Genomic DNA, 124,211 nt, shown 5'->3' with positions numbered 1-124,211 from the left:
ACCGTGTGAAACGCCAGGCCGTTTCCAGGCAAGGTTCTCATAATTTGATTGACATCGCACGCTATATGTTTAAGAAACGAGAGGGATGTCTGCGAGTGGAGCTTCAATAGACAACTGTGGCTAATGGCCCTCTGGTGGGGGTGGTAGGTACTGCAAAAGTGCACAGTGGCCTCCTTTCTGGCTGTGTAAATATCAGTGTTGGAGTACAAGCCATTAAGTTGGCCATGCTAAGAAACAGCGTTATGTTCCACCCATATTGCCACAGGTTATTGCAGAAGAGGCAGTGTTGCATTCTATATTTTTCGCATTCCATTGATTGAATTCCCTGATACCTTACAGCAATAGTTGTCATGTAAAAGAAAAACGTTCTGGCACTTTCATTCGACCTGGAAAAAAAAGAGAAAAAACATGCTCTCCCTAGATTGTTTTGTGTACATCTTTCTAGGGTTATCTTCGTATTTGTGTTTGCTTGAAGTATACAGTAGTTTGCCATGTGATTCCAAGAAAGGCAGGGCTTGTATATTTCTATTATAAAATAGTAGACTATAATTATATGTTGTCATCAATATTCAATAGGAATTATCAATATGTCAGAAATTATGAGCTTTATGATCTAATTGATATATTGCATGCCTGTGATTTAAGATTTATTTCAATTATTTTTTGTGTGGCGTATTGTCATTGGACACACCTTTTCTCCTTTTTCAGATTATGGGAATAAAGGGTGTTTTCTCTTGAAGATAATAGAAGGTACTATCACTGAAAAGTACAGGCAAGAACATATTTCAAAACAGTTCTGCACTTAGATTATTAAGATAAACCCATAATTAATGACACAATCGAACCATAATGCGCCAGTTACAAACATTTTTTATTTATGAATTAAAATGGTTAAATTGATGGTTGCTGGGCATAATTACAGTTTTTAATCTGACTAAATAAAAATAATATTGGAAAATAATAAGAGTTTATATCCTTCATGCTGGAACTGGCTCCATCATAGCAGTGATAAAGACGATGGCATGTGAGGGAGACAGCCATTATGCTAAACCATCACAAGTAAGCAATACAATAGTGTTAATGATGTGATTAGAATTACATGATTGATTAGATTCGATTTAGAATAAATTGTAATAACTGAACGCCAGGGAATTTTCAGTTGATCTGTGCTAATGCAAAACAATAATCACAAAATATGTAATGGTTATTGTAGAGAATAGAATAGAATGAATCCATAGAATGGTTTAGGTTGGACTGAGGTAGCCTGTCAGCCAATGGGAAAGGATGTTACATGCCCACTTAAATGAGTGACATGGACATAAGTGCCACTCAATTATTCATGAAATGGCTGCTGATTCAACTGAAATGGTAGTGCTTCTTCTTCTGGCCATCTTCACGGTTTCCAGTTTTAGCACATTTATTCCTGTTGAGGGGATTCTTTTTCCTCCTCAGAAAAGAATGAGACGATGATCTCGTGTTTTCTGACAAAACTTGAAATAAAGAACAGATTAATTAGTCACGCTCTCTGAAGTAGCATAAATTACATACTGTTTTTCTGTTTATTGTTGCATGGTTTACACTGGGGTTGAGAAAATATCAGTAACGTGGCGTACCATATATGGTAATGTAGTAGGCTAGCACAATAGTTTCTTCAACCATTGATGCAGTTGGCAAGAGCAGACATGCCACAAAACATCATATTCTTTCCAGGCTGACCCCCAAGGGGGAAAGTTTGGCAAAGTTTCCATAGGAAATGAACAACAGGAAAGGTCCTCCTCTGACTCCACTCAGCGCAACATAAGAAAAGTCAAACAGTCTTTAACTGAGCAGAAAATGTAGTTGTATATTCAAAATCATCACTATTTTCAAAATGCCAGAAAGCTACTGTGTGCCTTGCTGCACAGAAAACGGATTTAAAACTGTATGCTGTAATTTCTTCAATATCAAAATATTTAAAAGCCTAAAGTGAGAATTATGGCATAGATACACTCACTGAGTAGTCCTGTACACCAGCTTGTTAATGCAAATATTTAATCAGCCAATCATGTGGCAACAACAAAATGCATAAAAGCATGCAGGCATGGTGAAGAGGTTCAGCTGTTTTTCAGACCAAATATCAGAATGGGGAAGAAATGTGATCGCATTGACTTTGACTGTGGAGTGATTATTGGTGCCAGACAGGATGCTTCAAGTATCACAGAAACTGCTGAAACGTTTTCACGCACAGCAGCCTCTAGAGTTGCGAATGGTGTGAAAATCTGCAGGCAAAAACACCTTGTTAATGAGAGAGGTCAGTGGAGAAGGACCAGACTGGTCGAAGCTGACAGGAATGTGATAGTAACGCAAATAACCACACATTACAACAGTGGTATGCAGAAGAGCATCTCTGAACACACACTCAAACCTTAAATGGATAGGCTAAAAACAAAAACCTAATAAAGAGCTCAATGAGTGTACGCAGTTGTACCCTTTCTCCCAATGCAGGCTGGGATGGGCTACGGCACCTCCCCATGACCCTGACCAGGAATATGAGGGTTAAATAATGGATGGATGGATATGTACACAGTAGCTATGGATTTCATTTAACATGATCCATCAGACCGTACAGAAATTTACCGGGGATTATCCCAGGGATAATCTTTCTTTCTCTTTCTGAAAGACCTTTGATAGCCAACCCTTCACACTGATCCACGCTAATGAAGAGAAAACGTGCATCCACACACGATGCTTTTATTTATGAGAAGTTTTGAGTCAGAGCTGTGAATGTGAGCAGGAGAGGCTGATGTTCGAAAGAGAGAGAGAGATAGAGAGAGAAAGAGAGAGAGAGAGAGAGAAAGAGAGGGCTTTCACTGGGTAGGAATAACACCAGTCTACAAATAGAATCCCCTCTGTTCAGACTGTGCCACTCTAAAGGAGCCACCATTTCAGACCGCTAAATGGAAGCCTTTCCAACCGCAAACCTGGCTTGCATTATTTATCATGGGGGTAGCGCTTCCTCAGGGTTAACACAATGTCCCTCCTGAGATGAGATTCCAGCCCACAACCTTACCATTACAAGTCATTATTTGTATGATTACAACTAGTATCAAGTTCATAAAAAAATAAACCACAATGGCTTTGTTTCCAATACCAGAGAAAAGTGAAGGAAATGTAAAAGTATTGCATAACAGTGCATGCAATCGGTGCCCTCATCAACAGAGCCTTCATAACCAAACAACAAATAATTGAATATTAAGTTAACTAATTTGTTATGTATTTATTTAGTATAATAAATTATTTGACTCCCTTTCATTCATTTATTTTGCTGTGGTTGTTAAGTAAACATGATTTTCTATCCATCGGAATGAAAAATGCATATGATATTTGAAGTTTTCACTTTTTGGACTTATACAATTTCCACTGAAATCGGTTTTCATCATGCTTGTCTTCAAAATAATATTCATTGATTTCCTTTAGTATGGTTGTTGAATAAATATGATTTCTCATCCATTTTCTCAGACTTTTTGGAAATATGCTTATATAGCAGCACTACTCAGCTCCTGCTGCTACGCCTGAAGTTATTTTATTTTTATTTTACCTACATGGTTTAGGAAGTAAGCTCATTGGTGATATCAGGTGGTGTACTGCACAGTTGGAACGAATACCTGCAGACACTGTGGCCTGCAGGACCTGGGGTTGAATAGCCATGCTATATAATCTTATGCATTTTTACACCGAAACAAAAGTAATTAGACTCCTTTTGCTAATTTATTTCACCATGTTTATTAAACTTTTTTTATTTATTTAAATGCCTGAAAGCGGATTTTTCACTGAAACACATTTCTCATCGTAAACTAGTGTTGATATTACAATCAGGGTAGGAGTTAGGGCTGCTGTATGGTTGGGGTCAGGGTTATGTTTATAGTTAAGTCACAGCTTGACACAAGGTTTACGATTCGCGTTCGGGTTATGACAAGTGCTAAGGATAGTGTTAGTATTACAGTTATGAGAAGGGTTAGAGTTTTTATTAGGGTTCTGATTGATGGTTCTGGCTTTTTACTACACACATTATTTCACAGAATGCAGTTTGGACAACACCATCACTAGCAATGGCACACCCCTGGGAATAACATAAAGCTGGACATGGGCTTTTTCTGGTGTGTACTGTAAACAAATATTTATCTCCTCATCACAAAATCACAAACCAAAACAAAAGTAAAGTTTTCTGCCACAAGTTGGATTTTTGAGACCCATTTAGTTCCCTGCCACCCTCTGGCTCCTGTGTGGTTTCTCTTTTCCAGGTCAACGTTTTCTTGCACCCTTTAAGAAAACCTGCAGATCACATAAACAGACGTTACTTAAATACTTGACTTAAAGGTGTATTGGCCCTATAATTTAGACATTGTATCCACAGCAACGCTTTAATATCATCAATACTTGCAGATCGTGGCTTTGTATTATAATGCCTTTCTGCAATCTTTTCTTGTGCACATTAATGGATGGCACAGATGAGATCTCTGTGGCCAGTGTGACCCAGTTTCTCTCTTTGTTCTCCTGCGCTTCTCTGTGTGCGTGCATCTCCCTGAACCCTGTCTTAATCAACACTCAATTTATTCTTTGGCGACTTTTATCAGTGGGGCTGGAATTAGACACACAGACTCCAGCAGGGCCATAAAATCAGCAGGGATAGAAGAACAGCATCCCCCGACACAAAAATGTCCAGAATAAGGAATATACTGCATGTATAGCAAAACATAACGTGTACATTGTCAGATAGTATTTTTGTGATCTCATTAAGAGTGTGTTGTATCTCAACATACATACATATACAATAGCATAAATATTATAAACCAAATGAAGAGACTCCTGCCTTATACTAAATACAATAATGCACATTATTAATGAGGATCTTCACAAATCTGCACAAGTGCACGTAAGCACTAGCTCACTCCCTTGGGGCTGTTTGCCAGAGAAATGACAAAGTCCTCTGTATGACACAGAGGTGATAACTTGGTAATAGCAGTCACAGTATGACAGGATTTTTTTTTGACGCTCGTTTCCTTGCATAAACCAGTTTTTTATTTGGCACCCAACATGGAGCTGTACACATCCAATTCCCTTCCAAATGTGGTATGTCCAATTATTTACAATGGCAGCTGTGTTCATACACAAACCCCACTGCTGATTAGGGACAGTGTAGACATCTCCGTATCTCGCCTGAAACACATGATGGTACCGCCTCCTTCTTTTCACACCGCGGACAACAGCTGCGCTAAGTGGAGTCAGAGGAGGACCTTTATTTTGCAGCTTTAACGTGCTGCGCACTGGTGCCTGATCAACCAGCAGGGTCTTCAGAGTAGATTAGTGTGGAAATGTGGACCTGTAACTGACAGAACCCTCCCATGCCCTGAGCGATGCAATAGGCAATTGTGCATCACTCTATGGAGCTACCTACCAGAGTGGGCACTGGTCCAGATTTTGGCCTCACCCATGCCCCACAGCGTGGAGCCCGAACCAAATGAGCCACCCAGCAGCCAGTTGAGACCTTATTTCCTCTTACATTCTTAAATGGGGAGGTGAGGAGTGGCGGGCCACACTATGAGCTTAGTGAGACCTGCTCTGCATTAAATATTTACAGATGCTGAAGGTCACATGAAAAGAAAAGCCTGACACTGAATACTACAGCGCACAGGGAATATGTCCTTACATGTCCACCTTAGGGAAGCTAGATTTGGGGGTAATTGAAAAGTAGTAACCATATTCATCACTGGAACACTTATCTCATGATGACCAGCACTGAGTTCTGCTTGGAGATTCAGTATATATCAGTCAGGCCTCATTCGCTCCGAGAAGCTAAATTAATTAGCACTTGTGTGAAAAAGCATGTTTGTGATTGTGTGGGTGCATTGCAGACGCAAAAAATTATCGAACTAATTTAATTCTAATTTAATCTAACTCGGACAAACAGGTGGCTCACAAGGGGTGAGCTTACCAATTCAATTTCAGTCTAGATTGCATCAAATGGCTGGCCACTTAGAGAGGGAGTTAATATAATATAAAATAAATAATATACTATGATATATATATGTCAATAAATATTTATATCAATATGTATGTCATTTGCAGTTTAAAAGTTTCCTGATTAAAACAACAATAATTCAGCAATGGTAAAAAAAAAAATATGTCCACCATTTTTTAATCAGCAGTTCTATTATATTTATATCTAAAATGACTGCCCCTAGCAACAAAAGAGATAATTTTGTTCTTCTGCCAGGTTCCCTCTGAAGCAAACTTCATTAAACTTGCAACAGGGTAACAATCATATTTTACCTTCAATAGTGTAAAACAGTGCTTTACCCAGGATGGTGTTCAATGGTAAAACAAAGCTAATTTTCTCAATATGTGCAACGCTAATTTTCATGCAGGTTGTTTTCATTTCCAAACCACAAAGACAAAATTCATCATCTTATTATGAATAAGATACCTTATTCATACCTACCCTCCTCCCCCCTCCACAGTTACCTCCATCCGTGTGCCTTTGGAATATGATTTACTGTCAACTAAGGGCCTAACAATCACTCTGATAACTGCTGGTCTGTGCTTGCACAGGTTAGCACCTCTGTCACAACAGAGTCCGGCAGAGGCCTCCATCACAGTGGCAGGTTGTGATCGCAATGCAAGTTCCGAAATAAAGGCTACTAAATGTACCATACTCCCCCCCACCCCGCCCCCATTCCATCTCTGTCTGTAGGTCATTTGATACCACAAAAGAAAAAGCCTTCTTTCCTACATATGAAAGCTTTTAGTTCTCTTCATCTCGGGTTCGAGATCCACCTATGGCGAATGACACCCATTGTGACCTCCCCAGAAGCATCCACAGGGTGGCCTGTAGCATAGTAGTTAAGGTAAATGACTGGGACACTCAAGGTCGGTGGTTCGATCCCCGGTGTAGCCACACTAAGATCAGCACAGCCGTTGGGCCCTTGAGCAAGACCCTTAACCCTGCATTGCTCCAGGGGAGGATTGTCTCTTGCCTAGTCTAATCAACTGTACATCGCTCTGGATAAGCCATTCATTAAATGTCATTAATGTAATGTAATGTAATCCAATTGCAGCAAGTCTGGCTTTGAGAGATGGTCAGGTGTCCAGTGCTACAGGAGGCACCTGCCTATAGGACATATTGGATCTGCTTCTCACGACCGTTCTTACTCTGCTCACAGCCTTGACTTCGTATCTCATGAGAGCCTCTCAGTAAACTCAGATTAGCCTCCCCTCAGAAGGTTGAGAACTCGAGTCAGTGCTGAGAAGCAGTTTTTTATTGGGATTCTCAGCCTTCGATAAAAACGTGTCCTGCTCAGCCGCCCTCGCTAGCTGGAAATCAATTTAGCCAGGTGCCCACGCTGATACACTCATTGGTAACATGGCCTACGTTATGTTTGCAATCCGCTACATGGCTCTTTCTAACCCCACTTCCCTCGACTTATTAAACGAGCTACGCTTCTGTGTCTGCCTGGGCCGTGTGTGGTGCTCTCATTGCAGCTAGCAGCAACCACCCTCTCTGTGTCACGTGCTTGGGTTTAAACCATGCCCAGGAAGCCATCGACACTCCTGAGTTTGGTGCAAGCTCGGTTTACATGTTAGATACTATTTAGCTTTTAGGCGAACTTAGGGGTAGGAACATGCGAGCAACGCTGGGCTGGATGTCCTGTTCTCGCCATTACCTTATGTTATGTTATGTTATGTTATGTGACTTGGGTAAAGAGGACGATAGCACCGCGGCCTCTGGGCCACAACGAGGCCCTTCTACTCCAAGTTGGGCTGACTAGTCTGACTTGGGCTTGTTGCGTCTCCCCCTTTCCCTCTCCAGTACTCCTACACCGGAAGGAGAGGCACCTGAACAGGAGAACAACGACATGCCCGTCATGATTCTGTGAGAAAGACACCATTCCACCGGCCCCAGCAGCACCTGCTAGGGGAACAGCGAACACCCTACCCCATGCTGTGCTTCTGGAGGTGTGTAAGAAAGCTGCAGCCCGTCTCAACATCGAATGGTCAGCCCTCCTCAACCCCGCAGACAAGGAAAAGGACGTTTATGATGGGAAATGTCTTGGCCCTAGAATGCAGCTTTTCCCAGTCCTTCCTGCTTGCGCTAAGCATACGAAACACCAGAGGAAGGACCGCTGCACTGCTGTGATGACAAGCCTTTAAACTCTGCCTCCCCCGCAGGATAACACCTCACCCGCTGCCACCCACCTGGCCCCCACTGTGAACCCCCGTGCCCAGGTATGATAGGAGAGAGGCAAGCCCCAAGGAGACAGGTAACCCCCGTCTCAAGCCTTGGGGTAATATTTCCTTTGCCGCAGAAACCTTCGCCTAGTTTAACTGGAAGCGGCCTGCCTGAGAGACTCCCCTTGGGGCGCTAAGTCTATGTTCTGGCATGGCCAGCCCCGTGGACTCACAGTCATGTCTCCTCACTTTGTGTTCAGGGGGACAGCCCCTTACACCCAGGGGCAGACGCCCCTGGGGCCGACATGGCTCAGGCAGTAAGAGCAGTCGTCTGGCAGTCGGAGGGTTACCGGTTCGATCCCCCGCCCGGGCTGTGTCGAAGTGTCCCTGAGAAAGACACCTAACCCCCAAATGCTCCTGACGAGCTGGTCGGCGCCTTGCATGGCAGCCAATCGCCGTCGGTGTGTGAGTGTGTGTATGAATGGGTGAATGGAGAAGCATCAATTGTACAGCGCTTTGGATAAAGGTGCTATATAAATGCCTGCCATTTACCATTTACCATCTATATTCACTGCGGTCAAGGCACCAGTTTCTGGCCAAAAATCCCTTCACAACACTCCCCTGGATTTGCCACTAGGTAGAGTGTTATTATTCGGTATGGCTGCATCCAGCCGTTCTCTGCCCCCCCCCCCCCCAGTCCTCCATGCCAGTAGGGGCGCTCACAAGCCACATGAATGCTTGGCGGGTTTTGTCAGCGACTGACTGGATGACAGACTCCAGTTTAGAGTGAAACTATGAGTTTCAACTGAGGCATTTACTCTCAAACCGAAGAGAGCCAAACCCATGCTAGAAGAGGAAATCTCCTCCCTTCTACACAAGAGGCCGATTGATGTGATTCGCCGAGATGAAGCTCAACACGGCCCCATGGCCACCAATTTTCTGGTTTGCGAAAAAAAGGATGGTTCTCTACGTCATCTTCTGGGTCTGACTGTTTAACAAACATCTGATACACTACAACCTAAAAGTCTTAACATACAGCACTCTTTCACATTCAATATGTCAGAAAGATTGGTTCACATCAATCGATCTAAAATATGCACTTTCCCATGTCGGTATCTATCCCCCTCACATGAAATGTGACCCCATGCGACTAAACCTCATGTTGTATCAAACCAAACCCTCACAGATTGAATAGGGGTCTATGTTTTAATACAGTAATGCAGTTCAAAATCTCCCTGTCAAATTCTCAATGATGTCAACTAGCCACTAAAGGCTAGGTTCATGTTTCATGGTGCACAGCTGCTAATAATGCTGTCCTTTGACTCTGATGTGCTGGATGTTAGCATGCTACAGTGATTTCAACATGAACTTGTAACCCCCATTGCAACAGATTTTATCTGCAGAGCAAACATATATTTGACAGCTTCACATGTTTGATAAATCTACTGGGCTGATCTGGCATGAAATACATTGTTTCTGAGGTACCACAGTATTTGTAGTGCAGCTCAATTGTTTAACAATGTGTCGCTTTACTCTCGAGTATTCAATAAAGACATGCTGCTAGAAGCAGGTACAGGTGAACGACATGTTGACAGTGAATTTGTTCCTCAGAAAAATAATCTGATAAAATCAGTCATGATCTGATGATAAGCTGGAGTTTAGACAGAGTTATTAAAACATCTCAAAAACTGCTGAATCGCTGGACACATTCTTCTGCCACAAATAAGAATGGCTTCATGTGACTTCACCGCGCCAAACAAACCAGGTATGAAAGCCATCTTAACCATTTAAATTTGTGATTTTTGTGTGAAGGTGTGGTATAAGGTTTGCACCATTTGTGAGAACGTGGAGCATTCATGTCAAATTAGTGCAGTCTCTCATGCAACTGTGGAACTTAGTAGTAGTATTTTACATACAGTAGATTTCTTATTAGGCTTGTCACACAAAAATAGGAATCAACAATATAATATCTGAAGGAATTGTGGTAAAGAGGCACAGCTAATGATCACATTGACATTAATTCTGCCCTTTGGCTGCTGTCATTGTGTGTAGTTATTATATTGATACGATATGGTAGACACCACACTTAGAACAAATGAGTCAGTGTGTTGGTGATAAAACAGCCATTATTCATGCAATGCATAAAATGTATTTTATTACAGCTGGAAGGTTTCTGGCTAGTAGTTCCTTTAGTGAGGTATTTCAGTTTTTTTTGCTTATTTCGGGATTTTTTCCTCGATTTTGATTTCGTTTTGCAGCAGAGCAAACTTCCACAGGGTTGATTGGAGGTTGATTTGATTCACCTGCAGCTCTTAATTGGTAATTGGAGCAGTCTGGTGCGTTCCCCTCTTGGCCAATCAGGGTGTGACGACACCCTTGCTTTTGAGCTTAAAAGAGTTGGTAACCCACACACCTGGTTGGTTTCCTGATCCTACTTTCTTGCTGTTAAACCCCATGGCAGCAAAACCATAAGCCCTAGAAACACTGATCCTTTAAGGGCCTCTTGAGGGAATTCTTTGCTCCAGTTGCTGTCAGATTTGAGGTGTGTTTTGTGTCTCTATATTGCCTGCATCAGGGCTTGAGGGGGCCAATCATTGTAAATCCTCTTTTGAATTTAATTTAATTTTTTTGGTAATCAGATGGATATTTCAGTTTCCTTTATTATTGAAGAGGCATTTATTCATTATGCATCAAATTTTACTGAAAAGGCATTTGTTTATACATCTAAGTCCTTCCCTGTATTTTATGTGGTTGGCAACTGGTTCTTGGGATTCTTCCTGATGAGCTGAAGTTTGGTAATCAGTGGGCTACTGCCACAGAGTGATTGTAATAACACATAGTTTTAATGCAAATAACCACACATTACAACAATGGTATGCAGAAGAGCATCTCAACACTCATCTGTCATACCTCTTAAGTGGATAGGCTGCAGCAGCAGAAGACCAATAAGTCAAAAAAGCTCCAATAATAAAGTTCCTAATAAAGTGCTTAGTGACTGTATATCACAATCTACGCAGCCCACCCAGTTGTGTGTTCTCTTCCTGATCTTTTTTTTTTTTGTATGTTGTATAAGAGAGAGCGAGTCGAGCAGTGAAAGTGCACTGAGATGGGGTTGACTGCAGGCAGGAGTGAGAGATTCAAGGTTATCTACAGTCAGTCATGATGCGGGCCGCCTTGCCTCTAGGGCCCTCAGTATCGACCGGTGACAGGCGAGGGATGCGTCATCAAGTCCAGCCGGGATTAAAGATATTTCCAAGATAGCAAGGTTACTGTGTGTCTCTATCTACAGTACAGTATATGTAGCTCTGATAATGGATTCAAAGCTTTCATCGTTGAACACGCCTCCTTTCCCAACCACATACTTTTCATGGTGTGATAATTCACGAGGAATTTAAAGAAATGTAACATTCTTTTACATTTTACATGCAACGAAAATGTGAAAACTACACTTTTCTTGCCAGTTGAATATTGCTTCAATACTGTATGTGTTGAGAGGGAACACAAATATTTTATTAATCACACTACTTGATTTAGTATGTTGAGTCTTGCCTTGCATGCTGCTGGATATGCAATGGAGGGGGTGTGTGTAGGGGGCGGTGTGTTTGGGGGGAGGTTTGTACTTTTTCCGTTAATTAATTCACGACTGTCCATCAATAATAATAATAATGATAATGCACATTTCTAAACTTCACTTCTGCCTGTGGTGCAGACACATGATCGACACCATGTCCCTCGTGTGGCCTGTGAGCTGCCTATTGGGAGCACCTCCTCTAGATTGTACTTTAGACAAGCACAGTGCTTTTTCTGCCCAGTGGACAGTACATGACATCATGAGACCAGGGCAGTTATAAGTCTGGGTTCTTTCATTAGAGAGAGCATATTCATTGTTTCCACTTTCATTGACATATTTGCATGTTGAGTAGTTTTCACAACATTCTGTATTATATATTGTATTATGTATTGGTACTTGTATTGAAAGTGATTTACTTATATACATTTGGCATTTTATATTTGGTATCTGGTACAGGGTATCAGTGGAGAGGGCTCTTGTCCTGAGAGTGCATACCACAGAAATAGTTAATTTCAGCTACCAATGAAAACACAATGGGTTGTGTTGTAGTCTCTTACTTCCTTTACTTAAGAAATGGAATGACAGATGAGCCAGCTTTTATGATCCGACGCTTTTTCAGTGATAATAGTGAAACAATACCCTTGGGTTCTGTGACAGATTAGGCAAGTGCTACCCATTAGGAAGTGCCTTCCAAAGTTGATATATTATGAACTAATCTGTTGTAGCTGTCATTGCTAATGCAATACTTCACCTGCGAAAGGCCATGATGAATGTTTCTGTTGGTTGTCTTTGTCTAATCATATGCATTAGTTAACGTGAGAGCACTCTAACACAACTCAAGTCAGCATCTGCAGGAATGACGCAGGCTGTTAATTACACCGTACTCGTTTCATACTTAAACATATAGTGACACATCAAATTCTATCACTAAACATCCAACCCAATCTAATTAGGAATTATTATAATGCTTTTTTTCCCCCACAATGTCTTAAGAATTAAAATTATCTCTTTGTCTCATCTTCAAGGCCAGAAATGTTAATTTAGACATGAGAAGAACGCCTACATCTAGTATCAGATTTTAGGATTCAAATTAGGGCTCAATTTGTGTTAGGGTGAGAGAGTGTGTGGGTTGAGGCAGTATTTAGGGATGTGATCAGGAGCTTTGGAAATGGTTAGGACAAGGGATTAGTCTTTGATTTTGGGAGATCCCAATTTTTTGATGTGCAGTGTAATATTATATAGAGTTTGATATTTTTTCCTGCTAAAATAACTCCAAAAACATTCACTTGTATTCTTATTGAATGTAGTTTTTCATCAACATACCAGGGTTTTTGTTGCTGTCTCCTCCACTGCCTGGCTTGGCACCTGCCCACTTCCTGCCACATGAGCCCATGTGACCTGCCCTGCACGCTGCGCTGCGCGTGTGTATTTCGCTGGTTTTCCACTGAAATTTTAATCATAAATGTCTTCAAAATAATTTCCTTGCACTTACGTCCGTGTGGTTGTTGAATAAACATGATTTCCCATCCAACTGTGTGACAAAAATGGCATATTAAAGTGTTTTTGCTAAATGAAGTAGAGATAATAAGAGATATTAATAGACTGACACCAAAATATTTCATTTATTTTAACAACCAAGACACATTTTTCATCATTCCTGTAAATCTTTCACTGAAGGCCTTGAACACATTGATTTGCCACTGGTTGAAAGTGATTTTTTTAATAGTGCTAACTATTTTCTTTCGATGATGATATCATTGATATGATATTACATTTCCCTTGTAAAAGATATGTACATCTCTGGGACTATTTCCTGGTAAAATAAAGGTGAAATAAAAAAATAAAAAATGGTTTTCATCAAAGCAGTTTGGCATGGTGGTATCATCTCTTCTAAAGAGTTGGCCAGTAGGCATGTTGATTCAACCTGTGGGAGACCAGGAGGACTGTAGGCTCCCACTCCCAGCTAGTTCAGCTGAGCACCGCACTGGTCTTACACTGGCCCTGCCTGTCAGTGGGGCAGCTGCTTGTTCACAAAGCCGGAAAGACGAAGTGCGGGCGACAAGTCACCTGGGACAGACAGGATCCAGGCTGATTAAATCTGATCCATCACTTCCTGCCTGAGCCTGACTTGGACTGGGCTTCTCCAGAGAGTGGTGAAAGTCTCTCTTTGCAACATAACCAGTGACCCAGAACTCCTTTCCAGCGCTTCAGTTTCATTCCTATGAATTGAATATTTATATAACATACAGCGAAATGTATGTTTAAAGTTTAGTTTTTGAGCTAGGTTTGTAGATAAAAGGAAAACCTGGTTACTACGTAAAAACATGTCATGCTGCATTCAACAATGATTAATATGACTCCTTTATTTTAGAGCCAAAGTAATCTTTTCACATTATTTCTGCCTCAAAAAGAAATTGAAACGATAGTCCTGTTTTTATGATATCCCTGGGCATGCTAACAAAAACTTTTTTTTTCTTTTTTAAAATCTCCTCTGTGTTATCAAAAAATAATTATATTTTTTGCCTGTTTTTGCATCATATTAAAAAAATAGAAAAAGTCTTGTTTTGCCTTGGAAGATGCATTATCACACCATTTGTTTGGAGAAGAAAAAGCATGTGGCTGTGTTTTATCCTCCTTCAGTCTGCCAGACCTAGCAGCCTGTGAGAAGTTTCTGGAAGCCCCTTTCTGTGATTCCATTGCCAAAATGACTAAGGCAAAAAAGGCCAATGAAATGCTTCTTCTTTCCCAAAACACCTGTGGGGAGAATCTCATGGTGCTGAATTTATGTTCCTGAGTAGCATACATGGTGGTGAATTCTCAACACTGTTCGAGGGTTATTCTCCCCACTAGGGAGTTTTGATTTACATTTTTTACTTTATGTGCCTGCTAGTTGGGGGTTCAGGCCTGGTGTTTGCCCTTCTGCAACTCTGTGAAGTGTCTTTGTGACAGTCTTTTGTAAAAAGAGCTATACAATTAACATTGAATGAAATGTCATTTATTTTTTTTAGAAGGAAATGTAGGAATGTGATATAACCTTGGGCAAATTGGGACCAAGATGTCTGCCAGGAAGATGCCTTTAGACGTGCTTACCTCTGCATTGGGCCTGAAGGCCCTTGCATCAAGTGACTGAAACAGACGTGGTCCCTTGTTGCATTCAGATGAGCACAGACCGGTGTACTGCAGAGCCAACTGCTGGCATAAACACTCTGCTGTCCTTTTGGGCCACGATTATCCCTAGGCCACAAGTTTTTGCTTAGTTAACTTTTTTTGTGTAAGTTTTCCCCATTTTCCATGGAGCTGCACTCCAGCAGACGTTGGGAAGAGATGGCAGAGGCGTAACTCTTCCGATTCACGTGCCGCCCGTTCTCACTTTTTTCTTGCCCACTGCGGATGCACCACCCGTCACGCTGCCTGTACCGCTGGAGGGCATATTCTGAACGTGTTCACCGTTAGCGTGCCCGCATGTGCCTCATCTGACCAGGAGTAGCTGCTATGGAGCAATGATCCTTCCCTGGAGAGGCTGAACCAATTGCCTCACCAATGCGGACCTCCAGTCATAGGTGGCAATGGCGGCACACCAGGTCCCAGGGCCCCATGGAGGCCCCCACAATTCAAGTTTGAAAAATCCTTTTGGAACATGTTTTGATTGTGCGGTAATTTGTGTGTCTGCAGTTACCTGGTCCGTGATCATCCCGACCCGCCCCCCCCCTTCAGTCCATGGTCCTAGTCCTGGCTTTGGTATACAGCACTGCGGGTGTTCCACTGCAGTGAGTATGAGGAAGTCGTTCAGCTTGCATGAGACCAAGTCACCCTGTCTCTGCCTGCATGCTCAGGGTTGCAGGGACAGAATCACACATGAGGGTATGTACTGTAGTTACATTACATTACATTACATTACATTAATGTCATTTGGCAGACGCTCTTATCCAGAGCGACAATACCCATACCCATACCAGGGATAAGTGCGCTGAAAGACCCTGGAGGGAAGTACAGTTTCAACTCCTACCTGTACAACAAAGATAAGGACCAGTGCAGTGCCTGTTTGATCATTGAAATTTGGTGCCTATTTGATCATCAGTCGATTGGCTGCTTCAATACTACAAGACCGTGCACTCAGTGAGCACTTCGGTATTTATTAGACTTATTTTTTAGACTTAACTCTTCTGCTGCCGCAGCCCATCCGCTAAGAAGTTTGACTCATTAACAATGTGTTTCTGCCTGAAGAACTGCTACTCAGTGGATGTTTTTTTCACAATTCTCTGCAAACACTAGAGACTGTTGTGTGTGAAAATCCCAGGAGATCAGCATTTTTCCGAGATACTACCCTGTCTGGCACCAACAATCATTCCATGGTCAAAGTCACTTAACCATGTCTGTATTATTTTATGCATTTAGTTAATGCCACATGATTGGCTGATTAAATGTTTGCATTAACAGGCTGGTGTACAGATCTACCTAATAAAGTAATCACTGAGTGTTTATCTCAAAGGAAGTGACGACACTTATAATGATATTTAAAAAATAACTGTGGTTCTGACTTTGTTTGGACTGAGCCGGCTGGGAATGTATTAAATGTATGCATCAAATGTGAAGCTCAGAGAACCCTTCGATCCGTTCCATTCTCATCCATTTCCAAGGTAAAAATGGCCCTCATTCAAAGCTGTTCACACAAGGGGGCATTATGAGTTTTCTTCATTACCAGTGTAGGCGCATACGCATAAATTACTTGAACACTATTGCATCTTAATGTTGTACAAATCAACGGCGGCATATTGAATCATGTTTCATTAATGTGGCTTTCAGTAAGGTGAGGCCTAGATGTGAGCAAACATGCTGATCTGGTACAAAGCCTCCTCCTGCCTGGGGTGTGTGTGTGTGCGTGTGCATGGATATATATATGTGTGTGTGTGAAATGCCACTCGCTTGGCTAAAACTCATTCTAATCAGATGCAGGCATGACAAACTCTGACAGGTGTCAGCCAGTTGCAGATCTTGGATTTGCGTGAATAACCATCCGTATAGTATCGCTCTGAACAAATGGTCAGGAGGTGACGGGAGAAGCGAAAACACGGCGAGTTAGGAAAACAATAAAAAGTCAAACTGCAGCTAAGGTGCTACAGGGGACCACAGATAAAATACACCTGTCAAACTCCTAGATGGTTTTTCCCAAAGGACGGTGTAAGTGACAACCTAGGTGAGACCCCGCAGCATGCCCTGGGAGATGTCATTAAACCCCAGTGCATTGTCCAGAGTGTCAGCGTAACGCTGGAGCTAGGTTTTCAGTTTGCAAAATAGCAAGTGCGTGAGAGAAAACCGTTAGAGTCCTCTGACGGCGTTTAAGTGTACTGCTTGGGAGCAGTATGGATTTAGTGTTAACCATGAAAGTGACTGGAAAGAGGTGGTGGATGAAGCATTGCTTTAGTGTTCTGTATGCCAATGGCAATACAAGGCAACACGAAAGTTACATTGCAACCTTGGGTCTATTCATTTTGATACATTCGATTATTGCTTTTAAATTTCAAGTAAAAGAAAAAAAAAAAAATATATATATAAGATTCAAATTAATGAATGTTTTTTGCTTTTTTTACATGGTCTAATGCAGGTTGATTTTGTGCAGCATTTCATATTGATGGCCTTAACATTTACCCCATTATGGACCCATTAAGGCAGCATATAGAAAACCAATATAAAGGCCTAGGAATCACAATGCATTTCAATGGTCATGTGTCTTGAAAAATGGTTAGATCAAATACAATGCTGGCAACGCATCCGTCTGTTAAGGGAGATGTGACGTGCAGGTCACATCCGTCTGTTAAGGGAGATGTAACATGCAGGTTGCATCCGTCTGTTAAGGGAGATGTAACATGCAGGTTGCATCCGTCTGCTAATGGAGATCTAACATGCAGGTCACATCCGCCCATAAGGGGTAATGTGGGTATTAATTACAATTATTTTTTATTTAAAAAATAACAAAGTAGCACTTTTGAACCCCCCAGTGAAACATTATTTTTTCATAGGCTTTTGATAATGATTTGATAACAATTTTAATTACATTTTTGTGAAACGTAAATTAAAATGAGATACAAGGGTCCTTTTTTCTCTGCTTCAACAAAAATGGACAGAAGCGAACTGAACCAGTTTCAGCACAGACTAGGAACACAATTTATTTTTGTCCATTTTAAAATACAGAGCCTTATGAAAGGCTCTTTTCATGATTCAAAATCATCAACACCATCAACACCATTCAATACCTCTGCCATTGATCACCGCTGTAGGGAATTAAGGGGAAAAAAAACCTTAGGATCGGCAATCTCTCTCTCCTCATTAATTTCATCTCTATTGTGGGACATAGCAATGTTAACTCACCTCTCTGCATGTCCTCTTCGCTGTGGTGAATGATCCAGAGAGCTAGGGTTTCACACCTCCTGTCAGTACCGGGAACATCAGGACGAGGGCCAGATTCCCTCAGGTGCCCTTGTTTGGGCTGTCCTGTAGCAGAGGCGTCTTTATACAGCGCAGTGGAAAAAGCGCCGCATTAATTAACAAGCCTTTATTAATTATCACTGCCGAGCCCCACGCCCACAGTGAGCTTTGCTCCTTAATGGAGGAGTCCGATCAAAAATCAATACGCTTTGTCGTACTGCTCAATTACTTGGTAGAACGTTCACGTGTTCTGAGAGAATTAGCCAAACGTAGCGTCTGCTTTGAATATGTTTCTTCTAGTTCATTTGTAATATTATGAATTAATTCATGATCCTAACCCGCTTATCCTGAACAGGGTCGCAGGGGGGGCTGGAGCCTATCCCAGCAAACATTGGGCGAAAGGCAGGAATACACCCTGGATAGGTTGCCAGTCCATCGCAGGGCACACACACCATTCACTTACACACTCATACCTACGGGCAATTTAGACTCTCCAATCAGCCTCCGGTTTCCAATCAGAGGAAACCGGAGTACCCGGAGAAAACCCACACGAACACGGGGTGAACATGCAAACTCCACACAGAGAGGCCCCGGCCGACCAGGATTTGAACCCAGGACCTCCTTGCTGTGAGGCGGCAGTGCTACCCACTGCACCATCCGTGCCGCCGATATCACAAACTTATGAACATAATCGTTCATGCAACTCTTTGGCCTCGTTGTGTTTGATATAAGCTGTCAAACTGGCCTGACCTGGAAATGGGCTCTGCTTCCACCATGAGTCACAGTACAGTAAGCTAGCCATGTTGTGACAGGGTGCTGTTCTTTGATCAGACTGGTCATTGGGTCAGACTCTCAGCATGCAGGACCCGCAGAACGCTGATCATGCATGCAAATGAATAAATAAGGACAAATACTTTATTCAGCACATTTAACATTGATTGATGTGGGAGGCAGAATCTGTAGGAATTAAGTGAAAATAGCTTTAGTTCCTTTGTCAGGTTTTAGACGTCCTGGCAAACTAGTCACAGTAAAGCACAATAAAACGGTTCTTTGGAATGCAGGCTTCATTCTGAATGATCTAAATAATTATGCAAGTTGAAAGACTGTAAACTCCATCTGAACAAACGCCAACTGTTTTGTACTGGATTGTACACCTGAAAATCATTATTTTTTTGTATCAGATTGTGAACCATTTGTAGATGGAACCTTGATGCCATTTAAAAAAAAGATTATCATGTCATTTCATCTAGAAAAACAATTTTCATCTAACAATTAAAAATGATACAAACTGTGAACATCCAATGCTGACTGACATTGTTGTCCCTGAGATGAATGTTGATCGTGCTGCGATATGAAAACACAGTAATAAGCAGAAGAAAATGATTGCGTTTGCCTTTCAGGCTGACCTTACAGACCTAATCATTACTTCATTATCATTGTTTTTCATTATGGCGCACTAATAACACAGCCAATGGAAAAAAACTGTTTAAATGGCATTCTAATGTCCTATTACATTCGCCAGAAGGGACCAGAATGAAGAAATTGCTATTATTAGCCCTATCCAGTAATGTGGTGCTTTCAAGTAATCTGACGCACTTCCCAAAAGAGCTGTTTACTATATTAAAATGCGCATCCTTTCCCCTGTTTCCTGTCTATTTTCTAAGGATCCCGCTCTGATGACCTGACCTTTCCCAGCCACAGTGCTCCTCATGCAGGTTTTCCCCATTTAAAATCTGAATTTAAAGCTGTGAGTTCAGGTCACACCTCCAGCAAAAAAGAATGAAAAGTCCCATAGAAACCCAAGTTGTGGGCCTCTTAGCCTGTGTCAGACTCTGGGCGTACTGACATCGACCTAAACAGGAACCTGGAGGAGAACAAGAGTACAGTATGGAAATGGAATGGAATTCAAGACAAAGGGAGACTTGGACTTCCTTGATTTTATTATAAACTGTGGAAAAACTGAAACCGGTCTTTAAGAAAATGTGACTGATAACTGGTAAAGATTGGACAGTCAGCGTTCACAAATGGTAGTTGGTAGCTTTCTGTGTGTGAGAGAGAGAGAGAGTGGACAGGAGATTGCAGGGAATATAGAGATGGAATGCCTGGGATAACACAGTGAGAGTCCACACCATCAGGCATGTTGCCAGTTTGATCTGAAAGCCAAACAATTCAGAGGTCAGTAAACACAGACAGGCAGCCACAGGGCCCCAGAACTCACTGATAACAGCTGGGTCTGTAGAATGTACACACACAGCATGCATAATAACTTGAATTCCAGAGGAGACTACTTGCTTGGCAAAAGATCAAGCTTTATATTAAAAGCTGCATATTCCTTTTTCCAAGAAGTATATTAAGTACTTGAGTTGTAGTAGTAGCAGCTATACTGGTATTTGTAATTGTAATAGTACATTAGTAACAGTACTAGTCATAGTGGCTATGATGGTGGTGGTAGTCTTAATGGTAGGAGCAGTACTGGAAGTAGTAGCAGGAGTAATAACAGCAGTAGTGTAAGCATAACAGAAATTTGTGGGGAAAAAAGTAGTTAAATAAGAACATAAAGTGATAACTGTAACAGGCCCTTCAGCCCAAATTGGCTTGTACTGTAGTGTACCGCACTGTATTAGTTTTACACCTGCCCAATACATTATTGTTATATAGGTATCACACTATAGTATATCTGTGCCTATGTAATACATCACTTGTATCTATAGTACACTATAGATTTATTGTAGTTGTGTAGCATAAGTGTCATTTTACCTGCCAAATAAGTATAACAAGTATCTACAAACAATTTATCAGGTCAGGATGGACGCTATTGTGAAATGTCCAGTGTAAAAATGGGAGGTGTTGGTAATAATTCAATAAAAATGTAAAGCATGTAAAGCAAATTGTAGAAAAACTAAAATCTGAAAATCCCTTGAAAGGTGCCTGGATGAGGCAGAAAGCCACACTGATGGAAAACAAAGGCACTGCTTTTGGAGTTCTGTAGAAGATTCATATGCCCACAGTATTATATTTTTGTTGAGCTAAATATTTGAGCCTTCATTACACATTGTATACTCATAAGATGAATAGACAATTTCTTACACTGTCAGAATAAGATAAATATGTAAGTCAATTTGTAACTCGGTCTCTGACATTTCCAACTGGGATAATTGGCCCTTAGTCTATGTACTATAGTGAAAAAAGGATGAAGAAAATAAGACTAGATAAGTATATTTCAGTAACACAAGAAAGTAGGGGAGACCGGGGATGGTTGTCACACAGCTTGGTTGTCACACTGCTTATCTCGCCCCCTAGAAGGCGCTATTCAAAGATTTAATAAAATGTCAAAGTTTCAATTCATGTGTAAGCCACACATCATTGAAGTGAGGAGGGCTTTAATGTCAAAAAGTAATTGTTTTTATTATATACTTCTATGGTATTAGTTAATCTTCAAACCATTATTTATTAACTAAGACTTAAAGGGTTGCACTAGTGTTAAAATGACTTTTATATGATGCGCTAAAATTGAGTCAGAAGTGTGACAACCATCCCCGGCCTACAAAATAGCTGAGTAGTGAAAAAGTCTCTAAATTGAATTAAGGAAAAAAACTGGTTACACCTCATCTACTTTCCAATGGAGTAAAAGTGAACATTGGCAACACTAAAGAATTGAGCAGATTTTTCTTTATGCAAATCAAAGCCTGGGCATGCATTGTAAATGAGTGCCTTGGCACATATTGTAAATTAGTGCAATGCATTAATCTGAATTTTACATATAATGAAAAGCTCCAGTGATGTGATCATAAATTTAACATTTTAAAACCTCTTGAGAAATATACAGTCAAGTGTGCTATATTGCTATTCTTGGAGAAAAAGTATAATGTTTTAATTTCTGTTGAACTATTATTTAAAAAATTGTTAGAAATGCAAGATAATTTAAATGCAAAACTGATTCCTTAAAAAGAATGCCAGTCCATCTGGGTCCAATTCACTCCCATTATTTTGAGTCAGAACAACTTATTGATTACGTTTATCATATTTGTACTTGATCAGCTGTTTGTCTCTGAATGTTCCTAACAGTAATGATCCTGATGCTCTTTTTATGATGAATTTGGGATTTGCAATTTGTGAGCATTTCCTAGGTCCCAATACACCTGACAAGCTCAGTAGAGTGTAGAAAAGTATTTAAATCCAAAACAATTACGTATTTGACCCAGATCTGACCATGAGCAATCATGCATTCCATGATAATTTCAAATGGGTGTGAAAAACTGTCAAATGTTCACAGAAATGGAACAAGGGGGATCGAGGAAAAAGGAATGAAATGAGTTACTCGTAGTGTTAACTGAGAACCGATATCACTGATGTTGGCAGACAACTTACATGTTGCTTACTTTTAGCAGAGAAGACCTCTGTAATATAAAAATAGTAGCGGCAGAATACTTCGTAACCGTCCCATTTGAGGGGATGAGGCTAAACATACGCTTGCTTGCTAACATTACCTTCAAATGTGTTCTTTTGGGGAAGAGCTGGCGGTCTGATGGTTCTCTGCCACCCTCAGGCTTTTAGTCTCTCTGTGAGCAGGCAACACAGTGTAGACCCCAGGCTATTTCTGTGACACTTCCATATGTTCCTGCAACCAGCACATTTGTTGAATTAGAATTTAATTCTGTACCGCAAAGGCAAGACGGGTGCAATTAAATATGATGGACTAGTTTTGATGAAATTTAATTCAGCGAAATTATAAAGGGTTCGCCACAAATACTGTATGTCACATGACTAATGTCTTTAATCAAAGCCTATATCCATAAACTGAACAGCAGCTTGCAGTATAGCTAGAATTAATATGATTTTGCAGCAGCTCAGTTGGCTGCTATTGACATTTTGCCAACATTGCATAGAAACCACATTATTTCCTTAAAGAACCTGTTCCAGTAACATCAGCAATAAAGTTTTATGCTTTGTCAAAGCTCTTGTATAATTACCATGCACACCCAGACCCCACACATACAGTACAAATGAGGACACCGGTAAGCCCACATTTTCAGTGTATGTCTCATTGTTATGCTGTATTATGCATGTTTTCACATTTCATTCATACCATTATATCACATAATTGATATCAGAGCAACACAAATGAGCTATCATCCCTTTAGAATCACAGAAGTAGATCAGTGTGAAGTGTACATGTAAATGGGAAAATGAAGATTTTTATTTTATTATTTATTTGATCTACCCATTGAAGAACTGCTTTATATTCTGTTGAAAGTATTTGCAGTCCAGTAACAAAAAAGTGTCATCAGTGCTATTGCTTCTATAATATGAGATCAGTCCTAATGGATAATTAAATAAATAATGTATTCAAAGATTCTGAAGTTCACACTCAAGGCGCCACTTGAGGACACACAGGCTCATTGGTCGATGTACTGTATGGAGTGTATGTATGACATAGTGTATGGAGTGTATGTATGACATAGTGTATGGAGTGTATGTATGACATAGTGTATGGAGTGTATGTATGACAGTGTATGGAGTGTATGTATGACATAGTGTATGGAGTGTACGTATGACATAGTATATGGAGTGTATGTATGACATTGCAGTATATGGTTATTTTTTATGAGGTGTGTGCTTACTATGCTCTATGGCCTCCTATACAATGTCAGGTTGATGAAAGGCCAACTATACAGTAGATAGTTCATTACGGTGAGGAGAGGTGACGTATAGTTTCGCCTCTGGTGCCTGCGGGTTCATGGTTCTGTGTATGTGCTGAGGGCAGCGGTTGCTCTCAGCTGTGAACTTGGTCTCCATGGAAACCAGACTACATTCATACAATGCCCCAGCTAAAATGCAGGCACTGTGAGTAGTACACACGTATACAGTAGGGATTTGGATAGGGATTCGAAGCACATTTATGTGATTTATCACCCTGTGTCAATGCAGGTGTTGTCTCGAAAAAGGGCAATGCTCATCTTCTGAGAATATTTCAGGTGGGAATACACCCACCTTAGGTTCAATATTTCTAAAACAAATCGCACTGTCGGACTTAACATAGGCTTGAATTTCATTATTTTTCCAGAGCTACAACCGAAACATTTTCCTTCCAATGCATAAGTACGTACTGAATTTCATCACTGGTAGTTGGGATCTAAACCATTTAAAAACCAGAAAAGATGTTTCACAAAATTGCAAGGTTCACATTTAAAGTAGAATGCAATCCATTTTCACGAATCCATTTTAAAATAGTCATTCATTCCTGTTCTTCTTCTTTCTTCTCCTTCTTCCACAATTTGGAACCGCAGCTAAAGCCTGCGACAACCTCCACCAGTACTGGAGTGATAGGAACAATATGTACATCACTGTTTCCCAACCCGATTTCTACAGATCTACGGACCTGTACGTTTTCATTTCAATTCTACTTTGGCAACCAATTCTACTAATTAGCAGCTCAACAAGATCTCGAGCTGTTGAATGAGCTGTGCTTCGTTCGTGTTGGAGGGGCCTATGTGTTGGTAGATCTCCAGGAAACAGGGTTGGGAATACTGATGTATGTACATCATCCAAAATGCACCAGCCACCTTAACCTTTTTACTGAACTCTGCAGTCCGTCAGACAGGTTACCCAGTTAAAGCACTGGAGAACTGCAGCCAACACAGCTGGCACTGTTATACAATAAGCCAGGGAACATGTTCATCCTGTTAAATGTTTGTGATTGTGCCCCACCAGGAATGGCCTGTTTCTGTGTCAAAGCTCGTATAATAGTATTACCATGCACACCCGAGACAAATGATGACCCCAGATCTAACTAACTTTTGAAAATGTTAATTCTGTTAAATGTTTGTGATCATGCTAACACTACGCCCCACCAAGAATGGCCAGTTGTAAATGCCGACTTGCTATACACAAGGAAATAAGTTTGTGGCACTCAGCAATTCATTGTATTGAGTAGCCTTCTAATGTGAGGATTCTGGTTAATGGTTTCCTCCCTGAATATTGCAACTTCATGTTCATGTTCCTACAGGAGGTAATTATTTCATTCAATTATTTCATACTGTAGGTATTTTTTCAATATTCAAATACAGTATCTGCCGGTGGTTCCCTCTGTTGGTGTGAAGATGATGAACATACAATCCTGTTACTTGTGTCTGAAAATACGAGGAATATAAAAATATGAAGACAAATTCAAGTTGTCATGAAATGTGGAAATGGGTCACAATACGGATATTTTTTTCAGATGCGATTTGATGAATGAATTAGTCACATTCCTTTAAATCCCCATTTGACTCTTAGGCAATAAAAAAAACATGATAATCTTTGAATTTCTCACTAAATATATTTACATGACAAACAATTCGCCATCAGTGCAATACTCAGGAATGTTGCATAATTACCAAATGCTATACTCCTTCAAATAAAAATAAACATGACCTGGTTGACGCTTATACAACTAATGTAGAAGCAACATTTGCAAATTTAAAACTGGTTAACAGCTTCACAAAAAGAAAAAAGAAAATATCAGAATCACCCCATCAACAATCATATGTAGCACTGAATAAGTCATATCGCACATGTACATAGGTATGTATATTTCATACAGGTAATGGATTGCTCTTTTGTACAAACATTTTTATATAACTTTGGCAGTTTCTCAGGAACAGTTTTTTTTTCATATGAAACAATATCAAACTGACAGCAGTGTTATGTAAGCTCGCCTTCAAAAGCTCATGTTCACAGTGATAATTCAGAAAGGCAGGAAGCCAATGTAAAATAAATAAATTGATAATAATAATAATAATAATAATAATAATAATAATCATAAAATGTAAAAAGAAAACCAATGTTTCCACCCTTTCCATTTACTGATTGTGAGGGAGGCTGTCCTCATTGTTATAAAATTACAAAGACTTATGAAGGTTTACATAGCAGTCATTGCCTTTTTTTTTCTAAAAAAAATATTTAGACTATTATTTTAAAACTATTTTCAGGTTGCAAAATGTATAGAGTTGAGACATAAGACCCAAGCCAACGTTCGTTGTCAGATAATGAGAAGACGGGGATGAGAACAGGACATGCACAACATGTGTTGTGGAGAGCACTGTATCAAAAGATCACTGCAGATGAAAATATGTAACAATTCAAATGCTAAACCTTTGAAGGAAGAATGAATAACACTGGACAAAATAATGGTACCTAATTCACCATGGATTATTCATACTTTTTTGTTTTGTTGTATTTTTTTTTCTTCTGGTTTGGCACTTCATCTGAACAAATTTCAGTTCAAAAAGACTAAATTTAGTACAAAAATGTATTTAATATCTCATTAACCATAACTCGGAGAATATAGTACTTCATAGCAAGTATCGGTAAACACCTGTACGTACTGTACTTTAAAATGAAACATTCCGACAGATGTTTTACACACATGCACGAAACGAACGACACACAAACTGCTCTCCGCGGTCCGCACACGGGCGGTCCGCACGCGGGCGGTCCTTGGGGGCGTGTCCCGGTGCGCTTTTACGACACTTCCTCCGCGGATCGCGTTTCGGACTTGAGCCGTACGAACTCTTTGGCCACCTCGTCGGTGGTCCTCTGGGAGAGGATCCTTATGATGGTCAGGCCGGTGTCGTCCATGGAGATGCTCCTGACCAGCGGGTGCCAGGCTGAGGAACTGCCCTTCTCGGCCAGCTCCCGCAGCTGGATGACGGTCGTGCCGACCACGCGATCCTCCCGGGCGAAGCAGTAGTCCTTCACCGAGATGTGGAGCTCGTACGCCTCGGGCTCGTGCTCGTTGCTCAGGACGCTGGCCAATGAGAAGACGAGCATGGTCTGAGTAAGGCGGAGCGCTTTTCACCACGTGGCAGAAATGATACAGCAATAGGACACAGTATATACGCTAATGCACATTCATACTACGGCTACCACCGATGCAAGAGCTTATTTCACTTATTCCAATATATGTATACATATAAGTCCACTCCTGCTATGTGTTTATACTCGGACCTCTCTGATATTACCGAACTGGAATATATGCAGGATTAAGAGATAAACTGGGGATCAGCCTAATTTTGTATCAATAAAAAATGGCTAATGCATCACAAACTCAGTGCAGTGACTTACAACTGGAACATTTCATTGTACTTCGGAGACCAGTTGTTGTTCTTGGTCTTGGTGCCGAATTTCCTCTTCTTATCGGCAAGCTGGGGCCCCACGGCGTTGACCTCCACAAAGGGCCGGAACATGGCATTGGTCTGCCAGATGAGATTGTTCACTGCAACAACTGCAGGAGGAGAAGTCGCAAGGATATGGCATGAGGGGACAGCTCTTAATTACATGACATTTCAGGAATTCAGCAGACACTCTTTTCGAGTGACTTAAAAACTTTTCTTTACATATTACATTACATTACATGGCATTTGGCAAATGCTTTTTTCCAAAGCGACTTACAGTTAATTTAGACTACACAGGAGACAATCCTCCCCTGGAGCAATGTAGGGTTAAGGGCCTTGCTCAAGGGCCCAACAGCTGTGTGGATCTTATTGTGCCTACACCGGGGATCGAACCACCGACCTTGCGGGTCCCAGTCATGTACCTTAACCACTACACTACAGGCCGTCACACAGTATCCATTTACTGTCTACACCCAGTGAGGAGTGTTCAGTTAAAAACATTATAATCGGATATTTGTTCCTTGCATCTTAAAGGCCTAGGGGTGTGTTTCTTGGCTGATTCCAAGGTCTGGACACAGCGGACACACCAGTCCTGTAAAGTGCCATTACAAATCTCTCTTTCAAGGTCACGACAACAAAATGATTCTGGAAAGTCTAAGGCAAAGACCTCTAACATTTTCCATAGGCCTGGACAGAAAGTGTGTGTGGTTTGCAATGGAAGCCACACAGAAAGAGGGAATCTGCATAGGGGTTGAGACCCATGGTGGAATATCTAGGGTGAGTAAACTAACCCTTTAAAGTGTAAGATTTGTCATACTGTATATGATCGGAACAGCAATAGAACTGAAATCAATTGTTCTTTTTTTTTTTAACTCAACGGGTTAAGTGTGAACAGAATACAGTGAGTGCAGGGGTGTGTCACTCGTGAGTTAGTGCTATGTGCCTATACTTATACCAACCTTATGCAACTGACTTTTCAACACTGACTAGCCATTTCAGCCTAGTGCTTGTCTGTTTTTTTTTTTATAATGTAGAAAATAAATCCACAAATGACAAAAGTTTGACTTTTGTGCAATTGGGTATGCCTCACCATTACCATAACACATTTCTTAAAGTACTTCCTCTCAGATAAAAAAATTCCCCCCCATATTATGCACCGTCCTTGGAGTGACAGTTCTTGAATGTAAAGTTGACGTGGTTCATTATTTATTCCTGCTGTAAACACATTTATGAGGGCTGCGGGTTCTGACGGAGAGTTCTGGAGTCTGCCAGGCTTACCCTTCACGTTGACTTTGTGCTCCCCGGTGCCAGGATGGGAGATGAGGTCCAAATGAATGGACACCTCACCCACCGATCCACTGGATGTCTGCACTGGAGTTCCCAAAACAAAACAAAGCAATCAATGACCAATGGGTCACCAGCCCGGCTTCTTTCCTCCAAGTGCAAACTGGTTTGGGAAACACTGGATTCGTTTAACTTCATTGACATTCAGTTAGCCCTTAATGTTGACTCAAATAATTGAACACAACAGTGAGTCTCATTTAATTCAAGTAACTGTCAGCACTACAGTCATGCTTCCACATTGCCTTTTCAATAACTACCAAAGCAGCCATTATTTGACTGTAGATGACTGAAGTTACAGGGGTTTTATGATAACGGTATATTACATTACAAGGAAGAGGAACATGCATACAGTCAATGCTGAGGAGTGGTTTAACTGTATGTAACGTAGTGTAGTTCAACTAGCAGTTCAAGCCCATACTGTATTGCAAAGGTTTGTTGGTATAGTAGTTCAACGACATTCAAATGTGTGTAGTGGTTGTAGTAGTTAACGACTTTTTGTAATTTTGAGGTATAGCAACTACAGTAATGAACCACTACTTTTTGCCATACAATATTAGGTCTTTCCAAACCCCTTTGGCGAAATAGCACCTCGTCCCTCTGTTTTTCCTCTAATCCTGAGAATCAGTCTGCTCTAGTATAGTTGCCAAGAGTCAACACATTGCTGGGCTGGCTCTCCCCATGTACAAAAATAAGGCACTGCTAACACACACATCATGCCTGGGGAATATGATGATGATACATTTTAGATTGTTTTTTTTGTTTTTTTTCACAAAATAGTTTGAACTACATTTTTGGTGTAATTATAGTTTTAAAAGCTGCATTTCTCTTTAGGGTAGCTTTGCTGTAGTTCAACTACTTCCAGTGTGATCTAATTGTTAGTTTGTACTATGCTTTTACAAAACTGCATACTGTATGCACAAAGAATAGTTTTAGAACTGGACTCTGCCTTCAGAAAGCTGAGTAAATTACGTAATTACAAACAAGATTGCTATTAGGCTAACGACCACAACAAGTCAATACAAACAAGATTGCCATTACCTACCACAGCAAATGAAAAGAGGCAAATTCACTGTTACCTGCAGCAGAATTACATTACATTACATTACTACATGAAGCCTACACATGCAAGCTCATCTTTACCTGCTGCACCAAACGGAGGGGGGAAGCAATGGTCAATGGTTTTATGGTCAAGCCACATTGTGTGCAAAATACCATTACAAACACAGTTTATTAGCTGCACTGATGCACCACTGCATGAAAACTAAAGTGAATCTTTTATAGAGCATGAAATTAAATAAATAATGCTGCTTAGGTTAATGGGAATGCTCTGGATGTTATTAATTTAAGAAAATCAGTCAATTCTTATTATTCTCATTAATATGATGGAAGGTTTTTGGTGCCAGAACCATAACCCCACTGCCACTTTGCCCAGTGTAACATTTTTACCTGAAATGGCTGTATATACACTCAGTGAGCAATATATTAGGTATTTACTAGAATATCTTTTTAGACTTATTAGTCTTCTGCTGCTGTAGCCTATCCACTTAGAGATTTGATGCATTGTGTGTTCAGAGATGCTCTTCTGCATTCCACTGTTGTAATGTGTGGTTATTTGCATTACTGTCACCTTCCTGTCAGCTCCGACCAGTTTAGCCCTTCTCCTCTGACCTCTCATAAACAACGCATTTCACATTTCTTACCCATTCTTTACAACAACTGAACCTCTTGACCACATCTGGCTTTTATGCATTTAGTTGCTGCCACATGATTGGCTGATTAAATATTTGCATGAACAAGCTGGTGTACAAGTCTACCTAATAAATTGCTTACTGAGTGTGCATACATGAAGTAAAAATAAAATGTATAAAAATTGCCTTTATTGAAATATGACAATGTGCACTTTAACCAAATTTTTTCATTACAAATCTCAAATTGTGGAGTACAGAGGCAAATTAATAAATGACGGATCTGTCTGCAAAACATTATGAAGAGCACTGTAAGTTAATGGCCTCTGGAGTGAAATATTCAGCAGTTACATTAAAGAAGAGTGCCTATGCAATTTCAGAAAGAAAAAACACATATCACATGGTGTTACAGCATTACATTTAGTGCGTTTTGCACTTTGGCTGAAAGGCTCCTAAGAACCGGCCATGATGCATCCTTGACATTTCCTTCACACTTCTAATTGACAAAATTTGAAAACATGAATAGGCAAGCCTGATGGATAACTCCAATTAGCTGGTATCAAGCTTCAGAAAATAAGTATCTTCTTGAAGAAAAAAAAGTGAAACAAGATGACACCGAGCTATATGAGGACACTGGGAGATGCTGTAGTTCAGGGTATATCAGCACATGTAGAGGATGAGCGCACATGCTGTAGTTCAGGGTATATCAGCACATGTAGAGGATGAGCACACATGCTGTAGTTCAGGGTATATCAGCACTTGTAGGGGATGAGTGCACATGCTGTAGTTCAGGGTATATCAGCACTTATAGAGGATGAGCGCACATGCTGTAGTTCAGGGTATATCAGCACATGTAGGGGATGAGCGCACATGCTGTAGTTCAGGGTATATCAGCACTTATAGAGGATGAGCGCACATGCTGTAGTTCAGGGTATATCAGCACATGTAGAGGATGAGTGCACATGCTGTAGTTCAGGGTATATCAGCACATGTAGAGGATGAGTGCACATGCTGTAGTTCAGGGTATATCAGCACTTATAGAGGATGAGCGCACATGCTGTAGTTCAGGGTATATCAGCGCATGTAGAGGATGAGTGCACATGCTGTAGTTCAGGGTATATCAGCGCATGTAGAGGATGAGCACACATGCTGTTGTTCAGGGTATATCAGCACATGTAGGGGATGAGCGCACATGCTGTAGTTCAGGGTATATCAGCACATGTAGAGGATGAGCACACATGCTGTTGTTCAGGGTATATCAGCACATGTAGGGGATGAGCACACATGCTGTTGTTCAGGGTATATCAGCACATGTAGGGGATGAGCGCACATGCTGTAGTTCAGGGTATATCAGCACTTATAGAGGATGAGTGCACATGCTGTAGTTCAGGGTATATCAGCACATGTAGAGGATCAGAACACTGGGAGATGCTGTAGTATATCAGCACATATAGAGGATCAGGACACTGGGAGATGCTGTAGTTAAGGCTATATCAGCACATGTGGAGAGGTGTCAGGTGTGTTGCAGGGTGATATTTCACAGCCTGTCTAGCCCAGCTAGTGGAGAGGGGCCTGGTAAATTGCTCCTACTTTCTCTCATTATCTCTCCTCTCTTGAAGCATTGGTGCTTGGAGCTTGAAAGCAAAATATAGAGCTGTGCTGGACACCACGGTGCACTCAATTAGATCACGGTCATTTACTGTTCAGTGATATGGCCCAGCAGTGAGTGAACTCTAACCCTTACCTATTCACATTCTACACCGCAAGGATAAACATCCAGGGACTGTCACACCAACCCACCTAAATCACTTATAATTAGCATCACTAAGCAAAGTGATACATCTTTAAACTCCCATAGTTATTCATGCTACAGTAATTCCCCCCGCCCTAACCATCTGATTTGCTGCTTAACCTATAAACATTTTTCTCTATGGCAAAGCTTCCAAAATGACCACATTTGTCCAGATCTTAAATCTGACCGAACACTCCCGAGCATAATCAAGTATATTGAACCATTGGACCAGACTCTACCCAACTCCCATAACATATTAACATTTTCTCTCTCAAAATCCTAAAGCAAAGCAATGACTACTGTACATATGTAGTCTGAGCATGGCATTATTTGGGAATTACAGAATTATAAATCTCATCAAGTGGAATTACTGGATTCAATCAATACATGAGATTTGAGAAATGAACTGGATGTTCAGACATTGCTTAATCCTCAGCACCCGGATTCAGATACAGAATAACAACAGGGTAAATTCGCCCATACCTTGCAAGAGTAGAACAAGGTTTTCTGTAACAAAGTGTCAGATTATTGACACTAATTCCAAACACCAAGTGCATCTCTGCATGTGATAATTGTTGTCTGGCTGGAAATGGATTCATCACAGATAAGACGGTTAAGTTTAAAAGTCTGCAAATTAATTTGGCCAACCTCATCTATTTCCCAAAGTTAATTACACATTTCATTAAGTTCTTTTATCTTTCGCGAGGCTGTGATGGACTTGTGAAAAACCTGTGGGGATACTGCTGGGAGCTGTACTGTCTATTTATACACACCAAGAGGAACGAGCCCGTGATTCTTTTGGCAGATCAATTGAGATTCTTCACTGTAAGGTTACTTTGTGGTTTGAACAAATGCCCAGGAACAGGAAGTGGGCTGTGGCAGCACTGCCTTTCAAGTGCCGGTCGTTTTAGAACACTGTCATTGATGGAGCTGTCACACTAAATTAAAAAGGCCTTTGTGTTTTTTTTCATTCTGTTTCTTGGAACAGGAAGTCTTGACCAGTAGCTTTCAAAAGATCTCTTTTGAACATTGCCTACTTTCCCAAAATAGTCAACCCTCCCCGCGTCCTTATTCTTCATCTGGCATGAAGAGATGAAATGCATGAATGACTAATTATTACCACCTTTGACGGGTTGTCATCACCATTAGCGTGACTAGCATGGATGAGTGTCCATCCTTGGGTTGCCTTTGCCCCCGCAGAGTGAGTAAGCAACAGCAAAACTAAAGTATACTAAAGCCAAACGGCTGTCTCTGAAGAGGTGAAGTGCCACAGCAAGTAGCTCTTTAAGATGTAAAATATTGTAATGCTGATGTAACAATCTGATGTAAATTACAGCATTGCAGTTCTCGAACAACAAAAAATATTTTAAAATCCAAAAAAACCTACTCTTCAAACAGTGAAATACCAGTAAAGCGAGCATCCTTTGAGGCACAAAGAGGCATGATCAGCAGTCAAAGACTCCCTTTACGTTGAGACTGAAGACGCAGTCATCCACACTGCTGAGCACACAGCGGCCAGCGGAAAGGGGGTGGGCGCATGAAGCTTCCGTAAGTGGGGGGGGGGGGGGTTCTACATTTGACAGGACAGCATTGGGTTCTCTCTCTCTCTCTCTCTCTCGTCACAAGGAGAAAACAGCAAACACTTCTAAGGAAATGCCAAAAAAACCCCCCAAAAAACTAAAGGTAAAAATAACAGTGAGTGGGTCAAAGGAAATTCATCGGAGGGGAAAATGACATCATGCTGCTCCATGCTACCCCCTCTGGTAATGCTGTAGCAGGAAAGGTCACAGCGGAGCCAGGATTGTGCCGCCCACTGAAACTTCGCTGGGGCAGGAATGACTAACTGTGGCAGGGATGCCAGCCGCATTCCCCACAACAGTGAGCAAGGCCCAGTTTATTTAATCCCACTGTTCAAACACAGCTCTCAGCAAAGGACAAAAACAAACAGACATGTAGATGTGGCAGCGACTGAGGCATTATGATCAGCAAACACGCTACCCTGACACATCCAGAGGTGAGACTCTTTTTGCCTCCTGATTAAGGTCATTTATATTGCTGAGAGAATCATTATTGTATCTCCATGGTTTTGTGGTTAACCGAATCAGAAGCTAGGTTTTGAAACGGCTGGTAGCTGATTGACCAGTTAGACCTGCTCTATACTCAACATGGTTTGACCAGCTCAAGCTATGTTTTGAAACAGCTGGTATTTCAAGCTGGTAATATCTGGATTTTACTCCAGGGTATAGCTATACCTACTTCTAAGACACCAAGCACAAATCTTCCTCGAAACCATACCACACAGTATACAACAGAATAGATACTAAATAAGTGTTTATTGGGATTAATATTTGGGTGCACAATGCAAGAGGTGCACACAAGAAGCCAAAACAAGGAAATGCTACTCCAAGAAACACACTGATAAACAACATAGTGATATTATCTTGGCTCAAGTAACCATCCCTGTAAAACTACGCAGACAGCATTCCTACACATTCGAGATATATAAACATTATAATTTCTGTTAGGAATTGTTGACAGGCATATGGAATGAGAGCAAGCAGTAAGTGTGTTCATAAACTATGGAGGCCTTCCAATTAGAGCATGGGTCTTATACTCTGGAGGAACAGGAGCTCAGAATGCAAGCTTGCTTGTCTGTAATTGAGTTAAACTGCATGCAGTGGCTTATTTTCCATCCATCTGAGCAGGACCGACTCTGCAGCTGGCACCATTTACTACAGTGAGTTAGCACACAGATGCCTAAGACGCTGTAATCCTGTCCCCAGTGCCATCACACCCCGTGCCAGTCTGGCTCCTGTCACTGCACTGGGGCCCGCCAAAGTTTTTAGGCACCAAGAGGATGAATATTGGCATGTCTCATTCACAACATTCTTTAAAAAAGATTTTGCTGTGGACACTAACCTATTCGAGTGTGCATATTGACATACTGCATGTTTCCGAAGCCTGAGACACAACTGGTTGAAGAACATGACCTAACACAGTCTTTAAAAAGTAACAACTTTTAACTTTTAAAATCTTTGCTGTAAAGCACTCCTCAAATGAGTAGCAACTGAAGGAAAATCTGTGATTTCACTGCTTGAAAAAAATCACAAACCACCCAAATGCAATAACACAATTCACAAACTCCAACTATTTTCCACATCCACAAAACAAGGCAGACAATATCTGAGCACTATATATAATATAGAGTGCAGTAAATTACACTGTTATTTATTTTTAGTCTCTATGGCTATATTGCCGCTGAAAAGCTAAAAGCTAAGTCCCCCCACCCCCCACCCCCCACAATTCCTGGCTGAAAGAGGACACTCGGCCTGGTTTTATGGATATCATATTTACATTTGCACTACAAATAATGAAAGCAGCCTAAGATGTCTTTTGTATTCAATTTCCAAACAACTGTATTGAAAAAAAAAAAAAAACTTATTTCAAACAAGTACACATCTTCAAAATGGCCCTTTTAAAGTAAAAGGACAGAACAAATTTAATAAATGCAACCAACTCAAATAAACGAAACCAAACATACAGCAGTAGTCTTACCTTGGGAGGGCTGGGTGCTTACATACTTCTTGATCAAGGCATCTGTAGTTTGTGTGTAAAGGCTAAGAGCATACTTCAATGACTTGAGCTCTGGACTTTTCTCCAAGTAGTTCTTCTTCAGGCCGTTTCCTCCAGCGTGGAAATATTGCTATGTAGAAATGACCAGAAACCATTCAGTCCCTATTCATGTCAAAATACAGTAAATGGCATCTGCAGAATGCAGCACACAGTATGCGCACATTCAGTACATTGTAAATGGTAAATGGTTGGAATTTATATAGCACCTTTAGCCAAAGCGCTGCACAATTGATGCTTCTCATTCACCCATTCATACACACACTCACACACCAACGGCGATTGGCTGCCATACAAGGCGCCGACCAGCTCATCAGGAGCATTTGGGGGTTAGGTGTCTTGCTCAGGGACACTGACACATCCGGGTGGGCGATCGAACCGACACCCCTCCAACTGCCAGACCGACTGCTCTTACTGCCTGAGCCATGTCACCCCTATTGTGCCTGTGCATAGTCTTGCACTTTCAATCTCCATCTCACTGTTTGCCTGTCTGTTCACAAAAATATCATATACATACATCTAGCTTCCCCCTGACAGGATTCCACCACTGAGAAAAACAGAACTGTATTTGTAACCATAACAATAAAAATCATCAGTATTTGCAATAATTCCAGGGTGACATTCAACACATAACTTTCTATAAATAGAAGAATTGCACTATTACCCCACAGCTTTGGCTTGGGGAAGTGTGATGCACTTCTGATAGCAGCATGAAGGGAAAAGGCAAGAATAATAATAATAAAAACGTTTTTGCAGTTTTATTAAGACAGATGAGGTTCACCTCATATCAGTCCTGTCGCAACCGTCACCTGAACCCCCCTTACCCCCCCCTTCCTCTGCACAAAATGAAGGTGAGTATCTGCTCCCACTGTGCTATCACGTTGCAGACTGAGACACGCCGACAGACGTACACACGGCCTAACATATCAAAAAGAGGTGGAGACACAAGGCCTACACCAAAATACTCCATGTCAGTGTCACAACTGCTACTTCATTCTACTGCAGACCTCACTTACCAATTACATCAGGCAAACACAAGCCGCAATGTGAGGACAATGAGATCGCGGTTATCTGTGGGCAGGGCTTGTGTGCAGATTAACGGTGTGTCCTGTTTGCTTTGTGGCTTTTGTGTTTCTGGTTCATTCAGTGCGCTTATTGATTTGTCAGGTGCTGTAGATGCATAACTAAGATTCTTACCAGAGTAAACACAGTGCGACTACTTGGCACATCTCAAAATCCTGCCGCAAAGCTTATGAGTGTTTAGTTCACATAGAGACCATCAGGGAAAGCGCTTATAAATGAATAATAACACAGATGTAATTGCATTATTACTTGTATGCTTTTCTGGAATTATTCATGGGATTATGATAAGAACTCATAAAACCTGTCAAACATTAATGCTTTCGATCCTATTCATCAAGTAGGGAGTGAGTTAGTTGGATAAATCCCTTTAAATTCCAGTGCCACCAACTGTAAAATTGCCACAGATAAATCACCTACATTGGTGAATATACCATGACATGTATTTTCACCGAGGAAGAACCTTGCCAAGAAGCATCACTCGGGAGGTCTTCCAGGACTCTGGACTCTCCAGATGTTCCATTCAGAAACATGAGCATTATTAAAGATCGCAAAAGGAAATGACCAACAACATCTCGTATATCAGGCCCATTATGGGTTTTAACATTACAAACATTTCCAAATTAAAATGAATTACCGTACACTCCAGGAAGCACAAAATTAAATCAGTTGGCTTTTCAAACAACAGTCTATCAAAAGTTAAAGGCCACACAACTCGTCAAGCCAGTTACAAGGACCTATAGTAGCCTATTGTAATAGCAGCCTGTGCACATGGTATGACTGTTCATATCTCTTCCAATATAGTCTCAGTATAGACACTGACATTTCCTCACACCTGCCTTATAACCCACCTGTACTGTAGACACTTTACTCAAGGCTTGCCCAACCATGCCCTGGTTAAGAGTGCTGTCCCCAAACCACACCCATGATCAGTACATGCTCAACTTCATTTACTTTATGTCCACAGGTAAATATATATATATTTTAAAAACACAATGTAGCATAATTACTTCAGAATAATTTGTTTCCATGGTGTCCACAAACGCTTGGTGCAAAGCCAACAGCTCTCCATCACACAGACAGTTTAAAAGGATTAAAGTAGTACTCTCATTCTTCTCCCTGTTTAATCAGAGATCATCCCCACTGCTCCTGCTGCATGGTAGCTAAGTAGCCCTGTCGACAGGGTTTATTGAACCTTCAGTGCGTGGTAAATCATTGGCAGTCTCCCACTCTCTCCTGCCTCTCCTCTCCTCTACTCTACTCTCTCCCTCTACCTGTCTCTCCCTTCCCATTCCAATGTACAATGCTATAACATTGGTAATACACCATGCTTCCCTCTTAATTTCCTGAACTTAATATCCACTGAATACCGGACCCTGCCGTTTGGCCGGTTTCAGCATTTGGTCCAACCCTCTGTCTGTCTCTCTACCAGAAGAAGGCTCTGTTTCATACTCTTTTCTAAATGCAGACAATGTGGCCTCACTAGACACCTGGCATTTCAGTCACACTCCTTATGATGTGGAACTGCAGGAAGGTTTGAGCTCTGTGGTGGCATAGTGTACGTGTCGTGGGGTACAGGTGGGTGCGTACGTGTCGTGGGGTACAGGTGGGTGTGTACGTGTCGTGGGGTACAGGTGGGTGTGTACGTGTCCTGGGGTACAGGTGGGTGTGTACGTGTCGTGGGGTACAGGTGGGTGTGTACGTGTCCTGGGGTACTGATTGGTGCGTACGTGTCCTGGGGTACAGGTGGGTGCGTACGTGTCCTGGGGTACTGATTGGTGTGTACGTGTCGTGGGGTACTGATTAGTGCGTACGTGCGGAGAAAGGCACTGTGCTTCTTTAATGTCGCATAGTGGGTCATGCTAAAGCTGTGCCGTGATGGAGTGACCTGATACCGTGTGGAATATAATTGATTTTTGTCATTCCCTGAGGAGGCCTCCGCCCTGTTGGGATCAATCAGGGGGCAGAAATTCTCCTCATCAGCATTCCAGAGGGGGAGGACTCCATTAAGAAAGCTAGGTGAGGACCTGCTGGACGCTTTTGTCTCAGAGCATCAAAGACGATGCCTGCATGCTTATAATTATGTTGTGTTTTGCTACTGCTTTGTACCGAGAGCAGGAGAGGAGACGCACATACGGGTTCAACAGGTAAGAGGAAGATCTGCTGTTTGAGACGTGCAACCTTTGCAGTGCATGATGGGTACCTTGATGGTGGGTAGGACCAGATCCATGGCTGCGCACTGCCGGGGAGACAGGCTTCGAGCTTCCTCTCGGATCACATGCTCCTACACGCAAGAAAATACAAAAAACTAAATCAAAACAAGCACATACTCATTAAGTTCACATGCCTGATGGGTCAAAACCATATATCAGGCATTATTACTATTGAAAGCATTGCAGGAAAGTGTAACTGATAATACTGGTTCTCTTCGTAGGAAAATATTTTCCTCAGTGTGCTAGACCTATAGAGTCTCAGAATTTGAAACCCCATACAATTCCAAGATTGAGAGTAATTCTGGATAAGAGTCTGTTAAATTACTGTCATTGAAATATAAATGTGAAAGACAAGAAGCAATACATTTAAAATATTGGTGCATTTTAACAAGAGCACATTCCAAAGCAATACGACTATATTGTAGAGTCTGGCAGCGGAACAGATGCATGCAAATCCATGCTTTCCTCGCGAATCTCCCCATTCTTAAACGGGAGCACATTTAATCCTCCGGAAATACCACGGACACGAGTACATAGCTTGGGGAGAGCACGATCGATACGGCAATTGAGACGATCATCTTTGCAGCATTTAATCCAATCTAAACTGCAGCCCTAGATCAGCGCCCACCTCAAGACAACGTGTGTCACGCAAACGATCTGCTTAGCGAGGTGATTACGCTTCCCTCGCGCCGGGCGCGGCCACGGAGGACGAGCGGGGGCTGACGTGCGATCCGCCGGGTTTCCCACCGCCGTCGCTCTAATGCTAACGCTGAGCCTACTCAGGCCGCTTTTTTTAATCAAACAGGGACGACTCTTAACACGAAAGAAGCTGTTCATCGATTTCCCTCCCTTAAAGGTCACTTTTTAAAGAGCGAATCCCATGCAACGGCTTTAATGCTTTGTCGAATCTTATTGATTAGGTGTTAACGCTGCGTGAGTGTATACCGACAGGGCTGGGATTAGGAAAGTCCAAGTCTGCCTATTATTCTCTATTAAAGTCAACCCATAGCTCCTGGCCTTACAAATAGGTCCTGATCCTGGCACTGCCAGTCATTATAGTTCATTAACTAATATAGTTAGGATAAATTACTCTGCTTGAAGGACCAATTCAATGATTGCTAAAAGATATAAGCCTTGGCAGAAGATCCAATTTTATTCAGAATGGCTAATCATTATGCTTGAGTTTCAAGTGTGCACAATGTATAAAGTGTAGGCATGATTAAAGACTATATGAAAATTATATATTCAGCCATGAATCATTTGACATTGCAGTGGAACTGGGTGAAGTCTTCTCCACACTACAATGCCTCTATTGAGAGCTCGGTCTCCACTCAGCCCAGTTCCCCTCTACCAGAAGTCCCTCCCAGGAGGAGAGGTGCTGACCCAGAATGCACTGCAGGAACATCAACAATGGAAGACACACTGGGGAACACTAAATCTGAACGGAAAGGACTGCAACATGAGAGCTTTATGTAAAAGGCCCAGCTGAAAACCATGATAGAATTTCATACTTAAGTCAGTTAAGAAAAATGCTGCTCGAAGCCTGCACATATGACTTCTTGCAATTATAGTTCACCTTAAAAATACCATGTATTTTGTTTGAAAAACCATGTTAGTTAATGAAAGCAGTAGCAGTGCAGTTAATATCTACCCTGGTGTAAAATCCAGCTATCATCAGCTTGAAATACCAGCTACGAGTGGTATCAAAACCTAGCCTGAGCAGTTTTTTTCAGCAGGGTAATACTGCATGCATTTCTGATGTAAGCTAATTTAAGTTGTCGGTCAATTATAAACATTCAAGAAGAGCAAGGGCTCTGATAAGAAGCTCAAAGTGAGATGATTAGTAGGTAAGCTCATGGCCCTTACATAGCTTATTTACCAATACCCAAATGCTCATTGTCCAACCAAACACATTCACTGTGTTCTTCTCACAGAAATACCTCATGGCCCTTGTATAGGCTAATCTACAAATACAGCCATAACTGTGTATATTTTAGAACACCGATTTAATTTGTGAAAGAACCCTGCGTCAATCATCAGCGTAGAGCAAGATGTAATGAAGCATGGATTCTATAAACATATTTCAGGGTTTTAAATATTTTCAACAAGATGTAGTCTCACTGAAAAGTACAAATATTTAATCAGACAGTAAAGAGCTGTGTTTGATTAGCAGGTTATTTTAAAATGACCTCAATGCCCTACTTATCTCTGAAAATACAAACTTTTCCACAGTAGGAAGTAATATTACCACGATATCTCCAGATATCAACTTTAAATGCATTTGAACTTGCATTTCAATGATAAATTCTCAGAACCAGTGAATGATTTGTGAAGGCTTTGTTGAAGTCCAACATAGCGTTGACCATCAGAAGGAAGATCTTCAGAAATGGTTCCAGAGAAAGATGTTCACCCTCTTAGGATAGCAGCAGTCCCTCAGAATTCCAGCAAAACCAGAATCTCATCAGCAGTGGGAAAGGCTGACTGACCAGTGGGATGCCAGCAGTGGGAATGGCTGACTGACCAGTGGGATGCCAGCAGTGGGAATGGCTAACTGACCAGTGGGGAATGGCTGACTGACCAGTGGGATGCCAGCAGTGGGAATGGCTGACTGACCAGTGGGACGCCAGCAGTGGGAATGGCTGACTGACCTGTGGGATGCCAGCAGTGGGAATGGCTGACTGTCCAATGGGACACCAGCAGTGAGGAAGAGTCATACCTTCAGTTTGGACAGCTGTCCCAGGTCCTTGGCAGCACTGAATATCATCTGCGCTCCCTGCTGCTTGAAAAAGGAAAATATTTACATTTTATTTCCTCAGAGGAGATTTGTTGGAAAACATCCACAGTATCACCTGCCCTCTCAACTCCAATCAAGCACTGCACATGCTGCCACTGAGATGAGTCATTAGGGCTAGACCAGATATTATCACTTAACACCCTTTCCAAAGAGCGCTCTTAGCATACGCATGTGGAATGAGTGAAGAACAGATGATATGGTTCCTCATTATACAGTACCTACAGTAAAAGTTAGACTTCTAGGTTCAGTGGTCATTTAAGGCCCTGAGAACGTGTATGCGGAACGTGGTATGTGGAATGCACAGAAAATCGACAGATGCTGCAGCCCTCTAGGACTATTATATTAGACACCCATAGTTGAGGCCGAACAACTTCACCAGCATTTCCATAGTATATATTACTGTAATTCTGAAATATGTATGTTAATTATGTAGCCTAAGCTCTAGGGGGTGAAAGGTCTGTGGTAACTTACACTCTGATCTGTTAGGGGAGGCAGCACGATCTGTCTCTCGATGGTGTTCAGCACAATCTTCCACAGTTCTTTCAGAACCCTCTTCAGAACAGTCTTCTCGCAGATCTTAGCAAATAAAATTAAACTGCAGGGCAGGATAGGACAAAGCACAGCATCAATACAAACGGCAAAGAATGAAATGGCTCATTCTCAGAAATTAAATCAAACGTTTCTGAAAATTGAGTTACAAATCACAAGAAACTGGTTTAGTTGAAGTACCATACAGACAAATCACTAATTGCAATATAGTGCCCTCCAAAAGTATGGGGACAATAGAGCGAAATTTAGATGAATGTATTTCATGGTATTTTTATATGCACCGTTTTCAGCTGTGCAAGAGTAAGTTGACGGAGACAGCTGTTCACTATTGCTTAGGTCTTTCCTTTTGCATAGATTGGTCATATAAAACAGCAGCGAGTATCTAGTCTTGGTTTTAGTTTTAATCTGTAGAGAATGCATTTGGAGTCATTAGGAATACACCATCATATAGTCCAGAGGACTACAGTGTAATCAGAGTGGACAGAATATGTGAACAGTGGACAGAATAAGTAATTTAGATGAGTGGCACAAAAAATGGTTGTATTAAACACAGCAGCTTGGAAAGACTTGACCACTGGTGAATTCGGAAATGAACACTATACAGGTCAACTTCATGCAATGACAGACAAATCCCAAGAACTGTGAAGCGAAATCCTAAAGCAAAAGTCAATGACCTCACCAGCAGTCTCCAGAGGGCAGGGGTCGAAAATATCACAAGCCGTTGTCCACAGAAGACTTTGAGAGACTTTGAAATTATACCTACACTGCAGGCTGCAAACCTCTTCTCGGCAGCAAGAATTGAAGGTCAGAATAGAAGTCACCGAAAATACAGAGATGAGCGAGAGGAGTTCTGGAAGGTGCGCAAAGCTTTATGGACATATAAGGCCAAAATACACCTTTACCAAAGTGATGGAAAGCCAAAAGTGTGGGGAAAACCTGTCTATGCACAAAGAAACCCTTCCAATCTCACGGCACTTCCTCCAAGACATGCAGCAAGACAATGATCCAAAAACACTGTCTATGTTACTAATGCATTCAATCAATCAAAGTTCTGGTCTTGCCAGATCAGTCACCTGATTTAAATCCAATCAAGCATGCATTTCACTTGCTGAAGAGGAGACTGAAGACAGAACCTCCCCAAAACCCAGATAAACTGAAAACAGCTGCAGTAAAGGCTTGGAAAGACCCAAGAGACCAAGATACCAAGGGACTGGTAACGTCAATGAGTTATAGACTAGATGTAGTTATTACATTTAAGGGCTATGCAACCAGATATTAGACTTTATTGCTTTCATTGACTTTTTAATTGATTTGCTAACATACATTTGCATAGCTGAAACTGGGGGTATTCAACACACAAACAGCAATTTCTGTCAAATGGTAAAACATATGGGTATGTAAATTCCATGAAATTAAAGCTGACTTTTGTCTCATTCATATTTTGATCTGAAATCCAAATACCTTAAGAATATTCACTCTACTGTTCCCTGTTGCACTTTCAGAGGGCACTGTTGATAATATGTCTTGGATAATTATTAAAATATCTGACTTGACACCTGTATTGCATATTATTTCTGCAGCCTGTAGATATTTACACAGGCACAGACCTTTAAAAACCGCAAAAAAACATGAATGTCAGAATTCAATAAACCTCAATATGTGGAGTAAATGCTACGGCCTTACATTCTAATCCTCCTGAATTATGAATTTGTGGGCTTAGGGAGGTAGAAAAAAAAATTTGGACTGGAAAGGATTTAACATTTGCATATGATTAAGAGGATTCCCAATAATACCCTGTTGGCCTAAATGTTGCTTTGATGAAGGGTCCACAAGGCAATTTCACAAGCAGATATGAAGTTCACATATTATCATTACTATTATATTTTTAATGAACTTCAGAATTTACTCCAGGACAATTGTATGCAAAGGCCATTACAGAAGTCAATCAGCAGAACATTTCGACCAAATACTGACGCCTACAATGTACCACTTCTTGAAGAATAAATGCATATGCTGTCTGTACAGGACTAGACCTAATCTCATTCAGTATTTAGCCTTACAGTAACTATGACCAAAAAGTACATGCAACTGCTAAAATGCGTGCAAGCATTTAGTCATCAGTAATACTGTAGTTGAGGACTGAATCGGTATGGTATGCGGTATGTTGCTGTGGAGTATGAAAGTTGGGTGCTCAGGCACTTAGAATGGGAGTTTGCAGTGTGCAACCTTATGGCGTGTTGCTGTGGAGAATGAAAGTGGGGTGTACGTGCAGCTCGAATGGGAGTTTGTGGGCTGCAGGGTGTTTGTGGCATGTTGCTGTGGCGAATGAAAGTGGGGTGTTTGTGTGGCTCAAACGATGTTTGCAGACGCAGGCCGTACTTCTTATCCAGCAGGTCCATCAGGGGTCTCAGCACCACCTCGGCATCCATGGCTGCGTTGCTCTTGTTCGCCCCTCCGTTCCCCTTCATCTGCACCAGCTCCTGGTTCATCTGCTTCACGCAGTCTTCAATTACCGCCTTGAAGCTGCGGGAGGAGGGGGGGAGAGACAACAGCGGCAATTTCGGCTGTTGACGCGGGCATGCATTACCGCTAATGACTGCTGGGGCCCACCCACTGACCGACCCAGCCCATTCTGTTGATTACACTGACTGCTGGGGCTTATTTTGTGTATTATAATACATCTCACGCTGAACACCAATCAGCAGATTACCAATATGCGCCCAAGCATGACAGCTACTTTCTCTTCAGCTTAAGCGGGAATATGAACTGAAGTCACCTTTTGTTATTGCGATGGCATGAAGAAACGAGGTAAGCAGGAAACGCTCAGCATTGCACAGCAAATCAGTTGTGGAGGGGAGGGGTGCAGTGGTGGGTGCGACCGGGGGCACTGGTTTAAGAGAACGGGTTTTTGACCAGGGATGAGTGCTGGGATTAATACCCCTACTTCAATACAATGGGATCATTGTGAAGACAGCGTGTGAGGATTTGAGAAATAAAGTCGGTGCCTTGCATGGCAGGCCATTAATTGTAAAATGCTTTTGATAAAAGCCCTACATAGATGTAGTCCACTTAAAGCACCTGCTACAGCACAGTGCCCACTAGCCTACAAACATAGCTTTCAGGGCTTCAGGTGTTTGGCACAAGACACCTCCAGTGTGGTATGGCTGTTGACTGCGTGTATTCAGAGTGCCTAATGCCCAAAACATTACATTACATCACATTATTGGCATTTGGCAGACTTATCCAGAGCGACGTACAGTTGATTAGACTAAGCAGGAGACAATCCACCCCATGGAGCAATGCAGGGTTAAGGGCCTTGCTCAAGGGCCTTGCTCAAGGGCCCCACGGCTGTGTGGATCTTATTGTGGCTACACTGGGATTCGAACCACCAACCTTGTGGGTCCCACTCATGTAACTTAACCCATACGCTACAAGCCGCCCCAAAACCATGTTAACCCTTTGATGCACAAGCTATGCAAAGAAAATAGGAACTTAGTCAGGTCACTTTTGGCCCATCAGAGGGTTAAGAATTCTGTCCCTTTACTGTATTGGGGATGGATGTAATTATTTGATTTGCAGGGAGATGGTGTAATTTGGTTTCGGCCTGCTTTGCAGTGAGACCAGCAGAAAGGACCATTGCTTACCTGGACCCGAACACACCGCTCAGCTCATCTAGGACCGCGTTCAGCTTGTTCTGCAGTTCCTTCAGCAGGTCACTGGCCTCGGCATCCAGCTGTAAGAGGGACACACTTCTTAAAATGTGCCCGGCGCTCCGCAAGAAAGGTCAGCTTTGACAAGGGGCTAGGTGAGGGTCGGCCCCGAGAGACCAGACGGACGTGTCCGCGCCACTCGGCTTCCAGAAAAACGACCCTGGCTCTTTTCAGCAAGCCCTTCAGTCAAACGCACTGCGGTGGGGAAAGGGGCTCGACTGCCTCACAGTCTTTTATTGCAATTTGATAAATATCAAAGCAAGGCCAAACTCAATACAAAGGGTGGAGTCAACAGGAAATGAGGCTTTGTGGCGCATGACATCTAGTGGGCAAGGCCTTCCTTACGGGGCTGACGGTATGCACAGTGTATTTGTATCCCATTCAAATTAATTTTGATTTCCGAATAGACCTCTGCTCCTGGGAACAGAGAGGGGCATTTAATATGCCTGTGTGTCTAGAGCCATTTTAAGGAAGAACACAGTCTATTTCTGTTTTGTTTTGGTGGGGTGGGTGGGGGCAATGTCCTTTGTACTTAAATAACACTGCACTAACTGCCACTGCATTAAATGCATAAATCATAGGCAGGTGTAAATGCATACCTGCTGTAGTCACATTGTAACCTCTGACATGCAACATCCCCCTCAGTATTTATTTTGAATGAATTAAATGGGTTTTTCTCATTATCTCTGGCAGTCCGCCTGGTTACTGCATAATGGGTTATCTAAGAATGATGGGGCATCTGTGGTGGCCTTCACACACTGTTCCTGTGGGGTCGTATCCCCATCATAAAATCAAAAACTCCGCTCTGATGAGACGCTCTCAGGAGAACTATAATAGCTTAGCATTCAGAGACCTAGGTTTGAAGATTGCAGTTTCGGCCATGGAGATCTGTTGTGTTCAAGCCTTTGGCAGAATCACATTATGATGGGAATATTTAAGGACTGTTGACCCCGCCTATGAGTCAGCATATTGAGAAAGACATGAACCAAGAAAACTGTCTTTCTGTGCACAACATTTAAAAAGTGTGATCAAAAATAGCAGCATTTGTTTTGGATGGACAAGCACTGTATTCTAAATCAATGATGCAATTTTACATTCAATGGCTTTAATTTGAAATCCATGTCAGATATAAAGCCTTAATGAAACTAAAGGTTTTCTGTGATTAATTTTAACCATGATTCCCATTTCTTGGAAATGGAGCGTGCTTAAATGAAGTAATGGTGAGTCATAGATGCCCAGTGGGCGTAACTGTATGGGCCCATAGTCATTACACTGCCATTGGAAAGCACATTTATATTCACAATAATGGCTGTATCAGCTTACTCTATCAACAGTCAACAGGCTTAATGAATCCCACGACTCCTATTCCCGACAACCAAGCAATTATCATAAAACAAAAATACTTCACGGCCACGTTCATAAAATGCTCAGATCAAAACATAAATAATTCATATATGGCATCAACAATTTCTCTTTACTGTAGTGCTATGCTCATTAGACAAAATTATCATCAGATAGAGTTGCTTTAAGTCAACCTCTAACTGAATTAAACAAAAGATGCTGCATACAGTACATTTGTTAAAAAATAAATGATTGATGTTAGCATAAGCATAGGGTAAGATGATACTGGGTCAGTTAATGGGGGACAGGCCTCCATTAGCGAGAGCAGCCCAGTGTCTCCATGGGCAAAGATGAACAAATGATGAACTAAAATGGCGGGCACCCACATAAGTCTCTGATAAAGGAGCTGGAGACATTGCGTGACCCTTAGAAAGGGGCGACTGGCTAAGTCCACTTAGAGTAACCCTGCAGGGTGATGGGAGGACAACCTTTATATCTTTATACTGTCCACTGCTACGCCTCCACTATGACGTGCTAGGCCACGTGAATAGATTGCCTCATGCTCCTCCAAGCCATAATTCAGAAGCGCTAACGGCACCGTTTTTCAGTCAAACTGCTTACACAACCTATGACTCTAGGCCTATAATTTCCAACAATGACAGGAGACTAGCACTACAAGACTGTACACACCACTGGAAAGGTATACTGGACACAGGAAGTACCAAACTGCTACTTATCTCACAGGTTTCAAGCTATCTTTTCCAGAGCAAATTAATGACTGTAAACAGGGACCCTCACGGATGAAGTCCAGATGGTGTATCATTTCCTAAGAGGGGTCTAAATCTAGAGGCAAGTGCTGTGTATTTGAATGGCTTTATTTTCCTTCTGTTCAAATGCTGGTGAGAGTAAAACACAATTGTTCCTTGTAATCCTTTTTCATTCTGCGCATCTCATAAGTTATCTTTTCACTAATTAGTCTGTGCATATTGAAAAAATTACAGGAATTATATCATATGAAAAATATATTAATATTTTATGAAGGCAACACACACACACAGGCACCATCACTTAGTAATTACTGCTTAACTGAACAACAAATCTGTGGTGATGAGCAAAGTGAGGCTCATTTTACAGCATGTTAAAATGTCAGATCAATAAGAACAGGCTCTATGCGCTGTGTCTTCAGTTCTGGACTGTTGCAGCTTACGCTTTCTCCAGGAAGACCTGAATGAATTATAGCAGACGCTTGTCTTTAAGACAGGACAATGATGAGAGAATGCGGTCAGCTTTGGTCACAGCAAATCCTCAAATATCCTCATGATGATGACATTGAGGAAATTAATTTTCAGAAAAAGAAATGTACACAAAAACACAATGGGAGATGTTATTTGTATGTGCAAGGTTACTCAACAGAAGGTTTCTGCATTAAGTGTGTGTGTGTGTGTGGATTGATCTCGTGACACAACAACCACTTTTCTGATAAAATGTGGGTGCCACAGCTGCACTGTTCATCACGGTGCAGCGACCGCACCTCAGTCATAATATGGAGCACAACATAATAAGCAGGAGTTGCATGCCTGTGGACCCAATGGTGTTTTATGGAGCTTGAGACAACATTCCATTATGAAAGACTCAAGCCACCAATCATTCCATATACAAGGGTGGGGGTGGTGGGGGGGTCATGTGACCTGAAATTCACCAATGAAAGTGCTTCATAGATACACTGTGATGTATGTTCTCCCTCACACATTTATTCCGGAGCTAAGCTCTCAAATGCGGTATGGAAGAACATGTTCTTATTTAAGAGCTGAAGGAGAAACATGCATATTTCATGGGAAATGGCTTTTATATTTCAGCGATGTGGACAACAGGATGTAGTATGTGTGGCCAGCCTAAAAGCTCTTTGTTAGCAGGAGTCTGGTAAGTAAATGTTTGTTTGCGGAAAAAAAGTGTGCTTTCGATTGTTAGTCAAAGTTAAGAACAAATGTAATGATTGAATCCCGGCCAGTGTGTCCATTCAGGGTAATGATCCATCCACCATTCTGCTCTGTCCACTGATCACTCAAATTAGCGCTGGCTGCTAGAGCAAAACAGTGGAAATCTAGCACTAGTTAAGGGTGCATGAAGGTAAATGCTCTTCTACTGGCCTTCTTTGATGCAGGCTGTTTTTTTTTTTGGGTTAAATAAGGTGCCCTTAAAAGGTTATCCAGCAACTGATGAAAAGAATCTGCAAGGGCCAAGTCCCGGAACCTGAGACCGATATTTTCACACCGCCACTGCCGTTTCTACAAACTCCACCATCTCCACATTCACAACGCAGCCAGGGAGATGTGTAGTCATTTCAGATTGCCATGCCACTGACTGATCCTGTAATCTCTCCGGTTTAATGTGTTGTTTTGGAACAGCAGCTCGGGAACTGTGCAGAGACGATCAACAACAACAACAACCATATTTGCCAGCGCAGCTGATTACAAGTTACTTACAGAACAAAACTAAACCTGCAAACAATGCAGGGGAAAACATGAGCCAGTACATGCAGCACTGGCAGAGACAGAAGCTAAAAATACTCCTATTTGCCCTCATGTCTTCCACACCAGATCAGCTCAAGAACCTAAGTAACTATGGCACATGCTCCTTATGGGGTTGTAGGAGTGGGTTGGTGGGGGTGGGGTCAATGCGCAGAACTGGAGCACAGCAGAGGCAGGGGGGGGTGGGGTTGTGGGGTTGTGGGAGTGTGCGCTTGAGGTCGATCTTTTTTATGGCGATGGTGAAGCTGACAGGCCTGTGTGCAGACACACCTTACAAAAGGACACAGCCCCTTCCTCCTGAATGCCCCAGGCCAAGAGAAGTAAAAAGAACAACAAAAAACAACCACAAAGAGACAAGAGCAGTTACAGACAAACACAGACATACACTCTAACAAGAAATAATCTACTTTGCTAAACTGTACTCTCAAAATCACATTTCACTTGTTAGAAAATGGAGGTCACTACATAGCAAACACAGACGATGCTACGCTAATCATTACCTGCCCATGGAAAAGGCAGAACGTACAGGACTAGCAGTATGCAGTTGGAGAGCTGGAGAGCTGAGGAGAGTGGATACGCACCTGCTTCCCACCCATAGACTCAAACATCTTCTCTAGCTGGACGCGTAGCTGTTGGATATTGTTCAGCAGGATACAGGGCTGTGGAGAGAGGAGAAAAACATTTAAGTGTAGAATGCAACATATCTGCTTAACGGGCATACCTTGCAAATGTGATTTGAACTGGCAGTCACCTGGCTATTAACCCTGCTCCATGCTCTTGGTGTCGTCAACACATAATCCGACAACCAAGACATAGAGTAAGCATCTACATATCAAAGTCCTGAGATCCAAACACTTTTCTGTACCATGAAAAAGGCCCAAAACAATATTTCCTTGAAAAATTTGGGTGTGTGGATTCCTAGCATTATAAAATCTCTTACAGTGGGTAATGCAAGCTTTGATCTCAGAGTGGATGGATCACTTGAATTCATAGAATTCTGTGATAGTCAGCATCATCCAACATAAAGATTACATTAAGCAGTCCTGTAAAGAACAAAACAGTACAAATCGCTTTGGATAAGAGCCCAGGAGAAAAGTACATTATACAGAACCCGAGCGGTGCACAAAGTGTGATACGCTCTTAATCAACAATTAAATCCTTGTTTACAGTAACGCCATTTATCTTCTGAACTATCATGCCTATAAGCACCTGTCCTTTCTGTAAACCCATGTATGTCACGGTTCTTATTACAGCACCGTCACAGTAATTATAACCATCACTGCGGGCTGTGTGCATTCATGCATTGATTCTGTCCCTACAGTCACAAAAGCTCCGTCTATTGCACTACATGCTTAATAAGGGGAATAAGTGCTTGTAATTCAGCTCTGCCACACACAATGACGTTAAATACATGGTTCCGTTGCACATGGGTTAGCGCGCCGCAGGCCCCGGCCAATTGAGCTCTGTGAAGTTTCTCTGAGCGACAGCGGTCGTCACAGAAGGCCCGGCTTGAGAAGCCATCTGTGCACGGAAAAACCTGGAAAGTCACATCAGGACTGTACGTTATGCTTACCACTTTCTCCTTGCTAAGATGGGTGCTGAAGTCTTTCGATACGATGGCAGCGTACTGAAGAAGGACTTTGTTGATGGTCTGAAAAAAAAAAAAAAAAAAGAGCAGTCTGTTAAATTGCTGGACCACTAAACAGTAAATATTAGTTAAAGTTGTTTTGATGTGGAAAATAATAGCATTTACTGAAAAACATTCAAAATATACAATTATTTGAATTACCGTTTGCAATGTGTTTTTAATTAGACATTAATTGTTTTGGCTGCAGAATTGGCTGTGATTAACAATTACGGTGAAAGTAGTAACAGTTACATTATTGCTGTGAAAAAGTGTTAATGCCTGGATAGGTCATATTAAATTTAGCACCGCATTGAAATAGACACATTCCCCAATGGTAGCGGAGTCTCAATTAATAACTTTTTAACAAATCACATTGCACCTCTTTTCCCGAAGCCATAAAAAATGACATTATGTTAAATGGGTCGTCCATCGCTGGAATGGAGAGAATTAAGATTTCCTTCCGAAGAAAAGCCTAGAAAGCGCTGTCACAGCCGTATAACACGGTGTCCTGTTTAAGCATCTGGGACAAATGCATTAAGCACTATTGATCTACCCCGCTGCATGTTCAGCGACCTACACTGCGTTTGCTTATACTTGGCACAACACCGCCCATTAATATAAGGGGCCAAATAAAAACTCAACATAAAAAGCGCTGGAAATTTATCTCCCTCTCCAGTCTGTGGCGATTTATCGTCCGACGCATGCAATCAGGAGAATCGATGTCTCTCGGGCCGCGTCCCTGTGGGAAGGGGTCCGGGGGGCCGGGGCCAGATCGGCACGAGCAGAAGGGAGATTGGCCATTCTGCCGGGCTCCTCTCGGTAAAGGCCAACCCTGCAGCCTAATTACAAGAAGGACTCCCCAAGCGCTCGGGACACACTGATGTGGAAGTGTTTTTTTACAGGGCCCACACCACAGCGTACGCTGAACACCACAATGAACTGAACCGAAGGAAATGTAATCTTTAACAAAAAAGCATGTAGCAGGTTTAGTAGTATCGCCATTATATACATGCATGCACGCACACATTCCCACACACACGCTCACACACGCGCTCACACACGCAGACATATATGCACACACACCTGCAGAAAATCCTGCCTTTTTATTCGTTTAATTTTTCACATTCCAACGTGATCGCCCCCCTCCGTCACAGCCCGTCTCTCTGGGCCGTCTCTGCTGCCGAGGCGTTACCCATCAGCCCCTGCGGCAGCGGGCCACGCACACTCACCTTGGCAAAGCGGCACATGAAGTGGGCCAGTGCCTGTGGGTTGGGGCACTCCAATTTCTTGATGATCTCAAAGCTCTGGTTGAGTTGTGTGAAGACGTCAACCACAGAGCAGGAGAATAGAGCGTGCTCGGACGTGGGCTGGAACTACAGGGAGAGATGGAAGACACGCTCTAAAGGACGTCTGTACTGCATGCATTCACAGCTGTGTTCATCCATGTAAATGAACTATTGACGGTATTCACTGCAATGTAAATCCATCCTCAGAGACAGTTTCTACTGTACTCCCCTCTAATGTTAATTGCCAATGGTTGAAAGCATATGTATAATAGGTAGTGGCTCATTATACAAACATACCCTTGGACTCGATCAATATTTGTCCTTAACTTTGACTCACAAATGAATGCACGTGTTATTTTTTCCAATACAAACACAATGGGCCAGATGTACTTAAGCCTTTTGCAATGATTTTCAGGCACACATATGAATCATTCTGCCCAGGAAACATGGGTCATATGTATCAAATCAAACTGGCGCACAGGGCTGGAACCACAGCATGCGTGTGATCAAGATGCTGGTATGTCCGTAATGCATATGCATTTAAGGGTGGATCGCGCAAATAAAGGGCAGAGATATTATGTATCAGTGTGGATGATTATGTATTCCGTTGAATCTACGAATGTTCACGCAATTAATGAGGTTGGAATTGTGCATGAAATTTCTCCGCCTCTGTACAGCAAGGGGTGCAAGATAGAGACACAGACCTAGGCTTCAAAGATGCACTGAAATAATCTTTGCAACAACAATTTGCACCATTTCACGCACCAGAGCAAGAAATCTTCAAACAGATTATTAATAGTAAATAATTACTATTACTATAAAAAAATATTAATTAATGATTGCAGCCAAGCAATAATTAAGGCTGGGTGTTTGTCAGAGAAAATATGTACATATATTATGTGAAGCAAATGGAGGTGACTGAAATAATGTTCAACCGTAGTGACAGTAACTGAAGTTTAAACAAATCAGTGTTGCCACTAGCCAAAATATATGAGTAGACTAAATGCGATGATACACTGCTTTTAATCGACGTTCCCTTTCTATCCTGGTAATAGTCAAACTCATAACAATAATACATCTCAAATTTAATTTAAATGACACGAGCTGCCACCGCTGGAATATGTACACATTTTGTCCTGCAGTGGATGAGCTTTTACGTGGCAGCTCTAGACTGTAGTTTCAGGCAGACTGTGACCGCACCAACACGTCCTCCAGAAGCCGCATTTTGCGCTGCGAGCTTCGTGTACGTAAATCTGGCCCAATGTTTTTTCATTACACTTGAGGTTTGCTGAGCTTGCCGAATCGTGCTTGTGAATTTAGAACGTAACACCGAATGACAAATGACACACATTTCAAACCTGCAAATATGCACGCAGCTCCACACTGGCTATGATGCATGATGAAGTGTCAGGCCATTACCTCTGGAAAGTGTGCTTGGTGCTACAACTACAACATCTGGAGACCTGATTTTGTTGCTGCAGACCCTGTAGAGGACCCTGTAGTGATGCAGCAGTGAATAATTTCCCTTTCTATGAAGCAGGGCTGCCCAACCCTGTTCCTGGAGATCTACTGTCCTGTAGGTTTCCATTTCAACCATAATTTGGCACGCCTGATTCTACTAATTATCAGCTGAATGAGATCTCCAGCTGTCGAGTGAGGTGTGTGCTGTTCGGACCGGAGTGAAGATCTACGCGCCTGTATAGGGTGCTCTGCATGCTGGCACTCACCCCATCCTTTTTGTCTCTTTCCAGGGCTCCGTGCAGAAACTCCATGGAGACATCTTCATTTTCATCCAGCCACTGAATCACGAAGGGCTCGAACCACCTGGAGGACGGGACACCCAATGAATCCCAACTTTGAGCCCCTGAAACATTTCCCTTTGCCACAGTAACGCTCAGCGCGCCTGCCCCCCAGCGCGCAAAACTCATTTAGCCAACCGTGTCCCACCGCACCTGGTCTCTCACACTGTACGAATACAGGATTACATTACATTACATTAATGGCATCTGGCAGATGCTCTTATCCAGAGTGACATACAGTTGATTAGACTAAACAGGAGACAATCCTCCCCTGGAGCAATGCAGGGTTAAGGGCCATGCTCAAGGGCCCAACGGCTGTGCGGATCTTATTGTGGCTACACCGGGGATCAAACCCCCGACCTTGCGTGTCTCAGTCATTTACCTTAACCACTACACTACAGGCCGCCTGATTGGGAGATCATGTCCACGGTGAGAAGGGGGGCTACGTGAATTACCAGCCCGTACGTGGAGGGACAGAGCCGGGGAGGCTGAGGCGATACAGGCCTCTCCTCTGGCTGCCCTGTTTCGGTGTCCTCTGTAAGCTGCATTAGCGCTGCCGCGTAATGAGGCTACGTGCCGAACGGAACCTCATTACATGGGCCGAGACATTCGTGCCATTGACTTGATTCAATTAGCTCCCGGAGGAAGCGCAGACGCCGAGCGTTGCCTTTACGATTTGCCGCCAGCGAGAGGGACGCGCTCGCAATACTAACCCAGGCTGTAATGCGGACAGTCTGTTGAATTCATTGCAACTTTATCAGAGGGACCCAGCTTAATTACCGGTGGAGGAAAGGTACGATACTGTTGAATAAAAAACCCTCCTAAGAGTCATGTTTAATTTAGCGTACTATATACTACACGCTGTGCAATAAATACATTTGAAGTCAAATTTCATTACGAATTTAAAATGGCCCTTTGGGGTAGCAATGCAGCACTGTAATTGGGGAACTGATATTTGTGGGTTTAAATCTCAAGTACAGCGCTGTTGAGGCAACTCTAAGTTATGTTACAATAATATCTGTAGTAAATCCCCTGCTGCTGTATTAATTTCACCTGTCATCACCTGCAGCATTGTAATCTAGAATGCAGTGGGCAGTGTAACACAGTGATATACAGGAGGCAGTAGAGTGCAGTGATGGACAGTTTACAGGGCAGTGCACTTCAGAGGGACTACTGGTCTCCGCCTGTAGCAGGGGCCAGGGAAGAGAGGCAGTGCCGCACTGCCTACAGGAAAAATCAATGTGCGTTTTGATTGACAGCAGATGTTGAGCTAGGAGCTGTGTCCTGAATGCCCCCTTCTCCAGCACACTCGTAATTCAGACTAATGGATTGGACGTTAGTCCACCAGCAACATGGCAGAATGAAAATGCCGCGTGTTCCTTCAGATGCATTTCAAATGATGACTTATGCCACAAACAGGGTTTACTTTCTCACTTCCGTGGAAGGTTTGGGTCAGCCGTCGGCTAAACAGAGAAACAGTTTTCCACTACAAAGCACTGGGAGGCGTTCGTTAAGGCTAAAATGGTTGGATGATCGACTGATGGTCAGGGTGGACATTTCATGCGCAGTCTGAAATGCAGCACAGGCTGCACTTCTCTAAAACACAGTCTGCCCAGGTCACTGCAGCAGGGAATTTGCGGATACTTACAAAGAATATTCCGGAACGCAGTCCTTGAAGGCAGGCAGATCTCGAACATACTCGTTATGAAACCATTTCACTTTGAAGTGCAGGTTCATGTACTCCGTGCTCTTGCAGTGTTTGTGTTTTTCATGTTCTGTAAGACATGAAAAACAAGCAAAATAAGCTGGCAAGTATGTGCTACTATACCTACTAGGTGTGTGAAAGAGGCACACATACTAATACTATAATTAAAATCAGATCATGTTCAGAAGGGCGACACCGGTTCGATCCCGCCCTGGGTGTGTTGAAGTGTCCCTGAGCAAAACCCCTAACCCCTAATTGCTCCTGACAAGCTGGCTGGTGCCTTGCATGGCAGCCCCTCACCATTGGTGTGTGAGTGTGTGTATGAATGGGTGAATGAGAACCATTCATTGTACAGCCCTTTGGATAAAGGTGCGATGTAAATATTTACCATTTACCATTTCAGTGTGTATTAAGGTGTGGCGTTTTAAGGTCAACACTTCACATTTCGTATTCAAATTCATAGAATTATGTGATAATCAGACTAAAGACGAACACACACACACACACACACACACACACACACACACACAAACTGGCAGATGCATCACCCTGATGGCTTTGGTCGGCAGGACCTCAGAGACTACAATAGCCTGTCAGTAATCTTTTTCACTCATTTATTGAAAGACATTAGTGCCTAATAATGATCCTAGCTAATCTGACACAGGGTAAAAAGAAAGAGGATGCATGTTGTGAAACAGCACGAAGCAGGCAATCAAGATTTCATTGCCTGGACAGCTTTGATGTTCTCAGATATATTGACTTAATGTCCTTGCCAAAAGGAAAAATCTAGTCCAGACTGGATATATAATGAAAGTTAAATTGGATAAGTGCTGCCCTTTACTGTTTTACCAGAAGGGATGACAACAATATTATTAACTGCTCTAGCCGCCCTTGGAGAGAAGAGATGTGTGCTGATGGGTAATGTGGAAAGCTAAGACACCTTCCACCCCAACAATGGGAATGCAGGAAAAAGACAAGGCAATTACACATGGAAAAATATGAAACATTTTCCAGTGATGTAACAGAGTGTAACTATTATAGGTCTTTGGGAAATATGGAATAAACACGAGATGGGGCCGAAAAACTGAAGCACAGAAAAGTTTGTGTGAGTTTGATGTGCAGTCCAAAGTATTCATAAATTGCCACCAAAAGAACAAGACTTTATTTGCACATCAAATCAGTTTGCATCAAATACCAATTATACGTATATACACATGGTAAAAGATCATTTTAAGAGAGACCATAGCGTTTTGCCAGTCAGTTCGATCCCGCCCTGGGTGTGTCGAAGTGTCCCTGAGCAAGACCTCTAACCCCCAATTGCTCCTGTCGAGCTGATTGGTGCCTTGCATGGCAGCCAATCGTTGAGAGTGCGAGTGTGAGAATGGGCGCAAGAGACATCAATTGTACATCAATTGTACAGTGCTTTGGATAAAGGCACTATTTAAATGCAGACATTTACCATTTGCCCTAAGAGCCCTTAAGGGGTACACACACACACACACACACACACACCCTTTTCACTGCAGATGACACGTAGCAGAGTGGATGCGTGACACCTGAATCCCCAAGGACCCTCACCAGTCCAGGTCCAATTAATTATGCCACATGTTCGCTTTATGGCCAGTCAAGCATTTTCACTCCGGAGTTAATAGGCCACTCCATATTTGCTTAGTTATGTAATTCCAGCCACGCTCCTGCGAGCCCTGATCAATATTGTCCACACTCAGCACAGCGTCTCTCACACAGAGGTGTAATGCTCAGAGTGACATTCCTCCACAGCATATGCAGTACTATCAGGGGCTGCATCACCACAATCTCTACAGGACTGATAGCGGTGACCACTGTTCCACCGCTACGGACTGATTTCTCAGAGGTTCTCCTCAGCCCGAGATTGATAATCCAGCTCTGGCTTATCTTCAGTAACAGACCGCTTCTCCTGCCAGACTCGTTTGATATCTTTTTTAAATGGCTGAACCAAAAAAAGGCTCAGGTTATCCCATTATCTCAGGTTGTTTTGCATTAAAACGTCTGACTTCTAGAGTTCCAGTACAGTGTGGTGAATATTCTGTTTCGTTATCATTTTGACTCTTATTCCCACTAGTTTTTTGGGAAATGTGAAAATATCCAACTTTAAATCACCAAGGCACAAAAGCATCTTCACTGAAGTGTTATTGTAGAAACCTTTCCAAAGGTTTTCAAACTGAACAAACTAATCTTAATTTGATTTTATTAAGACAATGAAAGCACTGTTCACTTTGTTTTCAAAGGTTCAGAGAATTTTCTGGAACACTGTGGTCATGTTATTTTTGGAGCCAGGCTGCATAATAAGCAGCAATCTCCTCAACTGCAACCTGTGCCACAGTTAACAAATGAACAAAGTCAATTAATTAGAAAATGAATTCATATCATTGCAGCAAGTTTTATAATCCTTAATGAATTAGTATATACCGTATATTGTAGAAAATACTCAGTCAAACATTTCCAAACTGGTAAGGGTCGCAGTGGACTGGAGCCAATCCCAGCATGCACTGGGAGAGACGCCAATAGAAAATAATAAAACATAAAAATAAACAGCCATCTTGCCATTTATCGTTTGTGTTCTCCTCCCTATACTTCATGTATAATAGCAATGACTTCATCCCTCCATCCCCTACATACAGTTCTCTCCTTACATTTTTCACAGTCAAACTTCACACAAGCCCGTGGGGTTGATGGAGATCCAGTGTGGCACTGGCACTCTGATCATTTCGCAATTTTACACTGCAGGAGCCAGGCTGTTACAAGGGAACAGGCTAATCAGTCAAACGACAGCCACACAAATGCCAGCCAGATCTATGTACCCACACCAACCACCCCCCACTGCAGTCCCAATCAGCTCAAACGGGGCAGCAGACATGCCGTACCAGCTCTGTGCACTCTATTAGAAGGGTTCCCGTCTAGCAGGACTGTGCTCCCCAAATCTGCAGTTCAGCAGAGATCCTATGAAGCATTCACTGTCTTTGCCTCCTCTTGAATCAAGAAGTGCGTAAGATAAGTGAGGACAGCTAGTGTACAGCTCACAGCCAGAGCGTGGGAGAACCACCCTCGACCCTGCCCTAACGGGAGCGTAGATTCACATCGCTGTTCCACCTCCCACCGTTGTGTGACAAACACAGACCAGGGGCACCTCTGGGTCAGGAGGTGGAAACCGCGTTGGTTGCCGTTTCCTGTTAGCGTGACGGAAACATCTCCCACACTATGGGACGCTGAGTGGCTCCACGGGAGAGTGGGCGACCTGTCGCTGGGAATCAGGGGACGAGCCAGTGATCCTTGAAGATAGGCACAAGCTTATCTGCGGTCGACATCCCGAGGTTTCCAGAAGAAAACGTGTCGTGTGTCCCTCACTGGAAGCTTCTGGAACGCAGCTAATGGGGTTGCGTACCTGTGCACACTTCAGTTGCCCATGTGTGGCTTTTTTAAATACACTTGGCCATTATGAAATTCGGTGAGCTATGCGCAGCCCCAACAAGGGGCTAATTCAAAATAATGAATGCAATTTCAAAAGCTCTTTATCACTGTAGGCTAAGGGACTGCATTCTCCCACTATGAAAAACTGATATTACAATCAACTGAAGTATGCTCCATTGGACAAGCTGCCATCTCTTCACTAACTTACATTACTCGACATTGGTACTGTGGGGTCACTAACAAAACCATATCATATCTGGCGTAGTGCCTGGTATAGTTTCCTTATGTTTAAATGGAACACCCTTCCAGAAAAAGAACAATCCCTTTCTTTGAACAATACAATTAATTTCACCCAGAATCCATTTTGTTGGAAAACAGACTCGACGTGGTCATGAAATTCGACCGGCTGACTCCACCGGTTACTCTTCAACCCTTGTGTTGCCACCGGTAAATCTTGAGTGCTGAAAGAGTGTTTGTGACTCCATAACATACCCGTGCAGATCTGGATTAAGTTCAAATGCTGAGCAGCCATTTACTTCAAACATCTCACTCTGGATATTTACCCATCATGCATTTTTAATGGAATGGAACAGCCTTAAAGACACATAAATCTGCACGCTGTCTCACAAATGAGGACGGCTGCCAGAGCTATTCACGGTGCGTTGGGAGACGGGGGAACAAGCTCCTGAAAAGAGACTGTTCCCATGGGGCATAATCAGTGGAATAATAATGGCGGCTTTTCAAGGGGTGAATTACGTGCAGTCTATGATCTTTACGGGCATAATTGGTGTGCATACTAACACGCTGCTTGCAACCCCCCCTTTACTTTCATGGGGAGGGAGTTGATCATTGTCCCCCGACCCCACCCAGGCCTACGCTTTCCAATTGCCTGTTCCAGGTGTGAAGCTCGCTGGCTGCTCTCCTTCACGCAACGGCCACATCCATTTTTGTGTTATTTGCGCAGATAATGTTCTCGACACAGTGATGAAATTACTATGTCAATTCCTTCATTTTCTCTCTGCCTTCTCCTTTCGCTAATAGTATCGGCTCTGTAATACACTGCAGGGCTATGTGTTTATGTTATTGATTACAGCCATCTACACGCTCCAGGGCTAGTCCCCCCAATGATTTCCATTAGACGCGCTATTCCCTGTGATACCACCGTTTCTCTTCTACAGGAGAGCGGGACAATCCAACCTCCTTCAATACTGTATGTCCTCTGCTTTATTCAGGCAGAGAAGGTGACCAATAGGGAAACAACCTCAACAGAGAAGGCGCCATGGTGGGAATCGAACCCCTGTCCACTTAGGGGGCCTCGCATATGGCTCTGAACCACACATCTCAACTGTGTGATCTTAATGCTTTGGGATTTTTATTTTAAATTAACTTCTATGGTGCTCAACATACATGCCACTAAGAGGCCAGGGGAGTCAGTCACTGCATACGGTACTAAAAATGTTCATGAGTAAATCTTCACGTTAATGTGCCTGAAGGAAAGCATATTTTCGCTCTTGGCTTATGGGCTGTGGGGGGAAAAGAATTATGTGAAGACAAACCTCTCTGCACGCTCTTTCCAATATTCTTAAATTAAACTTATCTCATTCTGCTGCTCCACACGCTCCACTAATGTTACACTAATGTTGATTGGTGGCTATAAGCTTGAAGGTGGTACTTAAAAAAAACAATCAAGGCATTCACCCTTAAAAAAGAATCTTCCATCATACAAGGCAATTTTCTCCACTATTTCCTATAGATTGGTCCAAGTGTTTGAAAGGCCCCTCCACTATAATGGCCTTTGGAATTGGATCCAAACTCGCTCATTCCCACAATGGCCGGGATTTCATGACACTGCGTTCGCTATGCAGTGCGACTTTTGAGGCCATTATTTCTACATGTCGTATTTACGCAGGCTACATCGTCATTAAAAACATTTTCATGAAATGACAGAGACAATGTTGAATATCTATGGAAAATACAGCCACTAAGGGACAGCGCTGCTAAAGCCCTCCTTTCAGCATGGCTCCAAATAGTCTATTATCCTCACAGTGTTGTAAGAGGCCTGGGAGATTTAGACACAGAGGACTATGATGTCCTCTCATGTACTAAAGAAGCTCTTCCCCAAATAACAATCGCAATGAAAAAGACGATGAAAAAAAATCAATAACACTTCTGTTGTTTCCTTCCTAATTCCTTGGTGTGCACAACTGAAAGCTGTCAAAAAACCCCCCAAAAAGTAAGATGGGTGAACTTCTCAGCAGGCTGTCAGAATACTAAGGTTGTCCATACAATGGCACAACAGTGATCCATGAAATGTGCTCTTTTAAGAAGTATTGATTTAAAAAAAAAAAAAAAAGGGGAAGAAATAAACAGTATTGGGAATGGAGTTTCAGACCTGAGGGTAGCACAGTGTCCACAAACTGACTGAAAAGAAAACACACCGTGTTATGTTAACGTATGCTACAAGGAAATACTGATTTCAATTCATTATTGAACTTTAAAATATCCTTATGGATAATACGCTTCGGGGTAGGCGAAATTGACTCAAAAGTCAATACGCACTGTTGCGGGAATAGAGCAGCCAGAAGATGGCAACACGCTCACTGCTCAAGATTCTCCAAATGTTTCAGTTCAGCGCTCAAAATTGTTCCGCGCAGAACTTCGACATTTTTGAAAGCATATATCTGCCAGCTATTTAAATCCTTTGCAGTAGCCAAAGAAAACCTCTTCTGAATTCTCAAAGTTCAAATATCTGGGATGTTTTTTTTTCGCTGCTTTCAGAGTGATTTCTTAGTGACTGCTTTTTTTGGTTTGATGGATATCACTCAGGGATTCCCAGTGACCTCTGTGTTGCCTCTGGCTATGAGCTACACGGGAGTTCTCCTCCAAGCGCTTAGCTTTACTCACCAGGAGGATATTTTTAAACTGCTCTTTGGGAGAATCACTCTGGAATTTCAGACTGCATCCTCCTGTCTTTGAAATTACACTGCAAGCATCTGGGTTGAAAAAAATCTTCATCTCTCTCAGAGCAGGATCTACCCACAATGCACCAGCCAGCCAAAGAATGGCCGAGTGAATTCAATGGTCGGTCTATCATAGTGGTTTAACTCTTAAGTAAAAGGGTTATTCTTTGCAATCTTTGTATTGATTTTTACAGAACTCAATTCACTCATCGCTTTAATGATCACACTTGGCATAAAGAAAGAGAATGGGTGTATGAATTGAGCACAATAAAGAACTTATATTGGCTGCTGAAAGGTATGCTTATCACTCATGTGAAAGAAAGGAACTGGGAGGGTAATGAATTGCATGCAGAATGACGTGTACTGGTCTTTGACAGAATGCATAATGCACACTTAGAAACGTTTGTCAGGGGAGAGAATGACGCTCATTGCGATTAAGGTTTTGTTCGATTTATATTACATTACTAGAAAAAAGGAAACTGAAATAAAAGAAGATTGAGCGGTTACATACAAGTGACATTCAGGTTGGTTGTTTTCTGAAATGTAACTCAAAGAAATAACTCAGAGAATGGAAACACAAAGGTAATCACCAACACTTTTCAGTACATGTTTGCATAAATGAATCTGCATAAGTACTCATGGCTGCCCATCTACAGTAGATGCTCAGTAATTATGCTTTCAGTGGCCTTTTAAGGAGTATTGTGACTCACTGCCACACTGGGTTGGGTGGCAGTGCAGGTGAGTTGTAAATAACCCAAAGCTCTTCCTTTGGAAGGGAGCCCATCCTGACTTCTGTCGGTTCGACCTCCCTGATAAGAGTGACTCACACTCGGAGAGTGTCCCTGCCCAAGGGTGACTTTCCTTCCAGTGCTGCCGTGATGGCATACAGTATGCAAATGTACTTCCTGTGATGCGTCCATAGCTGAACGGGTGGTGTCTACCTGGAGGCTGGCCCTCTGCCCCCGCTGCGTACCCTCCCCGTACCCACCCACAGTGAAACCCACACCACTCCGGGGTTTACCCACAGTGAAACCTACACCACTCTGGGGTTTACCCACAGTAAGACCCACACCAGTCTGGGGTTTACCCACAGTGAAACCCACACCACCCTGGGGTTGTCTCAGATGCAGCGATCAGATATGAAACATTCATACTGCTGACCTGAGAGAGCAATAAACTGTCCCTCTGGCTGTTCTCGTTTTTGCCTTTCCCAGTGCCTGCTTCCACCACTACACCAGGCCCTTTACCACACCATCCACACTGATCACAGATGTGCCTTGTACCTAGTGTCTGCCTGTCCAATCCGCCTGTCTGTCCATCCACTCTGAAGCTCCTCGAGTGACAAGTGAAACAAGGTACTCCCCCCTAACGTGCCACTTTTTCTGGATGTACCTGGATTCACTCTAATCTTTGTTAAATCTGCCAGTACAGCTTGGAACAGAAGCCCATCTGTCCAAGGTTAGTTAGCATCGATAGCTGACAACTAGCTGGGATTATGACTGCAGATAGGGAGGGATTTGTGTTGTAATTGGAAAAGACTCTGTGAAAGTTAGCATTCAGGCACCTGTGTGCTATCGGTCGTAGCGCCTAGTGTACAGTATGTGGTCAGTGTATTTTCACATTGTAAGCTCAATACCATTCCCCTCTTCCCCTCTGGCCTCATGAAGGCAAGTCAGTTCAGATTGTACAGTGTCCGCGTGACAGGAACCCGAGGCAGAAGGCTGCCCACACTGCTCTGTGCAGTAAATGATGACCTGGGGCAGTAAAGCAGAAGGGCTCTCTATCTGGCAAAGACCAGCGGTGTTCTGTCAAAGCCACATCAGAGGAGGACAGATGAAGTTCAAGGCTTCGGAACGGGGGCACGCACATTTTTTTTTTTTTGGCTCGGTTTAACTGCGATAAATCTGCGGCTCTACGCGACCCTTACCTTTAATTAATGCGCCTCTCTCTCGATGGAGTGCCCATGCCTTCTCCAGTAAATTACAGTGCTGGTTATATTTGGCTGGGTTCATATCTTTCAGCACCCTGGCGTTAGCCCAGTGAGGGCAGAGTATGCATCAATGGCTTCACAATGCAGGAAAACAGTCCCTTTGTCTCCCAGGATATTTTGGCCTCTTGTACAGAAAGGGTTCTGCACAGTATGCTCATGCTCCAAAGCCTCTGCATTTCCCTCCGTGGGTGAATAGCTCATAAATAATTATTTCCACCCCTTTAAGAGGAAGGAAGGGAAATTGAGGGTCATCTTTCAAGATTATCCCCCACTGAGCTAATCCTATGAATATTAAGCAGTGAATATTCATTGACTGATCAAGTAATATTGTCATTAAGACAAACACATGGAGAGAGAAAATCTGCAGGATGAACCATAATCTGCTTGCATATACTGTATAGCATGCTTTGTAAAACTGACAGATTCAACTTCAATTTTAGACCTAAACTTCTAGTTTCCGTAAACTGTGAAATATTTTACTTTGATTATAATTTTGAACATTTATTATTCAATAATGATACTGTACAACAACAGAATCATAATTTTGAATCCATCATTATTGATATGATTAGTGTGAGGATATGATCTAATAATTCATAATTAATGGGTTAGCAAAGGGCTAATGGAAGGAAAGTGCTAGAACACGGTTGCAAGTTTATTCACTGCATAATAAAGGCCATAAAATGTATGATATTAAAAGCCAGATTATTGATGCAACCAAGCAGACACGATCTGACCAGGGCTAACCTCACTTTAAGCTGAAGTGTACCCCATTTTGTTCTGCACTGAGCATGAACCTTCCACGCCCAAATGCATATGGACGGGGTATCCAGTGTGACTTACAAGTACCTTCCCAAAAAGTGAATTTGATCACGTTCTGAGGGCACCCAATATTAATGTGTACTGCCATTAGTCAATAAACATCACCCGGGGAAGAAATGCCTCTGTATCCCCTCCAAAATCACGTCCTGCAGCGCATCTGATACCCTGCCCTTTGACCCACAAGGCTTATAGTGCCATGACCTCTCTCTGCAGAGAAGTATTATAGTGAAGCTCCAATCTCACCGTCACAGATGACAGAATGCGGCACTAAGAGGAAACAAAAGCACTGACTGTGATAGGGGATCAGGGAAACCATTACTGCTTTTAACATTTCACCGTGTGATTTCAAGGTTGCCCACCATCAGGCCAGGAGAAAAGCAGACGCTGTGATTAAAGGATCACGGGACAAAAGGAGACACTGTGATTAAAGCATCTATACCTTGCAACATTCAAATCCAACATATCAGCCAAAACAGCATAAAAACACATGCATACGTGCATGCACACACAAACACAGCAGTCCACAATCTGTCAATCAGGTTGCCTTTTCCACAAGTCTCGCTCTCAGGTCTCCCTCTCTTTCTCTCTCCCTCTCATTCACTTTCTTTCTCTCTCTCTCTCTCAGCCATGCATACCTTTATATGTACAGCACAGTATCATAACAACCTCAGGACCCAGAGGGACACGCGTGGCATTAATCCAGCCAGCGCTCCTGTTTTGTGTGAAGTCGGGTTCCTGCTTGACCTAAAACTAATTTCAAGCATTGTGGCAGACACAAAATGGGAGACAAAAGGAAGAAAAATGACCTGGCCTTTCAGTGAATTGCATATTGTCAGCCCTAGGACAAACTGCTTCCTTTTATACTTCACTATCTGGTACTGTATCTGTCTGATGCAATTCTTTCTCAAGGCAAGGCGAAGAAAGGCAATGCACAAAGTACCATCAGTCAATTTACAACATCCCACTTTCCTACAAACTGATCTGGAGAATGAAGAAAACTCACACGCGTTCCTCTCAAACATACATCTGCACATTCTATGCACTGAATCGGGTCTCATCAGAATCCAACAGGGAAGGAAGTGACAAAGGAATATGGTGCCTGGAATTCCATATATAAATGCATACACACACACACACACACACACACAAATAAAAGTGCACATACATACACGTATATGTGCACACACATACACAAACCCTCAAATAGTATCTATCACGCTAAATTGCGATGCCAAGAACTGATCACTACCTCCAAGCGTCAATCTGACAAACAATGTGACAGTTAGTTGTAACACCACAGAAATTGGACTGACCAGCAAGCAGCAATTCTTTGGACTTTATATAATTGCAGCTGGTGAGGTCGTCCTTGCAGCTGGTTCACAAAGGAGGAAGGGGTTAAGGTGAGTACAAGGTTGAAGAGCAGGACTGCGATTGGCCAGATCTTTGTGCAACCACCAGTGAGCAAAGCTTCCTTTGCCGTAACAGCGAACAGCACTCTGAAACCTACAGCACCTAGCCCGTTACGGTTGTTCAGGACCCCCGTGTTCAAACGTCGTGTGACAGGGCAAGACTGACCCGAGGTGACGGCCTGCCACCTTCCGTTTGTGTTCCTTTCCGTTACCCTTTGACCTGTCAATCCTACGCATTTCATTTAAGCCCAGAAACGCTCCGGGCCTTTTGTACAACGTGCAGTGAAAAAGCGTTTCTTCTCAAAACCCTGTGCGACTGCAAGACGGGGAAAAAAAAAAAGAAATAAGATTGAAAAGAAATGAAAAGGGGGAAAAAAAAAAGGAATGAACCCTTTTTTTCACATGCAATTGGATTCTGGCCCAGTCGGAGAGCGGCTGAATAGGCCTTGATTGAAATAAAGTGGAGGATGGAGGCAAGTGTGAATGCGGTCAGGGCTGAGACGTTAATGCGCCCCGCAGCTGTGGGACTGCCTGAGGCCAGAGCCGGTGTAATCCCCCCGGTGTGCCAGCCTCCTCCGTCTGTTATCTATTACACTTGCGAATGAGACCAAGATTTCCAGAGTGACTGAGGGCGTTCTGTTGGAAAACCAAAGTTCAAAATACAGCCGCGAGTAGGTCACCATCTCTCAGAAACCAACAAAAGTCCACAAGAGCTGTACCAACCACGTCCAGTCGACAGAACTCACCTTGCATGACAGGCTATCTACCCCACAGAAGCCAACCCCCTACACCCCACATCTACAGAGACTCAGCTACCGCCAAATGTAATACTAATTCCTTGTATTATCATAAACAAGCAATATCCTTGGGAGAGAGGCATATGGCAGCAATGATTTCTATGCAAATATATGGAAGAAACTATGATCTTATGTTGCTGTCATAATGACCCATCTCTAAAGATCAGTGGCAGTCTGTGGGACATCAAGTATATTTCCTGAATACAAGTCGACAATCCCTCTATGACACAGCCGTTGTCTTGAGTTTCATTTAGCATATAATATTCAGGGGCACTGCACGTCTCAGTAAAAATAAAAATGTGATCATCCTCTCATACCCTGTTGACTTATTTACACTTTCTGGCTAAAATATCCCAAGCACAATAAACATTAGCTGAGCTTGAAAAACAGTGCAGACTGTCATTGCTTAATATCGGTTAATATATCAAATCTGACCGATGGAAGGTTGTCTCTTTTTCCTGCTGTGGGGATTGTATTTATTGTTGCATAAACACACAGTCCGGCCTTCCCCTGATGCTGGTGGGGAAATGGAGCAGCATAAGCAATGATATCTCTCAGCTTAGGCAGACCTCTTCCCTTTTAAGATCCCTCCACAAACATTATCATCCGTAGCACATCCTGACCCACGATGATGTCAGGTGTGATGTCACTCATATCACAGAGAACAGAGCTGAATATTCATTCAGCAGAGTAAGAACATACAGCAGGTTCCGTCGCTAGGTAAGTGCAAAGGCATTCGTGTTCGACTTCAAGCCGCCTTTATAACGTCTCACCACTTTTAGCAAGCTTGTGAACACGAGTGCCGATCGCTAAAAGCAAAAAAAAAAAAAAAACGCAGCACACCTTTTACTGCATGTGTGTGTGTTAGTGTGTGAAATGCGTGTGCTATTATTAGCTTGCCACCTGTTTCCCATGGCAACACTCACACGTTGTAATGCACAGTAGTGAACCCCACAGGCTGGGGTAATTTGTGCCCATTTAGCGAAGACGCCAACTGTTACAAATCAGTGAGCAATAGTGGGAAGCATTTAAAACCTGCAACAAGGAGGACATTTTGTTTCCCCACGTCTGTCAAAACAAGACAGAGCTTTTCATGTGCTACTTAGCACAACCAATGGGTTTCAATATCTTTCATATAGCGGTATTTTACCCCTGCCCATGTGAATGGATGATCCTGAGTGCACAAGAGTAATTTGTCTGAGATTAACATTCTTTGGATTTAGGTTTTAAACCCCATGGAATGTGACTGATGTACAATCACTTTTAGTGTTTAATGTTTAATGTGTAGCCAGGGGGCTCAAGAACCAGGTCAAAATCAGAGTAATTAATAGTGAAATGAAAAAGGGCTCTACACAATTGCATCTTATCTAAATCTTTTTCCGGTTGTCGTTTTCCGAGGCTTGGGGAAACCCAGATCTGAAGGCTTACATCTGCGTCGCATACTTTTAACATAATATTTAAGGCCGTCCTGGTTTTGATTATCACAGGCTACATGTCCTATCAGGGGAGGCTCTGGCCTCTGAATATTTCATAGGACTGTGAATGCCTACAACCCACAGCTGTCTGAGGAAGTAGAGTCTTTACCCTGAGGCCTCGAGAGCCCCTGAGCCAACAGCTCAGCCCCTGCCTCTCAGCCCCTGCCTCTCAGCCATGGGTTCATTAAAATGTTATTGCACGGATCAGACTTTAATCCTGATGTGTGCCTGTGTCCAAACTCAACCTCAAACCAACATTTACTTTCTGTTGCAAGTGATCAATAAGGGGAAATGCATTTTACTGTAATCCAAACATAATGAAACCCATAGCCATTTCTGTCAAAGAAAATTACTTAGTTTAACAGTGTTTTAATCTCTTTAAGCTTGTTTGGTTTTGATTGTAAGGCACCTACATGTCATAGTGTGTGTGTGTGTGTTCAGTATATGTGCATGTTTACAATAAACAATCTTATTTTAGTTTATAATTCATTAATAAGGGGTAGGAACTAACTCTCCTACTCCTTTTCAAAATGTTTTTTTTTTCTTTCTTTTGGTTTGTGTTTTGTTACTTGTTCCAAAAAGTTTTTCAATGCAATTCAAATTATTTTTAGGGAGAAAGCCGGCAAAAACATGAAGCCCTTCTAAAACTGACATTATGTGCATGCGCACATTTACGCACACACAGACACACACAGCTACTGACCTTCCATAGCATATTTCATGTCCATGGCGAAGCAGTTCCACGTAATCTCTGCACTGATTTTACCCATGTTCAGCTCTTGAGGAAACCTGCAATCAAAGGAAAATCAATCAAACATTGGTCGTGCTGTTGAGGAAGCATGTGGTATGTTGAATCTTCTGTAAGAAATCTACCAAATAAAATGGATTCAATTAAATATAAAGCTTAATTCTAAATCAAGAAAAAGAAAATAGCCAATTTATTTAGTAAAAAATGCATGTTTTTCCAGATTTCCCTTATAAAATAAAGGCTGATTATCCAGTTTCTATAGTGACTTGTTTATTAATAATAATTTATTAATAAGCATGTCAGTGTATATTACTTACTTTAAACATGTGATTTTCATAGCGGCCATGTACTGTAACAGGCCCTATTCCTTCAGCATTCATCACACCAATACAAGCAAGATGTCATTCATTCATTCATTCATTCATTCATTCATTCATTCATTCATTCATTCATTCATTATCCTAACCTGCTTATCCTGAACAGGGTCGCAGGGGTGCTGGAGCCTATCCCAGCATACATTGGGCGAAAGGCAGGAATACACCCTGGACAGGTCGCCAGTCCATCGCAGGGCACACAAACCATTCACTCACACACTCAAACCAATGGGAAATTTAGACTCTCCAATCAGCCTAACCTGCATGTCTTTGGACTGTGGGAGGAAACCGGAGTACCTGGAGGAAGCCCACATGGACACAGGGAGAACATAGCAGAATCCCTCCCCCTATTTCGACGCAGACTCAAAACCAACCTTTTCAAACTCTACCTTAGTCCTCCCTCCTGATTTCCCCTGCCCCTCCTTCTGATATCCCTATCCTTGTCTATCCCCCCCCCCCCCCCCAAAAAAAAAATAAAAAAAATAAATGCACTTCTGATGACAACTATGTTTAGAACAGCATTTCCTGTGTATTTTGCTAGTTTCTGGATGTGATGCTCTGACTTATGGTAGAACCTATGCACTTGTAAGTCGCTTTGGATTAAAAGCTTCTGCCAAATGACTAAAATGTAAATGTAAATACAAACTCCACACAGAGAGGCCCCAGCCGACCGGGATTCAAACCCAGGACCTCCTTGCTGTGAGGCGGCAGTGCTACCCACTGCACCATCCGTGCCGCCAAGCAAGATGTCATACATATGAAATTACAATGTTGTTCAAAAATGTCCAAAGAATACATAAATCCATGAGGATGTGTTGGAACATTTGAATAATATCTATGGAGATTCATTGCCTAGCTTGAAAATTCCCTATCTGCCATTTTGGGGCAATATCAAGCATTCAAGCATTTGGCTTCTGTCACATGACCAATTCCCTCGCAACTGGATCCATGGAGTGGTAATCTAAATCTATGAGCTATTCAACTTCAGCTAATCCAAATCATCAATTAGAAGGTTAAGGGAAACTAAGGGCTTTAAATAAGATTAGAATAAATATTTAATATAGAGATTACTTTAGTCCAGGGCTTTATTAATGATTGAAATGTACACACACGTACACATTATTTTAATATGCGTTAAAGGTACAATGGGTAAGATTTTGGTGTTAAAACATTGTGACAAGACTATTGAAAATCCCTTCCTATCATTGAAAAAGACTCACTGATATGTTGACTCACCCTCTGCCTGTGTTTATAGTCCTTAAATTCGGGGTTTCAAAATAAACAGTCAACGGCTGGACACTCTGTATCTAACCATTGTTTAACTGTACAATAATTCAAGCTCATTGGTGGAAAATTGGTTCTAATTGCCACAGCCAATTTCATTTCAATGTCAGCGCGTTTACAGAGAAGGGGGAGAGGGATAAACAGTGTTGTGGTTTGAGGGTGTTTGTTGCTGCTATTCCTCTCTTAACCATTAGAAGTCCAAAACTACCTATTGTACCTTTAACTTTAGCAGCACTTTGAGGCGAAGGGCCAGGCAAGCTCCATTGGTTGGGCTGAATTACAGAATCCAATGGAAACTGCGCTGACGTTGGACTTACAAATATAAAATAATGCACATCACGTAGTCCTGCCCCAGCTCAAGAGCCACCGCTCAGAGCTTTCTCCTCTGTCACCCAGCGTTCAGCATAAAAGCACGAAGCCAACTCTACATGAATATTACATGCAGTATTAGGATAATGGTGCCCACGAACAGCGGAACAGTAATTCTCTCAGGAAGCTTGGGGCTACGCTGTTTAGTACCTGGCACATAAGAGCTGAAGCTCTGAGGGGTATCTGCCCCGCATGCATCTGTAACACTCTCACGGACACCTGTATCTCTCCTAAATAATTCTCAACCACTCTCCCGATTAAATCCGCTCAAATTAGATCTACAGTAGCACCACCACCACAGGGACCTCAGGCAGAGTGGAGCTGAATGGGGCTGTAAATGTGCCTCCACTCTGAACGATGAGAGACTCTCAGAAAGGCCGTTGCCTTTTGAAGTTACACGTTACAGGAGAAGAGTGTGAATAGTCTGGATCTGAAGACTTTTGTGAATGAGGTATGAAGGTAATGAAGGTAAACCCCTCATGACTCACTGATTGATCACTGGTGTGTACGCTGTCCTGTCCTCATCGATTACAGACACCATCAGTGTGATGACTTTGGGCCAGAAGTCCAGGTTCTTGATTGACGGGCCCTGCTCCTCACGTGGCACATCCTGTTTCTTAGTCTATGTGAGAGAGATGGAGGGGGGGGGGGGAGGGAGGGAGGGAGGGGGGGGGACAAAGGGGGAGAGCTTCAATGTTGTGGAGAGGAATAACTAAATTGCTGCCAGTCAAAAACCTAAAGCAGTCTTTTGATGTTTCTTTCCCCCCTGTTAGCAGGCCTGCTTCCCCATGTTTTATTAATCTTGCAGAATAACGTCTTCATGGGTGTTTACATAAGAACAGTCCTCCTGGGCAGCTATTAAAGAGGGAACAGCTGGACCCCTCAGTCATTTTTTGCATGATGAGGAGATGATTACAATTTCAGCCCTCCGCTTTGTTCTGTGATCCTGTATCTGGGCAGCGTCATAGAATTATCCACCAGTTTCAATATGCTGCACTGGTCCCTACTGCTGAAGACTTACCTGTGTTCTCATTATTCCAAAACCACCCGTTGATAAGTGAGACCATTATGGCAAAATGATAACACAAAAGCCACATTGCTCAAGGTGTCAACTTATTATCTTGTAATCAATGTTCACTTCCGAGGGCAATGGTGAGCTCAAGTAGGGGCCTTTATTTAGAAATATTCTCCTCCTGTTTTCGCTCTCTCTTCATTATGAAACCCGGGGAAAACGTGGAACATTCTTCCAGGCTGTGACACCTTGGTCTCCAGTGAGGGTAGCACTGGCCACTAGGTGTCGTACAAAACTGGCCAATTGTACGGTGCATCAAAAAACATAAAGCACAAACACAAAACATACACATTTCACATCGAGACAAAAACATAATCCAGATTGTAACACACATACAGTGTTTAATGTTCTCGTGTTATATCTCCTCACGTTAAACCATGACGTAAACTCCTATACTCCCTTAATGTTATCTCCCCATGGGCATGCATGCAACATTGTCAGGCACCTCAAAAGTCACCTATTCCCATCATGGGTCCTCCACTGAATCCACAAACAATGCAGCAAAGCAAACCAGTGTATGGAATAGCACAATGATTACTTGTGGCGGACTGATTTTTCTTGTTTTTTAGGCCAGCAAAACAGAGGATGTCCCAGCAGAGCTGTAGGATGCACTTCTTTGGCACATACAAAATGGTTGGATAATGTGAGGGGGGTGAGATCAGGGTTACATGCACATGGGTATTAACACTGAGGAGACGGAGGGCAGGGAATGTTCAGTATTTGGCTAAAAGGGGAACCAAGCTGGTGGAGTGGGTGTGGGCATGGATGTATCTCATAAATGCACGAGCTGTTGGGTTTGCCTTCATCATTTTATCATCATTTTATTTTAAACAATCTCTACAGTGCACCCAATTTCCCCGAGGTCACTGATCAAAATCCTCCTCCCTGCATTCCCTTGGTTGCGTCCAAGGCTAAAATGTGATTTATTTTGTATTTTTAAATATCTACATATGTTCACTGTCACGGAGCGTTCATTGTGTCTGCAGCTTTGATAATTATGCCTTTAAGCAGAAGCTAGCTTTCCTATGACGGCACCAGGAGGTGCTCTCTCATTTGTGCCCTTGAAATAGCAGGCACCCAGGAACTTAACTGTAAAATTATCATCCTGTCATTTGATGGCTAACTTGCTTATTTTGGAAATAATGTACCCTGCTAAAAATATTGGCCATCAGGTATTCATATAACACATTCTCACTCTCAACACACACACACTGCAGTCCACATTCAGTCATTTTTGTTGCCTGAGAGATATGGCCCCAGTCCCATCATATGTAAGCATGTAAGATAAACAAAAAGGAATATGCTTCTGCTCACTGTGAATAGGGGGAACCCCAGGAGAAGCCTAGTTCTTTCTGTTGGATTTTCAGGCTGACCATTGTGGTAAAACTCAGTCTCAGTCAGAGGCTAAACATTCTCTGCTCCAGGTACATTTGCACATGAGTCATGTGAAAGAAAAAAGAGATATGGAAAGGACTGGCTGTACAGTAATAGAATTTTACTGCCTTATCTAAATTGCTTTGCTGATAGGAGCAGACCAAGAGTGCATGTGATTCTGGAACATGCGTGTGCGCCCAATTCCACCACAAATCTCACTGGAGGGCTGCAGTTGTCTTCTATTCAGAAATACTGCCTTCCCCACAAATACACTGTCAGTCGCCAACATGTGCTGCATCTCACGCAAGCTGACAGCATTTTCTAAGATGTTATCATACATTGAACGTCGCAATGGCACGGAGCTCTGTTCTTGCCTAGGCAGACACCAGGAGGAATATAATGTTGTTTTGATTTGGCTGGATTCATTTTGGTTATCTAATGGTCAGCTGTCAAATATTCAACAGCCCTCTGCATTACATTGGAGTAGAGAAATCAATATTATGAGAGGAAATTGTAAGGGGGAGGGGGGGGGGGGGGGTGGAGCAAAAATATACAACTCACCCATTACACTGTATTGCTGTGGAAGAAACTAATACAGTCTCAAAAGTAAATTCCACTTAGAGCAGCAGAATATCAGATGGGCCTTACTATTGGAAATTAAACTTCCTCTGGACCCACGTAAACTCATATCGCATGAAAGAAAGTGGGAGCAAGATGCAAAATGAACCATAGTGCTGAAAATATTTCATCTGTGGCAGACCCTGACACGGAACAATTAAGACTGCAAAATGTAGAACTAGTTGTATCAAATTTGCCATTAATTTAAGAGGCTGTATAAAGGATATCTAGAGTGTATGTTCAGTAGCACCAAGGCCGGGCCTCTGTGATCATCTGCTGTGTAGCTGCACAGCTGCATAACAGACGGGCACGGATAATGAGACACAGGAGAAACCTCTGAACAATGTAGGATCTTTATATGTAACCTTTTATCATCTTTGTTTAGAAGCTTCTGAGTGGCTCACGTGGTTAACACACTCATTATGGGGCAAATTTGGCTCCTATGGTCACTATACTGTAGGTAGCTGAGACTTCAGTTAAAGGACATACAATAATTAGCATGCCAGGGAGGGTCTGGTAACCATGGCATTAACTCCTCCTGGAATCACACAGCATGCCCACAGACTACCAGGTGGGCACTGTTTGGGTGGAAGTGAGTGTGACCTTGTGCAGGAAAACTGATATGATTCCCAGGAAACAGTGAGTACAAGTGACAGTGCCAGGAACTGGAAACTACTGTCGGAATGGAAGGAAGGACATATTCCAAAAAAAGTGTGAAGACCAAACAAGAAATATTCACTTGATTAAGATTCCTGTCATTGTCCCTGCAATAATCCCGTCTCTGCAGAGTGTGCTAAAAACAGGCTGCCTTGAAGATGGGCTTTGACATGATGCCTCAGTAAAAAACAAACAAAACAATAATCTGATGACAGAGCAATACACATGGCACCGACCTAGAGGAAAAAACTGGTCAGTTGCCAACGCGTCACTTGTGTATGAAACTGAAGAATCCAACATCATGACAGATACCATCTATACCATCAGACATCATTAGCTGCCACCCTTGCCATGCGTGGCAACTGACCAACGTGGTCTTCCACGTTTAAAAAGATATCAGTACATTTGTGTCATTTGAATCGTTAACCCAAAGAGATACAAATATTAAATTTTACTTGCAGCAGAACCGAACACGAACAGCTGAACTCTCGTCTTCCAAAGCACACTAACTCATTTACAGGTTGGGCTGCCAAATGCCAACACTATATTCACAGGAAGAATGGGACATTACAGAGGTCAGCTTAATAGGAAATACTGCTCATCCTGAATAATGAAACAAACGTCTCCCCAGGAGATGAACCTGCAATAAAAAAACATGTCCTGGTATTTGTAGGGCATTACTTGAGTTTTGCATTCAATCTATCAACAGAGCTTTCTGTATTTAAATTAAATCATGTCTTACCCTGTTAATATATTTCTTTAAAAAGGTTTCAAATGTTTGTTTGCTGAATTATTCAAAAACTGTGCCAGATTCTTGCAGATAAATTCATTATGGGCAAAGTGCAGCAGGGCCGGCCTGAATTCAGGCCTGAAGAACATTAAGATGAATGCTGAAACAACAACGCTCGGTCCTTATCAGTGTGAACCATGGATTTGTTCAATACTATTGTCAAACCCAAAAAAACACATTCTATTTAAGGCATGCCATACAAAAGGGAAGTTTATTAGAGGGCTGACTTTTTCCGTATCTCCAAGAATGGTGCATCGCTGAGATTACAGCTCCCGCTTCAAACAAAACAATTATTTAGCTTGGGGTTGCACTGGGCAACAGAGTCCGGCACATCGCTATTGAAGGTGTTGCCACTGGACAGAATGCATTGCTGGCCATAAGAAGCAGATAATGTCCATGAGGACTGGATTGGGTCTCCACAGGGCTGCTTTTTACTTTCTCTTCTGTGATTTGCTGTTGCATTGTGACACACTGTTCTGCCATCTCGGGATTTAAACGCGTACAGTGGACCATTCTTGTTTTAATAACCAGAAGTGGAGACAATACAGAACGTGACTGAGATTAATCCTCTTAACCCAGGACTGTCTGTGGTGATACGTTTCCTCTGCTCGCTGGAACATCGAGAGTACATCCAGGTGATGTTTCCAGGGTTCTTCCAGAATGTTCTTTAGCTTTCTGTCCTTGCAGGCTCTCGGCCCTCCATCGCTGATGATTGAGCGCGGTTTGAAAAGCTACGTTGGCAGGGTCAACGTAAAGCCAAGCATTAAATATTCACCAAGCAGAGAGCGATTGATATTCAGCTGCAAACAACTCAAGATTCAATAGCAGTATAAGGGCACCTATAAGGGTTTCTTCAGGATTAACGATTCTTTTCCTAAGCAGATGTCAAATTGCTGGGATGCTGTTCAAGTGTATTGAACTTGAGTGTAATTAGCACCTGCATCTATCTTTCACAAGAAGCAATTGCCAATAACCCCCCTGGGCAGTTTGAACACATAAAGCTAAAGATCAACTTCATCACCCTTTGAACGTACTGTGCCTACATTGTGGTATAGAATGGTGTTAAAGGTGAAATAAGTTCATTAACTGTCGCACACTTCATCATCATCATCATCATTTTAGATTTTTTTTTTCTTTTTTAAGAGGGAATGAAAATCCATAATGTAATAATTAAACATGTCCTTGTCCTATGTGTGGTATGAGTGTTTTGAACATGAACACAGGACCCCTTCCCTGCTCACACTCATGTGTTTACAGGACGTTCATTAGATCCCAGTTCCAAACGTCATTGTTCTCATGCATGCATACACTTCCCTGGGATATTTCAATCCCCAATATGGAGTGCTGGTTCACAGGTCTGGCAACGTCCCTCCCTGGAATCCGCAGATTTCTATCATGCTAAACCATTTCTGGGCAAGTATCCAAATACACTCTCAGTATAGAAAGGTGGGGATGTCTGAATACCAATGGCAAATAAACATGCAAATTCCATTTCTCTGATACGACACGCACAACTGGGATCTACTTCTTCCATTAAGGCAGGCCAGGAAAATTCCACACCCCAGCTTACCTCAAAGGTCATTGGTGGGGTTAAATTATGATTATGCAATTCATTAAATATGATTATGAAACAAATTTTATCTTGTACATCCCCTTTGACTATATTTTAATTATCAGACATGCAATCAATACACAGCATTGCTGTACCTACGGCGTTTTAAGGGCTTTCGACAAGAGGTTTATGTCATATATGCATGTAATGACCCTCCCTGGGGTTAATTCAAATACTAATTGACCCCCTCCTCCCCTTTTCCATTATAAATGCGCATTAAATTAGAAATTGTATGATGTAGTAGTAAGAATGGCCTTAAGTGCCCTTTTAGGGGGGAGAGACGTCGCTTTTTCAGGATTATCGTACATATCGTTAGAAATCCTCTCATAAAGTGAAAGGAAGGTGTGGGATGGCGTGCTGAGGTGCGCATGCTGAATGTTTGGGTGCGCGCTCCCGCTGTTCGTCTCCGTTCTGCGGTGTGGACCAGTCCGCTCACTCCGTGACAGATGGCGCTGGCCGCGCGGAACAGAAGTCACGCTCCAGCGGACGTGCCGTTTGAGCCGCAGCCCGGGCGCCCAGAACGTGCCGGAAACACTTCTTCCACGGCCGACACTCGGGGAGAGCGTGGAGGAGACGCTGTCACTCCTCAGCCTTACACATTCACACAGCCTCCTCTACTGTTACTCCTCAATATTCAGACTCCGTCGAGTAATAAGCGCAATTATTATCATGCGCCGGGTCAGTGCTGCAAACCGGGGAAATCGGCGGGAAAGTACTCCGTTAGTGATGCTAGACCCGTCGGTTTAAAATTACCCTCGAGCCGTTGACCGATGCCTGCACTTACCTGATCCAGAAGCTGGTTGTAAAGGTCATGGCAGTTGTCAAAAATGTACTTGTAGGTGGAATCCAGGCAAGCTCGCACACAGTCCTTCACAACCATGCTGGCCCTGGGCGGGCTCTGCAGCTCCTGCACCTGAAAGGCCAAACCAAAGAAGATAGAGAATAGATAGCATGCATTTATCTTTTATTTCTTAAGCATTTTATTGTATTTATATTTGTATTCATATATTTTTTTATCCAGGGTCACCTCTCTCTCTCTCTCTCTCACACACACACACACACACACACACACATCAGAGACACCGCAATGGCTCCATACACACACACACACAGATACACACGCATACAGTATGCACACGCACACACAGCATGCACACACACACACACACACACACACACACATACAGTACGCACACACACCATGTGTCATTGGTGAGTGCCCCACCAGGACAGATCACTTGCATTACACATTCACTCATGGCCTGCTGGTCCCAGTGCGCACTCCCATACAAGCCTGTGCATGCATGTGTGCCTGTGTAATGGTCCTTGCCTTGCTACGGGAGGGGGGCTGCTTAAATCAGGGTGACATTTTTATTTCTCTCCCCCCACTGCAGACGGAGGGGGTCTGTACCATTTAAACCCTGCCGGGGTAGAAGGATCTGCCACTCATTAGAGCACAAGGCTGCTTTTACCCTGTGGCAGCAGGGTGTAAAGAAGATATATATGAGGAGATAAGAATGTCTTTGAATATGTAAATATGTAAGGGTAAAGTCAGTACGAGGCGGAAGGCAGTTGTTTTGAAAAGCAGAGACTGTACACACAACAGCTTAAGGCAGAAGAGAAATGGCGCACAGTCATGGCTTCAATGTTTTTCCAGTCTTTGTATTTTTTTCTAAGTAAGCCCCCTTATTGCAAACTGCCGAGCAGTTTTCCCATAAGATCACAAACAGAATGTAAAAATTTTCCCCAGTATTGAATTCCTATGTCCGAAGAATAACCTTCTGGATCAGGCACTGTATATTACAACAGCCTGACTGAACACAACGGTTGCTTTTGTCTTGTGAAATGAGGAAAGAACAATCCCACCAACTGGAATCCTCCCTCCCTGGGTGATTCTACAGCAAATTATTCTCCACCCTGCAAAAGAGCCAGCCACAGTTGGCAGCAGCATGAAAGGCTTTGGTCCCAGCTTATAGGGCCTGCACTTGACAGTCTGAATGAATAGATACTGCAGAACCTGATGGTAGACTCAAATAAAACAATCTTCAAAATCAATAGTAATAAACTGCGCAACTCTCATTAACGACATTACATGCAGTGGAAATCAATTTCTGTACTTTAACAAAGCAATTCGAATAGACAGATTGTTATGTTGTGCATTACTCCTTTCTTAGATGTACCGTAAGAGAACACCGCGTAATGGATGCTTTTAAAACAATCTGTGACTAAACTGCATATTGAATATTGGGATGTTTTATGAAAAGCATTGATCGGAATTAAAAAGTGGCAATGAATTGGAATATGTTGATTGAACACAATGTGACTGCCACTTTAATTAACTGGAAGTAATTACCATTCTTCAGTGCAGACTACAACTGGTTGTGTCTATTATCGCCAAGCAATAAATCATATAGATCACACTGCAGTTTCAATATCCATACAATGGCCATTATATTCCGTCTTAGAAAACCTGCATCTTGTGTCATTTTGTCAGCTTTGTGTTTCATTCAAATGGTACAGTCTAATTACCTCCATTCTTTTGCAGTCAGAGCAGCCATGGTTATGGTGGAGGTTGCAGACAATAATATACTTCACAATTGAAACAACAAAACCCAATTCAAATGGCTGCTCTGGAAACTTCTGTCATTCAGAGAGAACTTTCCAGATGCCCTCCTCTGGAGTTACTGTCCAATTCAGCAAGCAAAGGCGATGGAAAACTCTTAACCGCACCCGACAATGAGATGTGATAAGAGCATTTGACAATAACACATTAAAGCCGGCGTTATCTGGGGGAAAAAGAGAAACACAAGAGTGAGATGGAGAAGATAAGAAGCTCCGTACCTTCATTCTGAAGAAGGTGATGCTGGTTAGCAGATCCACTGTGGATTTGAGGTCTTGGAGCCTTTCTGGGTTGCTGGCAGGGAAATTATCCTGGTGATCACATTGTGGGAATGAGACCCTTGCTCTCATTATGATTGCCCTCATGCTCATTGTCATTCATTTTCTCTCTCTCTTTCTCTTTCCCTCTCTCTCCCTCTTTCTCTATCTCCCTCCCTCCCTCTTGTATTTGCATACATAATTAAAGATTCAGCGTATCACATTTACATACGACAGTTATGCATTTGACAGGTTTATTACATAATCATGCTGTAAATTGCACTGGTACATTTCATGCATTTATATCTTGTCTTTAGTGTCCAGGGATGGGATCCCGCCCTGGCAGGTGGATGAGGCTGTTACCCCATATGGGTGCTCAGCATTGTCTAAAGCCCACATGCAAAAGGTCATCACCAAAAAATACACATTACAAACTGTAACGGCCTGTTGTGGTTAAGGTAAATGACTGGGACACGCAAGGTTCGATTCCCGGTGTAGCCACAATAAGATCTGCACAGCCAAGGCCCTTAACCTAGCATTGCTCCAGCGGAGGATTGTCTCCTGCTTAGTCTAATCAACTGTATGTCATTCTGGATAAGAGCGTCTGCCGAATGCCATTAATGTAATATCTGTCTCTGCATTCTCCATAAAATTTTTACGCCTGTAGACCAACTGCCTTTTTTCCCCAAAGCTCTTTAATTGGACCCGGATATTATCCAGTGTGTCTCCCAAGAGAGAAAAGGACTAATCTAACAAATTGTCTTTTCTGATATCAATCTGTGCTCACTTCAACAGATGGCAGATTAATTCACAGCAGTCATAAACATTGCTAGATGTTTTCCATAACATCATTTAGATACTAATGAATCTATAATTAATAAATTGCATGGTAGGTTTTACAAGCAAGCATAATTCCAAATACAGTATGAAATGTGACAACAGTTGTCTATGGTAAACTATGGAATTGTTTTTTATTTAACATTTGCATAATTGTGTTGAATCATTTCTGTGCTGATGGCAATGTTTCCCTGTGCTCTAGTTTGAAAATGCCAGCGGATTTAGCAGCCGTTATGTAAGGGTAGAGTAAAATCTTAATTACAGTCCAAAACACTCAAGGAATTACCCATAATCCCAGAGCAATTTTCTTGATTTAGGCAGTAAATACAATGTTCGGATGGGTCTATCGGATGGTGATTTCGCCTTGCCAGGGGAGGAATTTGGGGAATCACAACTAATGTTTGCCTGCATAACTATACAAAAAATGCATATACACAGCATTGGGACAATGAGAGCTAATGCTCTGTAGAACAATCCTGAAAGCAAGTGTGACATCACCACCTTGCTCACCCCCCAGAAGAAGAAAATGCTTTGGAAGACTGCTCCACTCAGGAGAAAGAGACACAGAAACGGACAAGCCCACACATATTCCACAGGGGACCTGCAGGATGTCGAGTTTAGTTCAGTCTTTTATTGCCACCTCTCCTCGACCCCGTGATCGTTGTGCCGAGAGTCAGAGTTGTCACAAGAGGAAGGAACGCTGCCTCTCTCCTGTCCCTGAAAGACCGGAGTCTCTGTTCATTAAAACGGTGACTGACACCAGGAAGCGTGGCGTCGGGAGGAGGTCGGTTCATGCGAAAAAGCTGCACGGCGTCTCGCTGTTTTAAGGAAAGGCAAACTGAACCGCTGATCTGAATCGTGTTTGTGTCTGATGGCATTCAGCCCTTCCCGCGAGACCGCCCGCGGAGATGCAGGTGGAGATAAAGCCAGCGTGTTATTCACCCACTGCTCTCTCCGTAAACACGTCAACGCTACGTTCCACATCACAGCCGTCCCTGATCAATCCAGGTCTGGACATAAAAAATGCCAGAGTGTACTTTATGCCAAGATATTAGTCACTGTGGATTAGGAGTCAGAGTGTTACTTGGTGCCTACTGTCTCTCCTTGCTCTCCTGTTCTGTGTTGTATTGTTACTTGGGGAAGGAGAGGGATCATATTTTAGATGAAAAAGGTAAAGTTCTGCTACAGTAATCAAAATATTCAGAGGAAATGATTGATATGCAAATATAATGCATAACTTTCCTCCGGAAAGAGGAAATTGTGGAATACAATTTCCCCCTACGATACAATTTAATTCTGTATCGTATTTGTTTAGTTTTTAGGGGATTAGTCTTGTAGTAAAAAGTGATTTCAAGCACACTGTTCAGCATGGTTTGTGCTGAACAGTGATTTTATAGCATACTGGTGAATGTGAAGTGTTTTATTTATAAGTTACTTGAAAATCTGCAATAGGTTAAATGAAATACAACAAAATAGAAATGTTTAACAATGTCTCCTGTACATACCCGATATTTAGACAGATCAATCCTCAATGAATTGTGCAGCTGGTCTAAGAGTTTGACGAATTTTTCCCTCTGTCGAGAAAAACAAAAGCTTATTGCATGGCACTTTAACACAAAATGTAACCTTCGCAGAGCAAACCTGACGTGTCGTAAAATCAGGGTTGGGGCAATCCCATTTAACTTCAGGAAACTAACTTTAATTAAATTTTCATGAATTTTAAGATGGCCATTATGTTCTCTGGGGATTTTTAAATGAATCTACTGTTGCATTTCACTACCTGAAATTAGAGTGCCACAGATTTGCTCTGCTTTGGTAAAAGCTTGTATATATCCAGATGTAATAATAACAATAATAATAATAACAATAATAGTAATAATATTTTTTATATTATTCATATTCTTCATATTCTTCATATTATTATTATTATTATTATTATTATTATTATTTTTTTAAATATTATTATTTATATTATTATTTATATTATTATTTATATTATTATTATTATTATTATTATTATTACTACAGCTGGATTCATACTAATGTAATTCAGCCTTTCTCAAGGATACAAGGGAACAGCAGGGCCCCCCTCCCGGGAATCAAACCTTCAGCTTTTAGTTCACTAGGCCAGCCCGTGGGCCATGAACACTGCGCTGCCCCTGTGATCAGCAGGATGGTTTCCCCAGCGGGGACCGAGAGCAGGAGGGGGAGCGCAGACTCACCCCGAAGTTGGAGGCGGCGAAGCGGTCGGAGGCAGAGATGTTGGTGGTGGCCGTGGTGGTGTGAGCAAAGTAGGCGTTGATGTTGGCCAGCAGATTGCTCATCACAGCCGGCACGCCAGGACACATGTACTTAGAGGAGAGGCAGGAGAAATGGCTGAAAGAGACACACGAGAGCGCAAAACTAAGAGCCGCAATCACGTCTCTTTACGCCAAGCATGATGGAATACCAGCAAGAGGGCAAAATCGCAATGTGGGGTAAATATACATATGGGCTAAATATATAGAGCTGAGGATTGTACAGCTCTAGACAAAGTATCTTTCCTCATTTTCCTGCATCTTTAACCCTTAAACGCCTCCAGGCTACACTTTAAGCCTCACTGAGGATTACAAGAAAGATGTGATCTCTGTTGTTTTTTATTGTTTGATGATGTCACGTCTCTGAAGAGTAAAGTGTGTCTTTGAGCAAGAAGCTCCTCCACGCAGAATTGAAGAGGAGGATCGAGCACGGTGTTCCTGCCTCAGGACCGCTCATCCGATGGAGATCATTAGGAGGAAAGCAGGAAGAAATGACAGACGCACTCACACACACTCACACACACACACACACACACACACTCACTCACACACACACACACACACACACTCACTCACACACACACACACACACTCACGCGCGCACACACACACACACACACACACACTCACGCGTGCACACACACACACACTCACGCGCGCGCACACACACACACACGCGCACACACTCACGCACACACTCACTCACACACACACACACACACACACACTCACACACACACACTCACGCGTGCGCACACACACACACTCACGCGCGCGCACACACACACACACACACTCACGCACACACTCACATGCACACACTCACATGCACACACTCACACACACTCTCTCTCACACACACACACACACACACACACACACACACACACACACTGCCTGGAACGGAAGCAGTCTACAGCCTGCCGGCACAGCAAGCCGCTGAAATAAGCGCTGAACCCACAGGGCAGGACGGAAATTTACTGCACCAGGGCGGGGAGTTGTAATTGCGAAGAGGCAAACAGGCACCTTAAGGCCCCAGCTAACGCACAGCACTGCTTTCTGTTCCTATTAGAGGACTAATAGGGCATATAGAGGCCTTCAAGCCTTCCCACTCACATGCAGTGACCAGCTGTACTGAATAACACGGCACTACCGAAAAGCATGCAGATACTGCACTGTTTATTACAGATCTTTATTTATGCTTTCAGACACAGTTAATTTACTTTGTAATGGCTGGCAGATCTCTCGATTCCCCCGAGGTGGGGGTATTAAAAGAATGCATCAATATGTGTGCTGTCATGTTTATATCAATGGCGCAATTACGTTGGGTTTGAAGACCCGCACTCTCTCTGTGCTGGCGACTGTGCAGGGGGGCTGGGTAATGGTCTGAACTCGCATTGAACAGTCAGAGCTGTGAAATGACAGGCCCCATTCCTACCACGCCGTATGTGGTTAAGGTACATGACTGGGACCCGTAAAGTCGGTGGTCCGATACCTGGTGTAGCCACAATAAGATCCACACAGCCCTTGCGCAAGGCCCTTAACCCTGCATTGCTCCAGGGGAGGATTGTCTCCTGCTTAGTCTAATCAACTGTATGTCGCTTTGGATAAAAGTGTCAGCCAAATGACATGTAATGAACATTCTACTGCTGGTAATCAAAAGCAATGAAGTGCTAGAACAATAGGGCTTTGGATTTTGAAAGAACAACCTACTCTTCAAAAGGTTAATTATTTTAGGTAAACTCATTTAAGTGAGGGGAAGTTACCAGGCAGTAAGAAGTAAGAAAGCAAGAGAAGGAAAAAAGGTAAAGGGGGGTGGGCTGCAGCTCCTGTGACTTTCACAAACCGCAAATTAATGTTGTGCACCACTCTGACCCACTTCCTTTGAGTTCTTATTTGACTTGCTCAAAAGCACTTAATTAAGCTCAAACAATCCACCAATGCCATGCTTGAAAAATCGCAATCATTACTTGAGTGCCTGCAGCAGAACTTATTCACTGCACTATTAGTGAGCTGTCAGGCGTTGATGAGGACGTAAAGCAAATGCGGTCGTTCCCAGCGCTTAATTGGACAGGGACACGCTTCACACTTTATTTCCAGTTCAGAACCATCAATGAGTGGTTTGCCTCTTTAGCGTGAACGCCAAAATTAACACAGCGTGGGAAATATGAGCAAGGGGGGAATGAAAATGTATGAGGTTTTAAAGACGAAGAATCATGATCCTTGTTCATCCCTTCAGTGGACTAATGCTAACTCTGCGCCAACCAAGGTAGGGTGGGTCAGTCCAGGTTCTGTGGTTCGCCACGACAACAGGTTGTCCCGGGTATCCACTGGGCTGTATTCAACCACTCTCAATTGCAGATATGCCTGTCTTCCAACTGACGCTAGCTCCGCTGTAGCTCTGTGTGCAGCACTGTAGTTTGTTCACTGGCTGTTGGGTAGGTGCAGTAGAGAGCAGCAGAGAGCTCTAGCTAGCCTGCTCTTTGTGTGGGTGGCACAGTGCGGGCAGGGGAGGAACAAAGGCAGGAGAAATAAAGGCCCATCATAAAGTAAAGAGCTGCTCTTAAAACTGCATTAGCACTTTCATTAAGGGGGAGTGACCCACCGCCCTGTCTTCACATTATGCTGCTTCAACAGAGCTGTCCAGATACACGCCACGACAGGATCCAGAACATTCCTGTGCGTGGTGTAAAAGCCAGTGAAATGCTGTCTTCATGTAAAAGCATTCACGTGAAAACCTGGCTACATTTGGTTTCTAGCTGACTAGGAAGTAGCCAGGCTATTAATTTTGGGGTTATCCTACAGTGGTCTGTTTATGTCAAAAAAAAGATGACATCTAGATTCTGGCTTTTGTTCACTCGGAAAGATGTACAGTGTACAGAGGAAAATCCTCAATTTGTTGCACAACTAGCTCTACCTCCTGAAGAAAATGGTGGAATCAGCCTTTGGTCTGTCCTGAAGAGAAGCCCTCCTTCAAGCACAATCAGAATAAATGATGCAACAAGCTGTTGGGTTCGCCTTCCTTATCAATCATAATTTTAAACCATCTCTACAGTGCACCCAAATTATCTGAGGTCACAGATCGAAACCCCCCCACCTGCATTTCCTTCTCTCCCATCACCAGCTGTGTTCAAGGCTAAAATGTGATTTATTGTACACCTTGAAATATCTACATGCTGAATCTGTTTGCTTGTAATGGAGTGCACTTTTGTCCAGTTGTGTCTGGCATTCCATTAAGAGGAAGCTAGCATACTTGTTTTGATTATTGTATCAAATTCATGCCCCTAAATTAACAGGCCCTCTGGATTTTAATTATGGGATTATCATCCTCTCATTTGCTTGCTGGAAAGATTCTGACTGTTAACTGCTTATTTGGAAAAGTCAACATGAAACTAGCAAAACATGCTGCCACAGATAAAATATAGGAGATTATCAGTGTCATGTCTGCACACTGGGTTATCAGTGATGCATCGAGTGATAGCATTGTTCCACTGAGCTGCAATCATTGTATTATGCCTGAGTGATGGGTATTGAATTGTGTTGCTCTGGTCTAGACGGATCTCAAATGCGGAAGTAAATGATGTTGTTTTGATGCTACGACTGTGTCATGGAGTGATCCTTTCAAACACAATAATCAGGTCATAAAATACAGTCCCACCACACACACTCATGCACACACGCACACACACCAAGTTAGGGTAAGGTTGTTAGGTGCTCTATTTCTTCTGTGAAGTGCTGGTTCCTGAAGAAAGCAATGTATTTGAACTAATCAGCAGCCAGCAGACCCTGACCATGGTAGGTAGGTCAGATGAGTTCTGGAAATTGGATATTGACCTGGGAGAGGTAACGTCTTTATAGCCATTCGCTTAATACAGTCCAATGGACTGAGTTCTTTGAAACCATCAAGGAGATCCGATTGGAAAACACCGGTTTAGATATTTCACTGACCGTCAAAGTCTCCATAATATACATCTCTCATTTATATCATAATAGTTTGTATTGTGATGAATTAAATGACTTACACCTATAGTCAAAACCTTTTTATATTAATGGTCCATCTTCATACTGAAATAACTATGCATCTGCTACAGTCAGGTTGAAGCAATTCCTTAGTCCATTTTCCACTGAAAGGCTGTAACTGTAGAGATGCATTTCAATTCATTCCTCATTTAAGATAATGCTGAACGATGACAACAGGCTGAATACAATTTGAATGAGGTTTCATATTCTTATACAGACACAGCTCTGAGATTAACACTATTTTGTAACATTGCAAAGAGCAGTATGTTCTTGAGGAATTAGCTTGTTTCTGTGCTATGCTCATGATGGAACCAGCCTGAGCCAGGTGTCGGATCCTTCGGACCGCACAGAACCGGGAGTGGCTTGGTACACCCGATGGTCCTGACTGAACCCAGAACACGGTGGTGCCAACGGTAGATGGAGGCCCTCAGGTCGGAGTGATGTCATAATTAGCCATAGAGCCAACAGGGTATCCCTTCCTCCCCGCTCAGTAGCTATTTCAGTAATGTCCTCTGGCACAGGGACTGCACAGCTCAGCTGGCAGGCTACAGAGTGAAAAGAAGCATTTAGTGGGCTAGCGTGCTCCCTTTCAAAGCTGACAGAGGGTGTAAAAGCTCTGGGATTTTTCTCCTATGTGTACGATTAGGGGGAAAAAGACGGCGTATAAACAGAAGCAAAAGCCCTGTGAAGCGTCTGTGCGATAGTGTCACCGTAAAAAACTGAAAAAAGAAAAGTGCAACATGAATAAAGTGACCGGAGCTAAAGTGACCCTCAGCGTGATCGTAGCCTGGCGGTGAATATCTCCCGCCGTCGTCGCGGTCTGAGAGACGAGGCGCTCCGTATGGCGGGCGCTCCGTATGGCGGGCACGTACGCACTGCCGAAGGAGCGCCACGGCGCACGCCTCCCGCCATCCCGACTGCCGCTGCGTTACCGTCCCGTGGTTCTGTCTCCGGTAACACGCCAGAGGGTGGGGGCGTGACGCTGAAGAGCGTGATTCATTACAGAGAGCTGTCCTCCTCAGTCAGAGCACGAGCTGAGCGAAACAATACGAAACGCCGCTCAACTGCTGCTGTTTTCAGCCGTCACCGGCGACGACAAGCAAGAACAACCTGTGCCAGACACCTCTGTTTTGCATTGGTTAGTGACTCAGACGAACACTTGCTGGAATGGGGACAGTCTCCATTCACGGGTTCCAGCTGTCCCCGCTATGAACAGATTGTAATTTCTGACTGGTTGTCCAAATGTGTGAGCGGGTGGCACAGCCTCTGCTGGAGAGCTCACAGCCTACCTCATCTCCCCCTGCTGCTCTCTGAATTCAGTTCTCCAGCAAAGTCCATGCCAGCAAAGTCCAAACATCTATGCTCAGTTCAATGGTCCTAATGCCATAGAGGTTTTGCATACATGCCTCTCATTGCTATGTGTCACTGTAATCAATGGAGCTTGAGTAGGTCAAGGTATATTGAAAATATACCATCGAAACAAACCTGCCCTTCAATGCACCTCAACCTGTTGTGGAGTACGTGGTCGTACTGACTGTAATGATAGTTTCGAAAGAACTGCTGAAGGCTTTTTGACAGAACCGAACAAGTGAAATGGCCGGTTGCTAGTACTCACGTCATTGCTTGGTAAATGGCCTCCACCCCGTATCGCATGGCGAACTCGTCCACGATCTCCTGGGAGACGTCGTCGAAGTAGACCTTCCAGGCCTCATCCCCCTTCACCTCAGGTATCTTCACCACCCCGTTGTTCTTCACCTCCGTCAGGTGATGGAACAGGTTCTACAGAGCAGCAAAGCCCAGAACATGGGAGCTGAATGATATAATGCTATGCCCAGTGAGAATCTACACTGAAGGCTTCCAAGTGAGTCTATACTGAAGGCCTCCCAGTGAGTCTATACTGAAGGCCTCCAAGTGTGAGTCTATACTGAAGGCCTCCAAGCGTGAGTCTATACTGAAGGCCTGAGGACTCAGATGGCTCAGTAATGTCATATGACGCTCATTACAATGGCAGTGTGATGCTGTACAGTCACCCTATCAAGTGTAGGCAAACTGAATTAGCACAGGTATTTTTTTTAAATGCTTGAGTAAGAGCCAAAGAAGAGGGAGGTTATAATGGTTTGATCTTCTCAAACATTGCTGTGTTTGAACAAATTCAAAGAGCAATGTATTATTGACAGCATGTCGCCACGCTGTTTTCATGAACTTTTACATTACATTACATTACGTGGCATTTAGCAGACGCTCTTATCCAGAGCGACGTACAACAAAGTGCAAATCAAACACAAACAAATCAAACTTGGCCTATCAGGGCTCATTCAAAATAATTTAACAGAAAAGTGTGAAATGTCCTTGTAAGTGCAGGTTAAGGACAAATGTTGATTGAAACAGGCCCGGGTCAGAGTGCTTACCTCGTGTAAGCAGGTATACTGTCCGTGGGGCGGGGCTGCCTTCTCCTCTCCTTTCATCTCCACGCTGATCTTCAGCCGGATCGCGCCGGACACCACCGATTTATCCGTCCGTTTTTCTTCAGGGATGAAAAATAAGAGATTAAAGGCAGATTGCCTTTCATGCGTTTCCCCCCCTCTCACTTTGGAAAAGGATATTTTCCCTGCTTAACCCGCCCATTCTGTAGTGAATCTGATCATGACTCACAATAACCTCTGGAAAAAAAAGGTGTTATTACTCTGCAGAAACATCCAGCTATTTTTGTGGCATCCCACTTTTATTCAATTGTCAACGGTGTGCAGTCGGACTAAAACAGTTGTTGTGTAATGCGTCTTCAGGCACATTTCTTTTGAGCAGTCTCTCCCAGCCACCAATTTCGTCAGGATGGAGTGCGGCAGTTACGGTTTCGCACGGGTGTAATTTTGACAACGTAATTTATTTCAATTGCAGTTGCAGCCCTCCCTTCATGCTCCTCGACCTCCACAACAAATGAATTTCCTTTCCCCGGGCGTTCCGTAATGACAGGCACACAGACAGGTGAAGGGACATTTTTCAACAATTCCTCCCGGACAAAAGCCGAACGTTAGCCATAAAAAGCGTGTTTACTATCGCCAAGTGGAAGCTACAAAACAAGCGCTTATTAATTCGAGCTCAAAAAATCACCGAGAGCATTCAAACAGGGTCAGGAGAGGAGGCTGTTTATTCCCTGCCGAGTTTAAACCGCAGTCACTGTGTCAAACGAGTTCCGCAACGAGGTAATCGCCGTTATTTCATTAATGGCATTTGGCAGATGCTTTTATCCAGAGCAACGTACAGTTGATTAGACTAAGCAGGAGACAATCCTCCTCTGGAGCAATGCAGGGTTAAGGGCCTTGCTCAAGGGATCAACGGCTGTGCAGATCTTATTGTGGCTACACCAGGATTAGAACCACCGACCTTGCGTGTCCCAGTCATTTACCTTAACCACTATGCTACAGGCCGCCCATTTCCTCATTTCAACATGGGACTGCACATATCCAACTCCCACCCTAATTTGGAATGTCCAACTATATGCAGCTGCGCCCACATTCATGCGAGAACCTCACCGATGATTCGGGAGAGTGTGGACGTGTGTTCTCCTCTGAAACGAGTGCTGTCTCCATCTTGTTTTTCACGGCTCATACTGAGCGGAGCCCGAGGAAGACATTTGGTATGCGGATTTCACATACAGCTCACGGGAGCCCGATCGACCAGCGGGGGTCCCTCAGCAGGGATCTCTAGATAGCAATGAAATGCAGACTCCTCTCTGACTGAACCCGCCCATACCCTGCCAATTGCACATCTTAACTTGACCTTCATTTGCTGTCATTCAGACAGACAATTTTAAATTATACTACATGTCCCTAACTACAGTGCTTGCACTATGCCAGATAATATCACACTATGACAGCGATAACCAGAATGAGAAATACATGTAAATCAAATTTTCAAATTAGTTCAAATGAATGGATCTTAAACCACCATGATAACAGCTATTAAAGAGATCTAGCACAATAACAGTGGCGATTGTGGGAATTGTCATAGAGTTTTTTGTTAAACCACGTTGGGCATAAAATGCATCAAACCAATCAGTAGTATTCAAAAACATACTGAGAGATGTGATAGTGGGTAGCAAGTGAACCTAGTCAGAGATATCAAGCTCAAAGCCAGAAGGGACTTTTGGGGTGTTTGGGGGCGTCATTAGCTGGCTAAGGAGTCTGAACACCTCATCAGGTTTAAACCCAAAGGAGCTGCTGATCGAAAGGAAACCACAGAACTGTGCAGACACTCTGGCCCTCCAGGACTGGGGGTTGCGACCCTGGACATTAGCAGTGGGGTGTGACCACTTTAACTGACAGATTTTCATCAGTGTGATTCACAGCTATTGGCACCCTTCTCAGTGTGAAGCCACCCTGAGTCGGATGCTATTGGGAGTCAGTGCCCCGCCCCGCAGTGGGATGCTATTGGGAGTCAGTGCCCCCGCCCTGTCACGAGATGTTCAGCAGGGCATTACTGACCCTTTTCATCCACAGTGCTATGCATACGCAAGACAGGACTGCAGAAGCACAAAATGGCTGAACATACCAAGGTTGTACCAGACGTCCATTTCGCCGCTGAGCGTCCTCACTTCGATGATGGTTTGCCCGAGGAAGTCGTCAGACTCTTTTTTGAAATGCTGCTTCACCCGCGACTTGATGTCGTCGTCCTCATCCCACACTCTCACCTTAATCCGGTCCGTGGCATTGTGGCACTCGCTGGGGCACAAAGGGGAAGAAAACAATGCGCTTTACAAAAGCAGGGCAGGTACGGCACACTCCGGGCAGACACGGCCATTTTGAATCCCACCTCTTACCCTCCTGGAATCCTTACCCTCGAGATCCTGCCATTTGATCAGAGATTGGTATGGGATCAATAATATTATGCAATTGTATGTATTTACCACAGCGTCATCATTGTTGCCCGTCTAGTGCGTATTGCTTTTTCTCCTGGTCTGGCTATTACCTCAGGCAAGTCTATGCCACTGCTCCTAACATGGATGTATGTACTCTATGTTCTCTTGCAGTGTAAATTGCTCAGAATAAGAGCATCTTCTCAGGCATCAAATATAATGCAATGCAGTGTGATATGCACAGAACATTTCTCCAATCAAAGTGAACTACAGAGATCTTGAGCATCCAGGTAAGTAACTGACATTTGTGTATGTGCACAACCTATATGTGCATATTTTTGCTGGATACTCTATATTCAATGCAGCACTTCCAGCAATAGAAAGCAGAATAGAATTTCTTAATTCACTGTAACACATGCAGTGCAACGCATTTCAATGCAAATTTACAGTATGTGCTCCTGCCTCTAATTCACACGGACTAATGCATTAAAATTAAATCCACATTTTAAAGAATAGCAAGGGGGTGGGGAGTGGGGGAGAGAGAGCAGCACGGAGACAGCATCCACCCCCATCTCCACCACTAACATCTGGGTGGTTTCATTACATCAGGGACAAGATGTAGCAGACACACTGTGCGTCAAAAATTACCTTAAGAGAATTAAGCCTTAGCAGATATCCTAAGCATTACGAGGCAGTTATGCACACTAGCACAGCAGAAATATAATGAAGAAGAATAGATAATTCCAGCATCCGGAGAAGGACATTTTCCCAATAATGGGCAGCAGCAGGACTTCCGTTGAAAAAATAACACATGCGTTAGTGGAGCTAATTATGCTCTTCCCTTCGGCAAGATTTTCAAGCTTAATCCAATGATCTGAACTTAGAATGTCACCTCATACCCACTATAATAATGTGAGCACTTAAAAGTATTAGAAAATCTCAAGAGAGACCACATCTATATCTTACAGGGAGCTGGATTTATAAAGGACTGAAAGTGTCCTCATCACAGGATCTCTAAGCCAATCCCATGAGGATGGCAGTAATATCTCACTGCCACACTTTCCATACTAATAACTGAAGCAGTGTCCGTCTGAGACCTTTTACATCACCTTTAATGTGTGCCGTCCGAGTAGGGCATAAAAGCTGACCTTAGAGTTACTGTCTTCAGATAATTCAAAGGTAGAGAGAAAGATCTTAACATTTTCACTCAGAATAGATCACGCCTGGTAATTTTTTTTTTTTAATTAGCATGCATCAGCCATGATGTTTTTAATTATTTTGATTGAACAGCACAAGAGCATATCACAATTTCCCCCTCCGTGAATCCACTCTCAGCTGAAACCGGCGACATTGAGAATACCTTGCTTCCCCTCCCACCCACATACTCCTCACATAACTTCTCTGGAGCTTCCCTCAGAATCAGCGCAATGAAGCGTGCTGAATCTCCAGGGCTGGAGGACCGCTCACACCCCCAGAGATCCCTGCCAAGCAGAGGAGTGGATATTACGGAGTCACTGGCAGTCACGGAGGAGAGAGTCCGGCCTCTTGCAGGCAGTGGGGTGGGAAGGTGGTCGGCAGTGAGTTGGGAGCTGGAATAGACGTGCAGGCAGGGCTGGGGGAGCGAGCCCAACGAGGGAGGGCCTGTCGGACAGACTGAGTGGCTCTCGATGCTCAGGGTGGGCATTGCGGTTACCGGACCCAATAGAGAAGAGAAACAGGGCAGCACACCTCCTATCTCTGACCAGGAGTTTGGCGTGTCTCCTGCTCATGACCACAAGCCTGCAGCTGCTGCGCTAGCTGAGCCAGAGAGCCTGGAGAGGCTGAGGTGCAGGAGCACACAGAACAGGGCTGAGGAAGAGCTTGAGGCTCCGACAAGAGGTCATGAGACATCGGAAACTACGACTATATCACCAGGCAATAACTCATCCTATAGTCACCCTTATTGATATCTTTTAGCAGCTTAGTTATTTCTAGCATTATACTATAATATACGGTGGTCCTCAATTCTGGTCCAGGAGAGCTGAAAGGTCTGCAGGCTTTTGCTCTTACGAAGAACTTAAATGGCACAGCACCGGTCAGTTAAAGTGTTTGATTACAAGGCTAACTCAGGTCAACTGGTTTCTTCGGTCTGAATGCGTTGGTGATCAGTGAAAGGTGAAAACAAAAATCTGCAGTTCTCCAGTACCAGGCTTGAGGATAACTGATATACTCTATTCTGCTGAATGCTACAGTACGTTTGTCAAGGGAACCTCCACTGAAACATGAACTCAGAATTATAAATGAGTCAGAAATCTGACTTGGCTCCTGTTTCAGGGTTGTCAGTGTGTTTTGGTATTTCTGTTTAAAAAGGTGAAGTTCCGTCCTGTTTACAAACACATTCGGGCAATGCAATATGGAATTTGTTGGCTCTTCTAATTTCTCCTTTTTTGAAGGGAGGTTGACTGTTCTCAGTATCCAGCAGAGTAATTGATCTCTCCTAAATGGCCAAACAGATGGTGTTTTTGCATTGGCAGTGATTTCAGGGGAGGAAGTGCTGAAATTTCTATTACAGAATGCATCCACAGATTTGCACTATACCTCCATTTATAGAACAGAATGTTGGAATGAACTCAGATGACACTAGTTTCAGGTCTTCATGAACCTCCAATGTGCACCCTCACACTTCAGCCATCTGTCTGAAACTCTCCACATCTGCCCCAGCCCTGATCTTCACTGGCTTCTGTTACTCACTATCCGGGGTCCTGAAAACTGATCCAGCAACAGTGCTCACACATTAAAGGCCAGTTTATAGTCCAGTTACAGAGCATCACATTGACTTTCAATGGACTTCGCTGCTCACAGCAACGTTTCGTTTATACCCTGGCCGTCTGGTGTGCGTTTATACTTTTCTGACAATGACCACTATCTAGTTCGGGCTGCAATAGAGCGTTCAGGAACACTCTACGATTTCAGTCAAGTGACACCGGACTATAAACTGGCCTTAACAAAGCACTCCCCACACAGCCAGCAGAACAGTTGCATAATGACCAAGTCCTGCAATAACCCGGCACGGAGCACCCGAGTTCTGCGGTCAGATGGCTTGCAGCCGTCACGTCTGGGACAAATACGCACATTATCAGCCGTGTCTGGTCCACGGATCAGACCCGGACGCAGTGCCAGGTCACGCCGGTCTCCGAGCACTCTCAGACTCATTTGTCACTGTTTACAAAGGTATGAAATACGAGCAGCGCACTGCCGGGGGAAGATCGGCCTTTCCCCTCTGCGATTCTTACAGTTTGAATATGTTACATCACTTTCTCGGGTCCTGGGAATCAGAGTAAAATCTTCGGACTGAAATTATCACTGTATACAGAACGCACCTTTATATACTACTTGTTGTATTTGAAGAAGAAATATACTGAGGCAGAAGGCAACAGCTTTGTAGTGCTACTGCTAGTAGCTTTTATGCAGCCTGATTGCAAATTTTCTTACAGCTGGACGCTAACATGATGATAAAGCAAATATAATTATATCATTATAAAAGAGAAAAACAAATTAAGCCAAAGGCTGTAGCAAAAAATTGCACTGTAAATATACACTCACTGAGTACTTTGCACCTACTTATTCATCCGATTATCTAATCAGCCAATCATGTGGCAGCAGTGCAATGCATAAAATCATGCAGATACAGGTCAGGGGTTTCAGTTAATGTTCACATCAGCCATCGGAATGGGGAAAAATGTGATCTAAGTGACCTTGACCGTGGAATGATTGTTAGTGCCAGACAGGATGGTTTGAGTATCCCAAACTGCTAGTCTCTATAGTTTACAGAGAATGGCACACACACACAAAAAGCAGTAGTTCTTTATGCAGAAATGCCTTGTTAATGAGAGAGGTCAGAGGAGAAGATCTAGAAAGGTCAAAGCTGACAGGAATGCAAATAACCACACATTACAGTGTATGCAGAAGAGCATCTCTGAACACAAAACGCGTCAAACCACTAAGTGGATAGGCTACACCAGCAGACTTCATAAGTCCAAAAAATAAGTAATAAATCCCGAATAAAGTGCTCACTGAATGTATGTATGTACTGTAAATGTAGTTTGAATCTGTCATTTTTTGACCATTTACAAATGATGATAGCTTATGGACACAAATATGTTTCAGAGACTCAACAGCTTCTTAACCCCTGACTAAGTGATATCATTTAAAACCATAGGTAAGATTTTTTTTGTTTGTTATTGAACAATTTCTTGTCCCAATGACAATTCTCACACTGCAAATAAGTCAATCTCAACATGCATTTCCGTCTTATATTTAAACTTCTTATTTACTGTACATTACTTTTTTGCCAAATGAGACAAAAATATTGTGCATGTTAGGCAGTACTGCGTATACATTAGGGAGCCATTAGCACCACATTCATCCTGAGCATGGCCTACTCTTGACTTGACCCTGCCTTCCTGGGGTCAAATATCCCCGAAAAATGATGATAAATTATGGTACAGCTCAGCAGGCCTCACATTTAATGGTGCCATTAAAAGACACACAAGCATCCCGACACAACACTATTCTTCTTTGTGTGCGATGAGCAATAGCCATTAGGAGACAGAGGAACTGGGAACACGTCTTATTATTCACTGCATCAGCAGTCTACGCGCACTTCGGGCGTTTCTCTTTATGTAGCACTTCGTTATAATGACCTACACATTAAGGTCCCCGGGGATGAATTATTCAGAAAGGTTTTGGCTTCTTTCCCTTTCTTCCTTTTGGAGATATATTGCCTATTTTCTTTTTTATGCTGCTCACTACCAGCATTTTCACCTGCTCTGTACTGGTTATAACTCCATCCAGGCAAGTGGAAGTACAGTATTACACAACATTTCATTGCACAACTTTATTTGCTTATCAGATATCTTTAATCCGGAGCAACGTACACGGCACACTTTTGGTTTTGGCTTAGAGTCAATTTATACCGCTGGGTATTTTACCGAGGACGCCCAAGTTAATTACCTTGCTGAGGAACACAATGGCCACGCCACGCCGTGGATTTGAACCTGCAATTCCTCAGCTGCAACCCCAGTTCCTCCACGACTGCACTGCGCTGGCAGCGTGAGGAAGAAACGCTCATTAGCGCTCATCCTGCCGCTAGCGTTCGGCTCCGGCCCTCCATTCTCATTGTAAGACAATGCGGGGTGAGCACAGGGGGGCAGACGATGAACAATGAGTCTCTGTGGCGTCCCCGGGCAGCAGATGGTCTCCCGCCCCCCCTATCATCAATATCAAACCCCCTCGTGCCCAAGGCTGCACTCTCCCAACTCCCGCGCTTCTCTGTCACACACAAGCAGTCCAAATATATCGCCTTTCAGCCCGCGATGGAAAACCTGCACGGGAATTGGCGAGGCACCCTGGGGGGCCTCAGGTAACACGCATCGCTTTCATAAAAGGACTTCGGCTCAGATGAGATGAAATGAAAATGATTCACTAAGAGGGTTACTGTAATTCAGGGGAGTCTCAGATCCTAGGCTGGGAATTGCAGATCTCTTACCACACAACCGCATCGTTAGCGGATCTGTGCTGCGCTGTTTAAGTATCTTTGCACTGCCATTTCCGATGAGAGCAAAACAAGCAGGCTATCTTTTTTTTTACCCTTTCATTCAGAAGTGTTTTTATAATCTTGCACTTTCAGTGGTTTGCATCATTTGTGCAAGGCTGTGTAATCTTTCAGTGTCGATAGCTATGATATCAAAAGTGAGATTTCATTTGGAAAGGCTCACTGCACTGCATGATATGCTTCTTACACAGTAAGTACAAACTGTATGGTCCCAATTGGACCATATACTGTCTACACTCTGTTAAGAGTCGAATTTACACTGGACATTTTACTGGGAGAGGAGACACTGGATTTTTGGTTTCATGCTGAGCTCATACTGCACATAATTTAGATTGAGCTGTTAATTGAATATTGATCTGGGTTTCACATAACCTGACCTAAAAGCAGTGAGCTCCATGTTGTGTAACTTGTATGCTTGTGAATGATAAAAATACTGTTTGTGCCTACTTGAAGTGACTGCTCAATGTCCCAACTTAATAAAGTAAGAGGTTCTTCAATGAACTGTTTTACATCCTAATGTTTAATGTTGAACAACAGACATTTATTTCAAAGTGGTCTTGTTTACCTGCATTTATTTTTTGTGTGACAAGGAGATATTTGGTTGCTTCTTTTCATTGATTATGCTTAATGCGTAACATTGACATCTACGTGCATAAATTTGCAAAAGCCGTTGTAGGGACAAGCATTAGAAACTAATGTAATTTAGAAATGTTATGGTACAGTGCATTAGATTGTTTTGCACAATGTATCTACATGGAAATTTCCCTATGAAATAAATTATAAATGAATGAATCCATGCAGGATCAAATATGTATGTAAAGACTGAAGTGCTTAGTTTATTATCCTAAAAAATCAAATGTAAATACAATGATCATGCATTCTGTACAGAGCTGAAAATCATTCTTAAAGATACAGGATCACAGTATTTTATTGTGTTTGACAAGGAATGATTCTATCCTATGGGTTTACATCAATACATCAATACACCCAGTAAGCTTATGAGTGGATTGCTGTAACATTCATACTAAAGGAAGTTTCTCAGTCCTGTTACTGATGTATTTATAGTGCACTGGCAAGAAAATACATGGCAGCTTTAGACGTGTTTATGACAAAACATAAATGAAGATGACGTCTGGTATTTCCAAAAAGAAAAAACATTTTCAGTGAGATGATATTTGGTTTTCAATGTGGGAGAACTAGGGCGATGCATCTAATGCTACACCAGTGAGTAATTGTCCAGGGACATTCCATTCACACGTCCTGACAAAGAGCCATGCTGTAAATTGCCACACTGAGGTCTAAAATTGTCCTGCGCTTCGCTTGTGTAATTTTGACACCTACATTTCATCAAGTGTCCGTGGCATAGTGCTCAATGCGGAGACTTAATACATATAAATGTGGCGGAAACTCACATTCAGTCACTCTCCGTGACTCCCTGTGACATTTAAATTATCAAGGTGGACTCAAGGATACAAAAGGCGTCACAGTTCACCTCGAGAATAAGAAAAGAAATCATCCAATTTCTGCAAAGGGGAAAGGTAGAGCGACGACAGTTCATTCCTCATTACCTCCATTTTAGCACCAGCCTCTATCTCAGGGAAAGAATTATAAGTGGCTCCGGTGCCATAATACACAGAAAGGATTTTGAACGGGGCTTCAGGGTAAACATACCGTTCTGGAACTTGTATTTCAGAGATCCTTTAGAATCAAACACAAAGGGGCTGAAGAGAATGAAAGGCCAACTAACTGAAGCAGCTTCTGAAGGAGAATGCTCAGTGAGAAAAACGTTCACTATCTAACCCCACTTCAACGTCTTCAGGCACCTCTCTTGTGGCAGTGCTCTACAGCGCTTTTTTCCGTAATCATTCATGTAAACAGAGCCTTCTGTGATTACTATTTGCCGCTCTTTATCGATGGTGCGCAATACTCACAAAAAGAACTTCTCGTCCCACACGGGGTTGAGGTTCCCGAAGATGGTCTTGGTCCGACGCTTGGTCTTGCCCACCTGCACGGTGACGTATGGGTCGCTGGACCCTGTCTTGTCCTTGGCCTGTAAGCCCTGAGCACACAGAACTGCGTGTTTGTCCGTGTGTGTGTGTGTGTGTGTGTGTGTGTGTGTGAGACAGAGACGGAGAGAGAGTATGAGAGGGAGAAAGAAGAAAGAGAGACGGTCAGCGCTGAGATTTACAATAAAAGCAAGGTTATTAAACGCAGGGCCACTGTGAGCCAAGGACATACAGCACAAGTACAAACACGTGGGACTGCATATATCATATCGAGAAAATTATTATATTATTTCCATTTTTTCATTCGCCAGACCCCCGCCAGTGCAATTCGGGTCAGTCGGTACAAAAATCAAGAAGGCCCATGCCGTCATTAGTCATAGTGGCAGAAGAATTCCACAGAACCGTAATAGCAAAAGGATGCAGGGCATTAAATATGAATGAGTGGCGCATTGAATTATTCAACATACATATATCTTTTTTTTTTTTTCTGGCTATGGTTACTGGAGAGTGTCTCTGACACTGGACTGTGGGCAGCCTGTGCCAGGAGCTGGTTTTGGGTAAATAAAGAAGGCCTGTAGCACAGCCCTGGGGCACGGTGAAAATGCAGTCCCTATCTGTGCAGTGCAGTTTTGGGTCATGACGAGGACGTGCTGGAGGTTTAGCAGCCATATCTCTCAGTGGGAATATGCCTCCAGTATGTGTGCTAAGACTGATTACCATTACCCCCATGCTGTAGAACAGAAGAACATTCTACGAGGAACAAATGAACACAACGCAACACTTAATTGGAAAAATAAAGCTGCCCTTCACGTTAATAGACTGGACAAGGCAAAATGCGAGTTCCAGTTTGCTGGATGAAGGGTGCATGAATTTAATCTGTGCCGGATTGGCCTCTGTTGCCGTGGAGACTGTAAAGAGCGGAGCCGGGCGTGGTGGTGACTGAAACAGAGCAGCGGAAACATGTCCAAACAGGTTGAGCCCGCTGTTACATCCCAGACTGCCTATTGCTGGGAAAATGTCATTTTCAGGGGAAATGTGACATTTACTATCCACCGTGAGACCAAGAAACAGTAGTAATTTTATTTTGCCATTCTGATCTGCAGATCCAAAGCTGTAAAGCACACAGCCCTAGATCCAATCAAAAGCTGTCCTTAAATTTGACTTGTAATTAAATGTGAGCATTACGTTCTTTAATGCTCTACTTTCATTTAATCAACAGACAAGGTTAAGGGCAAACATTGATTGTATCCAGCCCAGAAGGTGATTGAAACTCTACCTGTAATGGTGATTTTGGCAGACCACTTCGATGTGCCCTCAAGCACCGCCTGTTTGGCTGTCTTCAGGTGGGTCACGAAATCCTCCTTGGAGACTCCGAACATCTCCTGGATGACCTCGAACACCTCGGGCCGGTTCTTCTCCCTGATCTTCATCCTCTCCTTCATGGCCATGATGATGTTCTGCGTTTTGTCCTCGGCACCGTGCTTGGAGCTCTTCTCCACGGCTCCTGCAGGCGACACGCGGACGTCTCATCTCGGGAAACGGGACAGGAGTTAATGAGAGTCGGTGCCCGGAAAGCAGAGCGCTTTTCCACCGTCAGCAAGAACTTTCCCTGTGTACGGAGCCTCCAGCGCGGGCAGGAGTCGTCCCTGACACATTCCCTGGCCGCAGATGTCCACCTCTGCCAAAGAAGACTAAATGAACCAGCCAATTTTCACATGGAGGTCATAGATACAGACTTAAATCACATTAAATGTCTGTTTGAAACAACGTCTGAATTCCAGATCAGTTCGAGCACATCCGACTCAGAACTAAGCCGTAAAGAAGTGGATAATTTAAATGTCAGCCTTACAGGAAGAAAGTAAAATTAACCGTATGTGTATGTTTGTGTGTATGCATGTGTGTGGTAGGGTGGTTAAATGTCTAACAGCATACATAAGCTAGTCTGAATAAGTGGGTCTTTAATAAAACTGTTTATTGAATGAGGAGAGCGAGTCGGAGGTGTGACTGTGAGGTGGAAGCGTAGGTATAGTTCTTTCTTGAGCACACATTAGGGGCAGCAGGTTGGTAGCAAGAGTGGTACCCTTGAGCTAGGTGCTTCACCTAAACTGCCTCAGTAAATATCCAGTGCTCAAATGGATTGTATATGAAATGTAAGCTGTTGGAGTTTTTTAAATGCTCTAAACGGGAACCTGCGAATCCATGAGTTTTCGAAACGGCATGGCAGCCAGACAGCCTTCAGACGTTTTCATACTTGAAGGTGTGCTGCAAAGATGCACACAATAAAAGATGACAGCTTAATAAGCAGCCTGCATTCAGCACAATAAACTCCGTGGCCCGAGACTCACCTCCTTGAAGCTTCAGACGCTGTGAACATTGGGGACGCGTTTGCAATATCAACCACAATCAAAATCAAAAGAACCGGAAAGAATAAATATAAGGTAGGTCCCGTAATTGACAGTTACATGATATTCATGAGGACAATAAAAACATACCGCGGTTGGTTTTTCTGACACTTTTTGACACATTTATTTTTTGTTCTAAAAAAAAACACATAACCACTTGCTGCAACTATTCCTTAGTTAGTATTCCTAACAAGTCACCCTGCAGGAAGGCAGGGCTCATTTGAAATGCTAGTGACGGGGATATCTATGGTGTTTCCGCGCGATGTTAAAAGCACTATCACCATTCACTTGGCTAGAAGTGTCTACCAAAGGATGACTGCGCGGACCGTAAGCGTGGACACTGCACTCACTCTGCAGGCAGTCGGCGTTGAGCAGGTCCTGGCACTTCTCGTGACATTTGACCCCGCACTCGGTGCAGCGCATGCCCTGCCGGGCGATGCCCCAGAGCAGCCCCTCGCACTCGTAGCAGTAGGTGGGAGTCGTCGCCGTCCACACCTCGAAGTTGTGAGGCGTGGTGGAGGAAATGGGGTAGATTAAGGCCTGCAGGGTCTTCCTTAAGACGTGTATTTTCTGAAACAAGAGAGAGGGATACAGGTGGAGGTCGAGTGAGGTGTGCTGGGTGGTCTTGAACTTTCCTTTTAAGTGTGCGGAGACTCTATTCCCTGCTCTTATATTAACAGTAAATCAGATTTCACCATGCAGTATTATTATTCAGCAAAAAGGAACAAAATGAAAAATACTGTGTACATAATAAAAAAAGCCAAAAATAAATGTTGTTCTTGCATTCTTGTTTGGGGTTTTGAATGGCTCAAAAAATGTACCAGTGTACCAGCTTGTAAGTATCATTAACATGACCTGCATTTATTGATTATAATACGCTTAGCTTAATTTCTTATTATAATGAATATAACATGTACTTAGACATGTTTAGTCATGATATGGGTGTTCTGTTCACATTAGGAAAGGTTTGAAAGTCATTATTTTTCCAGTCTGAAAAGGCATCATTTGGTGGTGCCCTAATAAATAGACAGCCAGTGAAGACACACACCACATGCTTCCTCATGGAATTACAATCTGGCCATGAACTCCGTCAGATGGCTACAGCGGGAATGAGTGACATTTCTTAATGAAACAACCGGCTATCAGACCGATTGAAAACAGATGCCATCACGTTTAACCCGACGGAGTTCAGATAAACCAGATGTCCATGTGATATCCCCTGACTTCGCAGCCTGGTGACATGGCATGTCTAGAAACGCTCCCCAGCAGATTGAAGCAAGCTGATCCCCTATTGCGAGGAAAGAAGTGTAGCAACACATCACCCAATCAACACCCCCCAAAGAGTGAGGGAATGCTGAGGTCAGCAGGATTGCTTTTCATTGACAGTGATTAATGCACTGTGGAGATTAGGGCATGGGTGATAGAACCTGGGTCAAAGCAGAGGTCTATGTAGTGGCCTGACAGCTCTAGTCCAGTTATTCCTTTATTTTTCACTTTCAATTAACTGTGTCATACGCCACATAAACTAAGTTATATACCGCTGACACATGCCATATTGATCTGTCATTGCTGCCAAAATTATGTTCATAGGGTGATGGAGTCTGGAGTCTTATACATGTTAGACTAGGATGCCACCACCAGTCTGAACTGTTTGAATCAAATACATCTGGCCAAAAATACACAAGCAGAAACAGAGAACTTGGATTTACAATGTCTGTATTGCAATAAACATGGGCATTTTCCAAAAAAGAAACCACTCTGTCGTGACAATTTCCCATTTTCTTTAAAAAAATCCTCCTCTTGGACACTCCTGGGTGGAATATGTGTGTCCGTGTGCATGTGTGTGAGGACTGTACATTGTGTAATTGTGCACAAGCATGCATCACTATATCACTTCACGTGACAGAACAGAAGTCACCTTTTCCTGTTATACCGGCATTAAGAGACTTTCTGGCATTAAGACTTTCTGCTAAAATGGCATTAAACTAATTTACATCACATTAAGCACTGATTACTTCTGGAGACAATAAAGGGAGCATTCAAACTAATTTATGTAGGTAATTCTGGAGGTCAGTCAAGAAGTCCAGACAAATTCTCCCTCATTGATTAAGGCATCCAGTGCCCTGCTGTGGCTACACTTTAATTTAATGTAATTAAAAGAGCAGGGCTGTGCATTTCAGGGACGGGTCTGCCCAAGGGAAGCACCCTGAGAGCCTTCAATACACCCACATACTGCAGGATAACCCCAGGCCATGCCCACCCTCTCTCCAGGTCCAGGGCAATCTGATGCCCCTGCTTACTGCTTACTCTGAGTATAACCACATTTACTTCTGGGAAGAGGTATCACAAAATATATTAAATACAGAGGTTTGAGCCACATTCTTCTACTGAATGTGGTAGCATTCTGCAGCCAACTTTTTAACAAAAACAAAACATAAAAACCCAATTTCCCCCATTCCCTTTTGACAGCTTTCCTATAGAGGTTGAACCATGTCGCTCAAGATTGGATGACTTCATTTCCTCTGATCGTATGCTATCAATCCACAACCAAATGCAAAGCGAAATGTTGACAGCAAAGGTTTTACAGTCCTAAAATCAGTGAGAAGGAATTTGTCTCCACCGCCCATAACAGACGGTTATTTGCGTTTATGCATGCCATATTACATTAGCAACACATGGCTGCACCCTATTAGCTGAAGGCTCTTTGACTTACAGTAAGTGTGATGTATTTCCATGTGTACAAAAATGTGGAAACACTTACCAGGTCTTGGTTGTTTATGGTAGATCTTGTCACAAGGGCAAACGAAATGCCTGCCTTTCGAGCAGCCAATGTCTACAGAGGGTTATACAAAACATACATTCAGAGTTAATACAATTCAGAAATGATTTATTAAATGATCTTATTAAAATGGACAGTGCAGAGAGTAGACTGCTCTGAACGTTTATGTTAGCCGGGACGTCAAACAGGGCCCTAAATTAGGTGTTTTTAATGGCCTATGTCACATGAAAAAAACCGTAGATTGGAATGACTCTCTCTCTGTTCAGAATCAGACCTATGGATTTGTGCTTTTGTGTTTCGGGCCATTACGATTCCTAACCTGCGCACAGACAGCCACCAATCACCTTTCTGAGATAACATTGTGCAGTGCAATGAGGCCACGCACACAGTATTTTACACAAAGGTACAGCTCTTGGCTTTGTACAGATAAAATACACTACTTGTATTCCCCTTATTCTGACAAGTGGAACACCATCCTAGGATTCAGTACAGATTAAGGCTCTTTTTTTATACTTTTTTTACTTTGGGATGTGGAGTCAGTGAAGCTCTAAATGCTGAACACAGTCACACCTTCTATTAAACGGAGCATGAGTCGAGCGTAATTACCCAGCTATTACAGGTGTAATTAATATGTAACTGCAAGCGGCAGTTCACAGTTGAGTAACCAAAACAAAGGGTTTGTGTTGGTTGGTTTGTGTGGAATGGGCAAGGCCATGACATAGTGTCAACTACATGAGAATATGAGACAAAACCCACGTTGGTTGCTGTCGAACGATGTTTATTTATGCAGCAGTTTAATGGTACATACTATGCAATTACAATTCAATTACCCAGGCGTACTGCCAAGTAATGTGGGACAAAGAAGTCAACCAACACTTGCTCTTGCTTTCAGCTTGCTAAAAACAGCAGTCGTCAAAGCAGGGATATTCTACAGCTTTAAATACCTTCCTTTCATTGAGGAAATCCTTAATTAAAAGATAAACCCAGCAAAGCTAATTAAGATGAAAAATGTAGTTTATGCTTACTCAGACCTAAACTAAAATCCTGTCATAGCGGACAGTTTTGAATGGCGTGCTGTACTTTATTCATCAGAGAACGGTAATCTGTGTATAAACAAAAACAGTGTGCAGGGGTGCGTAACCTCAATTAAGAAACGGCACTTACCAAAGCCTGGGATATCCGGAAATGGGATGGAGGGGGAAAAAGATAAAGAGACAGTCTTAATTAGGCAAGGGACCGAACACTGATTATTATCTGCAGTTACCGACCACTCAGCCCACACAGCCTTGTTTCTTTTGAACGCAGCGGTGTTTTAAACTGCCATGCATGGAATTTACCACCTCTTAACAAGAGCAGCGCCGAGAGTCAATGGAGCAAATATTTAGTAAACAACTCTGAAGGAAAACAAAATCATCAAAACCTATTGTTGCATGCACTGATAAGTAAATAATAAAACTCATGCTTTGCAAAATTGCATATTTCATATACAGAGGTCTATCCTGCATTAGCTACACTCTCAGAAAAAAGGCAGCCCTTTTCATTTCTTTATGGAAACCTATATCATATAGGTGTTCAGTGTGAAAGCTCCAAGACGAAAGAACCATTTTTCCTGACTAAGAACCCTTCTATTGAATCTCAGGGGCTTTTTTGGAACCACTTTTTCTGAGAGTGAAAAACAAGATGCGCACAGTCCTTTATGGGGAGATCAGCCATTCTGTGCTGACATGATCGATACAGTTAAGACTTAAGTTATGAGCTTAGTCCAGGGCGTAGAGAAACAATGGTGACAGTAAGGCACACATAATCAGCACTAGAGAAGGTACAGCCACAGGTAAGCAGCCATCGGCAGCTGGGCTGATTTATCTCCACCATTCACCTTCCATCTCACAGCCTAATTATGGTAAAGACCCACGGTGAGCCGTAGGTCTCCAGAGAGCGGGAATGCAGGTGGGGAACGGGTGGAGGATGGGATCTGAGGGAGTTTAAAAAAAGCGAACTCTACATGAACTGAAGTGTCGATGTAAGTCGGCTGAACATGCAGTTTAACCACTGCGGTGGCTGCAGTCATTACAGGCTCAGGCTGAAGTCAAGTGTCATACGGGGGTCAAAGTTCAGGCCGAAGAATAGAACCCTGGATCTGGTGAAAGCTTAACTTCAAATAAAGGGCTATAATCTGTTCCCTGTGCTCCCCCCCATTTCACTCTCTTCGCCCCCACTCCAAAACCACTAAGAGCTGCGGTTATGCCGAAGCAGCAATTGCACAAGCGGGTCTTGGGTTTACTGTGGATGAACAGTGGACGAAGGGAAGAGCGGACAAGGCCGATAAAATTCCTTCAGATTACTGACTTCATCTGGGGTGTAAGGGGCTTTCTTGAGCATCATTTCACATGATCTAAAAGCCTCAGTACAAGTACAGAACGTCAAGATTCAATGAAGTCCTCGGATATACGTATTTTTGGGTTGAGTTGTCAAATTTTCTTATGTCGCTTCTACTTGTGTCACACGTAGCACATGTGCATTACCGTTACTGGACCACAGCGCAGCAGAAATCTGACAACCCACTGAAAAATATCACCCATAGTCATTATGGGCACATGTAGGAATGGTAAATATACATTTATGTACAAAGCCCAACCCATACTTACCAAGATAATGTTGTTTTTTGTTTTATTTCATGAGAGATATGGACAAATACAGCATCAACTTTTGCACTCCAACTTTTGCATCAAGAATAAAGATCTTATCTTTAAGATATAAAATATTCATAATTTACAACAATCTTACTGTATAGCCATTAGACATAATGCAGTGTATTCATTGAGTTAATTATGTCTCTCTCTATACTACACATACACGCAGACAAACACACACACACACACACACACACTAAGCATGCATACACACACACACACACACACACACACACACACACACACAGCATCTTTCTGTTTGATTTTTATACATTTGAGAAAAAGTCTGAAATTTCAACATGAATATGGGTAATTAATTATTGAGGCCAGCTACAGCAGACTTTGGCTGTTGCATAAACACATATCCCTCATTAGTCACAGCCGGAACCAGACAACTGCCTTTCTGCAAATCCACCCGGTGAACACCAAGCAAGAAAAACACAGGAAGGAAGCGATATTGTCCTCTTATCGAGAGCGTGACACATTTGTAGTACTGCTAAAGCTGGCACAAGCTGCCGCTCTGTATTTTTCTGAGTTCACAGCCTGAAAACAATCTGTTGGTGACGGGTAATGGCTCGGGAGACGTGACCAAGACATCACCGTGCCCCCTGTTGGCTTTAACACCTCCGGTCTGACCGCTTTGTAAGACGAAGCCTACAACAAATCCTACGCATGCAGTCTGACCGCGAGAAAGCAGCTACCCAGCCCTCCGTGGACAGTGGATGCAGTCACAGCACCTGTCCACAGCTTGCTTATGATCACAGACACAACATTAGATTGTGTCCTCAGCACATCCCTCCAAAAATATAACCGCACCCTAGAGATATTTATCAGTTCACAAGGTGAAATGGCTGTGCTAGGCACCTCAAGAACTCATGAGGCTCATAGAGTATAGACCACAAATGCAAAGTACCGCGATGAACAAATGCACGTACTTCCAATGCTAACGGCTAGTCTGACTGTGACTGAGTGTGATTAGCCTCTGTTCTCCATACAGTAATCGCACGTGAAGCCAGGTGGGATGCAACTCCACTCTCCCAGTGTAATGTGTTGGGAGTGAAATCAATTCAGTACAAATCAAAGGTAACCTTGTTGAGGAAGATTACTCACTAGGTCTCGGACAATAGGCATGGTCCTCTTGCGTCGTAAATCCGGCATACTGTCAATACCATAAAGTATGCTGCCAGGCCTAGGGAGGGAGACAGATTTAGTGGATATTAATATCTTCATAATGCTGTGCAGTGCGCAAAACATTATGAGACTGGAAAAGGATGCGTTGATTTACGGCGGTGGAAAAACGACGTGGGTCATACGTCATTCTTCCTCTGTGGTCGCTACTCGCTGGGCTCCACGCTAAACGCAACCGACACATTTCACCCCCGCCTAGCTCGCCCGCCCCTGCCCCGTCCCCCTTTCCCCCTTTCCCCCTTTCCCCCCTTCCCCCATCGCCGCAGGCCAGCGAGGGGGTGAGTGAGGAGTGAACAGGGTTTCACTAAGTGACAGAGAGGACGGCTTTAAATAGCGCTCCCAGGTGCGGCTGTCTGGAGAGCAGGCTCCTCCAGCTGCCGCCGGTGATCAGAGAGGCGTGCGCGATCGGCGCGCAGGTGTGCGCCCGTGCGGCCAGCGCTGACCCGCTCGTCTGTTCCGGATGAGGGATGTGGACGGCGTTCCTGAGCCCGGTGTGCCAGGGAAGCGCGAGCCGGGCACAAAAGTTCAATCCGAGGTCTGGGAAATAAATGTCTGGATACTAGACCTGCTCTCACTCGATGATCTGGATAGGACATTTTTTTTTGAGTGCAGGATGAGAAATCTACATATCACAGTAGCCACTGTGATTGAGTTCAGCAATCTGAAAATATATCTGCTGGGTTTGTAGATAATGGTTTACTTCTAACAAGCATACTTCTAATATATATCAATTAAAATATTTTCAATGAAAATATTTTGCTCCCAATACATTATAAAAATGAAACCAAAAGCATGCATGTATGAAAGTTAGAGGGGGATGCTTAATATGCAGACTGGCTCAATATGTTGATTAAAAAACAGCTATAACATTGTGTTTTGCTTTACCCCTTCTCCGCATTGTGATCATAGCAGATTTGCTCTAATGCTAACATCTCTCTAATCAGCCAGCATCAGATGTATTATTGCTGGGTAATTAGACTACTGCACGGCTGCATAATGTTCTGTACCATTTAGGAACACGCAGCATGTGACAGATACCACACCTACGTATATGCAGTGTGTTTATAAGGTTCATATAAGATATTTATGCAAGACATTAATAACTGTATTACAGCCAATGTTATAGACCATAAAATGTTCTTAATATAAACAGAACACCGGATATATAAACTGATTTATGACCTTGATCAGTTTGTACTGTGGAGAGAGCACATAAGCAGTTTAAACATGTGAAACCTAAGCTCTCTAGAAGTACTGGTTTACATTGCAAACAAATAATGTATTTACTGTATATTTATGTGTGCCTATGTGGGAATAATACTATTCAATGTATTGTTAAACATACAGTTTTCCTTCCCTTATGGGGCGATTCAATAAATACAATAAACTGTATGTTGCGGTGGATGCGATGGTGATGTTACAAATGCATTAATATCTGTCAGTGATGTAATTTCAGTATATGTCTCGTGCTGTTTCAGTGGTGCCCAGAAGCAGTTCATAGCCATTCTAGCCTGGAGAAGAGCACTTACAGAAGGGGACATGGATCTCTGTATCTCACTGTGAAACTGACAGCCCTCCCCCAATCCTGGGATGCAGGGAATAACTTCTGCCCCCCCCCATCTGTGAGTCCACCTCTTTATCCCCCTCCCATGTCTCTCTGCTCACATCCACCATTTCTCAATGTCTTCCTCTCTCCCTCCAAATCCCTCTTTCTCTGCCCATCTCTCTCTCTCTCTTTGTCCAATGTATCTCACTCTATCTTCCTGTCTTTCACTCTCCCCTCCACATCCCAGTAGCTCTCTTTCTCTTTGCATCCTCTTGCTGACAGTTCACTGAGAATTAATGTCTCCAAATGGTGTTTTAACGCAGTAAAACTACAGCAGCACCTATAATGAATTAGCCTGTAACCTTGAAGACCCTTTGTCAAGCTTTACGGTGCATCCTATTCATGGTTAAAATGCATTTCTTTAATATTGCAATAAAATATTGTCCTACCACCACCGCATTGGAGCGAGTTGGAAATAATGAGCATGAGAATTTCATGAAGGGAATTTTCTTTTTAATTTGGGAGCATAGTATTGCCATGAATGGGATGAGAAGTGATTTGAAAAGTGAAATGAACTGGCAGAGGAAATTTTATCTTTCATCATTTTATCTCATCCAAGACTGTATTCTCTCAAACATTGTCCTTAACTGTGGCTTACAAACAAATGCAAGAATGAACATCCTTCACAAACTGACCTGATTTACCCGTTTGAAATTCTAGAGCTTTCAATTACCAGTAGAAGTCAGCATTAGAATGTTCAGTTAAGAACATCCTAGTCACACATTTGTTTCATATTAAAGGGTTGGTTTCGGCCAGTTCCGACATACAGCAGGCTTACACAGAGAACCCACTGAGAACCTGCCCCACTTACCCTCCGGCGCCCTGAAGCCCCAGAAGTTTTGACGGGTCCAGGACATTGCCACTTGCCAGCCGAGCCTTCACAGGGGAGATACAGAGATGGTCACCATAGCAACTGTGAAAGGTCTGACCCGCAACATCATTTCATCACGTTTTACACATTGCATACAGTACACTTGCTGTACATGAAGCCCATATAAGGAGAGGCTCTGAATGTCTGGGGGTCAGTGCCAGGGAGCAAATGTGTTGCAGAAAACATAAATAAACCTTCTGGGTGAAAATTGCACGTGCACTGCCCTGCTACGCAGAACGCTATTACACGCTGTTTTGAGAATAGGTATTTAACATTCACATCATGGAGTCAAGTCCATACCATTTCATGTCCCTTGAAGCAATAGCTCATAGTATTTCACCCGATTATTAATGTACCCTTTTGACTGACCCAGACACCATGGCTTGTAAAATGTACAGTATGCAAGCATTGTGCATGGCGTTTTTTGTCCTCATTTCCGAGAACCATCCTGTTTACAAATGCATCTCGTTTTTAGAACACAACAGAAACAAAGAAAAGAACAGAAAAACCATGTTTGTGAAGAAGCACACCAAGGCACATGCAATACTGTCTGGCGACAGTATGACACAGTCACAACGACCACACAGACAAAAATGGAAACGGAAAGAAATAAAAATCGGAGTCAAACAAGAACAGTGATTGAAAACCTGCGTGTCCAAAGCACTGCTATCTGAAAGAGAAGCAGGAAGAGGAGGGTACAGTGTTAGAGGAGCGCCTTCAATCAGCTGCCACATTACATCGTAAAAACAAGCTTTTCCAGCCATCAAGCACACCTCAGAAGACTTGTTCTGAATTTTCTGAATAACAAATGAATGTTAGACATGAGACAGACCTTTGACAATGCAAAAGAAAAAATAACTTTTTTTCCTCCAGAATGAAAAACTGCTACTGATTATTACTGTGTAGTGTGTGTATAACACTGATGATCAACTGAAACTGAAACTGAATAATTCACGTAAAAAAGAAAACGGAAATATCAACGTTTCCCTGAATACTCTGTAATGTGGACTTCCTTCCTCCTTTAACCAGCAAGGAAACAGCTGTGATGCTTTGAGAAATATTGCCTCCTACTTAAACAATAATAACCAATTTAGTCATATTGTACATATTGTGGGAATATACATTGCACTTTGCTGCCAGGGCAACAGAGGAAGATTGTTGAACTGTTGAAGTGCACACTGTTGAAGTTAATAGTGCACACTTATAAAATACCAAGATTAAACTTGGTATCATCAACTTTCCTGCAGAATAAAAGTCATAGAGTTACATACTACATGGGGAATACTACATACTACATACAGGGAATGATATTTTAGCATGGACAACATTTCTGGTATGAAGATTACAGAACCTGTAATAATACACACATTTTATATAATAAAACACTGGCGCTAGGTACTGACTTGATTTAAAAATGTTAAGACCAAGGAAATAGTCAAATAATATAACTACATCATTTAGATGATGGAAATCAACAAAAGTACCTGACCAAAAATATTTTATCAATGAATGACATAGAAACATCAGTGATCTTAACGGGAAAGCCAGAAGTTGCAATCAGCAAGTAGTCTGCATGACACAGGCAAATCCCTGTGATCAATACGCAGCTGACAAGAACGGCCAAGCACTATCGATCAATGTTTCCCAAAGAATCTTGTTTGTTGTCCTTCCCATAGACTAATAACATTACTGATTTTTTCCCAAAATAAATCCCCCTGCATTCGAGTGAGTGTATTCTAATTACCCTTAGGCTATGACTCTGACATATCTGACTTCTAGAACATATCCACATTTCTACAAGCATCCCACACATTAACTACTGTACATTGCTTGAAAGGCCAGAATGAGACTTTTACTTTGTCTGGTACTCTAGTTGCTTTCAAAAATACCGCAATGAATTATTGTAAATAATCAATCAAATCATTTTAATTTCTTTATGCAAAAATAAACTGCAATGCTGCTAATCCTCCTAGCAAGAGTCTTGCTGTGAAAAGCTAGTAGTAATGAGGCAGTTGTCAACCTTATGCAAATTAGGCAACAGGCCTATTATATTACTAATGAATTACATTCTACATTCAAATGTGCGTAGTGGTTGTAGTAGTCAACTACTTTTTTGTCCATTTGAGGTGTAGTAAACTACAGAAACTATCAACTACTTTTGTCCCTGTACTATTTTTTCCCCCAAACACTTTTGACCACATACTGGCTCCTCTCTTTCTTTCTCTCTAATCCCAATTGATGAGAAGCACTCTGCTCCACTGTAGTTGCCAATGGCCAACTGCCAATTGCCACACATTGCTGGCTCTCCCTGGTGAGCTGCAGTATATAGTGGTTCTCCCCATGTGCAAAAAGAAGGCATATGCATCAGGCCTGGGGAAAATGATAATGACTTTTGTTTTGATAATGTTTTTATAAAGTAGTTTGAACTACAGTTTTTGAACAACTGTAGTTTTGCGAGCTAAATTTCCCTTCAGGGTAGCTTGGCTGTAGTTCAACTGCTTTCAGCAAGTAATTGGTAGTTTGTACAACTATGCTTTCAGACTAGTTTCCCCAACACTGGCCATATTTTCACCATTTCTCTCTCACTTGTATCCCAAGTTATACTGAATATGGCTGTCTCATGTCTATAGCCTCATCTCTTAGTTTGGGAGAGTGCAGACTGTCACATCAGAAATGCATGCTGCATCCGCTTCTCATGAGCCCACAAACCTAGCTACACGGGGAAATTCTGAAGATTTACAAAACTGTAGAAAGCTTTTTTTGGCATACCACTTGATATATTTTCAGGAGAATAACCACAATAAATTCTATTATTTTGTCAGCAAGGTATTACTTAGTAATGTCATTTTGTTTTCTCCAGACATGTTTAGCAAACCTGCCCCAGGAGGAGAATAGGAAGCATCTGATTTAATAAAGTTGATGAAAGAGCCTGGGAACTTAATTCACCCACTGCTGCTTATTCAAAGATATACAACGGCACATTTTTCCAGATTATTACATTCTGGGCTCCTACGGTTTTGGATTTTATTAGTACTACTTACTGCTTCATTTTAAGGGCAACATTGCCAACCAGGAATGAAACCATCTGAGTACATTTATCACAGTTCTGAAGTTTTAAGATGAGCTGGGGAGGTTTGAAGGAGTATAGCCCAGCATATAACAGCTTTCACATACTGTGACAACCATGAAATAATCCAGCATTTATACCAACTGCAATAATTCCAAAATGTAATTCAATGATCATATTAAAAGGGCTGACACATTCCTTGTCCCAACAGGAAAAAAGATGACCATGCATGTACAGTAGGTCATCCTCAGCATCTTGCCAGCTGTCATCTCAATATTATCCTATATTACCCCATCAACTGCAAACAATAATAATACTACTAGCAAAAACACAAAGGAATACACTCCTCCTCCATTCATGACTCACACTTGTAGTGTGATGACATTACATGTCCCTCTGTACAGTGTAGATACCATGGAGAAAGGAAATTTGTCCACTCGCTCACTACTCTTCAGAAGGACAGTGGCCCTCCGTGAAATAAATATTCTAAACAACGCTGACCTGGTTAGAAAAACGCCCTTGGGAGAGGGCATTAGCATCTCAATCTAGTAGCCGCGACGTCGAGGCGAGGATCGAGCTGGCAGAGGACTCTGAGGCTCGGTTAAAATGAAAAGCATGGTTTGGAACAGGAGGCCAAGGACACGCAAGTGTAAAAAGAAACTTCGTCTCCCACACTAATGTGCCATTAAATTGGTCTTAAAGCCAAAGATGACTGAACAGTGAATTAGTTATGAGATGTGTGCTCACATGTAAATAGTAATCATGCCAAGTGAAGAGGTGAATTAAAGAAGTGAATATCTCTTAAAAACAGCTTAGACTTTAGATGTTTTCAATACAGAAATATGGCCGTCTGCAAATACAGGCCGGCTTCACTACGAATCCATACTCCAAATTAAGGAGGAGGAATTTCTCACTGGAAGCCAGTCATTTTTACATGAGGCTTCACACACCCTGTATCGGTAGTCACCATTTTATCAGGGACAACATAATAGGTGCTACATTTTTGTCTATATCTTATCATGTGTAATTTATGTACCAGACTTTTACTACAATGATTTAAACAACCAATGCCACTGCCTTTCCATTGCACTGCTTATACACTACATTTAAAATAGAATACATATTAGTGTGCTATCCACCCGCTCAAATGGAAATTAATATTCACAGACTCTATTAATACTAGTTCATTAAAAAAAAATCTCTAAATACCTATATACTGTACAGCATTTGGCAAAAAAAAAAAAAACTGAGCCGGCAGGATGAGCATGCCAACGATACAAACCCACTGAATGTCTGTATTTAAGCTGGGAAAAGCCACATCAGTGTAGGTATTATCTGTGATTGGTGAGGCAGGGCAGCAGATGATCTGGGCCCTGCTCATACTGTGGTTGGGGGGGACAGCATACCCATTATGACTCAGTCCCCATATATCCCGTCAGTAACATCCAGAGTTACTGAAAACACAACCAAGGCAAGATAGGGACCATGCCAAAATGTTTAAAGCACAGTTGCACACAGCCCCTTTTAAATGCATAATTGAGGCTTTGCTTTCAAAAGGAAAAAGGCAACGTGCTATTTAATCAATGTGAAGCATTGGCTTCAGACACTGAGTTTAGTAAACTTTATACCACAAAAATCTATTACACTCGCTAAAACTCATGAAACTTGTGAAAACACAGCTTTTTGCGAGTTTCTGTAAATTTCCATTTACTGAAACAGCCACTGAAAAAATGAAAGTAAAGGCATTATCTTTCACTGTGGGGTATTTTGCTAAATAGTCGACTGTAATACACTGAGGCCGTGCTGATATTTAATTTGGAATTTAAAGAGGTTGTGGTAGCCAAAAGAAACCTAGCTATCATTACAATAAAAACTATTTTATAATTGATTATTATATTCATTAATATGTAAAGAAACACCATTGGAACTGGTTTCTGATAAAAGACACATACGCCTCCCTGCCCTCTCTCAAAGGCATAGAAATGTGAAAAATACATAATCAAGAGCAATGTATTCTGTGCTTTGCAATGTGACTAACCATCCAAGGACACAATGGTTAGTCATATCCTATGCATATAGACAGACGGCTCTATGCATATGTATAGAAAGAACACAGTAAAATTGTCATCCATGTGTGAAGACAGGAACGTCCTGACCTATCCCCTGTCTGCACATTGCTATGCACAAAATCAACCACACATAAGGCAGAGATAAAAATCTGACCCCAGCTGCCATCTTGTTATCTGAATGACCTGTCTTAGGAGACTCAGGGGCTGGGCTTGAATGTCACTGGGGAAAAAAGCTGGGGGTTCCAGTCAGCTCAGAGTGAATCTACTATATATGTGAGTCTCCATGTGCTTGAAAAACCTGCCTTCCCTGAGGGATGCACACATTGAGAAATCAAAGTGACAGCTACTGCCTTCCATAAATGAAATAATCTTTATATTATTCTTTCAAATTTGAACACTCTTGTACACTACCCCTCTTAACTGACATAAAAATTATGGGCATGAAACTTTGAAAAGAGTTACATATCTCATGTGATAAATTTCAACAATACAACATAATAGTATGCTATTACAGGAATGGGGCATTCATAATGATTTCAGTGCATCAAATACTGTGCCAAAAAGGACCACAGTTCACAGCATCATTCAACAGAGGGCTATAAAAATCACTCATACAAACTGTACTCTTAACAATGCATGTACCTCCAGCGAGGATCTGTTCCTCCAGCTCGGCCATTTGCTTCCTGTATGCCCTCAGTGCAGCTTCTTTGAAGGTTGGTCTCATTTTCTTTTTGGGCGGAGTCTCGATTGGCGGTTCCTCCGGAAGGTTTTGGTTCTCGTCTTCGCCCCTCCTCTCGTCCTCCTGCTGAACCGTCTCCTCAACGACCTCCTGTTCGTCAGCCGGCTGGGTTTCTTCGGTGTCCTCCTCCTCCTCCTCAGCCTCCTCAGTTTCTACAGTGTAGACCATGGCTTCATACTCTTGGGAGTCTTCCATTACCAGGTCTTCTTCGGTCAACAGGTTGTCTTCGGTCACCAGGTTGTCTTCGGTCACCAGGTTGTCTTCGGTCACCAGGTTGTCTTCGGTCACCAGGTTGTCTTCGGTTACCAGGTTATCTTCGGTCACCAGGTTATGTTCAGTTACCGGGTAGTCTTCCGTCACCGGGTAGTCTTCCGTTACCGGGTAGTCTTCCGTTACCGGGTTAACTTCGCTATCCTTACTGTATTCTACATCATATTGCTCATCACAACTGCAGTCATATTCCAGCACAATATTGCCTTCCTGAGAGACTTCGTAGTCTTGATACTGCTCCTCGGACTCATTGGCGTTTGTCCTGTTCTCCAGGTTGGCTAGCACTTGCTCCATAACCTCCACGTAATGTGTCTCGTTGTCAACTGTCGGTTCGCTGCTCTCCTCCTCCTCGGCTTTGTAGTAGAACGGCTCGGTGTACACGTCGGAATCGATCGTGGTGCTGGAGTCGTTGGCGGTGGACTGAGAGAGCGTCCTGAAGCGGCCCATGAAGGTCGAGCCGGTGGGCTCTTCCACAGCGTTCACACTCTGCGAGCTTTTGTTCCAGACAACCTCCAGGGCAGATTTAGCCCGTTGCAGAGTAGATCCAAACGTTGGGAAGCTGAATGTTTTGTCAGAGAGGTCTATACTGAGCCTACTATGCCAGGACTTGGGTGGATCCTCCACCTTTTCACATCTGATTTCGCTCTGACTGCGGTACATGGTTGTGGTCTTGCCCTGATGTTCGTATACTTCATTCACATTCGCCTCTGGGTAAGGGTCACTGTGAGCATCTGATTGGCTCACAGGTTCACTCTCTGCCCCAGGGCATGTGGAAGGTAAGTTGTCAAGGGTCATGTAATTCTCCCCCTCAAATTGTAAGTCCACCTCTTGGCATTTTATAATGTTTTCAGGGAAACCTGCATGAACTGAGGGGTCAAACGGACTGCTGACCTCTGAAACGTAGTTCTGTTCAGTTGAAGCATCAAGGCCCGAGTCGGCGCCTTGTTCTAAATGGTGCCAGTCCTTCCAAGGTGAAACATCACCCTGCAAGGAGAGCTGGGAGCTGCTGTAGTGGCTCCTGTCACCGGATATGCAGACAAGGCCATTGCTCACACCGCTGTCGATGGTTTCTGTTGTCTCCGCTTCATTAGGTTCAACATAAGGAGGGTTTTCCTGGCTGAGGGTTTGACTGGGTGGACTTGCATACCAAGAGGATGCCATGTCCTCCTGCTTCCTCTGCCAGAGCTCCTGATCTGAAGATGACAGCAGGGAGCAGCCATTGGCTCTACTGAAATATTGACTCTCTGAGAAGTCCTCTGAGTAAGACTGGCACAGTTTGGAGCAGTCCGACTCTGAGCGGCTGAGCTTGGGCGTTGAGTAATCACTCTGAGAGAGCCACACGGGGGTTAAGTCTGAGTAGTATGACTTTGCCTGCTTGTCGTTATCTTCATACACAACTGTTTGATAGGTGTCATCAGCATAATGCACCGAGCTTTGAAATGCATTGCCGACTGCGGTATCGTGGGATTTTTTTTTGTCCGATTTACTTTTGTGTGGCGTCTTAGTCACAACTGCGTATCTGTTCCTGTTAAGGTCCTCTAACTCTTTGTCACTCTCCATAGACATGTTGTCCCAATCATCGACTTCCGGTTTGTCTTTTGTGGAGACTTTAATGTCCATGCTTTCATAAGTTTGTGAAGTGGTCATTGCTTTCTCTTTCCTTTCCTTTGTCTCATGAGGGAGGCTATCGGTGGAGATTGATATTCCAGTGCCTTTAAGTTTGTAGCACTTTTTCAAAACGAAATCCCTGTCTTGCGGGGTCGAAAAGATGACAATTATGGGACGTGGCTTAGCATTGGGACATTCCCGTTGGTGCCCCAGCCGATGAGCAAGTTCAATTCTAACCGTCTTGTGTGCTTCGGTGAAACCCATCTTCTCTTTCAGAATCTGGTAGATGAGAGTCTCGGTTTTCTCCAGCTTCTCTTCCGGCACGTTTATGAACCTCAGGGTGGTGCTGCTGCTCTGGCTGCTGAGCTGCTTGATGTAGTCGTGTATGTCCCGCGTCTCGCGCCGGGACTGCACAAAGCCAGAGCGGAGCTGCTCGATCTCGCTCTGCACCACCTCCACACTGCTGGAGATCTCGTCGATGGAGTTCTTGAGGGCGTTGACGTGGCCCCGCAGCTCGGAGAGCTCCGTCTCGATCTGGCTGATACCCTGTAGCTCTTTGAAGATCATCTCCATGACATCCTGGGTCTGGCTGATGCAGCCCGTAGAGCTGGAGCCAGGCTCCAGTGAGGTGACTTTCTGCTGCCTTCCTGCCCTGTCCAGAGACTTGCTCCGGAGGCCAAGGGTCTTCCTCCAGGTGCTCGCGTCTGAATCCGAGGAGACGCATTCCTGACTTTTCTTCCACTTCCTCAGCTTCCGCAAGGCACCCAGTCGGAGAGTCTGTAAACTGTTGCGTTCCACCCGATCGCCCTCCGAGCTTCCGTCAGAAGGTGCCAGGCTGATCAGGCTCTTCCGGTTCCTTCTCACTGGCATGGTAAGAGCTTTGTGTTCATCGAATCTGCGGTGGAGTTTCACCTCACTCAGGGAATCAGCATTGATACTATCAAAAGACAACACCTCTTGAAAGAGACCTTCATTTTTCTTACCTAAAAGAGGATTTTTTTGCAGTCCGTTAGCTATCGCTACCCGGTAACTAAATGTTGGTGAAAGGGATGAGCAGTCCTTGCCGTCGTCTTCTTCAAGGGATATATTGCGTGCAGATGAACATTTAGAGATTTTTTTGACTGTGCTTTTCAGTGCTGTGGACAAATTTGGATTGCGTGCTTGTGCATCAGGTGTCAATTTTAGCTCTTTTTTATTTTCACTGCTCTCTCTCTTCTTTGTGGGATTCACCAATTTCTTTGTAAACATTCCTTTGCAAATCTTTAAAATGTAAGATGGGAGGCTCTTGAGTAGGGCAGAAACCATGGAGGGCAATGTTTTGGTAATGTTTTCCAAACACAATAAGGTTGAAGCCGAACTTGATTCCAGTGGTGGCAACAGACTCAAGCACTTAAGTTTTCCAGTCCTGAGCAATAGGATACAGGGGTCTTTGTATGTCCCGTTTAAATGTGATTATGCCAGACCACAAAGACTGTACATCCCAGAGGTGGGCCTGAAACATTGTAAAATCCAGTCGCTTTCCTCGTGGCTAACCGCATTGTTCTACAAAGGAAAAACACTGATTAAAGCATCAGCAAAAATTTAAACTGGAAAAAAGGATACACAGGTACAATTGCACACACAAGAAGTCCACACATATCCACAAAAGATCTACAACACAGAGATATTCATCTTTCCATAGATTCATCTTTTTATCGAAAACGGTTCCTGCCATTGCACACAAGGTAAGCTACAGGAACCCTCAAGATGATCAGCAGCTAATGAACATCAACAACTATGGTTCAAATCTACAACTGAAATGTATTTACACAAAGATAAATTACAAAAAGAATTACAATGTCATTCATTTGTTAGTAATCAGGAAACTTTGAAGAAACTTTACAAAATGACAGTTTCCGTATTTGCTACTCAAGCTGTTTCCAGGTCTGATCCTGTGAGACTGAATTGAATACTTATTGTTTAATGGAGTGGGATAACTTGCTAAACTGCAAAACCAGCACTCAGGAAACATCACGCAAGTTTAAATATACAGGGAATTCAGCATAAATAGAATAACATGCGGTGCTGAGGAAGTGAACCCAGAGAGCAATTCCGGAGGCAGCTGCACTACATCTCATCCAAGATTTGAAATCTGGCTTGCCTCTGAAATACGACGGAAACATACTGTATGAATAATTGCTGTGAAGCTAAAATTCACACTTCAGATTTTCTGGGAAATACTAAACCGGCATTGTGTGTCTGTATGTGCTTAAAGCTGCATAATGCTGAAGAAAGGCTAGATGGCTTATGAAGATGAAAAAAAGCTTCAGTGAAATAGTTTGCAATGTAGTCTATCTTTTATGTATTACACACTACCAACTGCAAAAATACTGATCTAACAATGTCTGGATCTGGCGACCAGCTGTGAGGTGGGAGGATATTTTATTTCCCAAAGCAACTAATGGCAAAATAATGATATTACTATGGATAATATATATGTAAATTAGTAGATTAAAATGATCTGTGCACATACTGTAAACAACAACTATTGCTTACAGATTATATTATTGAGAACTGAAGTGTTATATAGATGATTGTAGAGAAATTAGAATATTTCAGCAAGTACTGGGGCTATTTCAAGAATTATGAACAGGTTGTAAAACACAGCCTTGATGGGCTTTGGCAAGGTCAGTGTCTCTTCAGCTATGCGCCAGGGTTTGTGGTTGCAATCCCTTGCTCGGATCTGTCACCACAAACAGGTGTACAGTGTATTCATGTTTTAAATCATTACGACAATAACATGTCTTCACATGCTAGTAAGAACCTCCTATATCGAGCTATTCTTCAACAAAAGCCAACAATGGCATGTTTGACGTACACACTGCCTGAGCATGCATGCTTTGTGTACATGTGTATGCATGTGTGCGGGTCTCAAAGAAATTAATTGTGTCTGACAGCAGCATTTAAGTAAATATGACTGCTGAATCTACAATAATTCAACATCTTCAGTGACTCTTTGGATAAGGGTGAACCATAATATCAAGCCTGTCAACAATACCAATCAATTTCCACCTTGGCCTGTGCTATTGGTATTCACTAGCACTGTATCAATATTTAACGAGTCCATGGTCAATATATTGGCATTGCACGTAAGAAAATTTCGAAAATACTATTGCTGATTTTTAGATGTAGGTCATTTATGTTGCACTTTCTCAGTGACATTTCATTTCGGCAGTGACTGCTGTTCGATTACACCTGGAAAACTGGCTGAACTGAGGGGTGACAATAGAGATGGGCTGTCAGCACCCATCAATCTCCCACCCCCCCTCTCCTCTCGCGGCCCACCCCTGCCCCCCACCCCCTACTCTCGACAGCTTCCACATCTATGATGTGCATCTCTGGCCAGTGTGCAGGACTTAAATTAAGACGCTGTTACTCATACACAGATTGTTCATCTCCATATTGATGTGCGTCTGGGCTTTTCAATCAGGCTCAGTTGCCTTTTTTCTCTCACATCTACTGAGAGTGCCCAGGCTTGAGATTGTTGTAGTGATGCGTTTGCATATATATAGTGCTGGCAACACACAATGACACTTTCTGGAAAGCCTGGTTTGTGATCTGAGCTCTGTGAACTTCGGTTTAAAAGAAAAACAACGACTCGCTTTCACCTGCATTTTAAGAGTGGAGAAAAAATGGACGTGTTCAGTGATTGAAAAGTGCGATATTCAATAGCCACCTCTCTCACGTAACAAAGGGAGATTAAACATGGAAATAGCCTGAAGCCCCTCCCCCTGAGGCACCTCGGCGTAATGTGATCAGGAAGGCAATGATGCATGGCCATCAGAAAACCGAGATGACAGGGGATTGTGGAATTATTCAAATGAGTTTCCGCACGAGACTCGTTCAGAGAAGCGATTGTCAGATCCTGCGCGCCAAAACCATCAGTGTAGATAAACAACACCCAACGGAGTGACAGTAGTTCTGTATCATTTAAGCACTCACTGGTAAAGTTTTTAAATCTTGAACTATTTCATCAGCAGCTTTGCCTGCTCTATAAGCACCATTTCTAGTGGTAAATTGATCTAAGCAACATGGTACAAGACTTGCAAAATGAATTAGCTTACCTTGCATAAATGTTTTTTTTGTTAAATACTATTTGGAGAAAGGTGAATGATTACATATGTCTCTATGGTTACAGTCTTTCCTAAAAACCTGTGAAAAATGTA

General features: G+C 42.8%; 1 protein-coding gene across 2 annotated transcripts; it reads right to left on the bottom strand.

Moving 5' to 3' along the window:
* Positions 1-25,497: 25,497 nt before the first annotated feature.
* Positions 25,498-121,311, bottom strand: LOC133111186 (protein unc-13 homolog C-like). Of its 2 annotated transcripts, XM_061221351.1 has the most exons (34): positions 118,548-121,311; positions 118,417-118,442; positions 118,032-118,218; positions 112,901-112,923; positions 112,194-112,258; positions 109,699-109,777; positions 107,063-107,068; positions 105,881-105,952; positions 103,470-103,689; positions 101,994-102,221; positions 100,643-100,784; positions 92,815-92,984; positions 90,675-90,790; positions 89,882-90,045; positions 84,172-84,325; positions 83,455-83,523; positions 81,077-81,166; positions 79,020-79,148; positions 72,601-72,734; positions 70,041-70,126; positions 56,381-56,507; positions 54,661-54,757; positions 52,877-53,020; positions 51,594-51,671; positions 50,602-50,679; positions 46,086-46,174; positions 44,821-44,964; positions 42,364-42,487; positions 41,815-41,871; positions 39,089-39,169; positions 35,731-35,878; positions 28,633-28,725; positions 27,305-27,464; positions 25,498-26,987 (listed from the first exon to the last, which is right to left on the bottom strand). In XM_061221351.1, the coding sequence occupies exons 1-34, from the start codon at positions 121,309-121,311 to the stop codon at positions 26,702-26,704; spliced, it is 6,630 nt and encodes a 2,209-aa protein (XP_061077335.1). In that variant the 3' UTR covers positions 25,498-26,701. The 2 variants fall into 2 exon arrangements, with proteins under 2 accessions (XP_061077335.1, XP_061077334.1); XM_061221350.1 differs by lacking the exon at positions 107,063-107,068.
* Positions 121,312-124,211: the final 2,900 nt, after the last annotated feature.

This window comes from Conger conger, chromosome 15 (genome assembly GCF_963514075.1).
Source record: "Conger conger chromosome 15, fConCon1.1, whole genome shotgun sequence".
NCBI classification, from domain to species: domain Eukaryota; kingdom Metazoa; phylum Chordata; class Actinopteri; order Anguilliformes; family Congridae; genus Conger; species Conger conger.
Note: the sequence above shows the minus strand (reverse complement) of the source record. Positions and strands in the feature narration are given on the sequence as shown.

Coding starts and splice junctions, on each gene's coding strand:
- LOC133111186 (XM_061221351.1), bottom strand. CDS start 121,311: ATGGTTTCTGCCCTACTCAAGAGCCTCCCATCTTACATTTTAAAGATT. Junction 118,219..118,416: donor TGGTAACCGAAGACAACCTG/GTGACCGAAGAC, acceptor GCTGACGAACAG/GAGGTCGTTGAGGAGACGGT. Junction 50,680..51,593: donor ATCTTAGCAAGGAGAAAGTG/GTAAGCATAACG, acceptor CTCTCTCCACAG/CCCTGTATCCTGCTGAACAA.